The sequence below is a fragment of the Aotus nancymaae genome, unplaced genomic scaffold, assembly GCF_030222135.1.
Source record: "Aotus nancymaae isolate 86718 unplaced genomic scaffold, 86718_ANA_hifiasm-v0.15.2.pri h1tg000011l, whole genome shotgun sequence".
NCBI classification, from domain to species: domain Eukaryota; kingdom Metazoa; phylum Chordata; class Mammalia; order Primates; family Aotidae; genus Aotus; species Aotus nancymaae.
Genome location: NW_026988422.1, coordinates 78,345,404 through 78,479,732, shown reverse-complemented (window position 1 = coordinate 78,479,732; position 134,329 = coordinate 78,345,404). Strand labels below are relative to the sequence as shown.

General features: G+C 41.4%; 1 protein-coding gene across 5 annotated transcripts; it reads left to right on the top strand.

The window, feature by feature from the left end:
- The first annotated feature begins 12,826 nt into the window (after positions 1 to 12,826).
- DICER1 (dicer 1, ribonuclease III) lies at positions 12,827 to 83,767 on the top strand. Of its 5 annotated transcripts, XM_064375194.1 has the most exons (29): positions 12,827 to 13,125; positions 28,213 to 28,278; positions 29,213 to 29,313; positions 37,015 to 37,203; positions 37,854 to 38,016; positions 38,897 to 39,027; positions 40,339 to 40,473; positions 40,894 to 41,054; positions 43,783 to 43,951; positions 45,680 to 46,152; positions 52,587 to 52,719; positions 53,632 to 53,874; positions 54,501 to 54,655; positions 57,092 to 57,224; positions 58,068 to 58,143; positions 58,841 to 58,980; positions 61,716 to 61,895; positions 62,116 to 62,329; positions 62,445 to 62,598; positions 63,686 to 63,868; positions 64,146 to 64,251; positions 64,678 to 64,853; positions 65,835 to 66,615; positions 70,027 to 70,182; positions 73,314 to 74,202; positions 75,873 to 76,141; positions 78,636 to 78,798; positions 78,888 to 78,963; positions 79,334 to 83,767. In XM_064375194.1, exons 4-29 carry the CDS (start codon positions 37,060 to 37,062, stop codon positions 79,497 to 79,499), a joined length of 5,769 nt encoding a protein of 1,922 aa, XP_064231264.1. In that variant the 5' UTR covers positions 12,827 to 13,125; positions 28,213 to 28,278; positions 29,213 to 29,313; positions 37,015 to 37,059; the 3' UTR covers positions 79,500 to 83,767. The 5 variants fall into 5 exon arrangements, with proteins under 5 accessions (XP_064231264.1, XP_012313715.1, XP_021522206.1 ...); XM_021666531.2 differs by lacking the exon at positions 12,827 to 13,125 and having other exon boundaries at positions 28,073 to 28,278; XM_012458292.2 differs by lacking the exons at positions 28,213 to 28,278; positions 29,213 to 29,313.
- Positions 83,768 to 134,329: the final 50,562 nt, after the last annotated feature.

Genomic DNA, 134,329 nt, shown 5'->3' with positions numbered 1-134,329 from the left:
GAGGCAGGATCATAGCTGGTGTTTTTAAGGAACAGCAAAGAGCCTGGTTTGGGAATGCACAGTGAGGGAGACCTGAGGGGCCAGGCAGGGCCTTGTAGGATGTGGTAAGGGCTTTGGCCTTTGCCTGGGGTGAGCTGGGATCCCCACTGGAGAGTTTTGAGCACATGTCAGCTTACATTTTAGCAGGCTAACCCTGGCTGCCATAATGAGAATAAACTCCAGGGAACAAGGGCAGAACACAGAGGCTAGCGGAAGTCCATTTCAACAGTCCGGGAGAGATGTGGCATGGTGGGTGCAGGAGAAGTAGGGTGGAGTGATTTCATTCTGGATGTGTTTTGAAAGTAGATCCTCTGGATTTGCAAATGGATTGGGTGTAGAGTATAAGAGAAAAAGGACTGAGAAATGCTCCAAGGTTTTGGCGGGAGCATCTGGAAGAACAGAGATGCCATTGGCTGATGGGGAAATGGTGAAGAAGTAGATTGTGAGAAAGACCCGGAGTTCCTGAATCTGAGCATGTTAAGTTTGATATGCCTGTTGCTCCTTTCCCTCACCCTGCCTAAGGGTACTTGGGGTGTGGCAGTGACGTGCCCTGAGGTGACTGTGCCTCTGTCCTCACTGGTAGGGTCTAGCCCCACAGCTCCATAGCTGCTCTGCTACTGTGCCGTGATTGACTGGGCTTGGGCATCTCTGACAGGTTTTGGAATTTCAGGTCCCCAGTATACCAGAAGGCCATCGTCCATGGAGCCCCCACACAGATCTCTCCCCTACCACTGCCACTCTGACATGCCATCCTGAGGTGGGTCTCCCATTCTTCCTGCTGTATTTCCATTTTTAATCTTTTGAATTCAGATAACAGGAGGCCCTTCACGAACCTTCCTGGATGTACAGAGCCTTCTCCCCGCTTGAATGGAGAAAATGTGGGGAGAAAACACGTCAAACAACTACCTGGTCACATTAAAAAGGGGATGGCGGGCTACATGACAGGAAAATAAATCCTGTACTGAGATTTCCTAAGCCTGTAAACAGCTGAGTGTAATCATGTTTCACTTGGTGGTATATTACTTTGGACAGGGTGGTTATGCCATAAAAAGCTCAAAGTGTGAAGATGGGGTGCTAGTTTTTTCCCCATTAATTGCTGCAACATTTCAGATTAATTTCAGTGACATGTGACAGACAGCCCAAAACAGCAGTGCTTTAAACACTAATTAAGTTTTATTTTTCTCTTAAGAGAGAGGCAGTCCTGCCTGGCACAGCAGCTCCCCTGTCCTCGCCAATCCCAGCTCTCTGGCTGTGTTATCCTTAGACAACCATCCTTGTCTTTACAGTCCAAAATGGTGTCTGTACATCCAGACAACACATCCATATTCCATGCTGCAGAATGGAAGAGAGGCAGCGATGGATGGCCCCTGCCTTCTCAGAGTTCCCAGAAGAACCCACACAAAACATGGGCTCATCTCGTTGTAGAGCTAAGCCACTGACCACAACTGCTATGGAGTAAGGATATGTGTCCTTTGCCCAAACACATAGATCTTGCTTCTTTTCCATCTTCGCCTTCTCCCAAGCACGTCCTTCCTCCATTCCCAGCCTGGGCACTCCTTCAGCTCCGGCCTCTGCTAAATGAATTACAAGTGAGAAGGGCTGTTGGTTGGGAGCAGGCATCTAGCAGCCGTGGTGACATTTGTTGGGAGACTTTCATCTAAGTCCCATTGGCCAATGCTAGAGAACAGGGCCACCCCTTGGGCTGCGAGGGAGGTGGGGAAATGCAGTTCTTTAAGTTCTGCCCTCTAAGAAAGAAAAGGGTTCTCTGTTAATAAAATGGAAGGAGAGAATGAATAGTGGAGAGGCAGATATAGCTCTGGTCTCTCATTCATCTTGAGGAATGGACCTCATTATTTTCCTGATAGGATGCCTAATAAGAATGACCATTTATTAAGTAACTGTTATAAAGCAGAAAGTTCATCAGATTCGTGATGTTCATTTTTTTTTCTTCAATCTTTGCAATAACCCTGAAGGTAGACTATTACCACCCCTATTTTACAGATGAAGAAATGGGAGCTGATGAATGTGTCTTGTCTAAGGCTACCCACAGGCAATAAGGGACAAGGTCTAAATTTTAACCCAGATCTCTCTGTCCCTAAAGTCTGACTTTCCACTATAACTCAATAGACATCTTGACTATCACCTCAGAGGAAGATATCAACGAAAACTGTCAAACTCTGTAAAGTATTTAATGAGATTTCTTCTGAGCCAAATGAGTGGCATGGCCCATGACACAGCCCGTAGGAGGTCCTGAGAACATGTGCCCAAGGTGGTCAGGGTGCAGCTTGGTTTTATACATTTTAGGGAGACATGAGACTTCGATCAAATACATTTAAGATAGCCAGGCATGGTGGCGTGCACCTGTAATCCCAGCTACTCGTCAGGCTGAGGCAGGAGAATCGCTTGAACCCGGGAGGCAGAGTTTGCAGCGAGCCAAGATCACGCCACTGCACTCCAGCCTGGGCAATAGAGCAAGACTCCATCTTGAAAAAATAAAATAAATAAAAAAAAAAACAAATACACTTAAGAAACACATTGATTAAGAAAGGCGGGACAACTCGAAGGTGACAGGCTTCCAGGTTGTAGGTAGATTTAAAGTTTTTCTAATTGGAAATTGGTTGAAAGAGTTATCAATAGAGACCAAAGTTTTATCATGCAGATGAAGCTTTCAGGTTAGCAGGCTTCCTGAAGAATGACTGTAAATGTTTCTTATCAAATTTAAGGTCTGTGTTGGTGTTAATGGTGGAGAGATACCATAAGGCATGTCAGGCAACCACTTACCCTCATGGCTTGAACCAGTATTTCCGGTTAAATGTGAAGAGTGCCCTGGCCTAGGAGGAAGTCCATTCAGAGACCAGAACTACAGAACTTCTTTCCTCACCGGCCTCACAGCCCAGGCAGGGTGGCCCTGTTCTCTAGCATTGACCAATGGGACTTCTTACATAAAAGTCTGCCAGACTTCTAATTCCTAAAGAATTTTTGTAAACCAAAAACATTTTTGGTTTACAAAGGGCTGATGCTGAGAGGTTTTCATGCTGAAGATTCTTCTTCCAAATCCCATATCCTTTGTAATCGGATTGTGTTCCTCGGCTGCTTTTGTCTCATGGGTTAACTCATGGATATAAACCATCTGGTATCCACACTCAGGTGGCTGTCTGCTTTATTTTGGATTCTCCAGTTTTGTAGCAAAAGTTCTATAAACACAAGTGCTAGAAAGCTCACCTTTCTTTCTTGAGGTCCAGGGGGCTTGGCAGGGCCAGACCCTGCAGGCATTTTCCCATCACATTTGGGTATTGTTCTTGAAGCTTTATCATCTCAAGTCCGGTGCTCCACCTCTTCCTGCCATTTTACCAGCAGTCCCATATTCTTTTATTTATTTAATTTTTTGGGAAGGGGAATTTATAGCATTTAATTATATAAATGGAATAAACAAACAAAACCCTTGGCATTGTGATGATGGAAGTGTTCTCCATCTTTACTGCATCAGCGTCAATATCCTGGTTGTGATACTGCACTATAGTTCTGTAAGATGTTACCTTTGGGGGAAAGTGAGTAAAGGGTACACAGGGCATCTCTGTTTTATTACTTACAACTACATGTAAAGCCACAATCATCTCAAAATAAAAAGTTTAACTGTGAAAGACACTGTTAAGAGATCAATGAAAACACAGCCACAGTCTAGGAGAAAGTATTTGAGAAAAACCTGATAAAGGACTTGTATCCAAAATATACAAATAACTTTTTGAAACTCAATAGGAAAACAATTACCCAATAAAAAGTAAGAAAAAGACCTGAAGAGGCACCATGCCAACAAAGATCTGCAAATGAACAATAAGCATATGAAAAGATGCCGCCATTATATATTCACAGTGACTCATAAATTCAAAACAATGAGATACCACTACACACCTAGTAGAATGGCTAAAATCCAAAACACTGACAATGCCAAAACTTACTGGGGATGTGGAACAACAGAAACTCTTATTTATTGCTGGTAGGAATGCAAAATAGTACAACCACTGGGAAGCCAGTTTGGTAATTTCTTATAAAACTAAACATACTCACCATGTGATCTTACAATCACGCTCCTGGCATTTTTCCAAATGAATTGAAAACTGATGTCCACACAAAAATTTATACTTGAATGTTTTTAGCAGCTTTGTTTAACTGCCAAATTTGAAAGCAAGCAAGATGTTCTTTGATAGTTGAAAACATAAGCAAACTATGATACAGTCATGCAACAAAATATTATTCAGCAATAGAAATAAATTAGCTATTAAGCCATGAAAATACATGAAGAAACCTTAAATGCATATTGCTAAGTTTAAAAAGTCAGTCTGAAAAGGCTACATATTGTCTGATTCCAACTATATGATCTTCTGGAAAAGGCAAAACTATGGCCAGGCACAGTGGCTGTCACCTATAATCCCAGTGCTTTGGGAGGCCGAGGTGGGAGGATCATTTGAGCCCAGCAGTTTGAGGCTGAAGTGAACTGTGACAGTGCCACTGCACTCCAGCCTGGGTAACAGAGAAACACCCTGTCTCTTACAAAATGTTTTTTTAAAAAAAGGAAAAGGCAATACTAATAGTAGACTAAAAAATCAATGGTTGCCAAGGTTCACCAGGGAAGGATGAATAGGCAGAGCATAGAGGATTTTTAGGGCAGTAAAACTATTCTGTATGAAACTGTCATGGCGAATATATGTCATTATGCACAACCCCTAGAACCATGCAATGCCAAGATTCATAATAAAAATTATGAACTTTAGTTAATAACATATCGATATTGATTCATCAATTGTAACAAATGCGCCATACTAATGCAAGATGTTAATAAGAAGTGAACTGTGAGTGGGGTGAGGGAGCATATTGGAACTCTCTGTACTTTGTGCTCCATTATTTGTAAACTGAAACTTTTCTAAAAAATGAAGACTATTTTTTTTTAAGTTTAATTTCAAAAGGGAGAGAGAGTCATGACCATAATAGGAAGTTACTACAGAATTATCCAAGGGGTTAGAGGGGTCCAGCTTTGCCTAGTGAGAGAATATGAATGGTCAAGTCACCTAAGAGGAAGTATAAATCGTAAATAAATACAAGGACTACAATGGCAATAAGGAAATGTAAGTCACTTTACACATTTTAAATTGACAAATTATAAATTGAGGTATGATTTACATCTCATATGTTAAATTAGCATACAATTTCAGACACCAGCCAGCTGGTGTTCACCAAGCTGTGAAGAATGCAATATGAAAATACCAACTGGTGGCATTATACTTGATAAACTCTTCCACTTGTCAGTGTGGTGAGTGAGAGACACTGAGATGTTCCTACCTTTTGACCAGATCATTCTAGAAATCTAAAGAATGTTTCCTGAAGACCTAATTCAATCAAAGTTCAAAATTTATTGTGGACTATTGTTCTCAAAATATGGTCTGCTCTCTCTAATAAATTGATGACATTATTTCAAATGGATGGGAGGAGATGTTACAAAACAAAAGAGACTTCTAAGACATGATAACCAGCCAAGTGTGGTGGCAGGCACTTGTGATCCCAGCTACTTAGGAGACTGAGATAAGAAGTTCAAGACCAGCCTGGGCAAAATAGTGAAGACCCCATTTCTAAAAAAATAAAAAATTAAAAATGTTTAAAGACATAACCAAATGCAATTTATGGACTTTGGCCCCTGATTGGAATGAATAAGTACAAAAAGACATTTATTTAAACATATGGATAAATTTTAATTTAGACTGAAAATTAGATGATATTAAGGAATTATTAATTTTATGTGTGAAAATGGCAGATGATAAAGCAAAAAGGGCATTATCAGAGATGCACTTTGAAGTATTCATGGGTAAACTGGCATGCTAAAAATAATCCAAATTTTGTTATGTATATTTCACAACAACCAAAAAACCGAGAAAAAAAATATAGTGGGTGGGGAAATGAGGATGGGGGAGAGAGGAAACAGGATTGGCAAATGTTGGTAATGGTTGAAGATTTATGATGAATACATTGAAGTTCATTATACCTTTTTTGTAAACTTGAAATTTTCCATAATAAAAATTTTTTAAATATCCTATGATGGCAGATTACTAGTTATACCTTATGAACTATTCTAGCTGTATAGCTCAGCCATAGTCTCTTGGAAAGACTATTTCCCAGTGTTCCTTGCAGCTCGGTGTGGCCATGTGACTAGGCTCTAACCAATAAGATGTTGAGTGAAAATGATGTGTCCTACTCATGAATCTTGCTGTTGAAATGACTGTATACATATTCCATTGCCACTTTCTCACATCTATCCTGCAGTCAGAAATACTGGGAAAGGGATTATGGAACCCTGACCCTTTTGTTGTCCTGGAATCTCAGAAGCTTATTCTTTACTACATACAAGTTAGACTGAGAGATATTTCATCTCTTCTGTCCTATATTAGAACCAATTTCTATGACTACATCAAGTGGTCATTCATTCAAAAGGCACTCACTGAACGCCCCATGCACATGGAGACTCTCAACAGCTTATTTGATGTCTGATAAATCGGGATGAAATCCATGAACTTCACAGCTACAAGGTGACAGCTTCTTTAGGAATTTATTTAGCCACTTGGTCAATTAATATAGATAATGGAGAAGTGGTATTCAGTGCCTACTATGTGCCAAACACTGTGTTGGGTCTGGGGAAAACGAATGTATAAGATATTGTGTCCCTCTTTTTAAAGATCTTGTAGTCTGGTGTTTAATTTATACCAGATTGAGGACAGAAATACGTGTTATTGATGGAAAAATAGCAGAGCAATCCAAGACCAACAACAATTCTATTATATCTGATTAGACGATTAGATGCAAAATTCTGAATCTCAACAAATTTCTACCTGCTTCCATCTAGCAAGGAAACTGAAAAAGATGAAGTAAATATTCTAATTTTTTTAACTGTCAAAAAACATTATAGCAACAAAAATATTTTGAAGAAAAACAACTTCACTAGTAATCACTTAACGTGTGTGTGTGTATATATATATATATATATATACACTATTTTAATTTTCTTATTTAATTCAATTCTTGTTTTATCTATGTATAATTTTTAGAACGCCTAACATAGAATAGATACAAGATTATATTCTGAGTTTGGTCCAACCCCCCTTCACTCATAAGCATTTTTCCATATCTTTAAACAGACTGCATACATATTCTAATGGCTACAGAATGTCAAATAATTCTAATATCAAATTTTACTTAGTCACTTAATATTTATTTCAGTTGAATATTTTATGATAAAAAAATGCTGTATCAAATGACTTCATGAATTTGACTTTTTCCTTTTAGATTATTTTTTAAAGCACAGCAGTTCAAAAGAAGGATGATTTTTATTTTTCCTACCAAGTTGATTTCCAAAAGACTAGCAATTGTCATTACTATGAATGTAACAGTTTCAACAGAACTTTATCAGATTTGGGAACTTACATTTTTGATTAATTTATAAAACATATTTTAGAAAGATATTGGTAAAATAATAACCTTATTTTTTTTTGCCTTTTTAAAGATGACAAGTGGGAGAGTTGACCTCTCTAAATTGGCTGCCCTTACAGGAAATGTAAATGTCCTTTGCACATTTCATCTATTGAGGTCTTGAAGATGTCACTGTATCTCTGGCTTCCAATAATGTCTTAAATTACTTACATCAATTGCTTTTTAATAACACTACAATATTTAGGGAAACTAATAACATTTTCTAGCAATTTATAGCTTACAAGAACAGGGCAAGTCTCATGGTTTTTAATATGCTTCTGCAAAAAGTATGAACTGATTAATTGCCAGAATGTTAATAACTTCACATGATGCATGAAATGCAGAGCGGAACATGGTGAAATAGATAGCTCCATCTACTGTAAATACTTTGAACTGGATGTCTCCAGGTTTTGTCTTTATGGACTTATTTCTGTAATGAATTTAGGAGTTTTGTAATGGATGTCTTGCTCAGAGCCTTTTGCTAGACTCTGAGGGATATAAATATAATTAACATGTAACTCTTTGGGGTGGGCAGTGGAAAGTTACAGAAGTTACTTTAGGGCATTTTTTTTGCAAGCTGTTGTAGGTTTGCAAGCTGGGTGGGCGTCGTAGGGTGTGGAGTCACCAGGTTGACCAAGATCGGTGGGGCAGGAATAAGGAACAATAATGTCTTAAAGTTAAGTAGGTGCTGCAGGGGTTGATCATTTCTTTCTGTTTTCATGGTCTTCCAGTTACTTTAGATTTTCCAGGAACTCATCTGGAGTGTCTGTGCAGGTTACAGAGTTTAACATGGCGTCCATGGGGCCGTCAGTCGGCCTAAAAGACCTTACAACCATGGGATATAATCTCCTGCTATCATGATTTATCCTGATGTTCAAATTGTCCCAGATTTGGCCTCTTCGAGTTGATTGCTTTGTCCTTTTGAACTGTCTCCACCATTTGTTGAGAATTTCCACACTTTCTAGCACAAAATGTTCCAGTCTCATACTATACTTTAGAGAAAGTATATGTCCCAACCTTAACATCAGCCATTTCTCTAAAGAGCCCTGGTTCCTTTTCACAGAGAATGTTTAGAGATAGGTGTCAGGTGTTCTCTTGGCTAACGTGGTATTGCTGTACCAAGGCCTTCTCATTGGCTAGAGCAGGGACATATGTGTACATACATTTATACATACATATATGTGTGTGTGTGTGCATATCTGTGGAAAAATCACACACCCTCTTCTCTTACCCTCAATAATTAACGAAGAAGACAGTGACCAAATGTCAGGGGGCGTTTCCCCACACACCAAGCAAGCAATTGATTCTGCAGCAGACACCATTTAGGTGTCTTCCTCCCTTCTAACCTGGATAGCATCAGATCCCACAGGTTGAGGCTCACTCCCCAAGATACTCTCCACTGCCCCACTCTGCCCCTGACCTCTGATCAGTCCCCAGTCTGGGCCTCCACAATTTCTCACAGGCTTCAAGTTGTTGTTCCCACGACCTCCTCTTGGGTTAGATTAATTTGCTAGAGCAGCTCACAAAACTCAGGGAGACACTTATGTTTACAAAGGATATTATAAACAATACAGAAGAAAAGATATATAGGATGAGATGGGAAAAGGGGCTCAGACCGTTCATGCCTTCCCTGGGTGCACCACCCTCCCAGGAACCTCATGGCTCCTGTTCAGCTATCTGGAAGCTCGCTACCCGTGTCCTTTTGGGTTTTTATGCAGGCTTCATTACATAAGGCATGACAGATTAAACTGTTGCCCACTGGTGATCAACTTACCTTCAACTCTCCTCCTCTCCAAGAACTTGGAGATAGGCTGAAGGTCCAACTCTCTGATCCTGCCTTGGTCTTTTTGATGACCAACCCCATTCTAAAGCTACCTAGGGCATTCCAGCCACCAGCCAACTTATTAACATACAAAAGACATCATTTTGGTGTAAGAAATTTAGGAGTTGTAAACTGGAAAATAAGGTCAAAGATCAAATATGTATTTTAAAATCTCACAAAATATACATATGCACACACTTTTACATTTATTTTACATCTACATGTATTAAGAACCATTAATTTACATGACTACCTCCAATTCCAATCCAATCACACAAACTTCTTGCTTTTCTTATTTCTGTACTTGTAACTCCCTTCTCCAACAGTGAGAAATCTGGCTCCCATTACCCTCAACATAGTTTTTCTTTGTGTAGTTCTCCTGTGTGTAATCAGCTGTCTGACCTTGCAGGGCTGCTGCCCTACCTTCCTTGTTTGGGCTCAGACTCCCCACTGAGCTGACAGCCGAGTCCAAAATGGGAGTGGCTATAGTCTCCCATATAGATGTTAAAGCAGACAGAACAAGTTAGTAGAGATATATAGAAAACAATCACAGCAGAGGGGCACAAAGAGTACCTTTTGGGTTCCTGAAAGCTTTCCAATTACTGGTTCTAGTTTTTGCTAAGATGTGGCTGTATTCCTGTTCCTGGCTTTTGTGAGAAGCACCTACATCATTAGGATAAATTCTCCCTTTTTGATTGAGCTAGTTCTGGTTGGTTTCTGTTACTTGCAAACAGAGAGTCTTAAACAAAGGTATATTTAAATCCCGGCTTGTTCTACAAAAAGAAACCAAATTGTGGAAATAATTGGGGCTAAGGGAAAATAAAAATTAGCCCACAGAAAATGCATACCACATGATACTATACTGTTGCTTAACATGGGCTGAAATATTAGCTCTAAGATATCTAGTGATCCAAACAAAGTGTGAAACAATATCCCTTACAGAGTTCTGTGTCTCTGGAATTAAAACAAACCAGCGACGGAAGCATGAATAGATAGACCATTAGAATGGACACAGAGTTCAAAAGTGAACTACTCAATAAACGACTGTGTAGCCATCTGGACAAAAAAAATTAATTTGGATCCATACCTCCCCTATATATGAAATCTATTCCAAATGGATCAAAATTTAATTGCAAAAAACTTAAAGTCTAAATGTCCATCAATAGAGAACTGGTAAATTACGGTATGGATATATCTGCAATAATATGTTAAGGGGGTTGAAAAAAATATCAAGGAGCTCTGTACGTATTGCTATAATAAACATGTCCTCTGGATTTATTAAGTAAAAATAAACCAAGGTGGAGTAAATATGTATGGTGTGCTGGCATTTTTGTAAACCGGGAACACAAGGAGTGATTCTTATATATATAAACACTTTGAAGAATGAGCAGGAAACAGTGGTCACCTATTTGTGACAGAGGACAGGTGTGAGGGAGATCTTTTTCCACCGTGCGTCTCATAGAATTTCTGACAAATGAACAATATGGATGTACTACTTATTTTAAAAATAAGAACTGAAACTGATAAAAAATCAGATAGACCTGCTGATGGAGAAGCCTGACCAGTCTTGACATATTGTGAGAGGACAACCAGAGGGGCTGGAGTTGTACCAGCCCACAAATTTCCACTGCCGGTAGAGCGTAGTGCCTGCCCCCACAGTGAGATGCTGTCCTTCTCATAAAGGATTATTTCCGGAAAGCCTTATATGTATGACTGGGGACTTATAGGTATGACATGCTCACAGTGCTTGATATACAAGAAACTATTTTTTTGATACGTCGGTCTGCAAGGTGAATCCTGACTACTCCCTAATTTTGCCCATGAATATGCTACTTCAGGTCAAACTTCAAGCCAATTCATAGTAAATACATTATCAAAATTTTAGCACAGTAATGATTGAGCACACCAGCCTCAAAGTCGGACTACCCGGGTTCCAATCTCAGTTGTTCAATTACTTAGTACTTGCTTGCTGGAAGTTTATTCCTTTCTTCGTCTGTTAAAACAGGAAGCAGGCCCGGCGCGGTGGCTCACGCCTGTAATCCCAGCACTGTGGGGAGGCTGAGGCAGGCAGATCACAAGGTCAGGAGATCGAGACCAGCTTGATCAATACGGTGAAACCCCACCTCTACTGAAAATACAAAAATTAGCTGGGTGTGGTGGTGCACACCTGCAATTTTAGCTACTCGGGAAGCTGAGGCAGGAGAATCGCTGGAACCCAGGAGGCGGAGATTGCATATGGCGCCACTGCACTCCAGCCTGGCAACAGAGTGAGACTCCATTTCAAAAAAAAAAAAAAAAAAAAAAGGAAGCAGTTACAGCCCCTACCTCACAATGTGCACGAAGTTACAGCACCTACCTTACAGGGTGCACATAAGGATCACAGGCATGCAAGCCCTAGGTCAGCCTGCCCAAAGGCAATATAATGCAGGCCACAGATGGCATTTACAATTTCATAGACCCCACACTAAAAAAAATACAAAAAGTAAAATGAAACTTTTATCGCAATATATCAAAAAACGTTGATCACTTCAACATGTAACAATAGAATAATTAATGAGATGCTGAACATTATTTGGTAAAGAACACATACACCTCGATTCGGACTAGGCATATTTTAAGCGCTCAGGAGCCACGTGGGGCTGATGGCCCCAAATTGAACAGTGCAGCCCAGGCAGCATGGGCGCACAGGTTCTGCTCACGCCCAAGGGCTCAAACGTGGTTGCTCAAGCCCACCACACCTCACCTGGAGCGAACAGCCCATCAGGGAGTCCACTGAAGAGATGTTTACATTTGGGCATAAATTAAGACGATGTTCTTTAAGCCAGCCGCTTATTTAACTCCAGCCAATATTTTATAATTCCTACTAGAAGATGTGGTGGACGGTTCCGACCTATGCAAATGGACAGTGTACATATACAGGGCCACCGTCTATTTCTCATTATCTGGGGATCCCAGTTGGGGTGGGAGCGGAAGCGGGTGTTTGTAATTTCACCAAATGCGGAGGCCCCTGCACCACCAAGGCGGGGAAGCGCACAGGAGTGGGACGGTCCTTTAAAGACCGGAGGGAGGTGGTCAGAGGGCAGCTAACCTCTCCGGGGAACAACCACCGCCACGTTACTGTCTGTGAGTGTCAGAAGGGGCAACAATGGAGGCAGTCGAATTCCGAGAGCCCGGAGCGTCCGCCAAGTTTAGCTGGCACCACAGCCACGGCGCGCGGGTTCCCGAGGGCCGCAAAGACTCCCGGCCGCCGCAAGAACTGCAGGGTCCAGTCACGGTTCTGGGCCGCAAACACCGCCTCCGCCTCCGCGCGCGCGCGCTCTCTGTCTCCCTGCTCCTGAGTGGCTGGAGAGCCGGGATTAACCTTTCACCGCCGCGCTGTGTCCAATCACAGGCTCGCTCTCATGCCGCCACGGGGCGAGCGGAGCGTGGGTGTACGGAGGGGCGGTGCGGGCACCGGTGGGATTCTCCAAGCGGCTGTGCGCTGTTGCCGCGGGCCGTGCGCGGGCTGCGGGCCAGCCGGGCGCTGCGCAGTCTCCGCAGGCGCCGGCGGGAGGGGTCGAGGCGGAGGCGCGGCGCAGGCTGCTGCAGGCCCAGGTGAATGGAGTAACCTGACAGCGGGGACGAGGCGACGGCGAGCGCGAGGAAATGGCGGCGGGGGCGGCGGCGCCGGGCGGCTCCGGGAGGCCTGGGCTGTGACGCGCGCGCCGGAGCGGGGTCCGATGGTTCTCGAAGGCCCGCGGCGCCCCGTGCTGCAGGTGAGGCGGGCTCCCGCGGAGCAGCTTTGTGTCCGGGGCGGGGAGCTGCTAGTCTAGCCGCGCTCCCGCCTCCGCGCCGAGGCCCGCATGCCTCCTCTGGGCCCCAGCTGCGCTTCCGGGCCTGGCGGGCGCTGGCGGAGGGCGCGGCCTCTCCTGCCTCGTCCTCCCGCGCGGCGCGGCCTGTGGGCCCGGCGTCTGCCCACCGCGGCTCTGCTCCTGGGCCCCGACCCCTACGCCTCCCCGCGAGGCAGCCCTGGGAGACTTTCCGGGCCGCCTTAGCGTGGCAGGGGATGCCGGCGCCTGCCCACTCCCCTACCTGGAGAGACCCCGGGGCTCTTGACAGGTCCCGTCACACGCGCGAAAGTGGCACGGGAGCGGCGGAGGTGGAGACGCGCGCCTGGCCACCTGGAGCACCCTCGGGCCCTTCTCTGACCGGGCCGCTGCGCCGTGCCCGCAGGGAACGAAGCCTGGCTCTTGGTCTCCCCGGGAAGGTCCAGTGTGATTACTGCCAGGGGACCAGATCTGGGGCCGGGAGACTGGGACCGAGGCCATTCTTTTGCCCCTCCCCTCAGATGTTTTTGTGCCAAAATGCCTAGACCCTGAAGAGGAGTCTTTCTTCAGGGTTTTTGATTTTGGGGAAATCAGTGTATGTTTTAAGTTATCCCATCAGATTTATGTAGATTGTCCAGAAAAGCTGAGTTGCCCTGATGGCTCTGCCTGGGGGTCAGAGCTGGCAAACCACCGAGTGTATCCTTAGGATCCTGAAGATCCGCGGAAACGTGGAGAGGAGTGGAGGGTCCTTGGTCTGTAGAATTCACTCAGTGCTTTTGTGGAGAGAGTTGTGGTTAAAGGAACACATTTCTGATCTACACGATAAGTCCAAGTATTTTTAGGACTTTCAGGTTTTAAAAACATTCATTTGATGAAAGAGGATCACTTGGACGTCTGTGCTTTTGTCTTCGAATAGTATGAATATTTGTAGTCCTGATTGTCAGGTGTTTTCCGTGGTGCTTGTTTTCACTCAATGGAAAAGGCCTCAGGTTAGGAGTTAAGTAACTCGGAAAATATTGTTAAAAATGTGCTTTTAAAACAGGTTAGCTGTATTGAAAATGTATTGGTGTAAACATTAAGTTTTCTAAATAAAAATATGCATCCTAACCAAAAAACTTCGTTTATTAAAAGATGGGTTTGGGATAAGCCAGGTCCTAGAGAATAGTAAGTTTGGATATTACTGATATCTTTGGGAATTAGGTTCTGGACTAGCCGGTTTATTTTGCAAAGTCTTCTTTAAAACTACCTGTGCGACGTGTATATTATATGGAATATATGCTGTATGCATACACATACATATACAATTATTTCAAAACTTAATTTTAGGGCATATTCTATAAAACTCAATAGATTAAAAAACTAAAAATTTTAACATGGTCGCTATAAACATTGATAACATAGGTTTATAGGTTTACTCATGGCACCAAAATGCTCTTTTAAGAAAAGACGAGTTAGTCCGTTTTAATTTGGGGAGAAAAGACATTTTCCTACTGTTCTTTATAGTAAGGGCCTGTTTTACTTTTTGTGCTTCCATCCCATCTTTGAAGGGTAAGCCTTGACTGCTGTATTTTGCCTCTGGCTCAGTGTGTGAGTTGTATAACTGGGCTGTTTTGGCTCGTATTGAGCTTTATTGTCTTGGTTTTAGAAGACATTTTCTTTTGATGTGGCTCATTCTTATTTGACAGTGATTTTGTGGCGTCATATAGTGGGTTGTACAGTACTTGCAGTGCTACTTTCTAGAGAGGATGACTTTTATGGCATTGACATGTTTTATCCTCTACCACTATCTGACATATGAGGCGCTTGTTTCATTTGAGAAAGTAGATAAATTTCGTAGGCATTCTCTCACTTGTGAGCCTACCGTGTCATGGTCACGTTTCCACTTGCTCGTGGCGAAGGAGATTAGGGCAACATGTTATTAAGTGCCTCCTTGTTATATGCCAAGATGTTTCAGGTTCTTCTACATACATTCTCTTTTAATCCTCACTGTGACCCCGCTCAATATTGTACTTATTTTACAGGCAAGGAAACTTAAGAGTCAGTAACTATTACTCCAAGTTAGGAATCTCGAAGTCGCAGAGCTGAAATCCAGTCGTGGTTTGGTTTCAGAATCCTTGCAGGCATGCTCTTTGCATTGCATTGCTCTTCCAAATGGATTTCAGGGGGAAGTTCCGGATCACATGTAGTGAGTCCTCAGTCAAGACTTGTGGAATGAATGAAGTTGTGTCTAACCTGAAATGTTCACGTGAATGAATGGTTATCTGAATATTTCAAGATAGTTTTTTTTTTTGGCATGATAAAATATGCATAACATAACGTTGAACCATTTTAAGTGTACAACTAGGTGGCATACAGTACATTCACATTGTTTTTATTTATTGCCAATATCCATCTCCATACTTTTTCATCTTTCTCAACTCAAACTGTGATCATTAACACTACTAATTCCATCCTATCTTCAGGGCCAGGGAACCACCGTTCTACGTCCTGTTGACTACTCAAGAAACCTCCAATAAGTGGAATCGTACAGTATTTATTCTTTTGTGTCTCGCTTATTTCACCCAGCATAGTGTCTCTACGGTTCATCTATGATGTAGATGTCAGAATTCTCTTCCTAGGAAAGGCTGAATGGTATTTCATTATATGAATATACCGCATTTTGTTTTTCCGTTCATCTGTCCATGGCCACGTGGGTTGCTTACATCTTTTGACTACTGTGACTAATGGTGCTGTGAACATAGGTATACAAACAATTCATTGGAGTCCATGCTTTCCCTTCTTTTAGATATATACCTAAAAGTTGTCACATTGTTTCTTGATCATGAAAACACTAGACTAGACTCAGAATTTATTGAAATATGAGTTTTCTCAGGGTTCTTCCAAACAGTGATAATTTCCTACAAACAACTCCTCTGTGTCAGCAAAATCTGTAATCTCTCTGAAGCCCAGGATTTACTCATTTTTATGATCTTGGTTCCTATCATAGTGTCTGGCAAGTAGGTATTCGAAAAACTGATCAAACATGGAGTGATATGCTTTATTGAATACGAGAGGAAGATATTGGTGAGGTCTTTGTTTAATTTGTATAAAGAGAAAGTTGGAGCCAAGTGATTTATTTTGTTTACCTTTTGCTGTGCCTTTTGGACATTTAAGAGCTTAGCTCATCCTGAAAGCCCAATGGATATGTATTATACTAGCTCTTATTCAGGTTTCTTTGCAATTTATGACTTGCCAAATGAATGTAGTTATCTGAGGCAGCATTATTTTCTTGGTATTCTACCTCCTTAGCCTGTGAGGCTTGTACACTTTAGTCCTTACTTTCTTATTCTTTGATGTTTACCAAATTATTTGCATGATAAAGGCTGGTTTTCAGTTCTTCCAAATTTCTACTAAGACTCTAGTATTGTACATTTACTTAATAGTTTATGATGTCTACTTTGTGAAAGGATTTGAGATGATCTTATAATAGGAAAGTATTAGAGTACTATGAAAATAATGGTAAAGGTTGGTATTATAGAATGTGGAGGCAGAGAATTAGATCAATGATTAGGGCAAGGATAATTGAGTGCCTGCATGTAACTCATGTTGATTAATGAAAGGAAGCATACCAATTAGGAGTTGTATGAAGAATAATCAGTCTTTTGGATTCTTACATTAAATAACATTAGCAATATGTGGAGAAAATATTTTACATTTTACCAACGATAGAGAAACGTTTTTTTCACATGCCATTTTAGAGAAACTGGATAAAAGCCTCAGGCATAATAGAAAAGCTTGAGTAATACAGGTGTGCACTGTTCCAGTGGTTTGATTCATTAATTTGTCTTTCAGGTGGTGTCCTTTGAATGTCAGTTGTCTCATTCAGGCTGTTGACAGATGCTGAATAACAATCCATTCAGGAATAAACTCTCTGGACAACATAGGCAGTGAGGATTTTCCAAATAGGAATTCTTAGCCAGTCTTTAGGAACATGTGTTGGTCTAAAAAGTAAGACTGCTTGTATGGTGGTGTATACTTGATGAATTAATACAGAGAGAAAAGCATTAATTTTGAGATGTAGCTGGTGAAATTGACATTTTCAGTTATATAACAAAGCCTTTGTTAAAATAATTCTGAGTACAAAATGGCTTTCTCATCTAAAATTGTTAATTAATTGTTGGTATTCCTTTAACATCCAGTTGCTGCATTATACATTTTAAGTAAGTGACTAAGAAGATGCCACAAAACATTGTCTGAAGGTGTCAGTAAGATCCGTTACTGGAAATAAGACATGACAGGCTAAAGGTTGGCTTTAGAGTTTTTGTTTTTGAGGTTTATAACAGCATTACATGCTCTTGGCTGTATTAAGGTTTATAGAGTAGTAAGGATTAGATTCTTCATGCATATTAATTGCCAGACATGGTACTTGGTGTATAGGAAACACTCAGATTTGTTGAGTGAATAAGTTACTTTATAATATTTTTTGAAGTATTTAGAAGCTAGCACAGTTTTGTGGAGAAGAATATTGCTTGCCTATTAAGGCTTTTAAAAAGATGATTACTATTCTGATTTTGGACAAATCATGCTGCTTGGTCCTTTTTGCTTTCTGAGGTAGGTATGATTATGTGCACAGAAACATTGCAGACTGGGGGAAGTGTTAGGAATCATGGGAGAAAATTGTTGTCAAATTGCAGTTTTACCGGATTGCAGACTCTCTCCTTGTTGGCACAGATTAACTCTGTTGTGCTTGTTCTTTCTTTAAGTGACAGCTCAATGTATGCAATAAAGCAGGGATTTTAACAACACATTTGAACAATTCTTCTTGAGGATTAGAAAATGAGGTCAGTTAACCAGTTCAGAATGTTAAAAAAACAAACTGTACTTAGAGAAGTTGAATAATGAGAGAAGACTCTCAATTTAAAAACTGATCTTTGACATGATGTAGGAAGGTTCTTTTATTAAGAAGTCAGATAAATGACCCGGTTTGAAGGGGGAAAGAAAAGGCAGTAGTCGTATTTAATCCTCTGAGATATTTTGAGATTGCAGGATTTCTGTCTTTCCTCTTTTGGTAACAGCCTGAGGAGGGTGAGATTAACATGAGAACACAGGCTCTCTTCCTCATGCATCCTGCTGCCTCGCCATCACTGTCAGTTGCTTCATAGTATTTTAAGCTCTTTCTACTTTGCAAAATTAAATATTGATATTTTATCATAGCCTTGTAGAGATGCTTAAGAAGAAGTGTTTGGTGTCAGTGAGGCCAGGGTTCAAATCCTGATTCTTCAACTTTATAGCCAAGGAGCACTGGGCATACGTCAGCGTCTCTGAGTCTCAGCTTCCTTGTCTATGAACTGTCATAGTAGTGTTTGCTTCTTGAGGTTTTGAGAAAGAAAAAGGTTTCTTAAACTCTCATGACATGTTACTAGCATTTGATAAAATTTAGGTGATGTTATTTTTCTTTTAAATGTGTGTATTAGAGAAAATTTTAACATGCAATGGTCTTAAAATAATTAGGTTATATTGTGAGCCCCAAAATTAATATTGAAATATATGGTCTAGTATTATAATGGAAGATGAAGTAAAAGAGGGCTTGAGAACAGTATTTTACAGACAGGTTTTCTAGGAGTATTATGTATACTGGCTCAGCTATCTTAGTTGGTCTCTGTAATAGGGATACTAAGTGTAATAGTGCTTTAAATGTCTCTAGCTTTCCCTGAATAACACATTCTTCATCTGCTATGCATGAATTAACACATCATCCTTGAAAACATACTTCAATCTTCACATAAAGCCAATGTTTTATAAAATAAACCTCAGGTTAGGTTTTATGTTTCCTTATGATTAGATTCAGGTTTTAGATGGGTATGGTGGCTCATGCCTATAATCTCAGCACTTTGGGAGGCCAAGGCAGGAGGATCTCTAGAACCCAGGAGTTAGAGGTAGCAGTAAGCTATGATCGTGCCACTGTACACCAGCCCGGGCAACTGAGCGAGACCCTGTTCTCCTCTTTCCCCTGGCAAAAATAGCTTGAAGTTTTGTACTTTTAGTAGGAAAACTACATGAGGTAGATGTTGTCAGTTTGTCCCAGTATTGGATCTTACCTTTGTCATTTGGATTAAAGTGCTATCTATCAGGTTTTTCCACCAAGTAAAAATACCAGTTTTCATTAGTAATTAGTAGGTAATCTGCAGAAATGCTTTCACACTATGTAAATATTCTTCAGTAACCTTCACCCAATGGTTTTAGCATCCATTAAGGATTCTTGCTTCAATTACTAATGTGATGCTTAAAAATGGTGACTTTTCTGTCATTCCTTCTACATTTGTTAGTTGACATTCAATAGAGTTTTACCCTGAATTTTAAACCTAACAAGATACAGTTTCTTTTTTTATTGTTGTTGAATCTGAGTCTTGTTCTGTTGCCCAGGCTGGAGGTCAGTGGTGTGATCTCAGCTCACTGCAAACTCTGCTTCCTGAGTTCAAGTGATTCTTCTGCCTCAGCCTCCTGAGTAGTTGGGACTACAGGTGCAAACCACTACACCTGGCTAATTTTTGTATTTTTTTTTTAGTAGAGACTGGGTTTCACCATGCTGGCCAGGCTGGTCTTGAACTCCTGACCTCAAGTGATCCACCTGCCTCAGCCTCCCAAGGTTCTGGGATTACAGGCATGAGCTACCATGCCTGGCCTGCAAAACACAATTTCTAAAATGAGAAACTAAAGTTGAGAAATGTCTTGAGTTTTTGGGTTTTCCCAGTTACACCTATAACTTTTAAGATTAAAATTAAAATTGTTTCTGAAACATCTTCAGGGTTAGAGTCAGATTAGTTTGCATTAATGTGGAAGAGAATTTTGTAGTTGTTGAGAGACCTGAGAAGAGTAGGATGGGTGTAGTCAGATGATATCAGCATTATCATTGTACTAACTGATACCTCTCTAGCTTTAACAGTTTCTAGTTAGCCCTGAATTATTCTTTTGGGCTTGGGTGCCAAGGTCAAGGACATTAAGCTTGTTAAAATAATTTGGGTTGTTTAAAGTCTTTGAAATGTAGAAAGTATCTAATTTGAGTTTCATATTTGACCTATAAAAAGCTGTTTTAATTCAATAGGCGTTAAGGTTAGATCAGTAAAGCTTATTCTCAACTTTGAATTAATCAATAAAAATTATTAGACTGGGCATGGTGGCTCATGCCTGTAATCCCAGCACTTTGGGAGGCCGAGGTGGGTGGATCACCTGAGGTCAGGAGTGTGAGACCAGCCTGACCAACATGGAGAAACCCCATCTCTACTAAAAAAAATACCAAAAAAAAAAATTAGCTGGGTGTCGTGGCATACACCTGTAATCCCAGCTACTTGGGAAGCTGACCTACATGGTGAAATCCCATGTCTACTGAAAATACAAAAAAAATTTGCCTGGTGTGGTGGTGCATGCCTCTAATCCCAGCTACTCCAGCGGCTGAGGCAGGAGAATTGCTTGAACCCAGGAGACAGAGGTTGCAGTGAGCCGAGATCATGCCACTGCACTCCCTCCTGGGCAATAAGAGTGAAAACTCCGTCTCAAAAACATAAATAAATAAAAATTATTAATGAATATTTACTTTCCTACATTCCAAACTACCTAGTTGTTACAAGTTTAAAATAAGATGAAAATTGAACAAATCACAAACTATGTAATATGAATGTAAGTAAAGTATGAGCTTATCTTAATGGCAGGAACAGTTAATATATGGGGCAGTAATATAATTAAGCACATGATGATTTAGGTGGTGTAGCTAGCCCAAGTGTGCTAAATGAGAGGGGAGGGGACTAAAGTGATGGAAGTTTTTAGGGAAAGTTGAGGGGTGGGGTTCGTGAGAGGCGGCGAACATGAGATGTTACACAGAAGTTATGATGTAGTGCATCACACTCTTGCCTGGACCTTTTAATATGTTTGCTTTCCTGTCTCAGTAAACATCCATCTTAACTCAGTAGTCTCTTACGTTCATTTTGTCTGTGGATTGACCTCCCTTTAGTATTTAAGTATTAACGTTATGTATGTTAAAACAGCTTGACATAGAGAAAACTATGGCTCCTTTTTCCCAGTGGTTGCTCTTTCTTGGTGTAAAGGCAGAGAATAGTCATGAATTGAACAAAATTCTAGCACTTGTTGCACTATGTGCCTATAGTCTCAGCTACTCAGGAGGCTGAGATGGCAGGATCAATCACTTGAGACCAGGAGTTCAAGGCTGTAATGTGCTATGATGGTGCCTGTGAATAGCCACTGCACTCTAGCCTGGGCAAGAGAGCGAGACCCTGTCTCCAGGAAAAAAAAAAAAGAGTAAAGCACAGAAACTTGGAATCAAATGTCAGCCTTGAAACTCACCTTGAAAGCTAGTGATGTGTTAAGTATTTATGTCTCTTGAAACAAAACTGTAGGGCAAATGTTATTATAGGTAACTTGAAGGGGAAAGGTGAGTATCTGTGCTGTTTTGATGTGTTGAAATGTCATCTTTCTGAGAAGTACTCTTAAGTAGTAAGCAGACCTTTGGCTTGTAGCCTAGAGACACTTCTTATATGGAGATCTTTGATGAGTGGAATTTGTTAAGATGGTATTTGACCTGTGTTCACCTTCAATTCTGGACAAATCTAATTTTAGGCATGATTATGTTGAAATCTAAACATAATACATTTATGTTACAGATTTAGAGAAACCCAGAAATTTATTTGGTTCAGAGAGTAGTGCATGAAAAGAAGGTTAATGAATTTATGGTTTAAATTATATATACTATGATATTTTACAATATATATTTGGTTTGTCTTCTACCCTGTTTGTAGGCATACAAGATCTGAAATCCTTAGAATCTCCAAAGTGATGTCTTTTTGTATGCTAATGATTGACTGGTGACTGGTAGCACCCCTTCAAAATGGGTGCTGGTTACTGGAAAGACCAAGGCATGATTAGGGGTTTGAACTTAGATCCACCCTCCAACCTCTGGGGAGGAAAGAGAGGCCAAAGGTTAATCATGCCCAGGTAATGAGTCTCCATAAAAACCCTGAAGCACAGAGTTTGGAGAGCTTCTGGATAGTTGAACACGTGGAGGTTTCCTGGAGGGCAGCTTGCTCTGGGAGGGCTTGGAAGCTCTGCACCCCTTCCTCTGTACCTCACCCTGTGCGTGTCTTCATCTGGATCCTTGTAATATCCTTTAATTCATTAATTTTTGTTGAGATGTGGTCTCAAACTCCTGGCCTCAAGTGATCCTCCCATCTTGGCCTCCCAAAGTGCTAGGATTACAAGCCTGTGCCACTGTACCCAGCCTGTAATATCCTTTATAACAGACTGGTAAACATAAATAAATTTTTCCCCAAGGTTGTGAGCTGGTCTAGCAAATTAAATCCTAGAAGGGGGTTGTGGGAACCCCAATGTATAGTTAATTTATTGATCAGGAGCACTGGCAAAAAATAACGTGGGATTTGCAGTTGACATTGAAGGGCGGGGGCAGTCTTGAGGACTGGAGCCCTCAACTTGTGGGATCTGATGGTACCTCCAGGTAGATAATGTTGGAATTGAATTATTAATAGAAGGCACCCAACTGGTATCTGCTGCAGAATTGATTGCTTGCTTGTTGGTAGGGAGAAATCCCCACACATTTGGTCACAGCAATCTTATGTGTTGTGTGAGAACAAAGGAAAAAGAGTTTGTGTGTGTGTTTTCCCACTCAGATACTCAGGTAAATTTTACCACATTTTGTGCCTAAAAAAAGATTTTTACTTTTATTTATGTATTTATTCTTGAGACAGAGTCTTACTCTGTAAGACTTAGCTGGGTGTGAGCTTTTACAGGCTCAGAATAGGGGAGTGTGTGCTGATTGGTTTATGAGTATTCAAAAAAAAGTTAAATGCACCACTCAAAGGTGGGCATGACAGTGTAAAAATCCAATTAGGGGAGCATAGGTATATGTAAGATAGGTGAGGGGTGAGGATCAGTCAGAGGAAAGTGTGCCAAATAGGAATACAGGTTCTCCGTCTGGTCCGTGGATTTATCTGAGACTTGTAGCTTGGCCTTCATGCTTTAAACAGTCTTTGGTTTGAAGGTGGTGTTTTACCTGGGACCCACCCATGTCGTCTGCCTAGGCATTGGTCTGCCTGCTGCTGCTCTCACTGTAACATAAGCATTTCTGTTCATTATAAACTTAACATTTTAAATGGCTGAATTGAACTTCACCATGTAAAATGAACCATTGTTTACCAAACCATTCCCTTATTCATTGTTAGAAATGTAGATTGGTGGTGGGGAGTGTTTCTTTGCTATTATAAATGGTAATGATTAAGGGAGCATTTCTATATAAAGTATTTTTTGGTGTGTATGTGTGGTAATGGGTAGGTTAATGTGCAGGGAATTTTAATTAAGAATGACAGAAATGCAAAGTTAATACCCATAGCGTTAGGGTAAACTAAAAAAAAAAATTCTTTTAAAAAGACAAATGACAATTCAAAGTAAAAATATAAATAATTCTCTGTTTTGTATTTATTTATTTATTTATTTATTTATTTATTTATTTTTTGAGACGGAGTTTCGCTCTTGTTACCCAGGCTGGAGTGCAGTGGCGCGATCTCGGCTCACCGCAACCTCCGCCTCCTGGGTTCAGGCAATTCTCCTGCCTCAGCCTCCTGAGTAGCTGGGATTACAGGCACGCGCCACCATGCCCAGCTAATTTTTTGTATTAGAGACGGGGTTTCACCATGTTGACCAGGATGGTCTCGATCTCTTGACCTCGTGATCCACCCGCCTTGGCCTCCCAAAGTGCTGGGATTACAGGCTTGAGCCACCGCGCCCGGCCTTGTTTTGTATTTAAATACAAAAAGATACCAGTGTTTAAATTCTTGAAATTACTATTTTTTTCTTTTTAGTCTCTTAATCTTTGGTTTGACCTTAATCTTTTCATAATCTATATTCACTAAGTAATAGTTGATGGATCCTTGAAATACTTGTTTTATATAGTGTGGGTATTTTCTTTTGATTTTTTTCTTTTATATTTTCAAAACACCCATGATTGTTATTATTTCTTGTTTATCTGTGGAACATTTTGTTGCCTAAGAAACAGTTCAGTGAAATGTTTTCAGTGATGTCTGTCCTGACAGTAAGTAGTACACAGTACTTTTTGTTTGTTTTTCAAGAGAACTAGTGAATACAAAGCTATTTAAATTTACTTTATGTTATGTACCATATTTTGTAATTTAATTGCGTTGATTTTCATCTTCATGTGAATTCGTAATGGCTAGATTGTTTGGTATGTAGGGGAGGAAAACTTTTCCTCCACCCACTTAGGCTTTATTGCTGGGAGCTGTGAATTAAACTAACAAAAACATTAACAGAAGAGGTCTACAGCTTGTATTGATGTTAATATTTTTGTGTGCACAGGGGCATCAAAGAAAAGAAGTAAAATCCCAAAGAAACACTTAGATTCAGAGGCTCATATGCCATCTTGACAAAGGGTGATAAATTATGAAAGGACAAAGGAGAGGAAGTTTGGATTTCTAGGGTTCATAAACTGTGGGAAGGTGATTAGATGGTGTATGGAGGAAACCAATGGTAAGGTTTGTTTATGCAAACTCATCTTGGTGCCATCTCTTTGTGCTGTGGTAAGAGTTGTTGTTCTCTTCCTGGTGTAGAAGAAGGAGGAGTTTATGCCTTACTTTTAAGTAGAAAGAGGATGGGCATAGAACTTTTCCTGAATCTGTTGATTTTTAATTGCTTTCAGCTCAAAATAATATACCAAAGTGGCATATTTGGGGGTGGCATCTCCGGATCCCCCTTCAGGAGTTTGTGGTTTTTCAGGTTAATCTAGCTATAAATTCTGTATAAAATCTTCTATGCATTATGTGATAATCCATTTTCTATGCTGAATCTTAGGGTTAATGAAACATTTTAGGTTTTGAGGATTTTGTAAAATTTTAAAAGTTTAAGGATTATGCTTTAAAAAATGATTCTAGGTAGAGGTAGTAGTAGGATTTTCTGTGTTCCAAGCGTTTTATTTTCTCTCTACCAATTTTAAGATCGTGTGTAATCCTCATAATAGTCAGGTGTTTATGTTTACAGGCAGGGAAACAGTGTTAGGGAGGTAACGAAGTCTGAATTGAAACCTTGGTATTCTGACTCTGAACCCCTTGCTGGCATTAAGATAATTTTTAAATGAAAGATATGTACAAAGGAAAAAAAAAAGGCTGCTTACTTTATCTCCAGTTGCCTTACTCAGTGCCTCCTGCATAGGCGGATATACCTGAGGAGGGAGTGACAGCGTACAGATGTTACTGAAAACTGAGAATCAGTGTTTCGAGGCAAATATGTACATTAAATACATATTTATATGTATAGATATAAATATGTATATTAGTATTGAGGCAAGAGCATCAGGTTGCTTACGAAGTTAGCTAAAAACATCTGAGACTTTTTCTCCCTCTACAATTTAGAAAAGGGAAGTGGGCAGGAGTTGTTTTGAGACAACTCGGATTCATTTTCAGTGTGGCTGTTTGGCCACTTTCATTTTCATTTTTAAAAATTCCTCATTGTAGTTGGGCAGCATGTTTTAGGGCTTCTCCAGTATTTAAGTTCTAAGAAATGGAATTTTGTTATTTGATGTGAATACTGTTTGAGAATTGGGCTATATTTAAAAAATAAAAAAGCTAGAGTTAGGGAAATGCAATTAAAACAAAAATCTCCCAACCCAGAAAATTGCTCCACAAAGGTAGAAAGAAAGAAAACAGTGTTATTATTGAATGAGCATTAAATCAGACTGCTGTGCACATCACAGGCAGTCACTAAAGGGATGGCAAAGACAGGAAGAGATCTTACTGTTTTATACAACTAAATGATTCAATCCATTACATCCATGTTTTCAAGATAAAGTTGCTAATTTTTTTCACGTTTTTATGACGAGGTAGATTTTACACTTTGGAGTCAGGTGACATATTAGGCCCATCTCCTCCTAGGAAACCAGGAGATTGAGTGTTATTTCCCTTGGTGATTACATTTCAGAGATGGCTTTCAGGTCGTTAGAAAACATAGCCAAGTTTTAAGACTAGAGACTTAAATTTATGTACATTGAAAGGGAGGGAGAAAGAAATTCTGGAAAAGAAAGGAAAAGGGAACTTTTCCCTTTTATTTTCAACAGGGAGAATTATGCCTCTTATTGTTAATTTGTATTTGTCCTTATGTCAACAGTTTGTATTTTGTATCTGTACCATGTATGTCCTAAGTAGTGTAGGTGTGGTTGCGGTTAATGCCTTGTATCTCACAGAGCACTTTTGCTACTAGGAACTTAAAAGTGCTTCATACATTTTTTAGTTTTCTCTGTTAGCTTACCATGAATATTGCTTATAGTGTTTTAATGTCATAATGTTTATGTTGTGTGTTTTCTTGGGACTTTCTGGAAACTGCATTTTGGGCTTTGTGAAAGTAGGAATAAAATCTGGACGGTAATATTTGCAAAGTTAATGATATCAGAATCTGTGACACATAGTAACATGGATGAGTTGGAATTTTTCTGTCACCAATTTTGAAAATTCACAGCAAGAAGTTCCAGGTGCCTTTAGACTTCAGATCTGAGTGGTTAGCTGTTTCTTATTACTAGCCTTTGAAAAGATACAGCCTCATTACTGCATTTAGACACTAACTTGGATTACGTTTGCTGGTTTGAACTAAAACTTGACTGAGTGTCTGATATGTGGCATGCCTGTTTCAAAGTTATCTTAAAGGGACCTATGAAACAGGATTTGCAGGTTTGTACTTTACATCACAGTGATCAATTAAAATAAGAAAGACCTATTAGCTTTGACTTACCAGTGTAAAATAAGTTGCCATTGTACTTGACATATTACCTTTCTAATGTATGTATGGAATTGTCAGTGGAAATAACTTGGATAACTTAGCAGTAGTTTTGTAATCATTGAGTTACATTGAATTTTAAAGGATTATCAACTTAGTAATTTGATTACGGCATTTCTAGAAATGAGGTGAATCTGAATTAGAAATCATCTCTAGAGAGTGTGTCACAGCAGGACATGTTGGTGTGCATGGTCTTTGCATCCTACTAGGTGGCGGTATAGAATGAAATTAAAAATTAAATGAAGTCTGAGGTAGCCTTAGAAAACAAAAGCTTGGCTGGGTGCAGTGGCTCATTCCTGTAATCTGCAGTATTCAGTACAGCATGGTACTGTACTGAACACTGTAGGCAGTCGAAACACAGTAGTATTTGGCTAGTCTTATGGGACTGTAGCACTTTAGGAGGCCAAGGTGGGAGGATTGCTTGAGCCCAGGAGTTCAAGACCAACCTGGGAAACATGGAATGACCCCAGCTCTGCAAAATAGAAAAAAATTAAAAAACAAAAAGAAAAAAAATGAAATGCACACTCTGACATATTGGGAGATAGGAAGATATGCTCACATATAGCATGATACTGATTTATCAAAGTGTATAAGTATTTTTAGAGCCAAGTTTTACTGGGGGGGAAAAGGTAATTTATTTAATGCCAAGAGTTCTCCCTTATATCTAATTAGATTGTACTAATCAGTTTTTTTTTCCTGGTTGCATTAGAACATGATATCCAAATTTTAAAGGGCAGTTCTTTTAGACATGCGTTGTCTTGTCGCCCAATAGATAAAGAATTTTATGAGGTATTTTTAAAAAGTAGAACATTTCTTAAAGTTGGTTTTTAAAAATGAGTTGTCTTCAGGAACAGAAAATCAAACACCGCATGTTCTTACTCACAGGCAGGTGTTGAACAATGAGAACACATGGACACAGGGAGGGGAACATTACACACTGGGGTCTGTTGTGGGGGGACTAGGGGAGGGACAGCGGAGGGTAGGGAGGTTGGGGAGGGATAACATAGGGAGAAATGCCAGATATAGGTGATGGGGTGGTGGGGGCAGGGGATGGAGGCAGCAAACCACATTGCCATGTATGTACCTATGCAACAATCCTGCATGATCTGCACATGTACCCCAGAACCTAAAATGCAAAAACTCTTGATTGCAATAAACAATCAAGAGTTGTCTCTTCTAAAATTTCTCTCTGATTGCTTTTAGGTTACCTAGGGTATGAATTAATACAGACTTGGAAACTCTGAAAGAACTTAGAATCAGCATTTTGAGGTAAATATGTACATGCTAAAGTAGTGTTAAGGTTGCCTCAGTTTGCTTTGTTGACTTTTTAGCAAAACAGATTTGTGTATGAAGTGAGAACTTTAACCTCCATGAGCATGTCATTTAAAGGACTGGCACTAGTAAAAAGAGACCACTGCTGATTTGTTTTTCCCGAGCTTATAATAATGAAAGCATTGCAGGAGATTTAGACCTGAGCGCAGACCAAGTCTGGTGTCAAATCTAACAAAATCAGTATTTGTTGATCAAATTAAGCCTTCTATATCTACATTTATGCTGTCTTAGTTTTTGATTCATAATCTCTTTTAGAGAGCCGCCCCAGATTTAAATTTCTGCCTAACATTAACAGTTAACAGTATTCTTGAATTCTTTTATTCATAAATGAATTCTGTAAAAATTTGTAGTGTAGCTGTAACTGTTCTTTGAGTTTGTATTTTTGATTTTATTTTGGGAAATTAGAATTGCTGATGGATTTCATACTTGTGTTAAAGACTTACTACTGGGTTATTTGGATTTTGCAGCCAAGTACCTCATCTGGTGACCTTCTTTATTTCTTTTGTATATGTGAATTTAGGAACTAACACCTAATTTTTTTCATTTTTCTATAAAGTACTCTCTTTAGACTTTATTTACTTTGTTTGATTTCCTTATTAGTTTTGAAATCTGTTTTTGAACTTTGCTCTAGCTTTTTATTTCTCCCAGATCTCTGAGAATTAGACATGCTATTGTTGTAGCTTATGCTCTTGTTCTTTGTTTTAGGGTAAGCCTTGGTATCCTAAAATAATCTAAATGTCTTTTGTTTAAAATTTAATTCAAAATAATGGCCTTTTATTCAACTCTTCATATCAGTAGGGCTCTCTTGTAGATGTGTTTCTCTTCAGTTTACAGGAATCTTAAACTTGGCTATTTTTGCATTTATTTTTAGAGCAGAAGCTTGGGCATGCTGTGATTTTCCAATAAACTGCTATCACAATGTCAAAATGCAGTTCAGACAACAGCAACACAGAGATCTCAAACATTAAAACGGTAAATCTGTGATTTATCATATGTGGAAAGAGGAAGAGAGTTTATTCGTGTCTTTCTTTTCTTTTGCTAAATTACAGTCATGTGTTGCTTAATGACTGGATATCTTCTGAGAAATGCATTGCTAGGCGATTTTGTCATTGTGTGAACATCATAGAGTGTACTTAATTCACATAAACCTACATGGTACAGCTTACTATACACCTAGGCTATGTGGTATGACCTGTTCTTAGACTGCTAACTTGTACAGTGTGTTCCTATGTTGAATACTATAGGCAATTGTAACAGAGTGCTATTTGTATATCTAAACATACCTAAGCATAGAAAAGGTACAGTAAAAATACAGTGTCATAATCTTGTGGGACCATAGTTCACTGAAACATCGTTATTGGTGCCTGACTATATTTCTAAGTGCATAATATGTGGAAACTATAAAACAACCCGACCAGTTTCAAGAGGATAAGTTGTTTGACCAGAAATTTAAAATCTAAAGCTGGGTGTGGTGACTCATGCCTGTAATCTCAGCACTTTGGGAGGCTGAGGTGGGCGGATCACGAGGTCAGGGGTTTGAGACCAGTCCAACCAACATGATGAAACCCCGTCTCTATTTAAAAAAAATACAAAAAATTACCGGGCGTGGTGGTGTGCACCTGTAATCCCAGCTACTTGGCAGACTGAGGCAGGAGAATTGCTTGAACACAGGAGGTGGAGGTTGCAGTGAGCCAGGATTGCGCCACTGCGCTCCAGGCTGGGCGACAGAGCAAGACTTTGTCTCAGAAAAAAAAAAAAGAAATTTAAAATCTATAGTTGAAAAACAGTCATATGGAGCTGTTTTGGCTCTGCCAAAGCAGTTATTGGCAGCCAATTTATCTGTGAAACTAGAACCTTTGCTTGTCAGCAGGGATTCATATCCTTCATTAAGGCCAAGTTTAAAAAATCTGTTTAAACATGCCAAGAAAGTAAAAATTGGCAAAATTATAGGTTTTCCTGTTTTCATGTTACAGATTACCTATTGAATTTTTAAGTCTTGAATTTGTTTTCCCTAAATAGAAAGTGCATTAGTGGGGCCAGTCATTGTCCACTAAATGAATGAAAATTAATTTAAACATTGTAATCTTATGGAAAATATAATTGGAAGGGTTAAATTGTTGCCCTTTATGTCCTTGTACATCCTCTTTCCTGCACTCATCTGTCAGGGCTTGTAGGAGTGGGATAGATGTGTGTTTCCAAATCAAATAGAAGTATATCTTGATCCATTCATGATTCTGTTCTATGCATGATTGTGTGGACGTTCATGAGTCTCTAATTCAGTTTGTCAAATAGTTAATTAAATATATATATGGAACATTGTAGCAGGAAATTTAAGAGGTGCAAAGCGAGAGACTCATGTCTTGTTCTTACAGAGCTGTGCTCCAGTAAAAGAATAAAGTGTATGTTGTGTATATGTGTCTATGAATAGATGCAAAAATCTGTGATAGAAATTATGAAAGGCAAATAGAAGCTGTTTTAGGTTTTAATGTCATTCAGGTGGACATTGTTTTCATTCTAACAACCTGCAGTTTTTGTTTACCTTCTCCTGGGTGTGGTTCTGTACAGTGGGTAATACAGGTAAGGGTAAGATATGCAGCTCCGAGATCCAAGGAAATTCTAGTCTAATTGATCATATTTTAGTGAGAACAGAGATTTAAGAGAAATAAGAATTCTTATAAAATTACAGAAGTACACTTTATGGATTAAGACTGTACCCTAAGCCTCTGTAATATAACTACTAGGATCACTTGGTTTGAGCACATAGGATTGAAATACAGGATTAAACACTTGTAGTTGGTCAATGAGGGAGGATGCATAATATGCCATAGGCTTTCAGCCAACAGGGATTGCTCTTCTGTTGTGGAAATTACTGTTAAGTGGCAGTGAGGCAGCAATAGGGATAGCACTCTAAGCTGGGTCAATAATCCGAACATAAGGTTACAGGTCGCAGAAGTCAGGCATTCATGCGTAGGGGATAGTACTGTTCAGATTACATTTGGGACTAGATATTACAGAGGGATGTGCTTTGCTTAATTTCCTTTTTAAATATCAGCTTTTTAATGAATTCCCTTCCGATAGTTTGTATCATTTTCTTACACGTGGTTTTTTTGTGAAAGCTGCTGGAAACCTTATCTTTTCAGATATTTTCAGTTACAGATGTATTTCCTTATTGTTTGGTATTTCTTTTTACCATGTAACATATCTGTTTTCTCTTTATTTAGAGCCTAAATGTTAATAAATACATATCCGTTGTTTCTCTGGTGTTTTTATTCTCAAGTTGATTCTTAGAAACCAGCTACCTATCATTTTTCTAAACCCTGTGAAAGTTGTAGGATGGGGTGGGGCATTTATGAGAACTGTTGTGTTTGTAAGAGAAAAAAAAAAAACCTGTCTTTTTGAGATGCCAGGACCAGACCCTGGACACTGGGGAAATTTGCAACTCCTCCTTTTCCAAGCTCTTTACCTGCTGGTTTGTAGGAATAGGATATGCACATTTGAGTGAAGTTGGTGTCTTGAGGTGAAACTGAGCATGCAGAACAGTGGAGGTCTACGGCTCATTTTCCAGATAGAATTGAGTCTTCGTTGGTCTTGGGCCAGCTTCCCTGCCCTGCCTGTTTTCTCCCTTGTGATTTTATGAGAGGGAAGGAGGAAACAGGGAGGCCAGGGAAGCTCTCTGTCTCCCTTCCTCTCTTGTGCAGAGGGAGAACTGTCCAGATTTTTCCTCAGTTTGTTTCGGAAACAAAACTTTGCAGTTTCAGAAAGAATTTACTAATAGCAGAAAGTAAAAAAATATTCACAAGGACAAATAAGGATAATTTTTTGTCTTAGAAACTTCTTGGTAGAGCTCATCCCTGGTTTCTTGGAGCGTAAAGACTCTTGACTTTTCTCCTAAAAACAAAGCTTTTCCCTTTTTTTTTTTTTTTTTTTTTAAATAGAGACGAGGTTTCACCATGTTGGCCAGGCTGGTCTTGAACTTCTGACCTCATGATCCACCCGCCTCGGCCTCCCAAAGTACTGGGATTACAGGCATGCGCCACCGCACCCGGCTCAAACAAAGCTTTTCAGCTTGGTTGGGATCTGGCTGCAGTACTTGTTCATTATCTCAATATTTCTGACCTAATGACTTTCTGCTTTGGTCCCTGACTTTTTATCTTCCCCTTTTCCTTTATCTTCCCTTCTCTGTTCCCTTCCCCTTCCCCTTCCCTTTCTCCTTTCTCTTTTCTTTCCCCTTTCCCTTTCCTTCCCCTCCCTTTCCCTTCCTTTTCCCTCCCCTTCCCCTTCCTGTTTCCTTTCCCCTTCTACTTTCCCTTTTCCTTCCCCTTCCCATTTCCCTTCCCCTTCTCCTTCCACTTTCCCTTTTCCTTCCCCTTCCCCCTTCCTTCCTGTTTCCTTTTCCCTTCTCCTTTCCCTTTCCCCTTTCCCTTCCTTTCCCTTTTTCCTTCTTCCCTCCTTCTCTCTCTTTCCTTCTTTTCTTTCTGTTCATATTTGTTATTTGCTTTCCTCTTCTATATTCTACCTAGACCTTTTACAGTAAGTGATAATAGTGATTTAGAGTGTCATTAGGTTTGCTTTTATCCCAGAGTATTCAACTCAAGCTAGCTTGGACAGTAAAGGAATTTGTTGGCTCAGGTAATTGGAAAGTCTGTTAGGCTGAACTTTGAGGTGGGTTGATCCAGCGGTTTATTGTTGTCCTCAAGGACCCAGGTTCTTTATTTTTGCCGTCTGCGGTGCTAGTTTCATCCTAAGGCTGGGTCTTTTCATGGGTCTACATAGTGTAGTTGCAGGAGCAACTACAATAATTTCATGAGTCATATTTAGAGGGAAAGAAAGTGAACTACTCCTCTACAGTCATCAAATGGAAGTCCTAAATTTTTTGCTGTTGGATGAGCATGAACCAATTCCTCTGGCCAAGGGTGAGTCATAGGCCCATCAGCTTAGGTTTGGGTGTCTGGCAGATAGCAGAAAGTAAGAAACTAGAGCCTAGACAACATAGTTAGACCCTGTCTCTACAAAAAAATTAAAAATTAGCCAGTTGTGGTGCTGCACACCCGTGGTCCCAGCTACTTGTGAGATTGAGGCTGCAGTGAGCCATCATTGTACTACTACACTGCAGCCTGGGTGATCAAATGAGACTCAGTCTTGGGGGAGAAAAAAGAAAAGAAACTGGATCCTTGAAGACTTCAGTGAGCCACTGTTTGAGACCAAGCACAGTTGAACATGGCTGTTACCTGTGGAAGAAATGGAGTAGATATTTGAGAGCTAGCCAGAATCGCCTGTCCTTGTGCTTTTGAATACATAAAAGATTGAAGCATTTATTTATATTTGAGCAGAAAATGAAGAAAAAGATTTATGTTGGCAAGAATAAGAATAGGACAAATACATGTACTGTACCCTTTTTGCCCCACTTGCTTTATCAGCTCTGTATGTGTGTCTGTATGTGTGTGTGTGTGCGTGTGTGTGTAATCTACATGTAGATTCTTTTTCTGTACCATTTGAGAATAAGTTGCATATATTATGACTTTTTACCCCTAAATACTTCAGTGTGTATTTCCTAACATTAAGGGTATTGTCTTACCTAACCACAGTCAGTTATATCAACTTTAGGAAATTTTAACCTTGCTGTTATCTTGTTTTAAAAATTGATTTAATAATGTCCTTTATGAATGAGATAATTATTTATGTTCTTTGCAGCATTATTCTTAATAGCCAAAATATTGAAGCAACCTAAGTGTCCATCAACAGATGAATGGGTAAAGGAATTGTGATACACAAACGCACATAGAGGAATATTATTCAGCGCCAAAAAGAAGGAAATCCTGCCATTTGCAATAATGCAGATGAACCTGGAGGACCTAATACTAAGGATAATAGGCAGGCCAGAAAGCCAAATACTGTCTGATGTCACATGTGAATCTAAAAAGTAGAAGTCTTACAAGCAGAGTAAAAGAGAAGGGTAGAAGGGTGGGGGAAACGGGGAGATGTTGGAAGGGTTTCAGTTGCATGAAATAAGTAAGTTCTAGAGATCCAGCATACAGCACGGGGTCCATGGTGGATAACAGTGTATGGAATACTTGAATTTGCTGAGAGAGTAGATCTGAAGAGTTCTCACCACACCAAAAAATTGTAGCTATGAGAAGAGGTGGATATGTTAGTTAGCTTGATTATAATAGTTCACTGTGTATATGTGTCAAAACATCACACTGTATACCTCCAATATTGCCCATTTTAATTAAAAAAAAAGTCTTTAATGGCATTTTTCTCCTTCAGATAGTATCCAGTCTAAGTTCAGGTGTTACATGGAGTTGTCATGTGTCTTTATAGTCTCTCTTTCGTCTTTTAGATTCGGGGGTCCGTGTTCTTGTTTGTTATACTGGTATATTGCATACTGGTGGGATTTGGACTTCTAAGTGTACCTGTTACCCAAATAGTGAACGTAGCACCCAGTAGGTACTTTTTCAACCGTGTCCCCCTTTATCACCTTCCTCCCTTTGGAGTTCCCACTCTGTGTTACTTCCATCTTTATGTCCTTGTGTAGCCATATAGTCTTTGTTAATCTGGAACATTTTTATATTTTTCTTTGTATTTATGGCACTGACATTTTTGAAGAGTATACTTTCCCCAGCTTTAAAAAAGTAAAACAATCCTAATTTACTTTTAGACTGTTTTTCTAGAGTTATTATTTATTGTAATTACTAATGTTATCTATGTGAGAAGAAATGGTGACAGTTGTAGGGAGGAGGGGGTGCTGCTGGTTCCTGGACATACGTGGTTTCTGGGAGTAGGAGATATGTTGGGTATTTACATCACTACCCTCTTTTCTTCTTTGTTTCATATTTTCATCTACCACCAGGACTTAGACTTGTTTCTTGGTATCTTGTACCATGTCTTTAGCATTTGGGTTGGGTAAGAGTGAAGGGTCAGGTTTCAGGGTGAATAGTCCTAGACAGTATGCAATCTGTAGTTGTGAAGGAGGATTGTAGAGGCATCACGAGAGTGGATTCCAGGTTGGACGGTCAGTGGTGGAACCTGTAGATCTTAGCGTTGGACCTTCAGAGTGGCCTCTATGATCTCAGAAATTTTGGTAAAATAGACTTCCACATAGGGTTCTTGGCAGTCGTATTAAGAAAAAAGTTTAACTGATGAACCTGCAAGCTCTGAGGGCTTGCTGAATTCAGGAAAGTGGATACTAGGCTCTGGTACTAGGGTAAAAGGAATGGCTGTTGGGGCTTTGATGCAGCAGAGAATGAACAGACTTTCTCATGAAGAACATAGTTCTCTTTGATCCAGGGAAATTATGGCTTAATAGTATCTCATGAAGTACTCTGTGTACTTTGCTTGTTCCTTCTGAAAAAATGATGAGCGTGATTGTGCTGCCAGGTCCACAGATATGCTGTCTTGCTGAGGCTCTCAGCTCCTGCATTGGGGTGCCCCTGCACTGCTTACTTGAGATAGTACTTTTTGGTAGCTGAATGTTGAATTCTTGTCAATGGAATTAGTTTCTCGAATTAGAATTCAGCATTGTGCCTCTGTATAAGAGACCCTATACTTGAGACTTCTTGTTGAGTTAGTTGCAGCAACTTAAGTCATGTGTTGTACTTAACACGTCAGGAAATTCAAAAGTTTTGTTTGTTAAGTAACAAAGAGCTGAGTTCTCTCTTCTAGTTTCATAGAGTAATAGTAATGAATATTCTAAAGCAGTGCAAGAGAGGAAATTCCCTTCTGTGGGGTGAGGAAATCTTACTGACAGTACAGCCAGTGATAGGCTTTCACACAGATGTTTCAAACCCTGACCTTCTGTTTGAAGGTTAGGAATTTTAAGGATTGTTGTTACCATTTTACATCATCAAATTTATCTGTAGGAAGAATTATATGAAATACAGAAAAGTGCTTAGATGTCATGAAAAATTTTCATTTCACAGAGTGGTATCATTTGTTTTAATTTATCTAGGATATATATAATTTTAAAGATACATATTTAAATAGTTGGTCAGCTGTGCATTTATAATAGGTTGTCAATTGAGAAAAAGGCCTTCTGTGTTCATGGGCTCTTGATAAAGTGACATAATTTTAGCAGGTGTCTAAATCTTTCCTGGTGCAGGCACAGTGCTAAGTACCTTCCATAAGTTATCATTTAGTCAATAACAATGTCATAGAATATGCAAAGAATGTTCAAAATATATTTATGTATATATTTACATATTTTACATATGTACATATATTTTAGAAGGCATACTGTACATATTTTCTTTTAAAGGTTTATTTTGGACATTGTTCTATGTCAAGAAATATAGATATGTGTTATAATCTTAATGGATTCAAGTATTCCATTATATAGTCATACCATAATTTATGTAGCTTATTTTTTACTAGTAGATTTTAAAGTTATTTCTTATTTTTAAGTAATAATGCAACAACGAATATTTATGTACATGTCTTTGTGCAGTTGCCTGATTCATTCTTTAAGACAAATTTCTAGGTGTAGAGTCACTGGATAATGTATAGAATGCTTGACTCCCAAAATGATCCTCTTAGATCAAGAAAAAGCTAAAACAATTATAGGAAGAGTTTTAAAGGCTCATAGGAATGATATTCTGATGTTTCTCTTGTTTCTGTGCTTTCTTTTGTTTTTAACCCTGCATGGTTGTGTAATGGTATTCTTTTTCCCTTTTGTAGTAAGCTGTGCTAGAACAAAAATGCAATGAAAGAAACACTGGATGAATGAAAAGCCCTGCTTTGCAGCCCCTCAGCATGGCAGGCCTGCAGCTCATGACCCCTGCTTCCTCACCAATGGGTCCTTTCTTTGGACTGCCATGGCAACAAGAAGCAATTCATGATAACATTTATACGCCAAGAAAATATCAGGTACTAATGTGAACACTAATACTGGAGCATTCTTCACTAAAATGGAATAAATTAGCATATAGTTGACACAACTTACATAAAACTCATTTACCCTTTCAAACCTCCCACTTCTGATTAATTTTCTCATTCAAAATACTTTTATTCTTAATAGTCCTTTTCTTTTCTAACATCTGCTGGGTAATTGGATTTGATAGTTTTATTTGTTAAGTTCCTTTTTTCCTCCCTCTGAAAACCTCACTGTTCCTTTATATTCACTTGGATGTGTCTGTCCCAGTGAGCTGGGTAGGAACCTAGATTAGTTTGAAAATGTTCAGCCATGAACTGGCAGAACCATGATTACTCTAAGTTTAGTCATTCATGTTATTCTAGAGAAGTATTCTGTGTATACAAAAATAATGTTTAAAGAAAGGGTAAATGCCATTCCAACATATATTTACACAATCCAGTTGTATATAGCAGGCATTTTATTCCTCTGAGTGTTATTCCTATATAAAGACGTAGACTGTGGTTTTTTTTTGTTGTTGTTATTTTTGTAAATTTATTGGAGGAATATTTTAGAAAATAGTGAAATTTCCTGATTTAAAATAAAATCCAACTTTATAAATTTTGTAGTTAGAAGTGCATAAACTTTTTTTTCACCATGTTTCTAGGTTGAACTGCTGGAAGCAGCTCTGGATCATAATACCATCGTCTGTTTAAACACTGGCTCAGGGAAGACATTTATTGCAGTACTACTCACTAAAGAGCTGTCCTATCAGATCAGGGGAGACTTCAACAGAAATGGAAAAAGGACGGTGTTCTTGGTCAACTCTGGTAATAAAAAATTATTTTATCAACTTGTGCTAGGAAATTGGATGGGATTTTATGTTTAAACAGATTTTCTCTGTGTTTCTAAAGTTAAATTGAAGAAAGTTTGATGGATAATGTACTCTTAGAATTTCTTCTGGCAGAAATTATTTTGTCCTATTTCTTTTTGGTGTTTCTCTTAAATGTTCTGGTTCTGTATTTCTTTGAATGGATTACTTTTAGAACATAAGTATTGGAACATATGTACATTAGGACATAATCTATTCTAAGTTGTTACATTTATTTTTGTTCTTAATGTTTTAGCTTCACCAGGTATGTCAAAAGGTGCTTAATTATAGATAGGTAACTTTTTTACTTATGCTTTTGCTATACCAGGTGCATTAATAGAAAGAAAGTTACGTGCTGCTTAGAAATTATTCAGTTAAGAGTTTAAAATACTGATTTTTATATGCTTGGATTGTATGTAAAAATAAAAAATATAAAATAGGAACCCAAGCTTGCAGGCCCCTAATATATTCATGTCACTGCTGTCTTTTTTTAGATTGTCTCAGTCTAACTATGTGCTTTAAATATGTGTTAAGACTGTCTCGTTTCCATCTGATTTTATTGAAGAAAACAAAAGGGTGCCTTAGAGGAAATCAACTGTGAAGAAAAAAGATGGTGTAGGGTTCTCTGAAGCGAGTGACAAAAAGTGAGGTGGCAAGTCTAGTAGGTGGCCATTTTTTTGGAGGATAACCTTGGAACTGTGGTTTTAAAGAGGCTATCAGAAGCACTGTTGGTTAGGTCTAATAATGACGATTTCTGTAGACTGTTAATCTTTAGTAGTCCAGAGAGCCAACTAGGCAAGATTTCTCATATTTACATGGAGTATTATATTTGTAACCAGCAAACCAGGTTGCTCAACAAGTGTCAGCTGTCAGAACTCATTCAGATCTCAAGGTTGGGGAATACTCAAACCTAGAAGTAAATGGATCTTGGACAAAAGAGAGATGGAACCAAGAGTTTACTAAGCACCAGGTAAGACTTGTAGAGAAATTTCACTTTATAAATCCCTACAAGTCCTTGACTTGGTTTGTAAGATGATCTTTATTCTTGGTTGTCTGATTTGGGTTCGAAAACTAATTTCCTGTACTTAATCAGCCTAGAAACTAGTCCTGATGTACTCTCTCTTACTGTAAGTCTTACCTTAGAACTAAATAAAGGCCAGGTACAGTGGCCCATGCCAGTAATCCCAGAACTTTGGGAAGCTAAGGCGGGTGGATCACCTGAGTTCAGGAGTTCAAGACCAGCCTGACCAGTATGGTGAAACCGTGTCTCTACTAAAAATACAAAAATTAGCTGGGTGCGGTGGCATGCACCTGTAGTCCCAGATACTCAAGAGCCTGAGACAGGAGAATTGCTTGAACCTGGGAGGTGGAGGTTGCAGTGAGCCAAAATTGTTGCCACTGCACTCCAGCCTGAGCTACAGTGAGACTCCGTCTCAAAAAAATAAACAAATAAGTCAATAAAATGACTGATTTTTGTTGCTCTTAACTTTGTAGAAAAGAAATAGCTTTCAGTATGATCTGCTTGCTTTACTATGACGTATTTCCAACTTGTTGATAATGTGCTTTCAAAAAATTTACTCGAGTTAAATGTCTTGGAAACCAGACAAATTTCTTGCTTGAGGTGTTTAGGTCTTTGACAGATATTTCCTCTAACTGAATGTTTCCAGGTATCCAGCATGTGCCAGAGGCTTCTCTAACTGAATGTTTCCATGTAGCCAGCATGTGCTGGGGGCTTTGGTGTTTTGGTCATTGGGGGATACACAGTGGTTAAGAGATGCTTTTTCACTGACCTGAAACAGCCCAGCTTACTAGTGTGCTACACATATTGAGTTAAGTCCTCATTAATAAAGCACTGAAAAAGCCACATAATGATAGGCTACAAAGATAACATTTAGTCTGAGTTTTCTTCCAGAAAACCATGTCAGTTCAAGAGACAAAAATAAAGATAATGTGACTTGTTTTGTGATTTGCCTAAATTGACAGATCTCATCAGTCATATTATGGCTTTGGGGAAACTAACAACCTGGAGTAAATTTAGATTTGTCATAAAGACATGCTTTCCATTATCAAGATTTTTTTTCTCATCATCTTTTCCCATGTTTTCCTGATTTCCTACTTGGTTCTGATATATGAAATTATATACATTTAGTATTTTAGTTTTAATTTTAACTAATGAATTTATTAATCTTCACTTAAGATACAATAACTCTGATCTGATTTTATGTAAGTATATCCAGGCAGGGAATGATATATTTGTACACTGATGTTGATTTTATTTTAGGTTCTCATTATGACTTGCTATGTCGCCTTGAATGTTTTGAAAAATGGTTACTTATCACTGTCAGACATTAACCTTTTGGTGTTTGATGAGTGTCATCTTGCAATCCTAGATCACCCCTATCGAGAAATTATGAAGGTAAGTTTTACACCTAAGTCTTAGTAATTCTTGGTAAACTATTTAGTATATGCAGATTTGTTTTTTAGATATCAAAAACAATAATATTAGATATCAATATTGGGAGTTTGGCTCCACTGTATGAATGAATAAATATTAAATTAGTGTTCATTTAAATCTGTAAACTTTTAAACATAATAAAAATAAATTCTATATAATTTTCATAGTGTATCTACTTATGCTTTTTTGAAAAACATCTTTTAAACAAACTACAGTAATTCTTTGAGTAATTTTATGTTGTTCTTGGTGTAGTGGCATTTCCACCAAACAAATTATTTTTTAGTATTTGTTGGTGATCTTGATGTTTTAATATGGCAATGTCTCTCTTGTTATGGCCTTGCAAAATGAAGTCTTTACTGTCAGTATCTTTTATTATGTTAGCTCTGTGAAAATTGTCCGTCATGTCCTCGCATTTTGGGACTAACTGCTTCCATTTTAAATGGGAAATGTGATCCAGAGGAATTGGAAGAAAAGATTCAGAAACTAGAGAAAATTCTTAAGAGTAATGCTGAAACTGCAACTGACCTGGTGGTCTTAGACAGGTATGCACTTCCGATTGACTTGGCTTTAATGAGATGAGTTGAAAACAATATTAAGCCTTCGGTGTTTTTTGTAGTACCTCGCAGATAGTACTTAGTTAAGTGAACAAATGGCAGTAAAAAGGAATGGGCCAGAGTAAGAATTCTCTGTACGTACAGTTAACCTGTGAGTTCAAGAATCTACCCTTGTTTCCACAGAGAGTAGCAGACAGGCATTTCTGCCTTAAGCGATTACGGCAATGTTTCTCTGCATTTCCTACTTGCTAATGTTGCCAAGGACTGGGAACTTTGACAGTAAATTTGTGTTCCTTTTTTGTCAATATGTGTGCTTTGTTTTTTAGACCTAAATGTCTTACATGATGCTTTCAAAGAGCATTAATTTATTTAGAGAATCCAGCAATATGCTTTAAAATATTTGGAAATACCCTGTTGTTTTGAAAATGGGTTGTGGTTTTCTGAGACAAAGTTGCTATTTGTGGTTTCTAGGTTTGACTCTTTTTGAGGGGGTTACTATTTTGAGTTTCATTGAAAAACATGCGTGCACACACACGCACACAACCTTATTAACTTGTTTAAGTTGGTGGAAGGGAGGCTTTACAAGTTAGGAAAATGGCTTTTCAAATGTAATGAATTTGATTCATGTCAAAATACTCTTCCGTTCTTGCTAGATACAGTCTTAAATACAGCTAAAGATTACCTAGTGGTGGTTCTTAGGACAGTTATAATAAATAGAGAAGAATGATTTCTCAGGTTGTGGAGTTGAATCAGACGTGGATTTGAATATAGCTCCACTAATTGTAAGCTGTGTGACCTTGAGTGAGTCACTTATTTCCTTGAACATGTAAAGGGGCATTGACAGTGGTTTCATGGGATTCTTTGATGATCAATTACATTGACATATAGAAAAATCTTGCAATGTGCCTGGCATTTAGTATGAATTTGAGGAAAGTTTTCTTTGGAGTGTGAGAAGAAAAGGTAACGCTTGGGATTCATCAAACTTAAGTATCCAAATGCCATATGAAATACAAATCTTGTGACCTCTAGAACATGATGTGTCTGACTTCCGTGAGCCAACACTGATCGAGAGATAAAAGACTGTGCTTGTGCTTTTGTCTGACCTGAGTTAGAGTGCTTTGCTTGTATTGCCTAAAGTTTTGTTGAGAAGTAGAAGTAATAGAGCATGTAAGTAAAACTATGAGCAATCTTTTGATTAAGCATTACCTGATTCTCCAAATAATAACTCTTTGGTTGAGTATAAATTCTGTTTTGGGTTAAGAAAAATAAGAACTATATATGTCTTTGCTAGATTTATTTTTCTTTTTAAAATTATTATAAGTACTTTTAGGATATTATGTACCATTCTGGTTGTCATTTTTATGAAAGGCATGAAAGACCCAAGGAATGGTATTAGAAATGAATGAAAGTGGGGCAGTTTTCCTTATGAGGATTTAGAAATACATTAAAAATAAAAGCAATAGTTGCAAATACTAAACATTTCACACAGATATGGATATGGATAAATTTAGTGATAAAAATCCCCCACCATGATCTATCTTCCCATTCTTATTTCTGCTTCTGAGAAGTGGTTGAGTTTCATGAGTATTTTGAACATCCTTGCTCCTCATTCTGCAAATGCCTAAGTGGGCAAAAGATGGAAGTCTAAGCCTAAAAAACAAAAGAAAACTGTATGTAATAATAATGAAATCTACTGGCAAAATTATTTGAATATCAACCTCATGTGGTCATTCCTTGAGACCTAACAGGCAAACAGTACAGATTGAGCATCTCTAATCTGAAAATGTGAAATCTGAAATGCTCCAAAATCTGAAACCTTTTGAGTGCTGGCGTGATGCCACAAGTGGAACATTCATATCTGGCCTCATTATGAATTGAAGTCAAAATGCCATCAAAACTTGTTTCATGCACAAAATTATTTTAAAATATTATATAAAATTACCTTCAGGCTATGTGTAAAGTGTATATGAAACATAAATGAATTTCATGTTTAGACCATCCTCAAGTTAGCTCATTGTTTATATGCAAATATTCGAAAATATGAAAAAAATTGGAAATCCAAAACAGTTCAGGTCCCAAGCATTTCAGATAAGAGTACTCAACCTGTGCAGATAAACGTGAGTACCACTTCAGGAAGACGTGTTGTAAGCCTGCCCTTTATATTGATTAGATATACAAACTGAAACTAGGAAGCTTCTTTTTGGAGATATATAAATGGATCATAATGCTGTAGTGAGTTTTTAAAAAATGAAACAAGAAGTGTTCAGGGAGGCAGTAGGGTTTGGCTGAAAGAGCCCTTAGAGGAAGGCAGTTCTGAGTTTTGTTTAGACAGAATCATGTAATATCTTTGAACCTTCATTTCCTTCATCCTCCTCCTTGTGTGTGGATTAAGTTAAAAGATATGTAAATTCCCAGCATAATGCTTGGGGATGCAGTGGATGCTCATTTCTATTCTTTTCTTTCCCCTCTTCTCCCCTTGCCATTTGAAAACATCTTTTAAACAATGGTTTACTGGTTTATAAAATACATTATTTACTATGGAGAAATACAGTAATACAGAAAAATTATAATTAAATACCTAAAATCTCACTGCACTGCTAAATTCTGGCATTTTTATTTTTAGCATCTCTTCTCTTTTTTTCGCTTTTTGAAAAACCTTTTTTAAGTTGCATTCTCACTACTGCAATATTGATACCTTTTGTTTCTTATGTTAAAGGTATACTTCTCAGCCATGTGAGATTGTGGTAGATTGTGGACCATTTACTGACAGAAGTGGGCTTTATGAAAGACTGCTGATGGAATTAGAAGAAGCACTTAATTTTATCAATGACTGTAATATATCTGTACATTCAAAAGAAAGAGATTCTACTTTAATTTCAAAACAGGTAAGCATATACAAAGTACGTATAGTGATTATATTTTGAAAGCTCTGTTTATTTTTAATATTGAAATGAAAATATGCTTCTAATGAGGCTCTTTTCTCTGCATTTTAGTTTAAGGTTTTATCTCTTCGTCTCCTTAGACGTTTTTCATTGAACATACCAGATTAGGTTACGTTCACTGTTACCTTATGCACGTTTATATTATTTATTAAGTGTAGACGTCCCCTATTTAAGGAGATGACTTAGGATTCGTGTCATGGTTATGCAAGTATAAGGAGTAAGTCCAATTTTTTGTTTTATGTTCAGATGAGTTAGTTTCTTCCACAGTTTCCTAGTGTGAGGAACTGGATATGAGCGTATTGTCCCTGAGTTGTACTACTTTGAGAAGAGACCCCTTAGGACAGTGATCCTTCCAGAGTGGGCCCTGGAAGGCCCACTTCCAGGGCAGCAGCATCTGGGTGGGGTCCTCAGAACTGAATTTTACGGTTTGCAGAGTTGTCAGTTTTGAATTTCAACAAGCCCTCCAGTGATCTGATTCTTTAAAGCTTGAGAACCACTGCCCTAGAACTTTACAACCATTTGTGAATGTTAACACTGTATTAAATGTGGGTCTTAGTTTTTCTCCTGATGATTTTTTTTTCTGGAGCAGCAGTGCCCACATTTTTCTCAACCTTTGAAGTCTTTCTTCCTTTCTGTTCCCTTTCCTTTCCTTTTTTCGTTTCTTTCTTCTTTTTTTCCTTTTTTTCCTCTTTCTCTCACGATTCCTCAGTTACAGCCTGGCCATGGATTAACTTTCGGTTCTTAATTAGAGTTGTAAGATGCAGCACTCTGGGAGGGTCCAGGATCAGAGTCTGGATTTAGCTGAGATGTTAACGTTGAAGAGCCCTGACCCTGTGGTGGTGTTTTCATTGAAATCGGATAGCAGGGACTTTTGAAGAACTGTGCCGGAGTCTGTGGATGCTGCCCCAGTGCAGCTGTCCTATTTCCTCTACCACTTCAACCAGTATTTTTTTGTTTTTGTATTTTTTTGGAGATGAGGTTTCACCATGTTGGCCAGGCTGGTCTCAAACTCCTGACCTCAGGTGATCCCCTCACCTCGGCCTCCCAAAGTGCTGGGATTACAGGTGTGAACCACCACGCCAGCCCACTTCATTCAATAAAGGCCATTCCTATTGTTTAGAAAGAAAGAAAAAAGAAATGATAATAGAGACAGCTGTGCGGTGTTTTTACCACAATCTAACCAGGGCATCCACAAGTGCTGACTGTAGATCCACCAAAATTTATCCACCAGAATTCATCCACAGTTCTAGTCAGTACAGTGGAAAACATGATACCAGGGGATAGTGTAGAAGATAAAGTTCAAAGAAAATTATATTGCTCTTCCTTGATGTCTGAAGTTAAATTATTATGCTGCATAAATTTTTATGTAATTTGGCAGAAAGTAAATGACTCAGGTATAGTAACTAATCAGATCTAAAAATAAGGTTTATTAACCTCATACAATTGCATTTTTAAATTTCTGTTTGATTATTTTATTGAAAAGAGATCGTTCACATACATGAAATGAACATGAAAAGACTAATGGCCTCTCCCCACACCTTTAGGGAGTTATCCTAAGGCTGGGTTACATTTAAGAAGCCATTTGAGGACAACTGAAATCCCAGTTAAACCCCGTATGAGAATGGTATATTATTATTGCTTAGCATTAGGTTTTTTTTCTTTTCTTTGTAGATACTATCAGACTGTCGTGCAGTATTGGTAGTTCTGGGACCCTGGTGTGCAGATAAAGTAGCTGGAATGATGGTAAGAGAACTACAGAAATACATCAAACATGAGCAAGAGGAGCTGCACAGGAAATTTTTATTGTTTACAGACACTTTCCTAAGGAAAATACATGCACTATGTGAAGAGCACTTCTCACCTGCCTCACTTGACCTGAAATTTGTAACTCCTAAAGTAATAAAACTGCTCGAAATCTTACGCAAATATAAACCATATGAGCGACAGCAGTTTGAAAGCGTTGAATGGTATAATAATAGGAATCAGGATAATTATGTGTCATGGAGTGATTCTGAAGATGATGATGAGGATGAAGAAATTGAAGAAAAAGAGAAGCCAGAGACAAATTTTCCTTCTCCATTTACCAACATTTTATGCGGAATTATTTTTGTGGAAAGAAGATACACAGCAGTTGTCTTAAACAGGTAAATCTCTAAGTTGACCCATTTCACATGGGAACAAGGAGGCGTCTTGTGATGTGATTGATGCTCTGCAGCAGCTGTAAGAGCCAGCCTGATGGTTATGTAAGTGTCCTTGACTTGGTGCCATCATGCTGATATGTCATGCTGTCCTGGGATTGACAGAGAGGATGTTTTCCCAGAAGGCTGCTTTTCACATGGCTGAGATTTTATTTTCTTAAAGGATGCTAATCCATTCTAATCTACCTAAAATAGAGGACAAGTATGGTGTTTAAAAAAATAAGTATACATTTAAGTTAAGCATTATTTTGTATTCAATTTTAGACTCAATTCATATATTTATTCTTAACTATGTGTTAGACATTGTGTTAAGCATTTCATACCAAGCATTCCCCTTCAGATAGTCTTAGGATAAATTTTATCTGGGTATTGTGGCCAATTTTTTTAATGTTGATTTTTTTCTCTTAAAAATACTGATTCAACTTTTCAAGGTGGGGCTGGGTACAGTGGGTTGTGCCTGTAATCTCAGCACTTTGGGAGGCTGAGGCAGGCAGATTGTTTGAGCTCACAAGGGGCAACACAACAAAACCCCGTCTCTAGAAAAAATAAAAAAATTAGCCGGTGATGGCATACGCCTGTAGTCCCAGCTACTCGGGAGGCTGTGGTGGGAGGATGGCTTGAGCCTGGGAGGCAGAGGTTGCAGTGAGCTGAGATGGCACCACTGCACTCCAGCCTGGGCAATAGAGCCAGACCTTGTCTCAAAAATAAAGTTTTCAAGGCCACAGTAGAAAAAGTTTAGAACAATTGAATTTACAATTTTGGGTTGGTTCATAGACTGCATATTAAAATTTTCTGAATCAGAATAGAATGAGAATGTTAGGGAAAGTTCTAAGACTATTAGCAAAGGTGATAATTAATCTAAATTTTAGGCCGTGGATTCCAGCTCTTTCTCTCTTCTTCAATGAAAGACTTTTCTAATATAGAACCAGCCAGGGAGCTATACTTCAAATTTCTGTCAGATAGTCACTTAATGAATGGTCCTTTAGGTTTGTGGATAAATACTCTTATTATTTTGTGCCAAAAAAAGTCCTTATTTTGTACTTAAGTCACTTGTCTACTTTTCTATGAGATCCATTAATTGGCCACAGTTGATTCCTAACTTTTCTGCAAGTAGTGATCTCTTAGGAAAAACTAAGCTTTGTTTCCTAAGGTAATTTGGGTGTGTGTGTGTGTGTGTGTGTTTGCTTGCTTGCTTAACTGCTTCTGAATGTTTGGGGTTTTAAAAACTTTTTTGAGTAACGAGAAATTGGACTCGAGGGTAGTCATCTGGCAGTTTTCAGTCTGGTAATTTTCATAGTCATTGAGCCTGATCCTTCTGATGAATACAAAGGAAAATAACTTTAGAGACCAAATTACATTTAAATCAGAAGTTGGAGGTTAAAAGGGGACCTCACTGAGTATCTAATCCAACCCACTTATTTTTGTAAAAATGAGAAAGTGCCTCAGGAGAGAGAGTGATTTGCTGTAAGTTAAATTGCTAGTCAATGGCAGAGACAGTTCTAGAATCCTAATATTCTGACTCCTAGTTTCCAGTTCTTTCTACCATCATAATGCCCCTGGGCATCACAGAACACTAAAAACCAGTTCTTTACAGTGGGAAGATTGCCAGGAGACAGACCTGGGAGAGCGTGACTGAGGAGGGATTTTTTTCTTAGAGCAGGGAAAAAGCATTTTGGGAGTCAGAAAAGTTTAACACTGGTGCAGTTCTAAGTCTGGTTGTGGACATACTCCCTATCTCCATTTAGGATGGTGTAAGGATTAAATAAATTTTCTGGGGCTTGGAGAGAAGAAATGGGAGTGTATTTTCCACCTTTCCCCTGTTTTCTGCATGTATTTTTATGTAGAGATGTGCCAGTTTTTATTGCAGGAATATTAGCCTGAAAAGGTTTATCCAAAATCAGTCAATTACTTCCTATTGACTTTAAGGATCGGATTAATTGTGATCAACTTTCATAAAATGTGACTGGAATTTAGTGCTGTATGATGAATCAAGAGTGGTCTGAGGGTTGACTTTATGAGCAGCTAATTAAATATACAATAGAGGTCTTGTTCCAGTAAGCTTTTTAATAAGCTTAGAAAAACTTCCTGAAATCCAGATTCTTTCCTTCCATCAGTTTAATGGGAGGAAAAACTCTCCTTTAGTGAACAGCTTATGGGCATATAAGCTATTGTAATGCATGTGCAGTTTTCTACTCTCCTAATTAAAAAAATAAATCATAGCCACTTGTACATGTAGTGTAGGTACGTGCACAGTCTTATGTTTGTGGGTTTCTTTGTACCTTATATAGGAGTTTATGAGTTACTTTTATATATATTTAAGATGTATTCACAACATTCCGTGGGGGAGGAAAGTAGATGTTCTTATCATATTATAGATGAAGAAAACAAGCATCAGTGTGTGACCTTCCCCAAATTACACACTTCAAGTGGCAGAAAATGGCTTCTAGTCTCAAGTCTAGTGTTCTTTTCACCATGTAATATACTAATATTGTGTGATACTGGCATTGGACAAACCTGGGTTCACATCCTGTCTGTACCTCCTCCCCTCTTCTTTTTCCTAAAACCTTTTTATTTTGGAAGAATTTTAGATTTACAGAAAAGTCAAAAATGGTACAGTGAGTTCTCATATGCCCCTCACTTAGTTTCCCCATTGATGATATCTCATGTCACTGTTTGTCACAACTAAGAAAACTAACATTGGTCCTTTACTATTAATTCCAGTCTTCGTTTGGATTTTGACAATTTTTTTTACTACTGTCCTCTTTTGTAAAAATTGATTTTTATTTTTTTTCTAACCATTAGACAGTATGGGCTAATGTCCTTTTTTAAATCCAAGGTATCATATCACATTTAGTTGTCAGTGTCTACCCAGTTTCCTCTGTCTGTCACAGTTTTCAGTTTCTGTCTTTTCTTGTTTTTTGATGACCTTGACAGTTTTTAGGAGTACTGGTCAGGTATTTGGTGAATACCCTTCCATTTGGGTTTTTCTTATGTTCTCCAGGCTGGTCTGGGGTTATAGGATATGGAAAAATACCATGGAGGTGACTTGCTCTTCTAGTCACATTATATCAGCAGGCTCTCATGGTATCAACCATGAGACCTCTCTAGCGATGTCAAACTTCATCAATTGATTGTGATAGTGTTTGCCTGCTTTCTCTACTGTAAAGTTACACTTTTTCCCTTTTCTTACTCTATTTGGAAGGGAATCTCTAAATCTAGCTTACTCTGGTAGGGAGGGATTAATCTCCACTTGCTGGAGAAGGGTATATCTATATGTATTTGGAATTCTTGTGTAAGGAAAACTGACCTAGTTTACCCTACTTATGTGCCCATCTACTTATATTAATTGAATCATGTATTTCAATTGATGGTTTTATGTTTATTTTATAATTTGGGCTATAATAATACTGTTATTTATTTGCTGCTCAGATTGTTCCAACTGTGGCCACTAGGAGCTCTTTGAGGTTAGCTCCTGTGTCCCTTTGACATACCCCCATCCTTTTGTTTTTGAGCACTTTCTTACTTTGTGGTACCAAGGGGTGCTCTGGGCTCTTCTATTTCTCCCTGCCTGGCCCTAGAATCAGCCCTTTTGCCAGGGAGCCTTGGTTTCTTTTTTACCCACTTTTTGGATGTATATTTTGTGAAAGTTATTTAACTTTTAAAAGTCTCAGTATGTTCATCTGTAAAATGGCAATAATACCTGCCTCGCTTACTGGTTTGTTTGTAAGAGACTTTGTATTAAAAATGGCTGTTTTATCACCTGGCACACTGTAGATGCTAATTCTTCAGCCATTTATACAAGCATCTAGGGCGTGCAATATCAGGATGCTCTTATGTACCTGTCAGTGAGCTTTTTTTAGTGAGATTACAGAGGAATTATATTTGATTTTCTCACATTGACAAGAAAGTATGAGGAATGAATATGGGATACTGCTAAAGGAATTATTGATAATGTATTTCAAGAACCTGGCAGAAATTTCAAATGATGTGTTGATATCTTTGAATTTCTTTTCCTGCTATGGTTGTTTGCATTAGTTAGCATATTTATTCAGATCACAATTTTCTGTAATACATCTATCTACTAGTTTTCTGAACCTACTTTACATATTTCCTATTTTTGGTTATGTTATTTTTAGTCTAATTGGGGAGGCAATGTACATATAAACAAAGTATGGGTTCTGAACTGGTGCCAGACTTTACCTCTGTCATAAGTTAAAAGTACAGAGATTGAGAGTAAGCATTTAGAAACTCTTAGAGCAGTTTGACAGTAATTTTATGTCTGCTGAATACAATAAAATTGGTGCTTGAATTTTAATGCTTTTTAAGTTTCATTTTCTTAGTTCACTTTTATGAAATTCTACAAAACTATTGGTCTCTGATGGATTGGAAATTTAAAAAGAAAACCTGATTCTTCGCTACAGATAGTTTCAGAAACACTGTGCATTAGGGAACAGTATACTTGATCAGAGAGCTTGCTAGTGAACAACAGCCTGTATAAACTCAGTGTAAAAACCAAAGAAACAAATAATACTTTGTCTTATTTTTTCTGTGGTGTTTTGAAATCGTTAAGCAGTTTGCATTGTCCACTGTCCTCTGGGAGTTGACATGTGACTGCTGGCTTTGTTTTCCCTGAAGCCTGTAGCTTCGTCATGGGTACGGTTAGGCATTGCTGAGATTCACCAATTAGAGGTATACATTTTTCTTTCTAAGCATTATTAGCATAGGTATATCCCATGTAATTATTGGCTACAAGAAACTTTATTTATTGTGCATGTTGTCTCTTTAGTTCTCTGTGGTTTTGATTTGGATTTCATTAAGGAAAAATGAATTGACTGTTGGTGCTTTTATTTCTTAGCTAATTGAAGTCTGCCAGATGGATAATTTTGGCAAAGTAAAATACATTCTTTGCCTAGTTAACAGTGACTTGAAATACATTCTAAATCTCTATTATATTCAAATTGATGCTTATTGATATAAAATTTGGAAGTACATATTCTAAAGTGATTTATTTTATATTTAGGCTTTTGAGCATATTATTTGTTTGTATGTAACACTGCTTTCTGTTACATCATAAGTTTGTTAAAATAATTAAACACACCTTGGAACATAATAAGAGAACCTCTGATTCTGAATATTTAAGTACTTGAACTATAGAACTGTAGAGCTAGAACTACAAACTATGGTTTGTAGACTCCCAGACTAACCTAGACATGCAAGTGTTCTGCTGATTGGGAGCAAGAGAGATTCTAGATGGCCACTCAAGGTTGCTTCCAGCTCTTTAATATTAGTCTGTTTCATTTTTTTTTTTTTTAAAGAATGATTTGACTTAAAAATGCAATTTTCTATTTGGAATTTATACTATGTACTATGACTTCAGAGAAACCATGTGGAATCGCTTATATCAGGTGTGGAACCATTTATCCCATGTGCTGAGTTTTCGAATGTGGATATTTCAAAAATAGCTGTAATGGCAGTACTAACTGTTAACCTTCTGCACCCATGTAATGTGATCCCATCCTGTAGCTCTGCTATTTCTTAGCTACAAGGCCAGCTTTCAGTTACAGGCATTCTGGGTTAATACAGAGGAGCAGGTAGGAAGAGAGAGCTCAGGAATCTCGTCTTTCATGACAGGGTGGGTGGGGGATGCTTTGCCATCTCTGTGCCCCGTCCTATGCTATGCAGAACTTTGGTCAGTGGCCTGGGGACCGGAAAGCGTCAGGAACTGAGAGGACACATTTCTTTCCCACGGGCTCTGCTTCTAATGATATCAGGTGGTAGGATAAGAGGAAAAGAAATTGCAGCTGGAACTCTTTTGTTATATTTGTGGGGGTGAAGGTTTCCTTTGGTGTTGGGTTCACTGGTCCTGTCTGTGTAAGCACGGCAGGGTCTGCTGTGTAATATGGCCGGGCCTGCTGCCGAAGCTGTGCATGGTCTAGAGAAGGGTGTTGAGTTGGGAGATGCGTGAGTGGAACTGGTAGAGTGATGAGTTGAGCTTTTCTCACTGGATGTCCTGTCCTGAAGCCAAGATCTGTGAGGATCCATGTTTCCCTCTGACTCGCTCAGTCTCACCCTGGGCCATACTTATTCAGTCATCCTCACCAAATCAGCAGTTGGATGTAATGTGACCATTTCATTTGTCAGTACAAACCAATCTTGTATTTGGCATTGTAAGTACTTGGATCTATGTGGTACATAGATCTATGTGGTAAGGAGTGACAGTGATTTCTCTTTAAGCAAGTTGGGGAAAAAAGGACCAAGACTGTTTTGTTAGGTATGCTGGCAAAAAATGCATGTGCTTCCATTTTTAAAGGAGGCTTTAAAAACAAAAGTTTATTTTCTCTCAGCAACATTTAACTTCCAAATATGTATACTTTTTTTAGATTGATAAAGGAAGCTGGCAAACAAGATCCAGAGCTGGCTTATATCAGCAGCAATTTTATAACTGGACATGGCATTGGGAAGAATCAGCCTCGCAACAAACAGATGGAAGCAGAATTCAGAAAACAGGAAGAGGTAACTTAAAATAAGTGTACAGTAACAATTTTCAGGACATATACAAAGTGCCCATAGGGGCTCCCTTTTATCATAGCTCCCCAGAATGGGTTTTTTTTTTATTGTGTTATAGAATACTTTTTCGTGTATTAGACCAGCTGTCCCCATGAGGTAGCTGTATAGTGATTTACATGCCCAGAATTAGAATAGCTATCTGAAAAACCAATTTTCTGTCTTAATTGCCATCAACCAACTTATTTTCTGTGATTGGATTGATGTCACACAACTGCATTTCGTGGAAAGACAAAACATGTATAACCGTAACTGTTACACATTCCATATGACTGTGAATTAACAAACTGAAATCTTTTCCTAGAAAGTGTTTTCTTTTTTTCATTTAAAGAGTTATCTTGTTTGAATACTTAAAAAAAAATAGCACTGTATTTTGTAGATTTTAGCTTAAATTTTTTTGTGCTTTTTAAGATTTTAATACAGGAAACAGTGTTGTAAAGATGCTAAAACCTAACAACATGTTCTGGCTTGTACACAAAAAACTATTTAAAGTTTATTATTTAACTTAAAATTAACAGAATAATTCCCATTGAAGGCCTTTTCTACATTGTAGCTTTTTGATAATACCCAAATTTGGAGAGTCCAGGAGCCAGTCTGATAGATCTAACTGTCTGAAAACTAGCTTATGTTACCATTTAATTTATCCTGAATCGGAGAGTGTCATTAAATCAGTTTCTTTGTCCATGTGTCCATGCATCCTGAGTTTTCTGTGATATTGTCGTCTTCTTTAGCCTGGCCTTAAGGGTTTAGAATGCCCAGAGTATGTATGTCAGAAATGACAGTTGTCATTTACTTTTACTATATATTTTTTTTTTGGTGGAAATTTTCTTAGAAGTTCTTTTCTTGGTGGATTTTTTTCAGGTACTTAGGAAATTTCGAGCACATGAGACCAACCTGCTTATTGCAACAAGTATTGTAGAAGAGGGTGTTGATATACCAAAATGCAACTTGGTGGTTCGTTTTGATTTGCCCACAGAATATCGATCCTATGTTCAATCTAAAGGAAGAGCAAGGGCACCCATCTCTAATTATATAATGTTAGCAGATACAGACAAAATAAAAAGTTTTGAAGAAGACCTTAAAACCTACAAAGCTATCGAAAAGGTAAGATCAGCAAATTAATATGTGCTGGCAGATTGGGAACAAAAATTAATATGGTTTCTTTGTTCTTCTCTGTATTCATAGAAACAGATGAGTTTTATCTACAGGCAGCAATTTCAAAAGAGGTGTACCCTGTGTACATAGTAAGGAAGTTGAGACTGATTACAAAGACTCAACAGTGTTGTACAAAGGGTTTGAAAGGGCACGATAAGATAACAGTGAAAATGGTTATCATATACGTTATTGGGGATGGATGTCTGGGAGATTGCATTGTAAATATGGACAGTAATTGACTGCTTGAGTTACTGAGTGATTGGAAAGTGATGACATAGTAGTTGCATTCTGAAAGACTGACAGTCATGTCTGTGTGTGTGTGTGTGTGTGTGTGTGTGTAGGCAGGCACAGTATAGTATAGACTTTGTACCATATGGTGAAGGTCTCCATTTGATTGGAACTGGGAGGGATTCGTTGGAAGATGTCTGCAGCAGGTGACGTGACTTTAGAGTATTGAAGTATGTTTAGGAGAGAGAGATTTCCAAGAGAATTTTTTTCTGTAGGTACAGTGGCAGACAGCATATGGCAAAGAAGACATGTGTTTTCATTGTAAGTTCTGTTTTTTAAATGTTCAGATCTTGAGAAACAAGTGTTCCAAGTCGGTTGATACTGGTGAGACTGACATTGATCCTGTCGTGGATGATGATGACATTTTCCCACCATATGTATTGAGGCCTGACGATGGTGGTCCACGAGTCACAATCAACACTGCCATTGGACATATCAATAGGTATGGCATCAAGTCATTTGTGTGAAAAGTATGGGAATGTTGCACAGTTTAAGTCTAAACCTGTACATTTTGTATTGTTTACAATTTTGCATTTGCCAGTCTTCACTTAGACTTGCAGTATTTTTGATAAAGAGGTTACTTTTTAAATTTTTTTTTAATCAAAAGGCAAAAACAGTATCATGCAACAATAAAAGTTTAGTATTCCTTGGCAAGGCTAACATAATGAAGGCATTTTAAATTGGGTTTAATTTAATTTTACAATTGCCAACCAATTTTTTTCTGAATCCTGAAGTTTTTTGTTTTGTGCTATAACCATTGAATAATGTTGAATTTTCCCCTAGCAATAAAGTAAGATTGTGATAACCTAATTTATATTTTTGGGTACATTGTAATTTACTTTGTCCAGAGCTGATAAAATTTCTAAGAGCTAAGAAGAGCAGATGCATTCCTGGATTATATATCAGGATAATTTCTATTCAGAGACAAAATAAAGGAGCAAGTATAAGATTTTCTTTGTAACCTTTTATTTTGAAACAATTTCAAACTTTAAAGTGTTGTAAGAATACTAGAATTCACATATATCCTTCACCCAGACACCAAGAGAGACTCATCAAGTTTCATGAGAATGTTCTACAAAGCCAAAAGATCCACTGTAGAGTCAGGAGTTGTCATCATGCCCTGTTCTGACATCTTCCTTGTCTCCTTCAGTCTGGAACCATTCTTCAGTCTCTCCTTGACTTTAATGACCTTGAAACTTTGGAACATGACAGGCCGTCATTTTGTAGTCTGACTCTCAATCTGGGTTTGTCTGGTATTTTCTCATGATCAGACCCAGGTTACACATTTTTGGGCAGCACATCACTGAAGTGATGGTGTATTCTCCTCATCCCATCTTACCAAGTGGCACACCATGTTGATTTGTGCCCTTACTGGTGGTAACTTAGATCACCTGAGTAAAGCCTGCCAGTTTTTTCTACTGTAAAATTACCTTTCACCCCTTTTATAATTAATAAATATTTCATGGGGAGATAATTTGAAACTATGTAAAATTTATTCCTCTTCTCAGTTTAACTCATTAGTGTAAGCATTCTTTGATATTTTTTGCCCAAATTGATTATTACTATGATGACTACTAAATGATGATTTTCTAAATCCCTTATTTTGTGTTTATTAGTTGGCATTCTACCATCCATTTATCCTCTCCATTTATTCATTCTTACTATTTTTTAATGTCTGTGAACTTATGGACTGCTGTTTTATTTAATGAGTTATAATCCATCATTATCATTTACTGTTTGTTTTGATGTTAAAATTGTTTCATATTTGATCAGTGGGAACCCCTTAAAGCTAGTTTCTGTGTCTTTTTAACGTGTCACCATTATTTGTTGAATACTTCCTTGTTTTATGGCACAAGACATTCTAGACTGTCCCAGCCTTGATGTTGGAAATTTCCTCAACATAAAAGGGTCTGATTCCTTTTAGTGGAGAATGAGTTGTGGTTAGAAACCAAGAACTGGACACTGGATTTATTCATTGCTACTGGAATATTGCTACTGCCAGGCTTTTTTAATGGACAGAGCTAGAATATTTGTTTGTTCATGTTTACATCTGTATTTGTTTCAGTGTCTATCTGTTGATACCTCCATTTTTAGTGTGACACTAGAGGTTTCATTCTAGATTTCCTCTTTTTTGTCTTTGTACCTCCTTTCTCTAATAGTGAGAAGTTTGGCTCCCGTTGTCTTCAGAATAATTAGTGTTCAGTCTTCCTGTATGTAGCTGTATATTGCTCTGTAGGGCTGCCACTGTGGTCGGGTGCCTTGCTGCACAGGCCGCAACCTCACAGGGTTGCTGCCCATTCCAGCACCCTCCTGAGGAGAGTCCTGTCCCAGCATCCCTTTCTGGCTAGCTTTCTGCCCTACTCCAACCTTCCCTGGTGCTGCTGCTCGGTGAGCTGCTTGTTCTGCTGTCCTCTTTGTGACAGCACTGGGCTGTCCTGCCCTCTTCCTTACACATCCTGGTAGTTGTTGGCTAATGTAAGATGATTAAGGAACAAACACTGGCAGTATGTTTTCCTACAGATTCAGAACAATACTTTGTACTCTTTCTGTTCTGGTAACACTCGACACGTGGCTATTTAAATTCAAAATTCAATTTAAAATAAAATAAAAAATAGAGTTTCGTAGTTATTCTTGTCACATTTCAAGTGCTCACCAGCCACTGCCTTGTTGGACCTCGCAGATATAGAACATCTTTCAGAATTTCTGTTAGACAGCACCATACTGTCTTGTTGAAAGTTTGAAGCAATGAAATTTAAATGCCACATATAAATACAAATCCAGTAGAGAAGAGACACATGACAAATCAAACTTGAGACTGTAAATATCAGTATTTTCTCAGTTGTAGATTCAGCCTCAGAATTTTTCTTTTTCTTCACAGATACTGTGCTAGATTACCAAGTGATCCGTTTACTCATCTAGCTCCTAAATGCAGGACCCGAGAGTTGCCTGATGGTACATTTTATTCAACTCTTTACCTGCCAATTAATTCACCTCTTCGAGCCTCCATTGTTGTAAGTTTAGAAAAAGAAATGATTGTTATCTCTTAAAATATGTCATTAGTGGAAGTTTTTGAGCTTTTCTAAGACTTGCAAGTTACAGGTAGATTTGATTTTAAAATCTACTTTCATGAGCAAGAGCCTTGTGTTGACAGATCAAAAATAAAAATGAAAAACAAATTTACTTTCAAAAGTAGATCTATAACTCTTTTGTAGTCATCTAGATGTTCATGTTTGTAACTGTCTAATTTACAGACACTTAGAACTGGACTAGGTGATCTCCGAAGTTTCTTCTAAGATGTTACGAACATACACATTTTTGACAGAATGATTCAACTGTGGCTTAGACACTTTGATATAAAATTTATTAGAGATCATTGCATTGTTATAGTTATTTTGTTGGTGACTCAAAAATTCGCTTTTTATAAATACTATTCTTGGTCTCAGTACTGATTTCCAAATATTCCAAGATAACTAGTTTCTATTGCACATAAAAAGCTGCTCAATACTATTAATGTTATAGCTGTTTCTTGATAAATCTTTATTTTGTCTTTTTGTTACATATTTGTCGATTAGTAAAAATAAGATACTTAAAATCTTACTGAAAATTAAATTCATCAAAATTGTAAAATCTTAATTATGACTTAGTTTTTACTGAGCAGGACTTTTAAAGATGAATACTTCAAATATGGAGATTAGGGATTTTTAAAAAACTCTTTGGAATTTTTAAAAATAAAGAATTTTGTTTTGGTAAATTGAACTTTAAAGATGTTGGGGCAGTGGTTTCATAGGTGTTTTGTGTGCTAGAGGTAATATAGCTATGTGCATATACAATGGAAAGGTTTTTGTTATTTTCAGGGTCCACCAATGAGCTGTGTACGATTGGCTGAAAGAGTTGTAGCCCTCATTTGCTGTGAAAAACTGCACAAAATTGGTAAGGACATTTGAAAAGCATATACAAATAAAAATAAATTACAAACAGTGTAAAGAAAATATAGAGGACTTGATAGATCTCTAAGGATTTTGTAGAGCTATGCACTTGCTGCTCTTAGAGTACTTTGGTGAATGTAAGTGTGTTGGTAACTTGGAGATCCTACAGTGTTGTGGGAGCTCTTTGTTTTCCATAGCTTAACTACAGACAAGTGTCATTGATTTGCTGTCTTTACTGACTCCCTTTAAATACATAAAGGTCTTTTCTTAATTGTTGTATCGTATACCATGAACACTTGTGTCTTATTGTATCAGTCTCTCAAATTAATCTACACTAGTGTAGAAATTCTTTTTTAAAAAATAGACTCAGTTTTTTTTTTTTTAATCCTGCTCCTTCTGTATAAGTGGACCCATTTTCTATGGCTTTTTTATTTAGCATTCATATGTGCCAATGTCATGTTTAGATGTTTTTGTTTCTGAGCCTTAGGACAGAATTTGCTGTCCTGCCCGTATTGAATATATGGATGCCAAAATAGACTTTACCTGAAGCGTGAATCTGATTACTTTTACATTGTAAAAGGCAAAGGTGCTTTAGTTTTCATTACTTTTCTAGGTCCTGCTAACATAGTTGTGTTCTAGATTACTTACTAATTAATTAGGCAAAATATGGATTTTGTTAATTCTCTGTTTAAATTTCTTAGGCGAACTGGATGACCATTTGATGCCAGTTGGGAAAGAGACTGTTAAATATGAAGAAGAGCTTGATTTGCATGATGAAGAAGAGACCAGTGTTCCAGGAAGACCAGGTTCCACAAAACGAAGGCAGTGCTACCCAAAAGCAGTTAGTATTGGTTAGAACAGAGTCAAAACTAGTCTTTCTGACTTCACTTCCTGCTATATCCTGTCTCAGTTCCTCTGCTTATTGGGCTTCCCACACCCTTGCAGTCTGGCCCACTCTGGATCTCAGCTCCTTTCTCCCATTCACAGCTTCTCTCTGATCAGTCCCTTTCCTTCCTTGTGCGCCGTGGGTGCTCTTCCACTTCAGAGGTTGCTTTTGTTTTTCTCCTCAAGGATTCTTGGACCCATCTCTCATATTCTACCCAGAATGAATTTATTTCATTTAAAGAGACATTCTTCGTTTCATTCATTTTAGTGGTGTGATTCTTGTTTTACTTATAATTTGGGGCAAAGACAGAAGAGGATTTGTATGATAAAATAAGCAAGTGAGAAGATGCCCTCTCAAGATGACAGGTACACTGGAAGGGAGAAGCACAAATGTTCATTAAGAGTTAGGATGCGGGCTATTGGGAATCAAAATAAGTTACTTCCATGGAATGTTTCTAACTCAATCTGTGGGCATTCTAGCAGAGTTCACACATGAAAGCATCTCTAAATCTGACTTCTAGTAATAGCCATAATGGGCTGAAGCATTTATTTTTAAAATATGTGTTAATATTTTTACCTCATAAGAACCCCAAGCAAAAGCAGCATTTTACTGTGTGTAGTAGTCCCGCTTACCCTTGGAGGATGTGTTCTAAGACCCACAATGGAAACTGCAGATAGTACCAGTCCTCTAACAGCTCGTCATTGTTTCATTATAATGTCGATGAGGAAAAACACATTCATTCCTAGCCAGGGCCACTGTTTATGTGGAGTTGGCACGTTCTCATATCTGCTTACTCCGGTTTCCTCGTACATCCCAAAATGTGGACATCAGCTGATCTGCTCTGCCCCACTCTTGAGTGAGCATGGGAATGCGTGAGTGTGTGCCCTGCCACAGGGTGGTGTCCTGGCCGGGACGGGTTCCCGCATGGAGCCCTGAGCTGCTGGGATAGACTCTGGCAGTCTTGGTCCTGAACTGGAATTAGTGGGTGAATAATCATCTTCCTTGTTTTTATTCATCTTTCTTAAGTGTATGTATGGCTCACATTTATTATAATGTTTAATATTAAAAGTTTTTTTAATTTAGATATTTGATGATATTCTTGTCACCAGAAATATGCTGGAGGAACTTAACTGGTTTATGTCAATTAGCCTTTGGGAAAATTGGTTTCTTTCTACTTTGTTTCCCTTAGCCAGTATCTAAGAACCTCCTGAAGACATTAATTGAGGACTTATAGCATATATTATGCTTTTAAAAATAGGTTTATACATATTTGTGGTAGTTTAAGGTATAAATTAGGTACAGTAATAATAAAATAGAACAACTATAACCATATACTATAATAAAAATTATGTGAATGTGGTCTCTCTCAAAATATTGTACATAACCTATTTATTGGACCATAACTAACCTCAGGTAACTGAAACCATGGAAGCTGCAGATAAGGGGGGCTGCTATGCTTGTATCTTAGCCTAAATATGTGGTTCTTTGGTTTTGCTTATGCAATTTTACTGAGTTTTTACTTTAAAAAATTTTGCATCCCGCTTAGCATTTTCAAAATTCAGAATCCTGTTAGTTTTTTTAAAAATCATGAACATTACCCATTTTCCCAAAATACTTGTTTCAATTGTTTCGAAAAGCATAGTACTGGCTGGGTGTGGTGGCTCACACCTGTGATCCCAGCACTTTGGGAGGCTGAGGCAGGAGGATCATTTGAGGCCAGGAATCTGAGACCAGCCTGGTCAACATAGTGAGACCTTGTCTCTACAAAAAAAGAAAAGCGTAGTACTGCCTGGCATCCTGTTTAATTGATACATTCTGTATTTTCTGATTCTCTGTAAATTATAACTGTCTTTTAGTGTTTTTGTACCTTTTAACTACAGATGCAATTCTTTTTTATTGAACCTCAGAATTTGCAAGACCATAATCTGAAGGATTGTGTTAATGTTGAAAGCCTAGCAGCAATCTCAATTTAATTATGGTTCACTCACATAATGAGGGAGCCATTACAAATGATATTGGTTCCTATTGACCCTGACAAATAATTCACTTTACAGTAACTGGGGATAAAAATTAGGTTATCTCACAAACACACACAGACATGCACATACCCTAATATATACCAGTGTTGTGTGATTTTATTTGTATTGAAAAATATAAATGTGTATGTTTCTATATATTTATACATTGAAAAAAGTCTAGGAAATTGTACAGTATATCTAAATGTTAATAAAGGTTATCTTTCAGTGGTTTTTAAAACTTTATTTTTATTTTACCTTTATTTTCTGATACTGGGTTATTTTTTTTTAACTTTATTTTCTGATACTCTACAGTGACTACTTAGAAAGCCCAAGGAAGAGATGCGTTTTCTTCTCAAAAGAGATCAAATGAGTAGTATTTTTAAAAAGGCCCTACAGTGTTGGATTGTTTTATATGTAATTTTGGTATTAGCTGTATAGTCAACAGTGCATTATAATATATGTGAACTTGGGCCACTGTCAGCAGCCTCTGCGTGAGATTCGCTGACTTACCCAGCAGGGTTAAGTAATTAAGAGGTGTCATGCCTTGGGTATTTTCTTAGCTTTTTCTCATCAGCTTTTAGTAAAGCCAGGATTAATTTGTTTCCTTGCTTACATCTGGAAAAGAGGGTATTATACTTGAGCATGATGCTTACTTTTCCTTTCCAACTCTAGATTCCAGAGTGTTTGAGGGATAGTTATCCCAAACCTGATCAGCCCTGTTACCTGTATGTGATAGGAATGGTTTTAACTACACCTTTACCTGATGAACTCAACTTCAGAAGGCGGAAACTCTATCCTCCTGAAGATACCACAAGATGCTTTGGAATACTGACAGCCAAACCCATACCTCAGGTAGATATTTCATAATGACAAAAACATCTTGCTTAAGAAAAGGAAAAAACAAAAAACTAGTACTAAGTACTTTTTGTTACCTCAGTATGTTTAATATTTAAAGATTAAGATACCTCTTGTATTTCTCCACTGGAAAGCATAATTTCTCTTCCGAAGTTAACTGTAATGGAATAAAATATCTGCTAACTTTGAGGGGTACTTTGTTTTTCCTTTTGCTAAGATTCCACACTTTCCTGTGTATACACGCTCTGGAGAGGTTACCATATCCATTGAGTTGAAGAAGTCTGGTTTCATGTTGTCTCTACAAATGCTTGAGTTGATTACAAGACTTCACCAGTATATATTCTCACATATTCTTCGGCTTGAAAAACCTGCACTAGAATTTAAACCTACAGACGCTGATTCAGCTTACTGTGTTCTACCTCTTAATGTTGGTAAGAAAAAAATCTCATTTGATAACTCTAAATTAGACACATATACAAATATATAGCTTATGAAACTATCTGTATCATGTTTTAACAAGCTAAAGAGTCTTTTTTCTCTTCTAAGTTAATGACTCCAGCACTTTGGATATTGACTTTAAATTCATGGAAGATATTGAGAAGTCTGAAGCTCGCATAGGCATTCCCAGTACAAAGTATTCAAAAGAAACACCGTTTGTTTTTAAATTAGAAGATTACCAAGATGCAGTTATCATTCCAAGGTAGGTATTTAAATGGAAAGGAAAGTGGTGGTGATACTTTGTTTTAAAAGATGCACTTATTCACATGGGAATATAATTGGGCTGTGACTTCAGCATTGTAATTACTAATAGGAAATATATTAGTCAGGCATGGTAATGCATGTTGTAATTACAGCTACTCAAGAGGCTGAGGTGGGAGGATTGCGTCAGCTCAGGATGTCTAGGCTGTGGTAAGCTGTGATCACAGCACTGCACTCCAGCCTGGGCAACAGATCAGGGGGGAAAAGAAAGAAAACATAAGTAATCTATTAAGGTGGACCTGTTCTCTCCAGTTTACTTGCTTAAAAAATAATACCTAAAACATTATAGGTAAGGAATTTTACTTTGTAAAGGGTCAGATAATCTAATGTTGATAGACTTTCTTCTTAAAATCTCCATCTTTTATTCTCCAAAGTCTTATAGAATTTGATTATAAATAATAATAATATCATTTCTTAAAATTTTTATAAAGAATAATATTAAGCTCTGTGAAAATAGTAAATCTGGAATTTTTTTTCCTTATTTTATAAAAATTTGGGGAATAGAGTTTTGGAGCAGTAAAATTAAATACAGGCAGTTTTCAAATAATTATAATACTGGTTGTAATTCAGTCTTTCATTGCTTTTTTTTTTTTTTTTTTGCGCCTCAGAACCATATTTTAAATGTTATCAGGACTATCACTGTCATAGATGATGCAGTAATACATTTTATATGACAAGTGTCTTTAATGTTTAGCATTAGTAATATACAAAGTATTTACTCTGAATAGTATAAATTTTTTATGCTGTTTATATTGTTGAAATAGATAAAGGTGCCATATAGCTTCATGTGTCATCAAAATGTGGATATTTAGAACAAGAATAATAAAGTGGGACAATAATGTGTCAGTTTTTACTTGATAAAAATATAGTTCTTAAATCCTTGAAATATATTTGGAATTAAAATTTTTATTGTTACTTATTTTTAATCTTTTGAATTCTTAATCATCATTTCCATACTAAAAACAGTTGTGTTTTGAGAATTATTGATTTAAACCAAAAGGCAACTGTTCTTTGTCTTTCCTTTTTAGATATCGCAATTTTGATCAGCCTCATCGATTTTATGTAGCTGATGTGTACACTGATCTTACCCCACTCAGTAAATTTCCTTCCCCTGAGTATGAAACTTTTGCAGAATATTATAAAACAAAGTATAACCTTGACCTAACCAATCTCAACCAGCCACTGCTGGATGTGGACCACACATCTTCAAGGTAAGGGGCTTCAGAGATGACACTGGAATTGCACTTGAGACATTCTCACCAGACATCACTGGATATGCAGAGGTTCACTGTCCCCCTGCCCACCTGTGGACTATCTGAATTCAGGAGATGCTTTGCACACACACTTGCCCAAGAGGCAGGGTAGCCCAGGAGGCTGTAGTTTAAATGAGCTCTTCAGGTGGTTTTCGGGCACAGTGAAGTTGGAGAACCACTGTGAACATGTACTCATTTTTGTGTGTTTGACAAAATTGTTTTGGAATTCTTGCAGACTTAATCTTTTGACACCTCGACATTTGAATCAAAAGGGGAAAGCTCTTCCTTTAAGCAGTGCTGAGAAGAGGAAAGCCAAATGGGAAAGTCTGCAGAATAAACAGGTAATGAGTTAATTGTACTAGCATAACTTACTATTTGTTTGAGTATTAAAGATTATTAAAGATAAGTTTGAATTTTATCAAGTTAAATGCATGATTCGTTAATTTTTTAGAAGTTACCTAATCTTCAGATTTTATTTTGTTTTAATCAGTATTATGTATTGAATGTTATTTGAATGTTCCTTTTGGTAAACATTGAAAGTTTTGTTTTTATACTTGGCCTATTAATGTAGCACAAAATCATTCTCATAAATCATATAATAAATCCCATTTGACCTTAGAGGATTATTTTTACAAATATTTTTCAAAATTAGGTTTTACTAGCATTTATGATTTTCTTTATCCATTAGTAAAATTGATCTTTTCTTTTTTAAATTCTTTTGTGTGTGTGCTTTGTATTTATCTGTCCATTTTTCCCCTTGCTTGAAGATACTGGTTCCAGAACTCTGTGCTATACATCCGATTCCAGCATCACTGTGGAGAAAAGCAGTTTGTCTCCCCAGCATACTTTATCGCCTTCACTGCCTTTTGACTGCAGAGGAGCTAAGAGCCCAGACTGCCAGCGATGCTGGTGTGGGAGTCAGATCACTTCCTGCAGATTTTAGGTATGCCTGTGCAGTCAGCCAGAAAGAACACAGATTACGAGATCCTGTTTGCAAAAGAACAGAATTAAGTTTAAATTGTATATAAAATAATTATTAAGTAAAAAGAAAATATGGATATCTTATGCTTTCGTCAAGTCTCAGAGGGAGATGAGAGCCTTAAGGTCAGAAATAACCATTACTTCTTCAGCCAAAACGGTTGGAGTGAGAATGAAATCATTCTTTGTTACTGTGTCAGCATTTTCAGTCTGTTTTTTCTTTTAAAAATCCAAATATATGTTAAAAAGCAATAGCCTCAGCATGTTCTTTGTCTTCATTATTTTCTTCTCATTTACTAATGGGAAGAAAGTCTCTGCATTCTAAAGAAACTGTTGGCTTAAGGATTCCCACTAATTTTGGTTATCCAGTTGGCAATACCAAGACTATTCTAGGGATTGAAGGAATTTTAAAATATAATAGGAATAACCACAATGTTTGTTTAGTAGTTACTACAGTGCCAAACACTAGCTTAAATGCTGTACCTTGTGTTAGTTAGCTCATTTAATCATTAAGACAGTGCTGTGAGTTAGGAATTGTTAGCCCTGTTTTCAGGTGCAGAAGTTGAGGCACAGAGAGTTTATGTAAGTTGCCCAAAGTTACTCTGGGTTAACCAGAGTGCCTGGGGTTCCAGCCCATGAAGCTAGGCCCTCATATATGAGGTCCTGCAGGATGCTCCCAAGCTTCATGACCTTAACTACCACACTGTGCTCTAAGCCCTATAGTCTAGAGCCAGAGATTAAAGCAGTAGAGAAAATCATGTCCCACTTTATAATTTACATTGTGCAGAATTCCAAATAATGTTAATTTCTGGCCTGGGAACTTGCCGCTCTTCTAAAGAGTACATTTATAGGCATCTTTGTTTCTGTTTTTAAATTCAAATTGCTGTTGCTCTAAGCTGAGCTGTTGTGAAGAATCTGATGAAAAGTTATAAAAATGTCTTTGCAGATACCCTAACTTAGACTTCGGGTGGAAAAAATCTATCGACAGCAAGTCTTTCATCTCAATTTCTAACTCCTCTTCAGCTGAAAATGATAATTACTGTAAGCACAGCACAATTGTCCCTGAAAATGCTGCACATCAAGGTGCTAATAGAAACTCCTCTCTAGAAAATCATGACCAAATGTCTGTGAACTGCAGAATGTTGCTCAGCGAGTCCCCTGGTAAGCTCCATGTGGAAGTTTCAGCAGATCTTACAGCAATTAATGGTCTTTCTTACAATCAAAATCTTGCCAATGGCAGTTATGATTTAGCTAACAGAGACTTTTGCCAAGGAAATCAGCTGAATTACTACAAGCAGGAAATACCCGTGCAACCAACTACCTCATATTCCATTCAGAATTTATACACTTATGAGAACCAGCCCCAGCCCAGTGATGAATGTACTCTCCTGAGTAATAAATACCTTGATGGAAATGCTAACAAATCTACCTCAGATGGAAGTCCCATGATGGCCGTAATCCCTGGTACGACAGACGCTATTCAAGTGCTCAAGGGCAGGATGGATTCTGAGCAGAGCCCTTCTATTGGGTACTCCTCAAGGACTCTTGGCCCCAATCCTGGACTTATTCTTCAGGCTTTGACTCTGTCAAACGCTAGTGATGGATTTAACCTGGAGCGGCTTGAAATGCTTGGCGACTCCTTTTTAAAGCATGCCATCACCACATATCTATTTTGCACTTACCCTGATGCTCATGAGGGCCGCCTTTCATATATGAGAAGCAAAAAGGTAAGAGGTGATTCTTTTACTTTGAGCAGTTAATTATTTAGTGTGCCTGAAAGTGGTTTGCAGTGTTGGATAATTCCAGAGGATAAGAAAGTATCATGCTCAGAAATTGCTACACCAGCCGAGCACAGCTGCTCCCTTGTTCCACCAGAGCCAGCTAAAGCCTGTGGCAGAACCACCTGGCAGCTCATGAGTATTGCTTTACACCGATCACACATTCAGGTTTTGGGGCTTAGCTGATCTCCATGTGCCTTATTTATTGATTGAAATTCAGTTCAAAGGAAACTATGAAAGTGTGTGCATCTCTTGATCCTGCGGGGGATATGAAGAAATGTGCATTGTAGTCAGTCAAGGAGCTTCTGCTCTGTTGAGTTGAACACTTATTTGAGAGGGTGCATCTTGGTTTACAGGGCACACAGACATGAGTAAGACACGAGTCTTGGGGAGGAGCTCATCTCCAAGATTTTGGAGAGTGGTGGGGAGAGAGTAATAACAGGCGTCAAATAGCTTGGCAGCTCTCCAGTGGGAAGAGGGTGACACCAGAGTTCTGAGTAATAAACGCTCGACAGCTCAGAGGAAGTGTGTGCTCTTAAACTCAGCATGGAGTAAGATTTAAGAAATGAAGGTAAGATATTAAAGTGATGGTGGAAAAAAGTAAGTGTCACAAGGCAACATGAGCCTCCTGGACAGATACCTTAGAAAGCTGCTGATCACCCTCAGCCTTCAGAAGGAAGGAAGGAGCATCACTTGTGAATCAAGGATGACATTCATGGAGGAGGCAGGTTTATAGTGCGAAAGCAAAGTGAACAGATGGCAGACCGTGTCAGTGTCAGGGAAGCAGCCGTGGCAGCAGTCAGGAGTGTGGATACCTGAGAAAAGGCTTGAAAAGGCAGGTAGGGTGAAGCTGTGTGTGAGAGGTCTTGAATGCTAGGCTAAGGTTTGCACGTGTTTTGAATGGAACTTCAATAGAAGGCACTGTTGAAGGAACATTGAGCAAGGAATTATTAATATTAATAAAGTGGTAGTTTAAAATGATTAATCTGGTAGCAGAATGTAGTGTGAGTTGAAAAGCAAATCCAAACCAACAGCAGAAGCAGAAAATGGGATAGAGCTAGAGTTCTGGTAGAGAGGAAGGGGCTGAGGTGAGTGAGAATTTCAGAAGAAATAATTTCAGCTAACACTTTAGAAGTGCTTACTCTGCACTATAAAAGATACTATAATCATAAATATATATATACACACACACACATATATACATATATATAAACCTAATTTAATTCTTATGATTCTGAGAGGTAGAAACTTTTATTTTCCCCATTTTATAGGTGAAGATGGGCTAGAGAAGTTAGCTTGCCCAAGGTTTCTTGTCAACAAAGTGGCAGAGCTTGGGTTGAATCCAGACAGCCTGGCTTTGGAGACCTTGCCCTTCCCCATCACACTAGCCATTCCTGATAGTACTGTCACACCAGGTGCCACACCAAGCATTTCACAAGTTTTCTCTCATTTAATCTTCTCCAAGACTCTGGGAAGGAGCCGACACATCCCCATTTTGCAGATGAGGAAATTCACACTAAAGAGAGTTGAATAGGCTCAAGTCAGGTCACCTAACTAATCATCCAGGAGAATCAGGAGTGTTTCTGAGGCCTCCTAGGATGCTCTTGAGGTGGACTGGAGGGATAGCCATAACAGCCATGGAAACGCAACTTGGGGGCAGGGGCAGGGAGGTAGGGAGAAATGTGGGAAGTCAAGGTTAGGGTTGGGGTTTTAGACCTCAGAATATGAAGTGGAAATGTTTAGTGAAATGTTTAGATAATTGAGGCTGTAGGATTAAGATAGGGTTTTGTAGAGTAGTCGTCATGTGAAGGCTCTGAGAATGGGTGAGATTTCCGAGAGGTGGTTGCAGGAAGAAAGTATCAGAGGCTTTGATGAGTGTGGCATAGGCAGTAGGATAGAATACTCTCCTAGATAGGATAAGACAGAGGTGACTTTCTATTACAAAACTCATCCATTTGTCTGCTCAGAAACTTTGGACTCCGTATTTCTGCAGAAAGAATGATCACTCCCTCAGTCTGCTGTTCAGGCTCTTTCAGCCCTGACGTGTTTTGGATCCTAGGCAGGTGGAAGCCCTTTGCAGCTCATTGGATGGGCTCCACACTCACACCCCCAGCCTTGGGGCCCTTGCTCTGTCCAGCCATCTGCAGAGAGCTCACCCCTGTCATACCTGTTTGGAATTTTGCCCCATATCTGAGACCTTACGTAGCTCTTTCTTGTCCATCCTGCCCACCATTTCTGTCAACTTGGAATGTGATTTCCCTCCCATCTGAGTCCACGTTTCACTTTATCCTCTTCTTGGCACTGGTGATGCTTTGTTCTCTTAGCTTGGAAAGGGAAGCTAGCATTTATTTCAGCTTGCTACATTTCAGGCAGTGACGGAGAGTACTTTTGGCCGTAGTGGTCACACGTATACTCCTTTTCCCTGCCAGCCTGTGTGTCGAGAGGACTGCCCCTCTGTCCTGCTGCTGTGATTCCCTTGAGGTTGCCTAATCAAGTGCCTCTCATGTGGTGGGTGTCTATTAAACAATAGTTGAGTTACATGGGAAGAGGGTTCATGAAGTACTTAATAATAAGAAACCCAGGCTTATGAAAATGGGATTGACCATTCTAGACCCTAGTTTCCAAGTAATAACTTGACAGAAATGCAATGATGTGAGCAAATTAGGAAGGAGATAGAGGCATTAGGAAAAACCAGACCAGAGGATAGACAGCAAAGCTGTTTCATTGATGTGAATAAACAGAAACCTTTTGCTCCAGTTTTAAAAAGTTGAATAAAATCCCTGTAAAACAAAGGAATAATATTTGAGAGAGCATTACAGTTGAAATCCTATTTGTGGCTTCAATTCTAGGAATATAACATTCTTTGAGTTCTGTTCGGTGCCAGTTTTCACTTTGCAGCTAGAGCTGATGGTATCATCCCCCCATTTCATTGAAGATATCGTGATATCTTGACTTTTTATATGGGTTCTTTTTTACTTTGATAATTCCAATTAGCAGTTTGCATTTTATATCATCAGGTTGTATTTTCAAGGCTTTGATATTGTCTGAACTGTTTCTTCTCAGTCATTCATAAGGAATCTGCATAGTTACATACATTATTTTTTGTGTTCTGCATCTTATATTCAGAAATATTTACCACCCTTGCCCCTGCTCCCAAGTTGCCAGTTTCCATGGCTGTTATAACATAATACTCTTTTAATAACATGAATGGGTAGAAAAACTCTAGAGCCCTTATAATTAATTGATTACCCTATAATTAATTAATTTGAAGAACATTTAACGAAGGATATGTTAATATGCCTTGAATGAATTCCAGCAGTGATCATTTATGGATAAGTGTCCTAATATTTTCTGCTAAAGGTCAGCAACTGTAATCTGTATCGCCTTGGAAAAAAGAAGGGACTGCCCAGCCGCATGGTGGTGTCAATATTTGATCCCCCTGTGAATTGGCTTCCTCCTGGTTATGTAGTAAATCAAGACAAAAGCAACACAGATAAATGGGAAAAAGATGAAATGGTAAGGTTTTTTTTTTGTGTGTGTGTAACTAGAGGGATTTACTTTTTGGTGAGCCAGAGAATTTTGTTTTATTAATTTTTTGTTTCCTTTTCTTGGTATGTTTATAATAGAGTAGATATTTGATATATTCAATTAATTCCTTCAAATACACTGTCTTTTCACATAATTCAGAAATAGTGTTATAATTTTGATGGAGGAATTATTTATTATTTGTTTTCCAAAGGCATAAGAGTATGTGATTATTTACTTTCCAAAGGCATAACAGTATGTAATGTTTTGACTTTGAGTTTTGCTTTTTTTTTTTTTTAAATTCACTTTGCTGTTATATATTACAATTTATCCTAGATCCTTAGCTCTGTTCAGTGAAATGACTTTTCAGTGACCTGTTATCTCCAGTCTGTCTGTGAAATAATTCATTTCAATTTATCTTGAATCTTGCTTTTGTAGCTCAGGGTTTTCCCAGTCAGGACTCCTGTGAACTTAAAAAAAAAATCATAAAGATTATTATTTTCTGGAAATAATTTAAATCTTGCTGGTGACTTAAGACTCCAAATATCAGCAACAGCTGCTTCATTTTGTCTTGTCTTAAAGGCCACCAGAGGGCACCTGGGAGGGCCTCTGAGCTGCAGGAGTCAATGCGGTGGTGGTTGACTGGGAGAGTTCTGGTGTCTCCTCCAAAGTTAAAGGCGATGTTTCAGACACTTTCATTTCCTGGAGATTTATTTTGCATTAAAGATAAATTGGCTCATTGTTACTTCATTTTTACTTCAGGCCAACAATCATAATACCATTTGTTTCTTTCACTGGTTATATTTTCTGAATATACTTTTCTTCATGTCTACTTTCTGACACATGTATCCTATATATCTGCCTTTAAGTATTTCCAGGTAGCATGTTCTGTGACACTATTCTGATTTTTACCTGTTTATTGAGGATATTTTTAACTCATGTAGTATTTGTCTTATTACAAAATTAGAACTTATTTGGAAAAGCATTAAGGGAATATTTTAATGCAAGTTAGGTCAGAACAATTATTTGTTATTAATTTAGAAATATGTAGAAACTTAGAGGAAAATGTATAGATTTTGAGCTTTGGAAATAGTATTTTATTTCTACAAATAACATTCCAGTAGTAGTCGTCCTTCTTTGTTAATTCCAGTAGTAGTCGTCCTTTTTTGTTAATACCTTTCATAACATATTTGGCTCTTTTAAAAACTTGTAGCATAAAGGTGACATTGGCATGCCATGTTGATTTTTTTTTTTTAAGATACAACACAGAGTTCAATTTATTTTTCTTAATGTTTCTGTTGGCACTTTGGTTATTGGAATTGATTAGAAATACTATTCTGATTTTTATTTAGTAACTTATTTTTATTGAAATATAGGCCCTTGCATTATATTGAAAAGATACACCGTGGTTTTGGCTGGTTGCATTGCTGATCTTCCTGCCTTTCTCTGGCCCTTCAGCAAATGGGCTTAACTGAAACCTTTGCATGCTAAATAAAACACCTCTTACTAGAAGAGAGTGTCGAAGTTGACTTGAAATGTCAGAGAAAAGGATTTCATGCTGCTATTTTTTCTTAAAAGGCTTGAAGTGCTCTTGAAAAACATTTTATGAGGTAGAACCCCACTTTTTTGTAGGTGAAGAATCTGAAACCCAGAGGCACTAAAAGGCTCTGCCCAGGATCACACAGTTTGTGATAAAAGTCAGCCCTTTGTGATTTTTGTGCTCTGCCACTTTTGGCTTATGGTAGCGCCTTTCTAAAGATACAGAAGGGGTTTTTTTCAATTAAAAAACATACTGTCTTATTTTTTAAAAATTGCAATTTAGCCCTTTTTTGTCTTAAGGACCAAACAGTAATCAAAAGCATCTTCATGTTGCCTTGGAAAAGTATAAGACTTTTAGCAGAAAATAGTTCCTCGAGTCTGCCACTGCAGTTTCTTTTGGTGTTCTTCCTTGTTCTTGAAAAGGTGTTTTTTTCTTAATTAAAACAATGAAAAGATACATAGATATGGCTTGGCTTACTGCTATTTCTTTTCAGACAAATACAGTGTTTATATCTCTTTTGAGTCTAGTTTAAAATGAAATATTTGTAGTATTTAAAAAATGCTTGATGGTTGTAACTTTTTTTGTCAGAACATTCTGGAAAGTTGTTACAATCAACATTGACACACACCCTTCGCCTTCCGCCCTGCCCACAAGTAAAGTTTTTTGCTTTTTTTAAAAAGTTGCATAACAGAAATTTGGCGTCTTTCTAGGATTGCAGAAAAGTTACATCATTACTAAAACCTAGCCCATTATTAAGATTGTCACTCACAAATAAGCTTTTGCCAAAGAAATTGGAATTAGCAAAGATCCTTTGACAGAAATTGGATTGTTGTGTTTTATGTTAGTCTAAATTTTCTTCTATTTTTGTCAGTTATGCTATAATCTGTTCCCCTGATTACTGTAGCTCAGAGTGGAGGGGAAAAGCATAATTTCTCAGATTCATAGCTTAGCGTAGTGCTCACTTTTATTTTTTAAGCAAAGCAATGTAGTTTTTTATTGTAGCAAGTTTACTTTGATTTGAAGTAGAAATAGGGACAAAAACTTTATTATAAAATCCTATTGTACATTTTTAGTGTTTTAAAAATAATTTTATCTGGTTTTATATTCTTAATTGCAAAGGTAATGCTTTTCTACATCCAGAATTTCATTTTATTAATTTGAAAATAAAATTACCACATTTTCAAACTTTGTCAGCAAAATTGAAGATATCTGCGCTCAGTTTATGAGTGCTTTCATTGTGTGTCCTGCTGGAGTTAGACTTCTTAGTTGAAGTTTTGCATTGTGGACATTAATTTTAACTTTATATCCATGTTCAAAATCCTTAACTTAAAGCTTCATACTGGATAAAGGTCATTTTATAACTTAGGAGGCGAACATTCAAAGAACATGTTTTACTTTGTTTATATGATTAAATAACTTATTTTATGTTAATTGAAAACAAATGGCCATGATTTTAAAGTTGCCTTTTAGTATTTGTGGTTGTCATTTGAAATTATCCATAACCCTTGCTTTTATTGAGTTTCAAACCCTTTTACAAACAGCAGCTATGTCTCCCCTCCTTCCCCTTTCTCCCTTATTTCAGACAAAAGACTGCATGCTGGCGAATGGCAAACTGGATGAGGACTACGAGGAGGAGGATGAGGAGGAGGAGAGCCTGATGTGGAGGGCTCCGAAGGAGGAGGCTGACTGTGAAGATGATTTCCTGGAGTACGATCAGGAACATATTAGATTTATAGATAACATGTTAATGGGGTCAGGAGCTTTTGTAAAGAAAATCTCTCTTTCTCCTTTTTCAACCACTGATTCTGCATATGAATGGAAAATGCCCAAAAAATCCTCCTTAGGTAGTATGCCATTTTCATCAGATTTTGAGGATTTTGACTATAGCTCTTGGGATGCAATGTGCTATCTGGATCCTAGCAAAGCTGTTGAAGAAGATGACTTTGTGGTGGGGTTCTGGAATCCATCAGAAGAAAACTGTGGTGTTGACACGGGAAAGCAGTCCATTTCTTACGACTTGCACACTGAGCAGTGTATTGCTGACAAAAGCATAGCGGACTGTGTGGAAGCCCTGCTGGGCTGCTATTTAACCAGCTGTGGGGAGAGGGCTGCTCAGCTTTTCCTCTGTTCTTTGGGGCTGAAGGTGCTCCCGGTAATTAAAAGGACTGATCGGGAAAAGGCCCTGTGCCCTACTCGGGAGAATTTCAACAGCCAACAAAAGAACCTTTCAGTGAGCTGTGCTGCTGCTTCTGTGGCCAGTTCACGCTCTTCTGTATTGAAAGACTTGGAATATGGTTGTTTGAAGATTCCACCAAGATGTATGTTTGATCATCCAGATGCAGATAAAACACTGAATCACCTTATATCGGGGTTTGAAAATTTTGAAAAGAAAATCAACTACAGATTCAAGAATAAGGCTTACCTTCTCCAGGCTTTTACACATGCCTCCTACCACTACAATACTATCACTGGTAAGGAGCCCACGACCAAACTTCATTTCTGGGAAAATGAGACTTTGTGTTTATTGCATTGTGTTGGCCTTGTAAAAAGTGGTGTATGCATGTACAGTGTTGGTGCTTAATATTCGAGGGATGGGGGGAACAAAAGGAAAAGAAAGAATTCTTTATTTTCCTTGTTATTTGGGGAGTACGTATTGCTTTATAACTTTGGTTGTTGGGTGTATGTCTATCTTATATACCCTGATCAATGTCATTTTATATACTGCCTAATTAGAGAAATTTGAGCCTTAGTATTTTGGTGTGTTTTCTCCATTTTATCCTCCAAATACCTTTCTCTTGCCCATTCAGTGCTGCTTTTGGTTCTTGATTTAGTTGTATATTCTGGATGTATTTCCACAGCCTTTTATTTTTCTTCCTGGACAAAAAGACCCCTCCCTTAGGGTCTTTCTAGAGATGGATAGATTAAAAGATTAAAAGCAATGATTTCACGAGAAGGTTGCATGGCCCTCGCTGAGACTCTGCTGTCATCTACTTCTCATTGCGCTCTGTATTTTCCCCTCCTTTAATAGGCTCTCAATCCACTAGATTAGAAGGGAGAACAAACCCCTCAGACCCAAATCAGCTTCAGCTTGTGAAATACAGCTGATGTTTACAGATTTCTGTATAGGAAGAATAAATGCTTGAATTCAGAATACCAAAGCGAAGTATAAAGTTTGTAGTTTGTACAACAAAAACAACATAGGTTAAGGTGATCAGCAAAATATATAAACCAAAAAGTGAAAAATGATGTGACTCTGGACTAGAAAGACTGTTGAAACTGAAGCCTAATTTTCATTGTGAAGAAATGATGCGTGGCTTTCAACTACACTCTGTTGGAAGTTCCGAGATCTGGGTTCTAGCCTAGCACAGTCTCTGCCTCTTAACTCTTTGCTTATTCTGGGACAGGTCACCATCTGTCTCTGCCTCAGTTTCTTCAGCTGAATGGATTATTTTAATCACTGTGAGAAGCTAGAAAATAGAAGTGTTGATTTAACATTAATCATTTTCACATTTTGACAACCAGTTTACCTGCCTTTGCTCACTTTCACAACTCTTCTTTCTCAATCTCTTGGTTTGTGGTAAATTCATTTCTATAATAGCTCAAGTTTAGAAGAGGGTCTTCTTTTCCCGTCATCCTGTGTAACAAAAATTACCCAGGAATGGTATACCAGGAATGGGATACACCCATTCCAGAGTGTAAACAAGACTTTAGCGATGGCAGCACAGCATAGCCACATGGGGAGGTGTGTGCGGCCCTGGTTTCACTGAAGTGATGATGTGTGAGGGAGACTCGAGGGGAAGGCCCCAGCACCTGCCCAGACAGCGCAGTGCCAGAGAAAAGCGTTCAGTGATCATGATAGCACCTGTGAGATTTTTTTTTTTCCTTCTTAACAAGCATTAGTCTTTTGACCACTTGAGGATTTTATGACCCTAATTTACATAAGAAATGTGCTTAATTTGCCACTAAAATTTAGTTTCCAGAGGCTTTTTAGTAAGTATCATGTCAAATAACTTCCTTACTGAAGAATATATGTTTGAAAATGTAAATGCAAATCTTTTTGGGGTTTGGGGATCAGTTGCATATGTGGGGATAGTGTAAATGCTTCTTCACGAACTCATGGTTCCACTTTGGATCCTCTCAGATTGTTACCAGCGCTTAGAATTCCTGGGAGATGCGATTTTGGACTACCTCATAACCAAGCACCTTTATGAAGACCCGCGGCAGCACTCCCCAGGGGTCCTGACGGACCTGCGGTCTGCCCTGGTCAACAACACCATCTTTGCGTCGCTGGCTGTGAAGTATGACTACCACAAGTACTTCAAAGCTGTCTCTCCTGAGCTCTTCCATGTCATCGATGACTTTGTGCAGTTTCAGCTTGAGAAGAACGAAATGCAAGGAATGGATTCTGAGGTTAGTGCTGTTCAAAACTATGTTGAAAAAAGCAGTCTGACTAGGAGTCTCAGTATTTTCAGAGTTCTAACTGCGTAGCAGTGTAAAGGGACATCGGGAGGTCAGGGGTGTGGGACTCAGTGTGCCGTGTGTTCTCTGGGGAGCACTGAGTGAACTGCAGTTTGCAGGTAGGCCTCTTAAACTTGTCTGCCCCCACTGTGGGCTGTGTGGTCACTCAGGTGAAGAGAAGGAGCCAGGGGATTTCAGTTATTTACTCTTCCCACACCTTCATGAGGGCTTCCAGCCTTGAGGCGTGCCCAAGAAGTGGCCTCCACTGCCTGGCCCCAAGGCAGGTTTAACTTTAGTGAAAGCCCAGTGTCATTTTGTCTTTTTTAAATGGATCAGAAATATTTGCTAATATCTCAGGGAGGCATCATAAATGTACATTCTGCTTCTACTTGAAGTGGGAAAATCTAATTTAAAAAACAAACTTCTAAATTTTTGACCATTGGAATTTGGGAGGCTTCTATTGTAAGTTCAGCCAAAGGCTCTCTGGTGACGGAGCTAATTCTAATGTGTTTGTGAGCTATTTTGAGTTTTTGTAGGAAAGGATATTGCTTAGATCTTTCCAGTCTCTTACATTCATCTGCATACCTGTGTCCCCCAGAGAGACTCTCATTTCCTCTTCTTCCCATTTCAATTCCTTTAATTTTCTCATTTTTGTAGATTTTCTTATAAGAAGTCAAGAAATACAGCCTTTACACTAGTAGCTGTTTTAGTTGTCCTTGCTGTAGTTCGTACCTTCCCCTTTTTAATTGCACCAAACTTTTGCTGGGGAGTAGTGAGTTTCTCTTTGTATGAGAAAAATTAAGAGTAGGTTTGAAGTCTAGCCGCAGGGCCAAGTGTCACATCCTGCCAGCTGCCCAGATGTGCACTGGAGGAGTTAGTAGGCCCTGCTCTTACTTCACCGCGCCTTTGTGCTCTTGTCCGAGATGAACAGTCTGAGCCGGAGCATGGCAGGCCGTGAGGCGAGAAGGTGGGACCATCTCGTAGACTTCCAAGTGTTATCTAGTCTCATTCTTTAGAAATAGTTAAGCTTGAAATTTGAGGAATTAGCTAAAATTAGATGGATGCCAGTGGGGCATATTGGTTTTGTTAGTTTTTGTTCATTCTTTCCTTCCCTTTGTTTATATAAACATATGTATAGAAGTTACAAGAACTAATTGGAAATGTCATGGTCTGGCATTTCTAACTTACTATTTGATCTTAAGAAAGTCTCTACCTCTCTGGGCCTCCGTTTCCTCCGCTGTAAAAATAGAGAATTAAACTTGGTAAGTTTTAAAATTCCTTTCTGTCTCAAAACCATAATAAATGAAAAATAAGTCTTTTTTTTTTAAGCAGTTAGCAGTATAAATGTATTATATAGAACTTTGTATGGCTAAACAACCTATTAGAAATTAGTATTTTCCCACTTTCTCTTTATATTTTTCACAAATGATTTGTGTTGATTTTAGAAAAATTAGTACAAGTAAATAAAAAGAAAACTAGTTAAATTTGTCCAATTATGCTACCTCAGAAATAACCCATATTAACATTTTGGGATGAATTGCAGATGTATATAGATAAAAAGATATGTAAAATGTAAAATGGAATTCTATTGTGTTTAGTATACTATAGCCTGTTCTTTTCTCTTATAATATATTGTGGCTGACTTTCTGCATACTGATTGGTATTGTGAGGCTCAGGAGCTACATGCTAGTCAGCACGTGGCTGATTTATTTAAATGGTTCTTTAAGGCTGTGTAAAGTAGTTTTTAGTTAGGATGTTTAATAATCATGAATGTGATAAATACACTTATGTATCTAGTTACCTCCTTAAAATAATTTCTTAGAGATGCAATTGCTGCATCAAAGAATTGTGAGTTTTTCAAAGGCTTTTGATACAGATGTACGATTTTATTAATTTGCATACCTGTTATGTCAGACATTCTGTCATAGTGAACACATATCTAGTGGCTTAATGAAGAGGGAGCTTGGAGGAAAATATCTTTCAAATAGAATTTCCCTATTTCCTTACAATAGCGATTTCTGCTCCCCAACCATGCCAGCACCAGACCAGTTAGTACTGTTGAATGCTTGCCAAGCAGCTAGGGGGTAGAACTGTTTTAAAGTACAGGTCTTTGATTATGAGTGAACTTGAATTTTTTCATACTTTTATTGACTATTTCTAATTCTGTGTTAAAGTTGTTTAAATTTAAAAGTTATCTTTTTTCATTTGCTGGGTACAGAATAATAAATGGGTTGGGGATTTTTTTTCTTGAGAAGTTTGAAAAACATTTTTTTAAAAGATGTTTATTTTACTACTACAATGTAGTAGGCATACCATAAATTGTATTTCTCCCCTTATTAAAGAAGTAACAAAAATCGTATTATATCCAAGAAAAGAAACACTCATCTGTGGACTGCCTGTAAAAGTGGCCTTTTTTGCTTACAAGTCACTTTTCTCTCTCTAATAGCTTAGGAGATCTGAGGAGGATGAAGAAAAAGAAGAGGATATTGAAGTTCCAAAGGCCATGGGGGATATTTTTGAGTCGCTTGCTGGTGCCATTTACATGGATAGTGGGATGTCACTGGAGACAGTCTGGCAGGTGTACTATCCCATGATGCGGCCACTAATAGGTATTATTGGCTCCCTTGAGAAAGAAACCCATAAAATTAAAAACAACTTCAAAGATAATATTCATATTATTCTTTCATTTTGATTGCAGAAAAGTTTTCTGCAAATGTACCCCGTTCCCCTGTGCGAGAATTGCTTGAAATGGAACCAGAAACTGCCAAATTTAGGTAAGCAAAAAATGTACATGGAAAAAAATTAACTTAAAAATATCAAGGGGGAAAAGTTCGCAAAGATACTGTAAACTAATGATTCTGAGAAATATTTACACTGCGGCGTGCTGTTGTCAGGTTTCTATTTGTAATCTGATTGATTTCCTTTTTTCCTTCTGTTTTTATGAAATAATGCTGAAAAAAAGACTAGACGGCAGCCCTGTCTGTCGGGGGCATGCAATTGCAGTAAGTCGTAACGCGTGGTTTCCTTTGTGTGGTGTCAGCTTATACATGGCACTCTCGGCCTGAGAGTGCACACTAAATGCTGATTGACAATGATAATAAATACTTCTGACTTCTAATTCGAGATGTTTGGATTTTTTTACAGCCCAGCTGAGAGAACTTACGACGGGAAGGTCAGAGTTACCGTGGAAGTAGTAGGAAAGGGGAAATTTAAAGGTGTTGGTCGAAGTTACAGGATTGCCAAATCTGCAGCAGCAAGAAGAGCCCTCCGAAGCCTCAAAGCTAATCAACCTCAGGTTCCCAACAGCTGAAACCCCCTTTTAAATCCAAAACAAAAAAAATTAAGGGGAAAATTATTTAAATAGGAAAGGATGACTTAAAGTTGATTTTAAGCAGAAAGAGTTGAAGGCAGAATTTAAAGTTTGTTTGATAACAAGATAGATAACAGAATAAAACATTTAACATATGTATAAAATTTTGGAACTAATTGTAGTTTTAGTTTTTTGCGCAAACACAATCTTGTCTTCTTTCTTCACTTCTGCTTTGTTTAAATCACAAGAGTGCTTTAATGATGACATTTAGCAAGTGTTCAGAATAATTGACAGGTTTTTGTTGTTTTTTTTTTTCTTCAGTATAATTTATGTCAGCTTTTATTAGTGTTAGAAGGCCATGGAGCTTAAACCTCCAGCAGTCTCTAGGATGATGTAGATTCTTCTCCAGCTCTCCATGTGTGCAGTAGTGCCAGTCCTGCAGTAGTTGATAAGCTGAATAGAATGATAAGGTTTTCGAGAGAAGTGCGCCAATGTTGTCTTTTCTTTCCACATTATACTGTGTAAGGTGATGTTCCTGGTCGCTGTTGCACCTGATAGTAAGGGACGGATTTTTAATGAACATTGGCTGGCATGTTGGTGAATCACAGTTTAGTTTTCCGATGCCACATAGTCTTGCATAAAAAAGGTTCTTGCCTTAAAAGTAAAACCTTCATGGATATTCTTTAATCTCTGATCTTTTTGGAACAAACTGTTTTACATTCCCTTCATTTTCTTATGCATTAGACGTTAAGACAGCATGATACTTACAACTCACTAGTATAGTTGTAACTTATTGCAGGATCATACTAAAATTTCTGTCATATGTGTACTGAAGACATTTTAAAAACCAGAATATGTAGTCTATGGACATTTTTTATCATAAAAATGATCTTTGACTAAATACCCCATTTTACTAAAGACCTCCTGCTAGGTAGTTCCACTGATGGAAATGTTTATGGCAAATAATTTTGCCTTCTAGGCTGTTGCTGTAACAAACCTTAGACATATCACACCTAAAATATGCTGCAGATTTTATAATTGATTGGTTACTTATTTAAAGAGCAAAACACAGCACCTTTACCCTTAGTCTCCTCACATAAATTTCTTACTGTACTTTTCATAATATTGCATGCATATTTCACCTACCAAAGCTGTGCTGTTAATGCCATGAAAGTTTAACGTTTGCGATAAACTGCCATAATTTTGATACGTGATTTAAGTCATTAATTTAGATAAACTAGCTCATTATTTCCATCTTTGGAAAAGGAAAAAAAAAAAAAACCTTTTTAGGCATTTGCCTAAGTTTCTTTAATTAGACTTGTAGGCACTCTTCACTTAAATACCTCAGTTCTTCTTTTCTTTTGCATGCGTTTTCCCCTGTTTGGTGCTATGTTTATGTATTATGCTTGAAATTTTAATTTTTTTTTTTTGCACTGTAACTATAATACCTCTTAATTTACCTTTTTAAAAGCTGTGGGTCAGTCTTGCACTCCCATCAACATACCAGTAGAGGTTTGCTGCAATTAATTGCCCTGTTAATTATGCTTGAAATTTAAGAAAGCTGAGCAGAGGTGTCTCATAGTTTCCAGCACATGATTCTGAAATTGATGCTTTGTGAAATGCTGCATTTATGTGCAAGTGACATTTGAATACTGTCCTTCCTGCTTTATCTGCATCATCCACCCACAGAGAAATGCCTCTCTACGAGTGCACCCACAGAAAAACTGTCAGCTCCGCTTTCTAAGGAACCCTGAGTGAGGGGGATATTGAGCTCCTCCAGTGTTTTTTGTTGTCTCCAATCTTAAACTTAAATTGAGATCTAAATTATTAAATGAGTTTTTGAGCAAATTAGTTTAGGTGACTTGTTTTAAAAATATTTAATTCTGATTTGGAACCTTAGATGTCTATTTGAGTTTTTAAAACACCTTAATGTAAGATATGGCCAGTTAAAACAAAGGAATTCTTGAATCATATTGTACACGTAAAAGTGTACAATTAACAAGTAAGGCTGGATGTGAATTTTATGGTGAGGGTGATTTGTGATCAAGTTTAATCACAAATCTCTTAATATTTATAAACTACCTGATGCCAGGAGCTGAGGACTTTGCATTGTGTCTGATGCATGTATCCCAGTGTTATGGGATTCTTTTGATTCCTGGCACCAAAATCAGATTGTTTTCACAGTTATGATTCCCAGTGGGAGAAAAATGCCTCAATATATTTGTAACCTTAAGAAGAATATTTTTTTGTTAGTACTAAAATGTTCAGACTTAGACATGATTAGGTCATACATTCTCAGGGGTTCAAATTTCCTTCTGCCATTCAAAATGTTTTATCAACAGCAAACTTTAGCTGTTTCACTTTTTGTTGGAGAAAAATAGTGGATTTTAATTTGACTCACAGTTTGAAGCATTCTATGATCCCCTGGTTACTAAGTTAAAAAACAAAAAAGTACGAGTTAGACATATGAAATGGTTATGAATGCTTTTGTGCTGCTCATTTTTAATGCTGTAAAGTTTTCCTCTGTTTAGCTTGTTGAAATGTTTTGCATCTGTCAATTAAGAAAAAGAAGTCACTCTGTGTTGCCCCACTGTACAACCCTTTATGCCATCCTTCTGTTCCTGTGATTGCAATGTGAGGCTGAATGTAGTATGGAAAACCTTCTTGTGGGGTGTGATTATGCTCTGAGCACACGTGTAAAGGACTGGGGAGGCGTATCTTGAAAAAGCAACTGCAGAAATTCCTTATGAGGATTGTGTGCAAGTTAGTTGACATGAACCTTCATTTGTAAAATTTTTAAAATTTCTTTTATAATATACTTTCCGCAGTCCTAACTATGCTGCGTTTTATAATAGCTTTTTCCCTTCTGTTCTGTTCATGTAGCACAGATAAGCATTGCACTTGGTACCATGCTTTACCTCATTTCAAGAAAATATGCTTAACAGAGAGGAAAAAAAATGTGGTTTGGCCTTGCTGCTGTTTTGATTTATGGAATTTGAAAAAGATAATTATAATGCCTGCAATGTGTCATATACTCGCACAACTTAAATAGGTCATTTTTGTCTGTGGCATTTTTACTGTTCGTGAAAGTATGAAAAAGATTTGTTAACTGAATTCTTAATTATGTTTTTAAAATGTTTGTTACATTTCTTTTTTTTCATTTATATTATGTGAAGTGATGAAATTTAGAATGACCTCTAACACTCCTGTAATTGTCTTTTAATACACTGATATTTTTATTTGTTGTTAATACTTTGCCCTCATCAAGATTCTGATACCCTGCCTTGACAACACAAAGCTTGCGGCTGCTTTGGTTCATGAATCCAGGTGTTCACCTGGCAGTCGGCTCCTTCAGTGGCTCACTGGAGGCAGGTGGGGACTTCGGAGGCCCACTGGAATCCAGACCGAGTGCAGTTCATGCACAAGGCCCCGTTGATTTAAAACATTGGATCTTGCTCTGTTAGGGTGTCTAATCCCTTTACACAAAATTTAAGCCACCAAACTGAGACCTTGATACCTTTTTTAAACTGCATCTGAAATTATGTTAAGAGTCCTTAACCCATTTGCATTATCTGCAGAAGAGAAATTCATATCATGTTTATTACCTATATGGTTGTTTTAATTACATTTGAATAATTGTATTTTTCCAACCACTGATTACTTTTCAGAAATTTAATTATTTCCAGGTAAATTTCCTTATTTTATATTGTACATGAAAAGTTTTAAAGATACGTTTAAGACCAAGACTATTAAAATGATTTTAAAAGTTGTTGGAGTCGCCAATAGCAATATCTAGAAAATTTGCATTGAGACCATTGTATTTTCCACTAGCAGTGAAAGTGATTTTTCACAACTAACTTGTAAATATATTTTAATCATTACTTGTTTTTTTTTCTAGTCCATTTTTATTTGGACATCAACCACAGACAATTTAAATTTTATAGATGCACTAAGAATTTACTGCAGCAGCAAGTTACTTAGCAAAAATGCAGAGGTGAACAGGAAGTAAATTTCTGGCTTTTCTGCTGTAAATAGTGAAGGAAAATTACTAAAATCAAGTAAAACGAATGCATATAATTTGATTGACAATAAAATATTTACCATCACATGCTGCAGCTGTTTTTTAAGGAACATGGTGTCATTAATTCATACAGTAATTGTGCTGCAGAAATTTGCAGTCTGCACCTTATGGATCACAATTACCTTTAGTTGTTTATTTTGTAATAATTGTAGCCGAGTAAATCTCCAATAAAGTTATCGTCTGTTCACTTTGTGTCCTTTCATCTTTTTTCAATTCAAATGGGTAATAACATTTAAATAGTGGTAGCAGAAATGATCTTTATAATGTTTTAATTCCATGGTGAATCATATGAAAATGCATAGTATAATACAAAATTTTGTTTACCAAGTTCTGCTTCATGTCCACCTGTAGAATTATATAGTAACAACTGTCTTTTTTGAAGACTTAAGTAATACCAATCTGTTTTTTGGAAATTCTGTCACATTGATTGATGCATTCTAGGTCTTGGATTATTTAGATGATATGTTTGACACATTCTTTAGGTGAACTTGGCTTTCCTAAAATCAAATGGACAGAATGTTTAGTTTCCAGGTTTTTAGGACACATTTCTAATATCATTGATTAAAAAAGAATTCTATCATTTTAGCCTTTTGACCCAGGTTTTTTTTGTAACTCAGTAAACCAAGCACTAATACGAATCATTTGGTTTTAGGAACAAGAGGTAAGAAGTTTTTTAGAATGAGAAAAAGTTTAGTTTTCCTTTGTAAGTTTAAATTAGTCCCTTCCTTTCCTCTCTCTCTGCTCTAAACTAGAGGGAAAGAAAGTATCTGTATTTTAATCCTGAGGAATTTGGGTAAGTGCTACATGCTTGTGTGTGTTGATGTTACTGCCCTGAATTCTCTAGATAGTTCAGGCCAAGCCTCAGGGCCACAGGTCCTTCCTGCCAGCATTGACCCTACCCTCCAAGACAAGCAACTGCTCACGTCTGCAGCTGTCATGGCTAGTAATGAAGAACACAGCCGGGCTGAATGTATCATTTTGCAGATTGTGATGTGAGTGAAAAGAATCCAGATGGGATTGAATTTGTGTGTGTGTGCAGATCTATGAGCGCAATGTGTGTTTTAGATGGAATGGTAAATGCCCGGTCACAGCCAGCTCAGGTCTGTGCCCCTTGCAAAGATGCAAGGAGCAGGTAGATGTGCAGGCCAGGAGAGAGTGCTTTCTAACTAGTCTGCAAGGCAGTTTATGAACAACTTTTAGAGGGCTTTTGTGTGTGTATGTGGTAAAATACACACACAGTTTACCATTTTAGCCATTTTTAAGTGTACAGTTTAATGGCATAAAGTACATTTACAGTGTTTTGCAGTCCTCAGCACCCTTCATCTCCAGAACTTTTTCTTTATCCCAAATTGAAACTCTACCCATTAAACACTAATACCCTTTCCTTCCAAATTCCTGGCAACCCCTCATTCTACTTTGTTCTGTCTCTGAATTTACTTTTTTTTTTTTTTTTTTCAGATGAGTCTCTCTCTGTTGCCCAGGCTGGAGTGCAGTGGTGTGATCTCGGCTCACTACAACCTCTGCCTCCCAGGTTCAAGCAATTCTCCTGTCTCAGCCCCCCCCACTAGCTGAGACTACAGGTGTGTGCCACCACACCCAGCTAATTTTTTGTATTTTTAATAGAGGTAGGTTTCACCTTGTTAGCCAGGATGGTCTTGATCCCCTAACCTTGTGATCCGCCCGCCTCAGCCTCCCAAAATGTTGGGATCACAGGTGTGAGCCACCACACCCTGCCTGAATTTACTTTTTTTAAGTAGCTCATATAATTGGAATCAGACAATGTTTGTTCTTTTGTGTCAGACTTAACTTCACTTAGCCTGAAGTCTTTATGGTTCATCCATACCATGATGTGTCAGAATTTGCTTTATGAGATGAATGATATCCCATTGTATGTATAGACCACATCTTGTTTATTCATCTGCCAGTGGATATTTGGGTTGCTTCCACCCTTCAGCTGTTGTGAATAATGCTGCTGTGAACGTTAGTGTAGACATATCTGGGTCATTGCTTTCAGTTCTTTAGAGTATATACACAGAAGTAGAATTACTGGATTGTATGGTAATTCTGCTTAATTTTTTGAGGAGTCTCCATGTTTTCTGTAGTGACTGTACTATTTTACTTTCCCACCCGTAATGCACCAAGTTCCAGTTTCTTCACATCCTCATCAATACTTGTTTCTGTGTTTTTGGTAAGAGCTATCCTAATGGATGTAAAGTGGTACCTTCCTGTGGTTTTGATTTACATTTCCCTAATGATTAGGGATGTTGAGCATCTTTTAATGGCTTATTGGCCATTTGTCTCTTTGGAAAATTATCTATTCAAGTCCTTTTTACCCAATTTTGGATTTTTGTTGTTGTTGAGTTTTAGAAGTTCTATATATATATTCTGGATAAGAGTGTTGTGGTTTTAGCTCTTACATTGGGTCTTTGATCTTTCATACAGATGCTTCCCTGTTCATGTGGAGTTATGTTCCAGGGAACCCATCGTAAGTTGAAAATATCTTAAGTCAAAAATGCATTTGGCCAGACGCAGTGGCTCATACCTGTAATCTCAGCACTTTGAAAGGCCAGGGTGGGCAGATTGGTTGAGCTCAGAAGTTCAAGACCAGCCTGGGCAACATTGCAAAAGCTCATCTCTACTAAAAATGCCATTAGCTGGGTGTGGTGATGCATGCCTGTAGTCCCAGCTACTCAAGAGGGTGAGGTGGGAGAGATCACCTGAGCCTTAGGAGGTCAAGGCTGGGGTGAGCCATGACCATGCCACTGTACTCTAACCCTGGGCAACAGAGTGAGACCCTGTTTCAAAAAAAAAAGCATTTAATCCACCCAACCTACCGAACATCATAGCTTAGCCTAGCCTAATGTAAATGTGCTCAGAACTCACATCAGCCTATACTTGGGCATAATTGTCTAACACAAAGCCTCTATTCATTTATTTAATTTTGAGACGGAGTCTTGCTCTGTCACCAGGCTGGAATGTAGTGGTGCAATCTTGGCTCACTGGAACGTCCGCCTCCCCGGTGCAAGTGATTCTCCTGCCTCAGCCTCCCGAGTAGCTGGGACTACAGGCGTGCACCACTGTGCCCAGCTAATTTTTGTGTTTTTAGTAGAGATTGGTTTTCACCATGTTGGCCAGGATAGTCTCAATCTCTTGACATTGTGATCCGCCCACCTCAGCCTCTCAAAGTGCTGGGATTACAGGCGTGAGCCACCACGCCCAGCCGGGTCCTGGAAGTATGGTTTCTATTGGATGTGTATCATTTTTGCACCATCAAAAAGTAAAAAAGTCATTTGGACCATCATGTGTTGGGGACTCTCTGTTTAGAATATAAGGTAATGGTCCAGCTTCATTCTTTTGCATGTGAATATCCAGTTTCTCCAGCACCATTTGTTGAACCCTCACATTTTTCTACTGCTCTCCTGAAAGGGCGTTCTGCAAACAGTCCTTCCACCCATCTCAGCTGCCCAAACTAAAAGCTTACCAAGGGTCATCCTTGGTTCTTGTCCTTCTCTTGTGTCCTGCATCCTATCAGTCCATCAGCAAATTATTTATTTGGCCTCCTAGGTAAAGCACAATCCCATTTCCACTGCCAGCACCCTCATCGATCAACCATTGCTTTTACCTGGATTATGTCACAGCCTCCTACTGGGGTCTTGCTATTTCCACCCTTTGCCCCTCTCTGTTCTATTTTCCACTTTGTAGCTAGAATAATCTAGTTAAAATAGAAATCAAAATAGATCTAAACTCCTCCCATGGCTTACAAAGCCTGTGCGATCCGGCCCCTCCATGACTGAGTCGTCTTCTCTCAGTGTGCTTTAGTCATGAGGGTCTTCCTGGTTTCACTGCACACTAAGCTCATCCTAGTACAGAGTTCATGGGAGGGTCTGGGGTCGGACTTCCTGTTTGTGAAGGCTTCTCTGTCACTTGACTGTGTGACCTTGGACAAAATGCTTTGTTTCTGTGCACTCTTCTACATTAGTGACAATAGTAATAACTAGAACCCAGAGGGTGGTCATGAGGATTAAGTGAAAGAATGCAGGGAAGACGTTTGGTGCAGAGCAGGCTCCTATCATTCAGGGTCCCATTCAGTTACTGCTCAGAGGACAGCCCTTATTAATATAAAGTAGCCCCCCATCACTATCATGGATTTACCATTGCACTGTATCACTTTGTATCTGGCTGTCCCCCACACCATACTAGAAAGGATGCCCCATTAGGATAGGACCTCATCTTGCTTCCTGCTTTAGATCCAGTACCAAGCACCCAGCCCAAATTTGAGAAAGTGAATATATGGTCAGTTATCTAACCCACGTGGCTAAACCAAACCTTAAAATAAGGAGCACTGTATCACCATAGGACCAAAAATGATTTGTTTTCCATTTTGCCTCTCTGACCCTAAAACCAACCATTTTCGGTAATTAGCATTGGAGATTGGCAGTCACCTTCAGGGTGCTGGGTGGTGGAGAGCCGGGAGCAACATACACACACGTATGTGCACATTATCCCCTTAGATATTTACTCAAAACCTATACTGAGCTCTGTGCCCTGCCTGATTTGTACCTCCCAGACCTTGCTCGTAGGCCCCTGTAGTTTGGATTAGGCGTTCACGCTTATTCATCCCGATCTTCGGGCCTGAGCTCTCAAAGCTACAGTGTATTGGCACATTCTCCCCTAACTTTGGAAACTGATCACAACCCTAGTGCCACTATAGTCAGTTACCTTGCCCTTCCCTGGATCAGGGAGAGTGGGTTTGGAGAACTTGCTCAATCTCAATAGTACAGGTAGTAAGCTTTTAATTTTTTTATTTTTTATTTAATTATTTTTTTGAGGTGGAGTCTCACTTCGTCACCCAGCCTGGAGTGCAGTGGCGTGAACATGACTCACTGCAACCTCAGCATCCTGGCTCAAGTGATCTCCCACCTCAACCCTCCAAGTAACTGGGACTACAGGCCTGCACCACCACACACAGCAAATTTTTGTATTTTTTGTAGAGACAGGATTTTGCCATGTTGTCCAGGCTGGTCTCAAACTCCTGGAGTCAAGCCATCTGCCCTCCTTGGCCTCCCAAAGTGTTGGGATTACAGGTGTAAGCTTTTTTTAAAGAATATTTTTCCTTTAAGAACTACAACCATGTGGTTAAAAACACCTAAAAATGTACAAAAAGCCCTACCATGAAAAGTATTTCTCTTTAGTACTTTTCCCCAAAGGCAACAAATATTACTTAGTTTCTTTGAGTATATTTTTCAGACTTTTTACACAAATAAGTGACTGGCTGTGTCCCTACCACTTTTACATGGTAGCACATTCAGCACACTTCTACCTACTGCTTTTTTAGCTAACATATTTGAGAATATTCCATATCAAATCTCTCTAGGATTTTTTTTCTTTATAATTGAGGTAAAACATACAGTAAATGCATAAAGTGCACTAATCTTAATACATGCAGCGTAATGACTTTTTACATATGTGTGTGTGGACACACACTCCTAAAGCCAGCTGTTTCTTTGTAACATTCACATACTATTTCATTGTATGGAGATTCTCTTACTGGTTTAGCTTATTCCCTGATAGATATTTGTAATGTTCTCACATTAATTTGTTAGGAGCAAAGGTGTAGCTAATACCCCCATACATACTTCCTTGTGCATATGGAAGGACACCATGTGTCTTGGGTGCTAATACAGGCTCATAATTCTGAAGTCCAAAACACACTGAAAATCAAATTTCCAGAACTTATGTGGCAGCAACACCTGACCTGTACTGAGTTGAGCCTACGTATAGTATCTGTCTCATTTACTGTGTCTAATCCTAGATTTGGCAACAGCAATGTTAACATGTCTCATTATTGGCCCTGCTGTAGATGCTGCTGGGGCTGTCACATAATAGATGGCATACATACTGAATTACTTTTCTAAAATTCAAGAAATTCTAATTGCAAAACACACTGGGCTCAAGGCAAGGATTTCATATAGAGACTTGTGGCTCACCTGGCTAAGACTTGTCAAATATGTAGTAAGTGCCATGTCTGTGCTCAACGTTTTATCTATTTTATGCCATTTATTCCTCAAAGCAATTATTAAAATGGTTGCTTTCGGAGGAAAGTGGCTCATAGAGATTCTGCTTGAGGACTAGAGTCAGGCCGTCCGGTTTCCAGCACTGTGGGACTTGGACAAGTTACTTTACCTGCTTTAGTCTCATAACGTTGCCTTTATAATAAGGAGCCAAGAGTCATTCTGATTAAATGAAAGGTCACGTAAAACAGATCCTGGAGAGGATATGGAGAAATAGGAACACTTTTACACTTGGTGGGAGTGTAAATTAGTGCAACCATTGTGGAAGACAGTGTAGCGATTCCGCAAGGATCTAGAAATAGAAATACCATTTGACCCAGCAATCCCATTACTGGGTATATACCCAAATGATTATAAATCGTTCTATTAAAAAGACACATGCACATGGATGTTCACTGCGGCACTGTTTACAATAGCAAAGACTTGGAACCAACCCAAATGCCCATCACGAATAGATGGGATAAAGAAAATGTGGCACATAGGCACCATGGAATATCATGCAGCCATAAAAAAGAATGAGTTTGGCAGATCCAAGATGGCTGAATAGGAACAGCTCTGGAGTGCAGTTCCCAGTGAGAACAATGTAGAGGGTGAGGGAATGCTGTATTTCCAAATGAATTATTACTGCCCACAGACCAGGAGATTCCCAGGCTGAAAAGCACCATGAGTTTCCAGCACTGCTATTTCAGCCAGCACAGTGGGTTTCCGCACAAAAACTCACACAAACCTGGGCGGCCGTTTCAGCTGGCACTTGAAATGCCTGGGAGACAGAGCCACCCATTCAACTGAAAAAGAGGGGACTGAAACAGGGAGCCAGGTGATCTGGCTTAGCAGGGCCCACCTCCACAAAGCCAGCAATCTGAAATGCTCTGGATTGAGAGTTTCACAGCAAGCACAGCTGGACCTGGGACAGTCCAGCTCTGTTGGGGAAAGGGCATCCGCCATTACTGAGGCAGTCCGCCACTACCAAAGCAATCTGCCATTACTGAGGCAGTCGCCATTACAGAGTTAGTCTGCCATTACCGAGGCAGACTGCCATTACCAAGGCAGTTCTAACCATACCTCTATAAACAAAACCACAAGGAAGTTCACACAGCAGCTGGGCAGAGCCCACGGCAGCTCAGCAACGCCTCTGCTGGCAGACTGTGACTAGGCTGCCTCCTGGCTGGGCAGGGCAGCTCTGAAAAAAGGCAGCAGCATGTCAGGAACTTATAAATAAAGTCCTACCATCCCAGGACAGAGCACCTGGGGAAAAAGGTGGTTATGAGTTCTGCTGCAGCAGACTTAAACATACCTTCCCAGCATCTCTGAATAGAACAACAGAGCTCACAGCTCAGCACTTGAGCTCATATAAGGGACAAACTGCCTCCTCAAGCAGCTCCCTGATCCTCATATATCCAAAGAGTCACCTCATAAAGTAGAGCTCAGGCTGACATCAGGCAGTTATCCTTCTGGGACGAAGACAACAGAAGAAGAAACTGGCAGCAACCCTTACTGTTCTGCAGCTGCCGCAGGTGATCCCCAGGCAAGCACGGTCTGGAGTGGACCTCCAGCAGTCCTACAGCAGAGGGTCCTGACTGTTGGAAGGAAAACTAAAAATCAGAAAGAAATAACTTCATCATCAACAAAAAGGACGTCCACTCAGGGACCCCATCGGAAAGGCACCAACTACAAAGACAACAGGTGGATAAATCCGCAAAGATGGGAAGAAACCAGTGCAAAAAGGATGAAAACACCCAAAACCAGAATGCCTCTCCTCCTCCAAGGGATCACAACTCATCACCAGCAAAGGAACAAGCCTGGATAGAAAATGAGTCTGATGAATTCACAGAAACAGGCTTCAGAAGGTGGGTAATAACAAACTAAAAACTGATAAAACTAATAACTGAGCTAAAAGAACATGTTCTAACGCAATGCAAAGAAACTAAGAACCTTGAAAAAATGTTTGATGAAATGCTAATGAGAATAAACAGCTTAGAGAAGAATATAAATGACTTAATGGGGCTGAAAAACACAACAGGAGAACTTTGCAAAGCATACATAAGTTGCAATAGCCAAATCAACCAAGCAGAAGAAAGGATATCAGAGATATCCTTTTGATTGAAGATCAACTCAATGAAATAAGAAGGCAAGATTAGAGAAAAAAGAGTGAAAAGAAATGAACAAAGCCTCCAAGAAATATGGGATTATGTGAAAAGACCTAATCTACGTTTGATAGGTGTACCTGAATGTGACAGAGAGAATGAATCCAAGCTGGAAAACACTCTTCAGGATATTATCCAGGGGGGAATTCCCCGACCTAGCAAGGCAGGCCAATATTCAAGTCCAGGAAATACAGAGACCACAAAGATATTCTTCAAGAAGAGCAACCCCAAGGCACATACTCATCAGATTCACCAGGGTTAAAATATAGGAAAAAATGCTAAGGGCAGTCAGAGAGAAAGGTCGGGTTACCCACAAAGGGAAGCCCATCAGACTCACAGGAGATCTCTCGGCAGAAACCCTACAAGCCAGAAGAGAGTGGGGGCCAATATTCAACATCCTTAAAGAAAAGAACTTTCAACCTAGAATTTCATATCCAGCCAAACTAAGCTTCATAAGCAAAGGAGAAATAAAATCCTTTACAAACAAGCAATTTCTGAGAGATTTGGTCATCACCAGGCCTGCCTTACAAGAGCTCCCAAAAGAAGCACTAAACATAGGAATAACCAGTACTAGCCACTCCAAAAACACACCAAATGGTAAAAAGTATCAACACAATAAAGAAACTGTGTCAACTAATGGACAAAACAACCGGCTAGCATCAAAATGGCAGAATCAAATTCACACATAAGAATATTAACTTAAATGTAAATGGGCTAAATGCTCAAATCAAAAGACACAGACTGGCAAATTGGATAAAAAGTCAAAAAACATTGGTGTGCTGTATCCAGGAAACCCATCTCACATGCAAGGACACACATAGGCTCAAAATAAAGGGATGGAGGAAGATTTACCAAGCAAATGGAGAGCAAAAAAAAGCAGGAGTTGCAATCCTAGTCTCTGATAAAATAGACTTTAAACCAACAAAGATCAAAAGAGACAAGGAAGGGCATTACATAATGGTAAAAGGATCAATGCAATAAGAAGAGCTAACGATCCTAAGTATATACGCACCCAATACAGGAGCACCCAGATACATAAAGCAAATTCTTAACGACCTACAAAGAGACTTAGACTCCCACAAAATAATAGTGGGAGACTTTAACACTCCACTGTCAATATTAGACAGATCAATGAGACAGAAAATTAACAAGGATATCCAGGACTTGAACTCAGATCTGGACCAAGCAAACCTAATAGACATATACAGAACTTTCCACCCCAAATCCACAGAATATACATTCTTCTCAGCACCACATCACACCTACTCTAAAATTGACCACATAATTGAAAGTAATCACTCCTCAGCAAATGCAAAAGAACAGAAACCATAACAAACAGTCTCTCAGACCACAGTGCAATCAAATTAGAACTCAGGATTAAGAAACTAACTCAGAAACGCACAACTTCACAGAAACTGAACAACTGGCTCTTGAATGTTGACTGGATAAACAATGAAATGAAGGCAGAAATAAAGATGTTCTTCAAAACCAACGAGAACAAAGACACAATGTACCAGAATCTCTGGGGCACATTTAAAGCAGTGTTTAGAGGGAGATTTATAGCAGTAAATGCCCACATGAGAAGCAAGGAAAGATCTAAAATCGACACCTTATCATCAAAATTGAAAGAGCTAGAGAAGCAAGTAAAAAAACCTCAAAAGCTAGCAGAAGACAAGAAATAACTAAGATCAGAGCAGAACTGAAGGAGATAGAGACACAAAAAACCCTTCAAAAAATCATTAAATCCAGGATCTGGTTTTTTGAAAAGATCAACAAAATAGGCAGACTGCTAGCCAGATTAATAAAAAAGAAAACAGAGAAGAATCAAATAGATGCAATAAAAAATGATAAATGGGATCGCACCACCCATTCCACAGAAATACAAACTACCAGCAGAGATTACTACAAACAACTCTATGCACACAAACCAGTAAACCTGGAAGAAATGGATAAATTCCTGGACACTTGCACCCTCCCAAGCCTAAACCAGGAAGAAGTCAAAACCCTGAATAGACCAATAACAAGGGCTGCAGTTGAGGCAGCAATTAATAGTCTACCAATCAAAAAAAGCCCAGGTCCAGATAGGTTCACAGCCGAATTCTACCAGACATACAAAGAGGAGTTGGTACCACGTCTTCTGAAACTATTCCAAACAATCAAAAAAAAGGGAATTCTTCCCAAATCATTTTATGAGACCAACACCATCCTGATACCAAAACCAGGCATAGACTCAACAAAAAAAAGAAAACTTCAGGCCAATATCCATGAACATAGATGAAAAATCTTCAATGAAATACTGGCAAACCAATTGCAACAGCACATCAAAAAGCTTATCCATCACGATCAAGTAGGCTTCATCCTGGGGATGCAAGGCTGGTTCAACATACGCAAGTCTATAACATAATCCACCACATTAACAGAACCAAAGACAAAAACCACATGATTATCTCAATAGGTGCAGAGAAGGCCTTCGACAAAATTCAACTGACCTTTATACTAAAAATTCTCAATAAACTAGGTATCGATGGAACATATCTCCAAATAATAAAAGCTATTTACAACAAACCCACAGCCAATATCATACTGAATGGGCAAAAACTGGAAGCATTCCCTTTGAAATCTGGTACTAGACAAGGATGTCCTCTCTCACCATTCCTATTCAATACAGTATTGGAAGTTCTAGCCAGAGAAATCAGGCAAGAAAAAGAAATAAAGGGTATTCAATTAGGAAAGGAGGAAGTCAAATTGTCTCTATTTGCAGATGATGTGATTATATATTTAGAAGACCCCGTAGTCTCAGTCAAAAATCTCCTTAAACTGATAAGCAACTTCAGCAAAGTCTCAGGATACAAATCAATGTGCAGAAATCACAAGCATTCCTATACACCAATAACAGACTTAAAGAGAGACAAATCAAGAACGAACTCCCATTCACAATTTCTACAAAGAGAATATAATACCTAGGAATACAACTAACAAAGGATGTAAAGGACCTCTTCAAAGAGAACTACAAACCACTGCTCAAGGAAATAAAAGAGGACACAAACACATGGAAAAACATTCCATGCTCATGGTTAGGAAGAATCAATATTGTAAAAATGGCCACACTTCCCAAAGTAATTTATAGATTCAACGCTATCCCCATCAAGCTACCTATGACCCTCTTCACAGAACTGGAAAAAACCACCTCAAACTTCATATGGAACCAAAAGAGAGCCTGCATAGCCAAGACAATTCTAATAAAAAAGAACGAAGCTGGAGGCATTACACTACCTGACTTCAAACTATACTACAAGGCTACAGTAATCAAAACAGCATGGTACTGGTACCAAAACAGAGATATAGACCAATGGAACAGATCAGAGGCCTCAGAGGCAACGCCACACATCTACAACCATCTGATCTTTGACAAACCTGACAAAAACAAGCAATAGGGAAAGGATTCCCTGTTTAATAAATGGTGTTGGGAAAACTGGCTAGCCATGTGCAGAAAGAAGGAACTGGACCCCTTCCTGACACCTTACACTAAAATTAAGTCCAGATGGATTAAAGACTTAAACATAAGACCTAACAACATAAAAACCCTAGAAGAAAACCTAGGCAAAACCATTCAGGACATAGGCATAGGCAAGGACTTCATGACTAAAACACCAAAAGCATTGGTAACAAAAACCAAAATAGACAAACGGGATGTAATTAAACTCCAGAGCTTCTGTACAGCAAAAGAAACAATCATTAGAGTGAACCATCAACCAACAGAATGGGAAAAAATTTTTGCAATCTACCCATCTGACAAAGGGCTAATATCCAGAATCTACAAAAAACTAAAACAGATTTACAAGAAAAAAACAAACCCATTCAAAAGTAGACAAAGGACATGAAGAGACACTTTTCAAAAGACATTTATGAGGCCAACAAACATATGAAAAAATGCTCATCATCACTGGTCATTAGAGAAATGCAAATCAAAACCACATTGAGATACCATCTCACGCCAATAAGAATGGCGATCATTAAAAAATCTGGAGACAACAGATGCTGGAGAGGGCGTGGAGAAATAGGAACACTTTTACACTGTTGGTGGGAGGGTAAATTAGTTCAGCCATTGTGGAAGACAGTGTGGCGATTCCTCAAGGACCTAGAAATAGAAATTCCATTTGACCCAGCAATCCCATTACTATATCCAAAGGATTATAAATCATTCTGTGATAAAGACACATGCATACATATGTTCATTGTGGCGCTGTTTACAATAGCAAAGACCTGGAACCAACCCAAATGCCCATCGATGATAGACTGGACAAGGAAATGTGGCACATATACACCATGGAATACTATGCAGCCACAAAAAACGATGAGTTTGTGTCCTTTGCAGGGACATGAATGAATCTGGAAACCATCATTCTCAGCAAACTGACACAAGAACAGAAAAACAAACACCACATGTTCTCACTCATAGGTGGGTGTTGAACAAGGAGAACACATGGACACAGGGAGGGGAGAATCACACACTGGGGTCTGTTGGGGGGGGAATAGGGGAGGGACAGTGGGGGTTAGGGAGGTTGGGAAGGGATAATGGGGGAGAAATGCCAGTTATAGGTGATGGGGGGATGGAGGCAGCAAACCACATTGACATGTATATACCTATGCAACAGTCCTGCATGTTTTGCACATGCACCCCGGAACCTAAAGTGCACTAAAATTTATTTTAAAAAAAAGAATGAGTTCATGTCCTTTGCAGGGACATGGGTGAATCTGGAAACCATCATACTCAGCAAACTGACACAAGAACAGAAAACCAAACATTGCATGTTCTCACTCATAAGTGGGTGTTGAACAATGAGAACACATGGACACAGGGAGAGGAACATCACACACTGCGGTCTGTTGGGGGGTGGGGGGGCTAGGGGGGCTAGGGGAGCAATAGCAGGGAGTGGGGAGGTTGGGATGGGATAACATTAGGAGAAATACCTAATGTAGGTGATGGGGGGATAGAGACAGCAAACCACCATGGCATGTGTATATCTATGTAGCAATCCTGCAGGATCTGCACATGTACTCCAGAACTTAAAGTATAATAAAAAAAAAAAATGCTGGGTGCAGTGCCCTGACAGTTGTCCATAACGAGTGCTAACAATCCACACTTTACAGATGGGAAAATGAGATATGGAGAACCGAAGGAATTTGCCTGAGATCCCAGTAAGAGTCAGGGCTATGCCTTGAACCCATGTCCACCCAAAACAAACGCATCTGAACCATCATCTAAGTATTCCCTGGTTTATGTGGGTCTTTTGTTTCTGTTTTCCAAAGGGGGAAAAGATTCATCACACTCTTCCTCATTGGAGGGGAACTGAATATGGGACCGACGCTTATTCTGTTCCCTACGCCCCATTACCCTAAACAGTTAGTGACTCTCCTGGTGGTCATTTCAGAGCCGTGTGCACCAGTCCTGGTAAGATAAGCCATGGGCATGCCACTTTAAACAGTAGTCTGCCAAACCCCACTTGCCAAAGCAATGTTGGCTTTAACCTCTTTGCTTTTCTCCATCCTGTTTTGCAGTCACTTTTTTGAAGAAAAAGAAGCGCTCCTTTACCTTGGTAAAACCACTCCCATTAGGCTATAGGGCGCCATGGGGGCAGGATGGAAAAACCGGGGAGGTTTATCCAGTTGTGCCATCAGTGGACAAAGTGACTTTGGGAAGGTAGTGGTTTCTTCCACTCCGTGAGTGAGTGAGGCTGAGGCTTCAAGTCCAAAGTGTGTGTTCTGTACAAAGTGTGTGTTCTGTACTAGTTTTGCATGTCTAGGTGTTGACCCCTGACAGTTGCAGAGAAGAACGTAATTCACTAAGTTCTCCTCCCCAGAGGAGTTGCACCCTACCCTCTCAGGGTGATGGGCATCGGCTTCCTAATAATCCCAAGTCTGCACCTCTCTATGTGCTGTGGACTCTGCCTGAGACACTCCCTTCCCTCCCTCTTCCACCCCTTTCCTCATTCAGTCCTGCCCATCTTCCCACACCCAACCCTACCCTCGGCCTGAGCCTGTCCTCTGGTCCCTGCTACAGTCCCTGGCCCTTCTCACAACGCATCTCACCCTGTTGACACCATCTCTTCACATGTCTGGGAGCCACTGGAATACAAGGGTTGTGACAGTCACCACCATATCCAAACGCAGATGAACCTCGTCAGTGTGGATCTCAGAGTGCTCGCTTGTGCGTTATCTGTGGTCCACTGGCATGGTTAGGGCAGGGGCAACCAGCAGAGTACAGAGGGTGGGGAAGTTTTCTGGTTTTTTTTTTGTTGTTGCTGTTGTTTCTTTTAATAATGTTTGCAGCAAGGGGCGTGGGACCTGGGACCCTTCTAAATGTTGGTGTGTGGCAGTCCCTGGTGCAGGGCAGTGTGGTGGGGTGGTGGGAGGAGCAGGGTCTTCTGGTTAGTCTGACGCAGTGAACTGGGACATGTAAAATCAGAGGGCCCAGTGGAGAAATGTCCAGAAAAGCCTGTGCTTTTCCTAAACATTTGGTTTGAATGGACACTATGAATCTCGTAGCTGACCTTTTTATGTTTTGACTAGTAGGTAACTCAGTTCATCTATTAACTTAAATATTTACTAACCAGCTTCTACGTGCAGGCATTCTTCTGGAACAATGAGTAACACGACGTTCCTGCCCTCGTTACGGACATTTACATCCTACTGGGGAGGATGGACCACTGCCAAGTCCACCCGTAATTATTGATATGGTTTGGCTCTGTCTCCACTGAGATCGCATCTAGAATTGCAGTCCCCATAAATCCCTACATGTCGAGGGAGGGAACAGGTAGGAAGTGACTGGATCACAGCGGTGTTTTCCCCCATGCTGTTCTCGCGATAGTGAGTTCTCACGAGATCTGATGGTTTTATAAGGCAGTTTTCCCGCCTCTTGCTCACTCGTCTCTCTCCTGCCGTCATGTGAAGAAGGTCCTTGCTTCTCCTTCAACTTCTGCCATGATTCTGTTTCCTGAGGCCACCCCAGCCGTGTGGAACTGTGAGTCAATGAAACCTCTTTCCTTTATACACAGTCTTGGGTATTTCTTTATAGCAGTGTGAAAACAGACTAATACGGTTATCTTATGGGAATCAAATCCAGTGCTTTTATTAGTAATACTCCCTCATTTTCCCCTTGCCCCATTCACCTAACTGTCCATGCTCTCCTGTTAATCTGTCCTGGAAAGGTGGTTGTGCTGTTGCCATCACATTCCTCTTGGGAATGAGGTCAGATTCATTGGTTCGGTTTATTTATGAGGCAGTGGCTAAGTACTGGGCATGAAGTGGACCTAGGTGAGCCAGGTGGTTCGTAAGGAGGAGGCAGAAAGCACTCTATGATCACAGCTTGGAACTCTGTACCTCCCTGTACTGTCAGATCCCAGCGGGCTGACCTGTTAGAGGGGAGCAGCCCCAGGTCACGCGCTGTTCTGTGAAGACAAGCGAGATGACAGCCCGCCAGCTCTTATGCACCAGAGGGCATTGCACTTGGATTTCTCTCATTGAGAGCCCAGGCTCAAGTGTGGGCAGACAGTGGGACGTAAGTGCCTTTTATGGGAAAGTGTGTTTGAGCTTTAAGTTGTTTTAAGATCCGTAAGGCCCACTTTGGGTTTCTTTTGGCGGTTGGTTTTTTTTTTTTTTTTTTAAACTTCTATTTACCTTTTTGGAATAAAGGGCTGAATCAGTCCTCCCAACAAGCCAGAATTCCAACTTGAGGTTATGTTTATAAATAGAAAATCTAGGTTTTCCAGAACTGAAGCTCACTAAAGCCAATTTTGTTGACAAAGCGGAGGCACTGGCAACTTGTGGTCTGAGCGTTTCTAGGCATCTGGAACTCCTGTGTCCCAGACACAGCTCCAGGACACTCTGACTTAACCCTCCTGTACCAGGACACTGAAAGGAGCATCAGCTTGTGCCTGGGACCCTGCACCTGGGGTAGCGCTGGAGATGCCACTCCCCAGCCGAGTTATTCGCCTCTCGTGGCCTCCATCTCATTCCTCATCTATAAAATGGGGTTGGCCCCTAAGATCCACTAACAGAGGATAATACTCAAAGCCACAAAAATTCAATCTGTGAGTGCAGAATTAAGGAAGATTTGGGCCAGGCATTGTGGCTCATACCTGTCATCCCAGCACTTTGCGAGGCCGAGGTGGGAGGATTGCTTGAGCTCAGGAGTTTGACACCAGCCTGGCCAACATAGAGAAACCCTATCTCTACAAAAATTAGCTGAGCATGGTGGTGAGTGCCTGTAGTCCCAGCTATTCAGGAGGCTGAGGTGGAAGGATCACTTGAGCCTAGGAGGCAGAGCTTGCCATGAGCCAAGATCGCGCCACTGCAATCTAACCTGGGTGATGGAGCCAGACACTGTCTCAGAAAAAAAAAAAAGTAAGGGAGATTTGAATAATGTCTGGTCAAGACTAAGTTCCTATAAGCTGGGGTTATGATTTTGCTGCTGTTTTGCTGAACATATTTCTTCATTCATTCACAAATAGCAACTCAGCATCCTTGATGACCAGGCACTGCAGAGTCAGTGGGATTTAGTGAAATAGACATGTCTGCCACGTGCATAGAAACTTACATCCCTGGGATGGGGGGAGTGGAGTAAGACGACAGATCTTAAGGAAACCTGCTAGTTTTGGAGAATATTTGCCTTAAAGACAATAAGATAGGGTGATATGATTGACAGGCACAGCCTAGTGTAAATAATAATGATAAATAACATTGATTGAGTGCTCAATGTTCTAAATACTTTTTTCTATTTCGTATAAGAGTAGGTACTACTGTTACTCCCATTCTTCAAATGAGTAAAGACATGTAAGGATGTTAATGATATCCCTGAAAATGAATCATGGAGCACATATTCAGGGCTCAAATTATAATGGGGATCATTGTGTATAACCATATAATTTTAATCCAATGTCCCTTCTAGTAAGGACTGACCAGGGCACACAGAAGGTCAGAAGGTGAAGGGAACATTCACAGTTGGGGTGATACTTGAGCTGGGTTTTGAGGGATGAGTAGTTCTCACAGTGTCTCACTGTAGTAGTTGTTGGTTCGTGCTGGCATGGAAAGTTGTGGTCTCTTCAGCAGACCAAATTTTTCTTTAAATGACACTCCTAAAATGCTGATCACGCAATTTGCCTATATCATAAAGACCTGAATACTTTTGAGGAATTATTTAAGGTATGTGATCACTATAATCTTCAAAATTTACTCACACATTTTAACGCAAGGTTACAATCTGTACGTGCATAATGACATCCTGCAAACATTCTGAGGATAGGCTCTATGTGGGTTGTAGTTTTCAACCTGTACTCCCTTTAGCAAATCTTTTGCCCTCTTGGAATCTCAGGCTCCTTAAACCTCACATGGGGCTCAACCAGACCAGTGAATGCCAGCAAAATCAGAGACTCTGGGGTGAAACCCAGGCATCTGCCTTTTAAAAAATGCTTTCCAGATGATCTTCATGTGTAGCCAAAGTGGGGAACCACGAAGGAGAAACAGGGTCCCCAACAATGGGCTGCAGAATGCCAAGAGGTCCAGAAGGGAGTCACTGTGGTGACTGGGTCTTCCTCTCTTCTCCCTAATTCAGCCAGAGCTGTTTCTTCCCATTGTGTCTGTTCTATTGGTTGAGATTTCTTGGAACATTGTATGGGCAGAATGCGTTCTACCACCAAAAGCTCATGTCTGAAACCACTGGGACCAGAAGCCTGTCAGGATGGCCCGATTCCCCACCTGTGGTTCTGTGTGGTTTTTGCCCCCTGTGATATGGATCTTAGTACCATTTCTGCACTCGGTAAAGCAGCAGCTGCCTTCTGTCCCAGCCCTGCCTACGCTTCCTTGATAGGTGAGTTAATCCTCTAATGTGGTGGTGGCTGCCTTACAGTGAGGTATTTGATTACCTCGTTATGAATTACGGTGAAGTGCCCTGGTGAAGGGTCGAAGGTATTTGAGATCCTTTGGGATTGAATGTGAGATACTACTAAAACGAGACTCCATTTTATAGGTGATAAATCTTGATATTGTAAGTTTAATACAGTTTGATGGTTGTAAATCCAGTGAATCCACTGCAGGAATTTGCTGTGTGTTGCATTTATGAAATATTTAGTCAGGTGTTTTTAAAGGTATGGCTTTTCTCATAACGTACTAACGTTTATGGGCTTAACAAAAAAGTTTCGTACTGGTGCCAGGTATGCTGCTGTCCAAGGCCCTTGGAAAAGAAAAGCTATTGTAGTTTCTTTTTGTGTATTATAAGAAAGCTCTTTGATAATACTGAGAGTCATAGCCAAATCAAGAAGTAGATTTTTGTATATATGAGAATGTATTTTAGGATAAGAAAATAGTAGGGTAGAAGCAATTTAAAGTGAGCTTATATCGGATGTGTAGACTGTAAATATCAAAAAGGAGTTCACAAAGGGGGTTGGAATGTCACCGTGTGGATGTTAAAGCAAGTCTACTTGGTTGGTGGTCACAGGTGTATTTGTTTTCTCTTGTTACGTAGCAAATTACCGCAAATTTAAAGGCTCAAAACACATTCATTATGTCATACTGTCTGTGTGTCATGAGTCTGGGCACAGCTGAGCTGGAGTCATCCAGCTCAGGATCTCACAAGGCTGCAACCAACGTATTGTTGGAGCTGATGTCTCCTCTGAGCTCCAGATCCTTCCAAGCTCATATGGTTCTTGGTAGAAACCATTTCCTTGTAGACGCAGAACTCCTGGAATCTGGCTGCTTCAAGACCAGCAGGAGAGCTGCTGTCTCACTTTAAACCTCCCTTTTCAGGGAAGGCCTGATTTCTGTTTTAAAAGACTCACCTGATTAGGTCAGGCCCACTTAGGCTAATTTCCATTTTGATTAACTCAGACTCAGCTGATTAGGGACCTTAATTACAGCTGCAAAACTCTACCACCTTTGCCTCATAAGGTAACCTTACAATCGCAGGGACAGCTCATCATATTCCCAAGTCCTGCCTGCACACAAAGGGTAGACATGCAATTCGTGCCTATCAGGGAGCAGGAATCTTGGGCCAGTTTAGATTCCACCTGCCATGCCACGAATGTGACCTCAAACTCTTTGAGCCTTTTGTTTTGATGACTGTCCAATGGGCATGATAATTCTTACCTGTCTTGGAGGGATGTCATCAGCTGCAATGAGGTGACATATTAGAAATCTGGAAGTAAGCTGAGAAGCCGCTGGTGCGGGCAGGAAGTACCCTTATTCTGGATAAAAGAATCAGATGTAGGCTTGTAGCTAAGACTATACTTCCGCTTCAGCCGGAAGATACCACTGCACACACTGGGTGGGTAGAAAAAGGAAGGCACCATGGACAAATAATCAATTTTCTTTCCTTTGATCAAAGAGTAGAATGAGTGGGCACTGAACCTGCTTCTGGTTCACTCTTCATGGCAGTTGCCTTTCCAACTTCCCATGTTCCCAACAATGGCACAGACATCATTTTTAGATTAGAAATGGAAGTGTTGCTCAGTCATCGACTCCTTGGTTTCATCCCAACCATTTCTGAACCTCAGAAAGATGATCATACTTTGATAATACTGAGAGTCACAGCCAAATCAAGAGGTAGATTTTTGTATATGTAAGAATGTATTTTAGGATAAGAAACTAGTAGGATAGAGGCAAATTTAAAGTGAGCTTATATCGGATATGTAGACTGTAAATATCAGAAAGGAGTTCACATAGGGGACCAACAATCCCATGCCTTGCCATGCGAGTGCCCTTCAGTGGAACCACACTTTCCCCTGCTTCCTACCTGCCCTGTGCTTCCCTGTACCTGCCTCGTCCAAAATATCCCCCACTGATCACTTTCCATTTTGCAATTAATGTAGAACCCAATTGGAGACAGGTAGGGAAAGATAATTTTTTAAACAGATGGTGTAGGTCGCTGGGAAGTGATTGGTCAAATAATATTTGGAGGACAGATAACTGCTTTTGCCATTGTAACCCAAGGTGCGCGCTGCACAGCCGTAATTACAAATGCAGGGAAATGGAGGAAAAATCCATCTTATTTAAAAGTGTTTTAGTGTCAGCAAACACGTTGAGATGCCATTAAGAAAGTTTTTGTTAAGGACACGTTCGACTTGAGGTTTTTAATTTGTTTGAAGTATTTTGCTAAAACAGAATTATATTGGAGTTTACATAAAAGTAGAGAATGACATGAAAAGTTTTAACTTAAGCAGCAAAATAAAAAGGCTAATCTTATTTAAAAGTAATATGTATGTCTTGATTGAGTGCCCAGATATGTTCAACTGGGACTTTTTAGTGGAATCGGGTCTAAGCTGTTATACTGAGTTATACCGGGAAGGTTTTCCTGAGCTTATATAGCCAGACCTGAAATACTCTTGTGGCTGCATTTAATAAAGAAACGAAAGTCTTGAGTAAGGGGATATGATTTTTTATGACAGAAGGAATGCAAATAACTTTTAGTCTCATTGCCTTGACCGGGTTTGGTTTGATTTGATGGAGTTTAATAATGACTTATAACCTGTGCTGACAATATGCAGGCCCGCACAACGTCATTTAACTCATTTATTCTGCTTGCTGTAAAAACAAAGAGATGGCAAATAAATATATGGAACGTTCATTGTTTGTCAGAGGGCCCAAGCCAAGAGTTTTCAGTGACCTTTTAAAATATGGTCCCAGGCTAGTACTAAAATGTCTGTCACTCAACACACACACTTGCATGCTCTGGCCTTTTAACCCATGCATCTTGTGTTTTTCTCTTTCAAATGGGTGTATGAATTTCCAATCAGCTGCAGCGATTTAGGCTTTTGCATTGGAGGATTACTGTAAATTGCAGCCTGACAATTACAATACGCAGGGCACTGGCGAGTTATTAATGGGCTCGCCTACTGATGGCTTTTCAGCGCAACCTCAGACCCGCTGAGCCGCAGTCTAATTGGATCCAGGGGTGGAGGCCCCTGCGGATGAGGATGGGGAGCGGGGGCTCCCCGGGACCCCGCCTCCAGCAGAGGAAGATATCAATTGATTATGGATGGCTCCTGTCCCCTATGTCGGATCTCTAATTCGCCTCCTCCTTAATGACTTGTATTGGCTTAAGGGGCTCCGCATTATTTGACAGCGTCAAGCTCTGCTGACAAAGACCAGCAGGTGACTTTAATTGAGGACTTCTATTGCGAGAGATTTTATGCAAGACAGAGCAACAGTTCAACAGACACAAAAGAGGCCTGTAAAAAAAAAAAAAAAAAATTCCACGGCAGTGCTGGGAGCAGACCTGGAGGGAGCTACTTTACTTTCGTTTAGTTTACAATTTTTTTTTACCCCTTCAGTGGTGGCATCAGGAGGGAGACCCCCTCTCCAGCCCCCTACCCCTGGAAATTCTGCAGCCGTCTCTCCTCTCTTGGGTTTCAATATTTATCTTTAGGGATGAATTATGTCCAGGCATAAATTATGTTTGACACATCTTGATGCTGGGGGAAGAAATTAAATTTTTCACTGCTCTGAAAAACATTCCGCAGAACATATCACGCTCAGAGTGCATCCTGAAAAAACCAAGCATGCTGTTTAGTTTTACAAAATTAAACGGACGGCCTGTCTGAAGCGTCGGAAGGGTTGGAGGATAATGATCAGTGAGTAAATGAAAAGAAAAAAAAATGAGGGCTGATAGAATTGCAGACTTGGAGCCCCCAGAAGAAGGAGGGCTGAGCTGGGTCCAGTGAGAAAGTCCCCCACTGTGAGGGGAGGTCAGAAAACCCTGCAGAGGGGCCATTATCGTTTGGGGGGGTGGCTGAGCCAGCTGAGGCATGTGCCGTCCAGGAGGCTGGGCAGCCAAAGTGTGTCTCGGGTCAGGCGGGATTGTAGCCACCTCCGTAGGCACTATACGGGCAGTCCACCTCGATCTAAGGCCTGGGACTCTATGTCCTCTTTAACCTCAACCCCACACTTTTACCTCACCCAACTTCTTACCATTTCCCAAATATGCCAAGTATTTTCGTGTGGGCAATCTTTGCTCATGCTATTTTCTCTACCTGAATTTCCCTTCTCTCTCCCTTGTCTTGCAAACTCCTATTCCCTCATCAAGACACAGTTTGGTCACCTCCTCCAGGAAGCTTTCTAGTCTTTCCCTCCTGCTACCCCAGATATTATGACCACAGCCCACAGTCCTATCCACTGAGTGCTGCCTGCCCCAAAGGGGTAAGGAAGCACTTGAATGTCCAGAGTGACCAACCAGAACACAGTTTGCACCCCATGGAAGGTACTAAAGGTGTCCCAAAGTTTGAAAGGAGGGAGCGATGGTTCCTGGAGGAGGCGGTGGGGGTAGAATCAGGAGGGCGCCTTGGAAGGCAGGTGGTTCCCTCAGGCTGGGCAGGACTTCAGGGCCTTCGTGGGAGCAGGGTGTGCTCCAGGCAGAGTTCAGACTCAGGAAGTCGACTGGGTGCCAGTGCCAGATGGTTTAAGGCCTGGGAATGTTGCCAAGAAGGACTGCCAATTTGAACTAATGATGCAATTGGGAACCCCGGGGTCTGATCAACTCAATAGCCCAGCTTAGTCTGTATGTTATGAATAGGCTGGCAGATGTCCCCCAAAGGAGCTAATCCATTCACCATCACAGCTTCCAACTCTCTGCCTCTGGTCTGCAGAAATGCCTTCTCTTCCACCTGGCTAACCCTGTCCAGCTCGCCAGGCAGTGTGCCTCCTCTGGGAAGCCTTCCTGGATTCCTCATGTTGGTAGACCTAGTCATTCTTCAGTGCATTGTCACGTGTTATCAGCCTTATTCTTTACATCCCTGGTGCCCCATGCTAAGCCACTTGGGGGCGGATTCTGCATCTCTGGGTTCTCTATTGCCCAATGCGACCACAGTCAGCTTTGGAATGGGTGAGAAAGCAAAATGGAGGTGCTGGTTCCAAAGAATCTCTCTTCATCTCCAGTTTTGGGAAGCTAGGTTGCTTTGATTTTTTTTTTTTTTTTTAATTACAACTTGGCATTGTATACAAATATCAAAATATCACAGGTACCCTCAGAATATATACATGTGAGTAAAAATTTAAAAGTTGGAACAGTGTCATGACTGTCTGGATGTTACGGAAGGGGCCTGGCATGCTAGGGAAGATGGTCGTTGACTTTGGGGGGCCTTCGGTGCCCTGGGCACTGAATGGGGGTTGGTGGCTCCTGCCACAGAGGGGACCCAATTCAGCTGAGGATATGGTGTGCCCAGGCACACACAGAATGATGCAATGGGAGAAACCGCAGCCAGCATGGAGGGAAGGGCTTTCCCAAGGGTTTGGTCAAAGCAAAAGAGATGTGGGGCTAACGTCAGAGAAGCCAGGGAAGCTCCCCGGGTCTGAAGTGAATGGCTGGGGATGGGAGAGTGGGTTGGATGGAGAGGGGGCTCCCGGGTCACTTCTGAGAGGAAGGAAAAGGCAAGGACTCTCTGTCCCTCATGGGACTGGGGCAATTTGAACTCCTGCTATGCAAGGACCATTCTCAAGGCATCTCCATCTCCCTCTGCATCTAGTCCAGAGCCTGAGACAGGAAATGTTCCACACGTGACTTATGGAATGAATAAACAAGTGAGTGCGGAACGTGTCGCGTGGCATCTGAAGCCACATCTCCAGCCTGGCCTTTAAGCCTGGTCTTCCCAAGGCCTATCCAGCTCTTCCCTGAGCCCAGAGCCTGCAAGGGGTCACATTGTTTCCACCACTTTTCCTGCTTGGCTGGCGGTCCTGCTTTTCTCCATCTCTGGAAACCTCAGGCCACCTTCCCCTCCTCTCTTAGTCATGGCTCTTACCATGTCCCTCACCGTCACGGCCCGGGTTCTGCCCCGCCTCTGACGACGTGGACCCCTGTCACAGCTCCCCCTCAACGCCACGGCCCAGGCTCTGCCCTGCCTCTGACGACGTGGACCCGTCACAGCTCCCCAGAGGTCACCCCGTCCTCAGCTCTCCTCTCCTCCCAACCCTGTCCCATGCAGCTGCCAGAATTTTTGCAAAAAAACATGGCTTAGATCATGCCAAGTCCCCTGTCATTTGATGACATCTCCCCTCCTTCCTCCGTGCCCTGTACCCCTCTGACAGCCTATTTGCTCAGCTCTTTAGCTGGTCCCCACAGCTATCACTCTGCTCCATCCTTCCCCCTTCAACCATCTCTTCCCCGGGCCCCACCCACACTCCACGTGGGCCGCATAGCACTGGGCACCTCTATTTGCTGTAGGACGTGGGCAAGCCACTTACCCAGGGACTCTTAGTTCTTGTGTTGCTATGATGAGTGTGCTGGTTGGAGTGAGTGGTCTGAGCTCTGTGTAACGGAGACATGCAGAACGCTGCAGTCAGGCGGGGCTGGCTGGAGTCCCCACAGTGCCACTGAGCCCCTGTATGACCTTGGGAACCACAAGTCCAGGCCTCAGTGTCCTTCTCACCTGTAAGGTTGCCCCAGCCACAGCAGCACTGGTCTGAGCTCTCAGCAGTGAGCCTGGCACGCAGGGCAGGTGAAACAGACGTATCTGTCATTCTCTCACATTCTGGGTCTCACAGGTGATTATTCACTTGCCAGCTGTCCCCAACCCCTAAGTGAGGGGAAGGGGTGCTGCTCTTGGCTGTGCCCTCATTTATTTTAGGGCTTCCCTGGATTCATTTCCCCCAAATGTCTTAGACTTTGGGAGCCATGAACACCAACCAGAGCTGCCCAGCACCGCCAGGCTGGACTAGGAGATGATTTCTTGGCCGAGGCATGGCCAGGTCAGTTATTCCATGACTGAGCAGGTCTCTGGATGTCATCCTGGCTCTGGTCTGTTCTCAGGAAGGGCTTCATTTGGGGAAGGCAGTCTGGCCAGGTTGTCAGATTTGCTCTGCCAGGCATAACCCAGGCCTCAGCTGAGTCACCGCCCTAGACTCACAGGGGCCATTGGGTGTCTTGAAGTCATCTGTGTCCCTTTGCTCATCACCCTGGGGAGCGAATGGGAGAGAAGGGGAGGAGAGGGAAGCCAGCCTTCTTTCCTGCTGGGCAGCTCATGGAGGAGGGATTCTGAACTTCAAGCTCCTTTCAAAGACACAGCTGTGATGGATGGACATTTTCTGGCCAAACCCAGCAAAAGTTGATCCTGTGTTTCCAAGTGTCAGGCTGCAAAGAGTCAGGCTGGGAGGATGGAGAGTGGGGAAGAGGATGTGGTGGGGAAACTGGGCGCGGGGAGGAGAGGCTGAGGACTTAGTGGGGCAGAAGCTCACCCAGGAGGGTATGTGCCTGGAGGGCGTCACTGTCAGTGTGTCTGTCCCTACTGATGTTGGGCACAGGTGCCTCCCATGTGTGAACTGGGCCGGCCCCACCCAACAAAGCTCCAGTGAGAGGCACCCAAGGAAAGAAATGACCTGGCAGGAGAGCTGGCAGCTAAAGCCCCAGTCTCTCAGAGGAGTGTGGAGCTGCAGCCCAGCCCCGGGGGTGAGCATGTTTTGTGGGCTGGGAACTGTGATGAGTGTTTCCTCTGCTCTCCTTAGGGGATGCCTGACTTGGGGCCTCCATCCTCCTCCCCATGCTGCTGGAATTGTGGAATGTCAGAGCTGTATGAGGCTTTCAGATCCTCCAGCATCAACCTTCCACCCTCCTCCAGACCATTCTCTAAATGAGAGACCAAGGAAAGTGAGCAGAGAGGGCAAGCGGCTCAACTCATGTGCCCCGCTGCCTATGGTGGAGACAGGGAGCTGCTTGCCTGGGGGTTTTATACTTCATTCCACACACCACTCTCTTCCTGTCTGCTGTTTCCCCCTCCTCTTCCCTGCTTTACAGTCTTCTCTTCTGGGATCCTCTGTGTCAGCCATCCCCTAAGCAAAAGGAAGAAGTGAGGACAGAGGGGATTTTCAAAAGCCAGGTGTATGCAGGAGAACTAAATGAGAAGCAGGTGGAGAAGTACAGGGAAGATCTTGGTGGTAGAGCTGCCTCCTGTATGCAGAGGGGAAAGGAAGAAGAGGTGGTGTGAGAGTGGGGAGCTGCAATGGGTGCGGGAGCTGAGATGGGGAGGACCCTAAGGAAGGAGTCTGGAGACCCAAGATCTTGTGGTGGCTGTGACACTCTAAATTTTGGGGGGAATAATGTTGGATATAAACAAATAAATAATGATAGTAATGACGTAATAATGATGATGGGGTGATGATGATGGTGGTGATGACGATGATGGTGCTGATGATGGTGATGGTGATCATAATGGTGGTTGGTTGTCATGATGGTGATTGTGATGGTGATGATGGTGATTATGATGGTGGTAATGATGATGGTGGTGGTGATGGTGATTGTGATGGTGATGATAATAGGGTGGTGGTGATGATGTTAGTGATAAGTGATAATGGTGATTGTGATGGTGATGGTGATGATGGTGGTGGTGGTGGTGGTAATGGCGATTGTGATGGTGATGGTGATGGTGGTGGTGGTGGTAATGGTGATTGTGATGGCGATGGTGGTGATGGTGATGATGGTGATTATGAAGGTGGTGATGATGATGGTGGTGGTGATGGTGATTGTGATGGTGATGATAGGGTGGTGGTGATGGCAGTGATAGTGATAATGGCGATTGTGATGGTGATGGTGATGGTGGTGGTGGTGGTGGTAATGGTGATTGTGATGGTGATGGTGATGATGGTGGTGGTGGTGGTAATGGTGATTGTGATGGTGATGGTGGTGATGGTGGTGGTGGTGGTAATGGTGATTGTGATGGTGATGGTGGTGATGGTGGTGGTGGTGGTAATGGTGATTGTGATGGTGATGGTGATGATGGTGGTGGTGGTGGTGGTAATGGTGATTGTGATGGTGATGGTGGTGATGGTGGTAATGGTGATTGTGATGGTGATGGTGGTGATGGTGGTAGTGGTGGTAATGGTGATTGTGATGGTGATGGTGATGGTGGTGGTAATAGTGATTGTGATTGTGATGGTGATGGTGATGATGGTGGTGGTGGTGGTAATAGTGATTGTGATGGTGATGGTGATGATGGTGGTGGTGGTGGTAATAGTGATTGTGATGGTGATGGTGGTGATGGTGGTGGTGGTAGTAATGGTGATTGTGATGGTGATGGTGATGGTGGTGGTGGTGGTGGTGGTAATGGTGATTGTGATGGTGATGGTGGTGATGGTGGTAATGGTGATTGTGATGGTGATGGTGATGGTGGTGGTGGTGGTGGTAATAGTGATTGTGATGGTGATGGTGATGATGGTGGTGGTGGTGGTAATAGTGATTGTGATGGTGATGGTGGTGATGGTGGTGGTGGTGGTAATAGTGATTGTGATGGTGATGGTGATGATGGTGGTGGTGGTGGTGGTAATGGTGATTGTGATGGTGATGGTGATGATGGTGGTGGTGGTAATGGTGACTGTGATGTGATGGTGGTGATGGTGATGATAGGGTGGTGGTGATGACATTAGTGATAGTGATAATGGTGATTGTGATGGTGATGATGGTGGTGGTGGTGACAGTGATGGTGATGGTGGTGGTGGTAATGGTGATTGTGGTGGTGCTGGGGGTGATGTGATGATAGGGTGGTGGTGGTGGTGGTAAAATGATGAGTATGATGGTGGTGATGGTGATGATGATATGATGATGATGGTGATGATAATGGTGCTGATAATGATGGTGGTGATAATGAGAATGGTGATGATGATAATGATCAGATTAACTAACTGTAATGTTGGATAAGTTCTTTATCTTCACGGACCTTAGTTTCTGCATTTATAAGATGAAGGAGTGGAGCTTTAGCCTCTTTCTCCTGAGATTCTGTGATTCTAAGAAAGGATCAAAAGGATGTAGAAAAAATCTTTTAGAAAATAAAGAAAAAGGGTTGAAGGAAAACAGGCAAGTTGGGACCAAACAGGAGCAGAGGGGAAAAGTTTATCCAGTCCCAAGACAAAACAGCCCTCTCCTAAAGTCTCCCTCTTATCCCTGGGCTGGGAGGCCTGCCCCTCCATTGCTGGGAAATGAGAGGAAGAGGTATTTGAAATGGGTTAACAGCAAGGGCCATGCCTGTGCTGACAGCACCTGATTTCCCAGCCCATTGAATCCTCACCTGCTAATTACATCTACCAGGCCTACCTCCATGGGGAATTCAGCTCCACAAAATCACCTCCCCACCTCCTAAAGGGTCTGGAGCAAATCATTAAAATATCAGGTTTCCAGCCCCTGGGGGATGAGTAGGTGCTAAAAAGAGGCCAAGCTGGATTTGTCAAAAACCAATCAGTTCTCACAGGCAAATATCCCACTTGGTCCAAGCAACTAACCTGGTGTTTAGGAGTGTGAGAGGTGATGGGAGGGGGTGCAGAGCTGGGCTCTGGGAAAGCGCTTAACCCCAGAGCACCAATTAGTTGCCCTATTTGGCCCCCAGGGCCAGACGGAGCCGCAGGGAGCCCAGGAAGGGCCCAACTGTTATGCAGGATTAAGACCAGAGAAATTATTCTGCGAAGCACCTACAAGCTCAGCTCTCCGCCCAGCCCCGCAGTTGCTGCCGACTCGGGTTTCAGTTTGGTGCGTGGAATCAGTGTTGCTTGCCTCTTATAATGGTCAAAAGGGCCTGTGGTTACAGGAGAACTTGGAAGCTGCAAAGCACTAAGAAAATGCAATTCATACATGTATTCCTTCAACCAAGAAAGTTTTTAAAAAATTATTTTTATTCTTTTTATTTATTTTTGAGACAGGGTCTGGCTCTGTCACCCAAGATGAAGTGCAGTGTTGTGATCACAGCTTACTGCAACCTTTCCCTCCCGAGATCTAGTGATTCTCCTACCTCAGCCTGCCAAGTAGCTGGGGCCACAGACACACACGCACCAACACAGCTGGCTGTTTTTTTTTTCTCTGTGTGTGTGTGTGCGCGCGCGCGTGTGCATGTGCATGTGTATGTATTTTTGGTAGAGATGGGATTTCGCCTTGTTGCCCAGGATGGTCTTGAACTTCCAGAGCTCAAGCAATCCACTTGCTCAGCCTCCCAGAGTGGTGGGATTATAGGCGTGAGCCGCCGCACCTGGCCAAGTCAGTCTTTTTAGAGCAACCGCTGTGTGCTGCCCCAGAGAGCTCCAGGAGCCTACTGCTCTGCTCCTGGTGGCCACCTCCTCCTTCCTTTGGGTTCTCCCTGGGCCTCTGGACCCCAGCATAGTCTCCCACATGGAGACATTATCAGCCTGACCCTGGATGAGGAGGCTCCCCAGCATCTGTCCTGGGTTTTCCTCTCCTCCCCTCCCCTCCCCTTCTTCTCCCTGGGTGACATCTTCTACTCCTATGGCCTTAATTACTCCAGTGGATCCTCAGATCCAAGTTTCTAGGACAGAGAAAGTTTTCTTGTTTCCAGACCCCTATCTGTCCTGGACCTCTTCCCATGGAGGCCTCCAACATCAATTCAATGAGAACTGATCGCCTTGCAGCCCCTCCAGAGCCATGCGTCCTCCTCCTCCTGCTTCCTGGAGTAAAGGGCCCCACCATCTTCCCTGCTGCCCAAACTGGAAACTGGGAGTCATGCCTGTCACCTTCCTCATCATTTCCTTACTCACCGCTCAAGAACCCCCAGGCCTGGCCAATTCCTCCTCTATCACAGGCCTTGGTCTGGCCCTCCTCCGCCTCAGCCCAGGACAGCTGCCTCTCTCCCTGGATTGTGAAGCTGCGTCCTGCTGCTCTCCTGCCCCTGCTCAATCTGTTTGGATGCCTTTCCTGTGCAGGGAGGACCCCATTTGGGTCTTTCTAAGACATAAGTCAGCTCTCACCACTCCTCCCTCCCAGGAGACCTCTGATTTCACTGGGCTATTTCCCTGAACAGGATTCTAGGGGAGCCACTCAACACCCTGGGTTCCAAGGGGTCTTTGCTGCTGAAGGGCCGTTGTCTGGTGGTTTACAGTGTGAGCAAGTTACGGAATATCCTAGTCCTCAGTTTTCTCACCTATGAAATGGGGATAAAGCATGCCTACTGCACAAGATGGACAGGGGATTCAAATGAGATAAGGTACATCCAGTTTTTCTGCACTGGGTCATGGCTCTCTCAGGTGTGTTTGTGTCCAGCAAGTGTGCCAGGGAGTATAGGAGATGCAGGGTAAGCATAGACATTTTCTGTAATATCAGCTTTTCTCCATCCGTGGTGAGGAGGGGGAGACCGATATACTTTTACATTACACCAAGCATGGGCATATGATGGAAGCGAATGCAAATTTTGCATCCATGTAAATGACAAATGTGAGTCTAGCAGGTGTTCTCGGTGCCCTGTCCAGAACTCCTCACCCTGAGCACTTCGGGGCTCACCACCCAGCCTTCAAACTCGGCAGCATCCTTTCTGTGTTTGAGGGCTTTCTCTGGCTGAGAAGCCCACTCTGCTCACCTCTGTGCTGGCCAGGAAGGCCAGGAGATGAACAACCTCTGGCAGCAGCCTTCAGCCACTGAGCGTGGAGAGTGGGTGTATCAATACCGCAGCTCCCTTGCTCATAGGCTGGGTGCATGGAGAACTGTGACTTGTGAGTGCTTCATAGGCTGGAGCTCCCCAGCACAGTTGGATGTCAGTTGTCCACAGAGGTAATGACAACACAGTGGCCGTGACTTTCCTGGCTGCTTTGCCTACTTTGTCTTATTTTCCCACTCCTCTACTGGTATTTCCCGGAATCCTGCCTCCCCTACACATAAAATATCTGCACTGAATCCTGGTCTCAGAGTCTGCATTTGGGCAGATACCACTGAGACATAAGCCATCTACCAACAGCAGCAACAGAAAAACAACTGTAACAGCAACTCACATAGCTGTCGATCAGTGCAGGAATCATTTTTCATGAGCTGTCTTTACCCTCTCATTCCCTTATACATATAGGGGAATGTTTATAGATGAGGAAGCTGAGGCTTAGGGAGGTTAAGCAACTTGCCTGAGGCCTTGCAGTGAGAGAGTGCAGGCTGGGGTTCCCACTCCTACAGGAGCCTGGAGCTGTGCTTGAACCTCTAGCAAATGGCCACTTTGATCAGCGCAGTTTGGTGGAACCTTCCAGAAACATGATGCTGGGGAAAGCAGTGGGTGGCTTGTAACCTAGGAGGTCTCCATGCTGTTGCTGGGCTGACTGGGTGGCTGACAAGAAGTCTTATATGTCCAGAAAATATCTAAGCCATTCCTCCTGTCTCACCACTCTTGTAGAAACTCTCTGCTTTTAGGCCTGGTGTGGTGGCTCACACTGGTAATCCCAGCACTTTGGGAGGCCAAGGCAGGTGGATCATCTGAGGTCAGGAGTTCCAGACCAGCCTGGCCAACATAGTGAAACCCTGTCTTCACTAAAAATACAAAAAATTAACTGGGCGTGGTGGCGGGTGTCTGTAATCCCAGCTACTTGGGAGGCTGAGGCAGAAGAATTGCTTTAACCCTGGAGGCGGAGGTTGCAGTGAGCCGAGATTGCACCACTGCACTCCAGCCTGGGCAACTGGAGTGAAACTCCATCTCAAAAACAAAAAAGGAGAAGAAAAAGGAAACTCCCTGCTTTTTCAACTGAGCTCTCGCTTTCCCACTTGGTAAAGATTCACAGCAGTGCCTGGTGATGAGGAAATAGCAGCAGAAGGGCAAAGTTGAGCAGAGCTGGTTTTCAGGCCCAAGGAACCTGGGGAAGGGGACCTGGCACGTGCCCACCGAGAAGCAGGTGCTGAACCCAGCCCAGAAGGCTATGCTGGCCTCCTGCTGCCAGATGCGATTTTTCCTGGAAAGCTTGAAATCCAGATTTCTATATACAATTCCCCCATTTGAAAATACTGGCTACCATATTTAAAGCATTTAAAACACACCCTTTAGCAGCCAAACTAACCCCATCTGGGGTCTAAATTTTTACACAGGTGGCCACCTTATGACCGGGGCTGTAAAGGGATATTGGCCAGATGTGACATGGGGTAAATCAGTCATCCACCTTTTTGATGGGGAAACTGAGGTCCGATGACCTCCATTATGGCAAGCAGAAGGGCTCGTTTCCAGGCCCAGCCCACCTGAGGGGATGCAGATCTTTTCACTGAACCATCCCATTACAGGCCTGAACTGGACCTCCCTGTACAACATGGGAAACTGAGGCTGGCAAGGGAAGGATGCTGAGTTCCCACCCTCCAGGCAGCATCTCAGCCAGAAGAGGAACGTGCCCCTTCCCGCCTTCCTCAGTTGCATCCCCACGTCCCCACAGTGGGTTTGGCCCTGGCAGGGTGCTGGGAGGGACACCGGTTTGGGCTGTCACCATGGGCACCCTCCTCCTGGGCCTCTGTGGGTGGCTCTGCCCTTTCGTTTGTTTTCAGGGTCTGGGGGCTGTGGAGTTTGCTGACAATTGCCAAAGCCCTGAGTGAGCGGTGAGTCACCAGACTGCAGAAGGGCTGTGAGTGTTTATTTAAAGCCTTACAAACAGTTTAGAGCCAATAGGCCAGAGTTTACAGGCAAGGGGTTCACTACTGGACGGCCCTGAGAGGCGGCTCAGAGGGCGGTCCTCTAGCTGGTCAGCAGATGTCGAGGGTGGGCGGGCGACATGCTTGTGAGTGGGCTGCCTGGCTGAGCAGTGTGGGAGGCTCCTGGCCCCTTCTTGCTTTGGGCTCCTCCATTGTTGTGGGTTGATTGTGTCCCCTGAAAAATATGCTGAAGTCCTGGCCCCAGATACCTGTGAGTGTGGCCACATTTGGAAATCGGGTGATTGCAGACGTAGTCACGCTAAGGTGAGGTCATAGTGGGTTAAGATGGGAACTAAACCCAGAGTCTGTTGATAAGAGGCCACGGGGAGACACAGAGGCACACAGAGAGGAGAGGCCATGGGGAGACGGAGACAGAGATTGGAGCGAGGCTGCCATTGGCCAATAATTGCCATGGATTCCCAGGACCTGGAAGAAGGAGGGAAGGAGTCTCTCCAGCCTCCAGAGACAGCATACCCTGCTGACGCCTTGATTCTGAACTTCTAGCCTCTGGAATTGTGAGAGAATAGATTTCGATTGTTTTAAACTGCTCATTTTGAGGGTTTTTTTTTTTCATAGCAGTTCTAGAAAATAAATATCCGCCTCCACCTCCAGGATCTCTGCTAGAATCCGTTCATGGAGCGCCTCCCACCCACCCAGGGCCCCAGGGCTCTCCTGGTCCAGACCCTCGTATGCCTCATGCCACTTGGGTCTACCTGCCTGGATGCCCCACAGAGCCCTCCAGCTGAGCTTCGCTATAGCAGGGCCCAGGAGCTCCTTTAGGGTGGCATTGAAGGCATCAGGGGTCTCAGTGTCTACAAACCCTGGGGCCCTGGAGCAGGTGGGCAGGAGACATGGTCACAAGCATGCCAATGACAGCCTCACAGGACTCGGCAGGACTCTGGAGGTGGATGATCTAATTGGAGAGACTTGCCAGGAACCAGCTGAAGACCCAAGACTTTGCCTTCTAATCTCTTCCTGGCTGGACTGGCCTCCTCTCTGGTCCCCTGCCCCCGACTCACGATCCCCAGTGGGACCAGGAAGGTTTTGCTGCAATGCCCACAGATTGTGTCCATGCCTGCTCTGAGTTCCCTCTGTGGAGACCCACGGGTGTGCTGAGGGAGTAAATAAATGAATAAATGGCCGAGTTACCAACGAATCTACCTAGTCAGTCATTCAGTCAGTCAGGAAGTAAAGGGGCAAAATGTGTGACTTCAAAATGCTGACCAAGACAACAGAAGTGTTGCGTTGCATTCTTACCGCGGCATAACTCACCGCTGAGAAGCAGGCGCTTTTGTCATCATTGTTTTATTTCGTTGTGATCATTTGTATGGAGGCCTGGTTTGCGCATTTTAAACAGCGTGGATCTCTGGGGGCACAGCTGGGTGAATTTTTGCCTATGTAGACCCCAGATTACCACCCCTACACCACGATGTGAGCCATTTCCAGCCCCTGTGGGGTCCCTTATGCATCCCTTCAGCCCCTATCCCACCCCAGAGGCAACCCCTGATCTGGCCTCAGTCATCCCCAGAGTTTTGTCTGCTCTTGAATGGACTTGCCCAGAGAGTGCTTGTCTACCCGGCATCTTTCCCTCCACGTGCTGTCTGTGAGAGTCAGCCAGGCTGACGTGTGTACTCATAGCTGGATCCTGTTCCTCGCTGCATAGTATTCCACTGCGTGGACCTGTCACCTTAGAGAGGATGCCTGTGGAATGCAGAGGCCTTTGTGGCCTGTCCCTGGCTGCACACTTACTAAATGACGACGCTGGGAACCCTGTTTTATGTCAAGGCTTCTGCTTGTTGTTTAATTTCCTGCCATCTTTCTGGACAAAGTCAGCTTATTGGAAAACAGGGCACAGGGTTCGCAGCCGCAGAGGGAAGGAAGGAAGCAGAGGCTCCAGGCCACGTGCACCATGACCTAGGGCATGTTGGGTAACCTCCCCAAACCACATTCTTCTCTTGTAAAAAGGGATGGCACTGGCTTCCTTAGATTAAGCATGTGCTCAGTGAATTATATCAGACATCTAAACAAACTAACAAATGAGCCAACAAAGTCTTGCTGTGTGATTTGGGTAGGTCGCCTTTCCACCCTGGGCTTTGTTACCTGCTCTGAGAAATGAAAGGTGGATGCCTGCCCCGGGGCTCCGGCGGCTCTCCAGGCTCTGCGCTCAGTGGCCTCCCAGGCGATGCGGGGAGGGGAGGTTATTTAGTCTGCTGGGTCAGGTGACCTGGTCTGAGGTTCTGCTGCCCTGATGGGTGGGGGTACCCTGGGGGCTGGCGAGTGCCACATTTGTTTGATTTGAGTCCATCCCCTCGTGTCCACAAATTCACCTTTGTTTATTTTCCTGAGAAGCTAAACAAGCCAGTGAGACTGAGCAGTGCCAAGCCAGACATGCGTTTCCACTGTAAAAATATTTTTGCGGGTCAGAAAATTGCACCAAAATGTTTTCACAAGCAAAATGCTGCTGTGTGCCGCTTGGGCCTGCAGCCGGCCGATTGCTGGAGACGGGGGCTGCACACATGCACCCTGGGAACATGTTTCAACAATACCAATAACAACAAGGAATGGAGGATGCTCTTACTATGTGCCAGGCAGTTGCCAGTATGTTCGTCTCTTTTCTTTCTTTCTTTTTTTTTTTCAGATGGAGTCTCACTCCGTTGCCCAGGCTGGAGTGCAGTGGCGTGATCTCAGCTTACTGCAGCCTCCACCTCCTGGGTTCAAGCAATTCTCCTGTTTCAGCCTCCTGAGTAGCTGGGATTACAAGTGCCTGCCACCAGGCCTGGCTAATTTTTGTATTTTTAGTAGAGATGGGTTTTTGCCATATTGGCCAGGCTAGAGTCGCACTCCTGATCTCATGTGATCTGCCTGCCTCCGCCTTCCAAAGTGCTGGGATTACAGGCGTGAGCCACCACGCCCAGCCACCAGTATGTTCTTTACTTGTGTGATCAGTTTTCACCCTCACCCCACCCTGTGTGGTCACCTGTGATTGTCATCTGTTCTGTTTTGCAGATGAAAGAAATGAGGCCCAGAGAGGTTAAGTGATTTCCTCAAAGTTACACAGCCTGTAAGTAGCAGAGCCAGGATTAGAAACCAGGTCTCTCTGGCATCAGAGCCTGGCTCGTACCTATCACGGTGCATCTCTGAGACCCTAACTAAAGTCTGGGATGAGCCATGGGGCTCTGCATGGAGCTTTTCTGTGCCATTTCGTGTATACAGGAGATAGAGCTGGGATGGGCCTCCCATCACCTGCTCCTTATACAGACCCCAAGGAGAGTGGTAACATGATCATCCTCACACTCAGTGGCAGGGCCTCCATGGCTGTCCTTGTTACCTGGCTCTGTGAGGTTAGATATTTTACATAATGCAACCCTCATGACATAGCTGCACAGCTGAAGCTCTTGATGTGCGCATTCATACATGAAAGTATCACAGAATAGATCACAGACCTATATAGAACTGAGACCCACATCAGAGAACACGTTCCTCTGAATGGGGATTTGGGGACTCACAGTGTCATTGCACTCTCTGGCCATTATTTTACACTCACATTCACAATCAGTGAAAAATGGGATTAAAAGCCAATTTAAATACCGCAGGGAATTCCTCTCTCTCTCTCTGCAGGCAGCAGGGGCGATGCCTGGGGCTGAGGGGGAAACGGCAGTGGAGAGGCCACTGTCCCTCTCACAGACCCCGGTCTCAGGAACTTCCTGAAGCGACAGCCCCATGGACTCCAAGGATTGTACATAGCTTTTTGCTAAAATGCAGCTCCAAATGCCAGCCAGTCCCTGACTTGGTGCCCCAGTGCGGAAGTGTGATTGGTTGGGAGGTGGGAAGGGCGGCACTGGGCTTGCTGGGAGGCATCTGTGAGCCTCCGGCTTGGAGGAGACACCCCATGGTGTGTGTAGGCGGAGGGTGGGTACATTTGACCCAATGCACTGACTTAGTCGCTGGCCCTGGGAGGATAGATGAACTGGGTGGGTTTGTTTTTCATCCTTTTTTCTGAAAATCAGGCCATGGTGACACCTCTTAGTGGCCCTGGGCCTGGCACAGAGATGCCCTCACACGTGCTTGGTGACGGGTGACATGGAGTTAGTGTCCTGCTGTCTTCAGCGTGAGGGAGCCACTCCTCTGTGGAGAAGCGTTCCTGGGGTCACTGACCAGCCATGCCTGAAGTTGGGGCTCTAGCAAAGGTGGGTCAGAGCAGGACAGTCCGAGGGCCTGTCCAAGGGGCAGCTCACGGCCAGTACAATGACCACCAAGCCCCCTACACACTCGGGGTCTCAGTGACTAGGAAATGAAGGCGTGACCCCAACCTGTCCAGGCACTGGCCTGGGAGGACCCGGCTCTGTGTCAGGCGTCCATGTGGCCCCTCAGCTGGCATGACCCCTGCAAGTGTCATCAGGAGGCCAAGAAGAAAACTGTCTGTGTGCGCCTAGAGTGCACGCAGGGCCTGGCTCAGGGGAGGTGTCTGTAAACAATTTTTGAACAAAATTATGTAATATTTAGAACTATGGTCATGTATCCAATAATGAGGTTTTGGTGACAACATACTGAATATATGAGAGTGGGTTCCTGAGATTATCATGGAGCTGAAAACGTCCTATGGCCTAGAGACATCGTAACATGACACATTACTCACATGTCCGCGGCGATGCTGTTGTCAACAGACCTGGGCTGCCAGTGGTATAAACGTCTAGCACGTGTGATTATGGACTGTGTACAATACTCGATAATGATAATAAACAGCTATGCTACTGGTTTATATGTTTCCTACACTATACTTTTTATTCTTATTTTAGAGTATACTCCTTCTTTATTATTGTTATTATTAATTTTTTGAGATAAAGTTTTGTTCTTGGTGCCCAGGCTGGAGTGCAGTGGTGTGACCTCAGCTCACTGCAACCTCTGCCTCCTGGGTTCAAGTGATTCTCTTGCCTCAGCTGGGATTACAGGTGCCCACTACCATGCTTGGCTAATTTTTTTTGTATATATATATATATATATTTTTTTTTTTTGAGATAGAGTCTTGCTCTGATGCCCAGGCTGGAGTGCAATGGTGCCATCTCAGCTCACTGCCACCTCTGTCTCCTGGGTTCAAGCAATTCTCCTGCCTCAGCCTCCCAAGTAGCTGGGATTATAGGTGCATGCCATCATGCCTGGCTAATTTTGATATTTTTAGTAGAGACAGGGTTTCACCATGTTGGCCAGGCTGGTCTCGAACTCCTGACCTTGTGATCTGCCTGCCATGGCCTCCCAAAGTGCTGAGATTACAGGCGTGAGCCACCACACTCGACCTTAGAGTGTACTCTTTCTACTTATTAAAAAAGTCAACAGTAAATCAGTCTCAGGCAGGTCCTTCAGGAGGTATCCAGAAGAAGGCGTTGTTATCACAGGAGAGGACAGCTCCATGCATGTTACTGTCTCTGAAGACCTTCCAGTGGAACAAGATGTGGAGCTGGAAGACGGTGACACTGATGATCCTGACCCTGTGTGGCCTAGGCTAATAATGCGTGTGCTTGTGTCTTAGTTTCTAACAAAAAAATTTAAAAGTTAAAAAAAAAGTTAGAAATTTTAAAAATAGAAAAAATCTTATGAATAAGGATATAAAGAAAGAAAATATTTTATACAGCTGTACAATGTGTTTGTGTTTTAAGCTAAGTTCTGTTACAAAAGAGTAAAAAAGCTTTAAAGTAAAAGTTTATAACATAAAAATGTTACAGTACACTAAGATTAATAGATTATTGAAGAAAGGAAAATATTTTTGATGTATTTAGTGTAGCGTAAGTGTCCAGTGTTGATAAAATCTAAAGCAGTGAGTGGTCCTAGGCCTTCCCATTCACTAACCACTCACTCTCAGACTCAGCCAGAGCAACGTCCTGTCCCGCAAGCTCCTTTCATGGTAAGTGCCCTAGACAGGTGGACCATTTTTCTATTTTTTAGACCATATTTTTACTGTACCTTTTCTACGTTTTGAGATGTTTAGATACATAAATACTACAGTATTTAGTATGGTAGCATGTTGCACAATGAATAGGCTAGCTCATATAGCCTGGGTGGATAGTCGGCCACATAGAGCGTAAGTACCCTGTGTGATGTTCACACAAAGATGAAATCGCCTAATTATGAATTTCTCAGGATGTAGCCCCATTGTTAAGCGATGCGTGACTGCATTTGGTCCAGGAGGGCAGTCCTCAAAGAGGTCCAGCCCTTATGTCACTGTGGAAACTAAAAGGGGTTTTACACACCCAACATGTTCTTTGCAAGTCTGGAGAGCTGCTGATCCTGGCCTGTGTGCTTGTGTGTATGTGAGTATGTGTGGGTGTGCATGTGTGTGTCTGAATGCCTGCATGCTGAGGGGTAGGGGAAGGCAGCCCAAGGGGGGCTGAGCTGGTGGCCATGTGGACCATGAGGGCAGATGCCAGGAAGGGGTGTCTTAAACACAAACACTTCCTCAGGACTGGGCTGAATCAGAAGCCAGTGGTGGGAGTATCGGAGAGTGAGTAGAAAGGGTAGGCAGCAGCCAGCTTGCTTCTGAGTAGGATGAGGGCAGGGGATGGAGCTTGAGAATCAGCCACAGGTGACAGAGGCAGAGAAGACCAGCAGCTGAAAGGCGGGGCCTGGGGGTGGCAGGGTGGCCCTCTGTGTGGCAGCCAAAGGGGCACGATGCTGCTGAGTCTGTCTCCTCGTCGCCCCTGTGTGCCAGCCACTCTGCTGAGCAATAGGGGCATCGTCTTGTTTGATCCTCGGCCAGCCTCAAGGTGGGGGACTCATTCCCACTGTCAGTGGAGTGCACAGTGGAGACACCCGAGGCGACTTGTCCAGGGTTCTCCCCGGCTGGTGAGGGGTGGAGCCCTGTGTTTTGTGAGGATCCCAGGAGCTGCTTGTCGGATGAGTGTTTTTACCTTTGGTGATGGTCAATCACATGTGTTAGCCTAAATGCCCAGATATGGATATGGTCAAATATTATTCTGAAGGTTTCTGTGGGGGTGTTTTTGAATGGGATTAACACTTAAATGGGTGGACTTTAAATAAAGCAGCCTCCACTTCATTACGTGCGTGGGCCTCATCCAACTGGTCGCTGGCCCGAATAGGACGAAAAATCAACCTCCTCTGAAGAGGAGATTCTGCAGCCAACGGCCTTGAACTGCAACACCAACTCTTCCTGGGTCTCCAGGATGCCGGTCCACACTGCAGATTTTGGATTTGCCAGTCTCCATAATCATGTGAGCCAATTCCTTAGAAGAAATCTCTTAAGACACACACACACACACACACACACACACACACACACACACACACACACGCCCCCACCTACCCACCCCCCACACCCGTCTCCTATTTGTTCTCTGCTCTCTGGATACCCCTGACTAATCCACTTTCTCAGGAGTGAATGTCAATAGGAAGCACCCAGGATCGTGCAGCTTGAGGCTGACTCAAATGAACCCCTCTGGCCTTGCGGTGTAGCTCAGGAGGGGCTCAGCCAGGGAGCTGGGAGGGGTGAAATGGGCTCCAGGGAAGGTAGGAGCGGAACAGCCAAACAGGGTGATGTCGGGAGGACAGGATGCCCATGAGCAGGCCACTTCCGCCACATTTTTATTTGTGCCCATGGCCAGCCATTTTTCTGCCATGTGCCTTGGTTCCCCTCTGGGCAGGACCCTCCCTGTGCCAGGTAATCTTTGGGGCTTCCCTGCCTGGGCTATTCAGTGACCTCCAGGGGAGTAAAGGCGAAATGGCCCAGGGTGTCCTGCCATCAGCGCCTTCTGCACGTAACTGCTGGGGGCTCACCTCTCACTCCTCCAGCTGTGGAGGTGCAGAGGACGTGGGTTCAAGTCTTGTTCCACCATGAACTAGTTATCTGGCTGTGGGCAAACCGTTTTCAACTAGCTTCCGTTTCCCCTATCCACAGAATGGGGGTGGTGATGCTGGTTTGTTCTGGAAGTTAAACAGGTGAAAATTTGAGCCTGGTACTTAATACATTGCGGTTTTTTAATACACACCAGTACTGTGTTTCTTGATGAACTCTTGCAATGGGCAGACGTGAAGTATATGACCTTGGCTTCATTTAAGGGGCTTACAAGCTCCATCTCCTCAGGGCCACCCCATGGGAGGCCCTTTTTGGAATGGAGTCACTACTGAGTGACTGTAGTAGACCAGGTGTGGGGACCCTGCTATGGGCTGGGATATTGCTGTCCTTTATGACCTCAGCCTTCCTTCACCAGATGTTTCCTGGTGTCCTGAGCTTTGTGCTAGAAATTGAGAGCCTGTGGTATTAGGGGGACAATGCACCCAACAGCCTTACAGCCCAGTAGGTAAGTGCTCTACCAGAGGTATTAGCGGGGAGCATGGAACAGAGGATGGAGAAAAAACTTTGTTAGTCTTTTTCCCTGCCTACAAACCTACAAAAAATGAAAAGAAGGACGTTGTTGGGAAAACAGTAATTCTGTAATACAGGGAAATAGACATCAGTGCAGCTCAAAAAGGGCTTTTTGTCTGCCAGTTCTCTCCAGTGACCAGAGCCTGCCTTGGAATGGGATGAGTTCCATGTCACTGATTTTCATCCATCCATCCATCTGCCCCCATCTACCTTTTATTTCTTCCTTCCTTCCCTTCCTCCCTCCCTCCATCCTTCCCTCCTTCTTTCCCTCCCTCCCTCCCTTCCTTCCTTCTGTTTTTCACCCATCCATCTGTCCATCTTTTCTTCCTCCCTTTATTCCATCCTTCCTCCCAACTAGCCTTCCATCCATCCATTTTTCTTCTTTCCTTCCATTTTTTCACCTATCTATTCATTTTTATCCACTCATCCATCTATCCATCTTTTCTTTCTACCTTCCATTTATCCTTCCATCCATACACTAATTTTTCTTTCATCTATTTCTCCATCCATCTACCCACCCATTTTCCTTCCTTCCTTACATCCATCCATCCATCCATTTTTATTTTATTTTCACCAATATATCCTTCTACATCCTCATCCATCTATCTATGCAACCCAATCTATATCAGACTCTTTACTGGAATCCTAGAACTCAAAAGATAAAGATGCTTTCCAGGGCATCCTAGAGCAGTGGGGAAGCTCAGCTCTTGAACCTGAGGGCAGGTGGACTCCTGCTGGGCAGAACCCCAAGGGAGTTCCTGTGCGGATTGTATGGGACAAGGCAATCCTGAAATGCCTTCTAACTCAAACATTTTCTGGTTCAAGAACCACAGGAATGACTTTTTTCAGGTCTCAAACTTAACCACTGATCACTCAAAATGCACATCTGTCTATTCAACCCCAACTATTAGCATATGTCCTTCTGTGCCAGCCAGAGCTGGGATGCAGTGGGAAAGAGACGGACCATGTCCCGTTCCCACAGAGCTTACACCCTTGTGGGGAAGACAGAATATCAGCAAATAAGTATACTCAGACAACGATAAATCCCCTGCAGAAAAATGCAGCCACGGAAGAGGATGGAGAGACGGAGGGAGCTGGCAGATGGAGGATTGGGTTGTAATTTAGGTGGTGTGGTCAGGGAGGAACTCTCTGACTAAGGGGCTTTTCGGCAGACTCCTACAGGCAACGAGTTTCTGGGGAAAGTGCAGAGGGACAGTAAGAAAAAGGCCCTCAGGGTGGAGCATATTTGGCATGTTTCAGAAAGAACTAGAAGGGTTTTTGAGGAGTGAATGTCAGGAGAGGTCACAGCTCTCAGGAGTTAGAGCACCAGGGGTCTTTAGGGCACTAGGAGGCTCTCTCCATTGGGAAGTGATGTGATTTGCATTTTAAAAGGATCACGCAGGCAGCTGAGTGGTGAAGACATTGCAGAGGGGCAGGAGTGGAAGCAGAGTCCGTGGAAAGGATGTGACAACCCAGAAGGAAAGTACACGCAGTAGGCTTTGTAGGTGGAAGAAGGGGCCGGGAGCCTCGAGTGTGGGCAGCCTCTAGCAGCTGGAGGAAGCAAAGGACTGGATTTCCCCTGGAGCCTTCAGAAGGAACCAGCCCTGCTGACACCCTGCATACAGAGCCAGGAGACCCATGCTGGACTGCTGACCTCCAGAGGGTAGGAGAATCCAACACGTGTGCTGTTCTAAGCCACCGAGTTTGTGCTAACTTGTTATAGTGGCAACAGGAAAGTATTACAGTCCAGTGAGGGGTTAGGAGGTGGCAGATGGTGGTGGCTGTAGGAGGATGGTGCCTTGGAGGGGGCAGAAAGTGGCTGCATTCTGGACACATGGTGAAGGGGAGCTGATGGGATGGCCGTGCTGATGAAGCGAGTGTGGTGGAAAGAGAAGAGTGTGGGAGAACTTTCAGGTATTTGGCTGGAGCAATGAAACATGCAGTTTCTGAGATGGTGACAGCCACTAAAGGGAGGAGGTTTGCAGGGGGCCCGGGAATGGGGTTTTGGCCACCTTGAGTGGGAGGAACTTGTAGGCACACAGGAAGGCATGTGAAGCTAGCAGTGGGATGTTTGCTCTGAGGCTCTGGGGAGAGAGCTGGGCTGGCATAAAACATTTCGGGGTCCTCAGTGGGTGTGTTATGGAATGAGATCGTCACGGGAGTGAAGACAGCAGGGTCAAGGGTTTCCCCTTCAAAGGGAGCAAAAGCCTCTTCTACTTATAGTCTCCTTCCATAGTCCGGGCAGAAAAAGCACCTTCCCGCAGCGAGCGCTGCTTCTAATGACAACAGCATAGTCAAACACCAGGCAGAGCGGTGCCCATGTATCCCGGAACTACCCAAGACCCTTTAGTGTTCATTAGCCAGGTGTATCAGCACCAAGCATCCTAGACTCGGGCGCGTAAACCACAGAAATGTCCTTTCTCACAATTCAGGGGCTGGAAGTCCAAGACCAAGGTATCGGCAGGGCTGGTTTCCCCTGAGGCCTCTCTCCTTGGCTTGCAGATGACTGCCTTCCCCCATCTTCATGTGGTCTTCCCTCTGTGCCTGTCTGTGTTTTAATCTCCTCTTAGAAGGACACTAGTCAGATTGGATTATGGCCGGACCATATGAGCTCATTTTACTTTAATCGCCTCTTTAAAGGTCCCATCCCCAAATGCACATTTTGAGGTGCTGAGGTTAGGACTCTAACATAGACATTTTGGAGAAGGTGGGGGTTAGGGTGATGCAGTTCAGCCCAGAGCACCTCCTGAGGTCCAGGGCTTGCTTTCCACTTATTAGGGAAATAAGTCTTTGAGCAGCAAATGAACTCTCATGCCCGTCACTGAGCACATGGCTGGAGCAAGTCCTACTCATCTGTAGCCAGAGCGCTTCCTGCCACCAGCCCACGCTGCCTGGAAAACAGAGCGTCTCATTTCCCCGCCACTGGGTCCCATCCCTGCAGACGCACTTCATCAGGACAGGGGCCTGGCTGCAGCCCTGCTCCCCGGCCTCACACCACATCATGTGTCACCCTGTTGGTGGTGGCCTCCATGTAATCAAACACCCCTGAGTCAGACATCGCGGAATTAACAATCCTCCACATGGTATAAACAGAGCCTAAATCAAATGCCAGCAAAAGGATATTGCCTTTTAAATGGGTCCTGACAGCTGTGGAAAATATTATAGAATAGAATCCTTACATATGACAGACATTAATTCTTAAGGAACCCCTAAACGGGTCCTCTGGATCGTTTGTAAGATTGTATTTTATTATGGATTGGATGTATTGAAGTAAGACTATAATCTTATTGTGCTCTGACCTCTGTTTTTATAGCTCTGTATAAACAGCAGTTACCGTATTAGATGGAGAGATGTTTACAGATGGAGAAATAAAAACACACCGATTTACTGTGTTGTAGAAACCTGAAACCAGACCAAGGCAGGGCCTGGGTTTTGTATGTCAGAGGACTTGTCCTGATGGGAGCAGACAACTTGGGGGGTGGGTCCCAGGCAGGGCATGGGCCTTTGGCTCCTGTCGGCTGGGGACACAGGCCTCCAGCCCCAGAGTGTCTGGTCCCTGCTCTCCAGTGCTCCAAGATCTGGACCTTTGCAGATGAGAAGAAGGCTCACAGCCTGGGAAGGTTTGGCTTCTGTCCTGCACTTTCGCTGCTTCCTAGATGTGGAGGCTGGGCCCGAGAGAGGGCAGGCCTGCGGAGCAGGGCGCACCTGAGTTTCCCCTGGCTCTGTGTTTTCGGAGCCCGGGACCTTGAGCCTAAGCTCTCCAGGCCTTGGTTTTTCACCTCTCTGGTGTGGGAGTGAAATACCTGTCTCATAGGTTCTTGTGAAAAATGGCTGAAATACTAGAAAGTTCTGGCACTCCAGAAAGCCCCCTTCCCCTTGCCTTTTTAAATCCTGTTACATTTTCCTTATGGTGGACCTAAGAGTTCTTGGAGAGCCACCCTCTCCTGGGGGCCAGGGGCGCTTCATGGAGTCCCTTTAGGGTCCCCAAAGGAGTCTCCCAGCCTGCGTTCCTGCGTTCCTCAGTCACTCATTCACAGTTTGTGGGTTGCAGCTCGAATAAGCACTGGGGTGAAGACAGGGCTGAGGAGAGGGATGGGGTGTCTGCAGTGGGGGTGCTAAGGTTTCAGGAAGGATGGCCAGGGAAGATTGAACAGACGTTAACCCGCGCGGAAAACCCAGAAAAGCTGGGGACCCCATTCACCTAAACACTCGAGGAAGAAGACTCCAGGCAGAAAGAAGAGACGAGGCAGAGGCCGGGAGGCAGCACAGGCAGGGGGCGGGCTGGAGTGGGGGCGGCGGTGGGAATGGGGTCGGGGCACGCGGGGTCCAATGGCCTCGCATGGGCAGGAGCGGTGCTGCCATCTGCCTGCTGGCTGCAGCACACAGAGGGGCCTGGGCTCTCGTGGATCTCATGGGGCAGGCCGCTGGAAGAGTTGGGGATTCCCATGTCAAGTCATGGCTCAGAGGGGCGTGAGTTGGTAACAGCCATGTGGAAGGATCACCCAGTTGCTAAAAACAGCCCTCCATTGGGTAATTGCTAGAAAGGTTTTCTAAGCCATTCCCACCACAGTTAATATCACCTGGTTTCTATACCACACACATTAGAACAAAGTAACCATTTTTCAAATCCTTATTTATGTACTGACTAATATTAATTTACAGGGTCATAGCAGCTGATAAATACATGAGCATGTCTCAGGACGGAGGCTGGGTAGCCCCCAGCGTCATTGCCGCTGTTAGCGTGGGTCCATCTCCTCCTCCCGCCCCTGCGTGTCTCGAGCCTTCAGCATCAGGATTCCGAGTGGCTGGTTTGTTTGACCTCGATCCTCAGGACACAGCCCACTGGGTTCTCCAAGCCACACACCACGGGGCCTTTGTTCTAACTCTGCTGCTTCCCCTGGACCACTTCCCGCAGTGAAGGGAAGATTTGTTTGCCACAAGGAATTCTGTTTTGTGTACTCTTGTCACCAAAGGGTACTGCACATCTCTCAGGGGACATGTTGTCGGGGTGCTGGGGAGACAGACTCTGGCTCCCAGCTCTGCTCTGACGCCTCCTACGACAGGCAGTCCCAAGCAGGGTACTCTCTCCAGGACAGCGCTCTTCATTCCAAAGCTCTCAAGGTCCCTTTGGGTTGAACTGCAGCGTTCTTCACTGTTTGGAAACATCTAGAACCAGTCTGGGCCCTCCCCTGTGTCTATGAGGCAAGGAGCCCACCTCATGGGGCCAGCAGTGACCTGATGGGGAAGATGGAGAATCACCGAGATGGAAATGGAGGTGGATGCTCCATGCCAGGTGACAGTGAATGCCAGGCATGGGGAGCGATGGGGCCTTGGGGTCACGAAGGGCCCCTCTGATCTGAACTGCTTCCTGCAGATAAAGGACTTCGTGGGTTGCCTACTTCTTCCATATCAGGGGATTTTAGGTGCAATCCAAACCCTGGGGAGAAGAACCACCCGAAGGGTTCACGCTGTTTGTGCAGCATTTTTGTTTGTACAGCATTTTTGGCTGCTTATCATTTCTGGGGCCTCACAGTGTGTGTGGAGGGCAGGGCAGGCACCTGCAGGTGAGGACGCTGAGCCCACTGGCACAGTCAGCAGGAGGCAGCAGAACCTGGCGCAGGGCAGTTGGGCGTTGGTGGGGGACCTCCCCTTACCAGAGCCTGCAGGTGCCCGGCTTCCCCACTCCTGCCCTCCTCCTAATGACGTGCACCTGCCCTCCCCCAGGGGTGCAGTGGAGAAGATAACGGTTGTCTTCAGAGAGCCAGGGGCCTGGGACACAGGGGAGGGCCCAGGCTGGTTCTAGATGATTCCAAACAGTGAAGAACGCTGCAGTTCAACTTAAAGGAACCTTGAGAGCTTTGGAATGAAGAGTGCTGTCCTGGAGGGAGCACCCTGCTTGGAAGCCCCTGTCATAGGAGTTTGAGGGGAAGGTGGGTGACTTCCTCCAGCAGGCAGAGGTCTGCAGCACCTCCTCCCTCCTCCTTGATTGGAGTGTCCACGAGTCCAGGACAGGGCAATTTTACCCCCCGGAGGACATTTGGCTGTGTCTGGAGCTAGTATTCTTGTTATCACACTGTGGGGTGGGGAGAGACATTGCTCATCCATCAGTGAGTGGAGGTCAGGGATACTGCTGATTGTCCCAGGGGAGCCCCCACCAGAGAATTACCAGGCGCAAAGTGCCCACAGAGCTGTGGTTGAAGAATCCCGGTTTGGTAAACACTTACATCTGAAAAATACTTCAGAAGTCAGTGCACTTTGAAGATGGGGAAACTGAGGCCCAGAGAAGGAAAGGGACTCACTTAGCATCACATGGTGAATCGGGGCAGAGCCAAGAGTAGGATCCCGTGGACTCTCATCCAGGGTACATTCCTCTATACCAGGCCAATCCAGTTACCCAGTTCACCTCAGACGCTCACCGGTCTCTGCCAGCCTTTTGCCTGTGTGGACAGTCAAGGCTCGGAGTCCAGTCAAGGGTTAAGACCACGCTGTGCCTGCACAGTCTTGTCTTAGAGTAAATGCAGTCACTGCTTGCTGTGTGGCCGCAAGTTGGGAATTGTTTTCTTTTTCTTGCTTTTTCCTACCAGAGTCTGGACTGAGCTCAAACCAGACTTGCCATCTCATCCCTGAGCCACAAACCCCAGCGGGCTTCCTCATATAGTTATCTTAGGTCTAATACAGCGATCGCTGGCACCGTTTCTACCCTTAACTGAAACCAGTGTCTTTTCTGCCTGTGGCCTATGGCACAGTTGGTAGATGAAAGCTTTGGCCTCTTTGGTTCAATTAGAGATTCCTCATCTCTGGGTTTATGAGGATGAGTGTGCAAGGAAGGTTTCCAGTGTAGGCTTCTCATCTGGCCATTTCTGCCAATGCCTCTTTTGAGACATAGAGAGAAGGCCCCAGCCCGGGTGTAGCAACTGATTAGAGGCAGATACATGAAAACATACTGGACCCTCCCTCAGAATCTGGTTCAAAATGAGACGCCTGGCATGGGTGCCTAATTTGTACGTGTGCATTACCCAACCACACCGGAGAGGTGTGGCTGGGGGTACCCGTTTCTTCTGTCTAAGGGGGCAGTGGGACTGGTCCATAGATCTGTGTCATTTGCAGGCGCCCTGGCTGAGAAGTAGCCATCTGGGGTAGGTACTGAGGGGGCACTGCAGTGGGAGGAGCAGAAATTACCTGGAAACCTGTGGGAAGTAAAAGTTCCTCTTCAAAGTTTCCTTTCTGGCTAAAGAATAAATCATCAAGTGTGCTAATAACTCTTTGTTAAGCCCTATCCTATGTAGCTGTTAAACATACCATGCTTACAGGTACATAGTATGTTCTATGTCCTTGTACTTTAACCAAGATATCTATGCTGGACGTGCTCACAGGCATATCCCAGCTCAAAGCCTATGCCCCTTACCTGTTTAAAAATGTTTTAAGTTATTAGCCAATCAGGTTTTAGTTTAGCTTGTGAGTTCTGGCTCCAACCAATGAAGATCAGACACAGCAGTAAGGACAACCCCAAATGCATAAGGGATAACTATGTCTGCTTTTCCTTTGTTCATTGTACTCTCATGGCAAGATGGCAAGTGAGGGAACCCTTCCTGCAGTGCAGGAAGTAAAAATTGCTTTGTTAAGAGATCCTATGTCTCAATGCTAATTTTTCTTTGTGGCACCAAGCATCTGTTTCCAACAAAACCCATGCATGAAAGTAGGGCAGGTGGAGATGGAGAGTCTGGGCCTGGGATGGCACATGGATTTCGTCTTCATTTTCTTTTTCTGTTTCTTTTGAAATAATTATACACTCACAAGAAGTTGCAAAAATAGTACAAAGTGTCATGTGCACCCTTCACCCAGCTTCCCCCAGTGGTGACATCTTATATAACTCTAGTGCTTCATCAAAACCAGACATCTTTCTTCACAATGTAATTAACCAGACTACAGACTGTACTTGGATTTCACCAGTTTTTATGTACATTCATTTGGTTCCATTTTTCTGTATGTGTTTGTGTATGGCTCTGTGGCATTTTATCCCATGTATAGAGTCATGTAACCACCATCGCAATCAAGATACAGAATGCTGTGTCCCAAGAAGAGTACTCCCTACTGTGTTCCTTTTATAGTCACACCCGTCCTCATAGGCCTAACCCCTTAACTACTTATCTCATCTCCGTCTCTGTGATCTGGTCGTTTTCTCAATGTTGTGTCAATGGAATCATGCAGTATGTAACCTTCTGAGACTGGCTTTTTTTCACTTAGCTTAATTCCCTTGAAATTCATCAAATTGTTGCATGCATCAATAGTTTCTTCCTTCTTATTATTGAGTAGTAGTCCATGGTATGGATATACCACAATTTGACCCAAATTCCATCAAAATTGTCAACTCCATTGATTGGAGAGTGGCTGCCTGAGACACAGGGATAAGGAATGACTTCCGGCTGGTTAGCAAAGGAAACACCATGGTGAGTAGCAATGCTGTTTCTATTCATTAATTCATGCATTCACTCAAGATATTTATTTGGGATCAACTCTGCATCATGAACAGCACAATGGTGAGCAAAGCAGATCCAATTCTAGATATCTGTGAGCTTATGTCTTAGTGGAGGAGACAAATATTTAATAAATAAACAGGAAAAAATGTATAATTATAACTTTAAGGAGAAGGAGCAGGGTTCTGGGAGAGAATGAAACTTTGGATGGTATGATTGTTGCAGGCTTGTCCAAGGAAAGGAACAAGATGAAGAGGCTTTGACTCATGGAGGGGAATGGTGTTCCAGGAACAGCATGTGCGAGGGCTCTGAGGCTGGACAAAGGTGCACGGATTGAAAGAATGAACAGGAGGCAGAAATGTCAAGGCTTATTCAGTGGTCCAAGGCGGGGACAGCCAGAGAGGTTGAGCAGATCATTTGGGTCCCAGGAGGAGCATTTTATCTCCAGGGCAAGAAGAATCCATTAGAGCATTTTTTAACAGAAGAAGGGCATTTTCAGGTTTGGGTTTTACAAAGACTGAGCTGACTGCCGTGTGGAGACTGGACCTTTGCAGGTGATAACGGAAGCTCAGAGCTATGTGGGAGGTCATGGTGGTCTCCTATAACCATGACCATGGGGGTCTGTCTGAGAGCTCATCAGTGGGAATTAAAGGAAGTGGACAGATTGGACACATTGGAAGGGTTGACGTCCAGAAGGTACGTGGAAGGGGTGCTGAGGGCTGAGGTGTGTCAGAGTGGAGTACTCGTCCAGTGTCTGCTGATGTCTCTTTGGGTTGTGGGTTCTGGGGAAAGAGACGCATGGGGTGGCAGAAGTAGCATGGCAGGCCCTGGGGTTAGGGCAGAGTTTGTATTCCAGCTCCACCATTCACTGGCTGCTTGTGCTTAGAACAGGGATTTAACTTCACCCAGCCTTTATTTCCCCATCTGTAGAATAGGGATAATCATTATCCAGTGCAGCCAATGCCAGGATCAAAGGGGACATCACATATATGGCACCCAGCTCAGTGGCTGGTGCAGAGGCACTCAGCAAGTGATAATCATCTTTTCATCTCCTCTCACTGAGGGCAAGGATTGGGTCTCGTTCTGTCTTGCAATGACAGCATCTGGGAAAATGCTGACACAGGGCCTGTGCTCCATGGAGGCTTGTTAATTTCCTCCCTTTCCATGAGAGTCCTCTCATCCAGGGACATGTGGTCAGTGCTGGATGGCTGTGGGGATGCTCTGTGAGGTGGATGGCAGTGCAGGGAGCTCAGAGGACAGATTGGATTGCGTGTAGCACGGAGCACTGTGGTTCATGCTGCGCT

Excerpts from the sequence above, each read along its gene's own strand:
- DICER1 (XM_012458292.2), top strand. The coding sequence starts at position 37,060 with ATGAAAAGCCCTGCTTTGCAGCCCCTCAGCATGGCAGGCCTGCAGCTC. Across the intron at positions 53,875-54,500 it reads CCTACAAAGCTATCGAAAAG|ATCTTGAGAAACAAGTGTTC; the intron begins GTAAGATCAGCA and ends TTAAATGTTCAG. Across the intron at positions 70,183-73,313 it reads AATGGGAAAAAGATGAAATG|ACAAAAGACTGCATGCTGGC; the intron begins GTAAGGTTTTTT and ends CCCTTATTTCAG.